Source organism: Choristoneura fumiferana, chromosome 21, assembly GCF_025370935.1.
Source record: "Choristoneura fumiferana chromosome 21, NRCan_CFum_1, whole genome shotgun sequence".
Taxonomy (NCBI): domain Eukaryota; kingdom Metazoa; phylum Arthropoda; class Insecta; order Lepidoptera; family Tortricidae; genus Choristoneura; species Choristoneura fumiferana.
Genome location: NC_133492.1, coordinates 13,503,858 through 13,648,036, shown reverse-complemented (window position 1 = coordinate 13,648,036; position 144,179 = coordinate 13,503,858). Strand labels below are relative to the sequence as shown.

General features: G+C 36.0%; 5 protein-coding genes and 1 long non-coding RNA gene across 7 annotated transcripts in view; 1 reads left to right on the top strand and 5 right to left on the bottom strand.

Moving 5' to 3' along the window:
* LOC141439630 (uncharacterized) overlaps positions 1-1,583 on the bottom strand; it is a 5,834-nt gene extending 4,251 nt beyond the window's left edge. The window contains exons 1-2 of one of the 2 annotated variants that reach the window (XM_074103944.1): positions 1,464-1,583; positions 1,180-1,366 (exon numbers count right to left, since the gene is read on the bottom strand). In XM_074103944.1, coding sequence (XP_073960045.1) covers positions 1,180-1,279 — 100 coding nt within the window. In that variant the 5' untranslated portion in view covers positions 1,280-1,366; positions 1,464-1,583. Of the gene's footprint in view, positions 1-1,179 lie in introns of both variants that reach the window. The other variant, XM_074103943.1, reaches the window with a different exon arrangement.
* Positions 1,584-3,504: 1,921 nt separating this feature from the next.
* LOC141439712 (uncharacterized) lies at positions 3,505-4,237 on the top strand. The gene is made up of 2 exons (XR_012452629.1): positions 3,505-3,975; positions 4,133-4,237. It is a non-coding gene; the product is annotated as an uncharacterized lncRNA (long non-coding RNA).
* Positions 4,238-34,119: 29,882 nt separating this feature from the next.
* Positions 34,120-111,797, bottom strand: LOC141439711 (lachesin-like). Its single transcript, XM_074104056.1, has 11 exons — positions 111,610-111,797; positions 95,324-95,675; positions 70,753-70,925; positions 50,422-50,629; positions 42,009-42,179; positions 39,030-39,158; positions 38,118-38,256; positions 36,958-37,109; positions 35,110-35,220; positions 34,818-34,880; positions 34,120-34,618 (listed from the first exon to the last, which is right to left on the bottom strand). Exons 2-11 carry the CDS (start codon positions 95,436-95,438, stop codon positions 34,398-34,400), a joined length of 1,482 nt encoding a protein of 493 aa, XP_073960157.1. The 5' UTR covers positions 95,439-95,675; positions 111,610-111,797; the 3' UTR covers positions 34,120-34,397.
* A 12,885-nt stretch (positions 111,798-124,682) lies between these two features.
* LOC141439864 (pancreatic triacylglycerol lipase-like) lies at positions 124,683-128,636 on the bottom strand. The gene is made up of 5 exons (XM_074104279.1): positions 128,439-128,636; positions 126,868-127,016; positions 125,654-125,899; positions 124,973-125,312; positions 124,683-124,785 (listed from the first exon to the last, which is right to left on the bottom strand). Exons 1-5 carry the CDS (start codon positions 128,552-128,554, stop codon positions 124,740-124,742), a joined length of 897 nt encoding a protein of 298 aa, XP_073960380.1. The 5' UTR covers positions 128,555-128,636; the 3' UTR covers positions 124,683-124,739.
* A 7,159-nt stretch (positions 128,637-135,795) lies between these two features.
* Positions 135,796-139,813, bottom strand: LOC141439862 (pancreatic triacylglycerol lipase-like). Its single transcript, XM_074104278.1, has 6 exons — positions 139,715-139,813; positions 138,442-138,625; positions 137,726-137,874; positions 137,359-137,604; positions 136,918-137,260; positions 135,796-136,742 (listed from the first exon to the last, which is right to left on the bottom strand). The coding sequence occupies exons 1-6, from the start codon at positions 139,749-139,751 to the stop codon at positions 136,697-136,699; spliced, it is 1,005 nt and encodes a 334-aa protein (XP_073960379.1). The 5' UTR covers positions 139,752-139,813; the 3' UTR covers positions 135,796-136,696.
* A 3,521-nt stretch (positions 139,814-143,334) lies between these two features.
* Positions 143,335-144,179, bottom strand: part of LOC141439861 (putative odorant receptor 92a) — a 22,644-nt gene continuing 21,799 nt past the window's right edge. Inside the window, exon 7 of the mRNA XM_074104276.1 lies at positions 143,335-143,525. Coding sequence (XP_073960377.1) covers positions 143,466-143,525 — 60 coding nt within the window. The 3' untranslated portion in view covers positions 143,335-143,465. The remainder of the gene's footprint in view (positions 143,526-144,179) is intronic.

Genomic DNA, 144,179 nt, shown 5'->3' with positions numbered 1-144,179 from the left:
TTCAGCAATAATACATGTCATACATTAAAACATTAGAAAGTTAGAACTGTGCCTCCTTTAAAAATGACCAGTTAACAAAAAAGCAGGTTAGGTTAGGTTAGGACTGCGACCCTTACAAAAAAATAGTTGCCTGAAAAGTAGATTAGGTTAGGTTCGAATTGTGACCCCTTACAAAAAGTACCAGCTGACAGAAAAGTAGGTTAGGTTAGAACTGTGACCCCTTAAAAAAAAGCTGCCAGAAAAATAGGTTAGGTTAGATTAGAACTGTGACCCTTACAAAAGTACCAGCTGACAGAAATGCGTTATGTCAAATAATAATATTCCTTGTGAATTTCAACCTTTCAATACAATTACCACATTAAATGTTATGACCAATAACGGTATGAAATTCAATAGTTATGACTAATGAAAGGGGGCGAAAGAAAATTATGACTATTAAAATTATGACCAATGATAATTCTGACGAGCAACGATTATGACAAACAACGGTAGGGATAACCAAATCGAAAATTTAAAGTTATGGGAGTCAATATACGAGTAGACCCCATAAAACAATAATGCCAATAGATGTGTCTGACAACTTGAAAGTTCGACTTTAGCGACATATTCATTCTCACATTTATTTGATAGGAACTTGTTTAAAAATTGATAGACCACTTGTCTGGCTGATCATGGGTCCATAGCGGTTCGCATACTTATCGAAAGTCCGAATGTAATGTTTATTAGAATGCTCGTTTGAAAGAAAGAAATAAAGAAAAATGATTAATTAACGGTCCCAACAGTACCACCACCAAACACAAAAAACAATAATAATTATTACTATGCAAGCATAATTTATAATATATTGTATGTCTCCACTCAGCATGTGTTGCTACACAGTGGGTGTAGCAACGCTGATTTTTTGCAGAGACTAAAAAGCCTGTCATAAAGTAACTCGTTTTTCTCTGAATCCAATAATTGTTCAGAGTTGTTATAAAACAAACCTAACCTAACCTATAATATCCTATAGAATGATTACAAAAATCAGAAAATTTTAAGGTTTCAATGGGAAAAAAATTATGACAAACGATGATTCGGACAAAAATTACGGTATGACTTTCGAAGAGTATGCGAACGGCGAACTTTGGCGCTCCCGCTTGCATAGACGTAGCTATTTTAAGGTCGCGGGTGAAAACTTACTACCGGTTTTTTCGTCCTCGGAGCTAGAGTCTTCATGGGAAGTCATAACAGCCACACATCCCAGTAAAACAGCGCATATCTTGTTGCAATTTGTCAACATCGAATCGCGTTGTTAGTTGCTCACCCGCTATATTTACTTGTTTGGTTCTAGTTCATTTAATTTCTCGCGCAATTATAGGTATAATTCCTAAAAATTAATGTTTTTTTCGTCTGCGGGATATGATCTTACTTCAATGCGTGATTCAACAACTAAATATTTAGTAAACGAACTACACTATTTTTACCTTGCTTCTCAGCTACAAACCGTGTATGTACCACAGTATAACTAATTTTCACATTTATTTATACTAGTGCATAAAAATATTATTTGAGGAGCAGTTACTCTACGCGATATGGCTGACATTGATGAGGTTTATATGAAGTTTATTATAATTTTATGGTTCTGCGCAATTTTTATTGTTAAAATCGGTCAAAACGGCGATTTTCCTGAAATTAAATTTCTACCTAGAAGAAAATAATACAAAAATATTTCAGAAAGTTGTTCCTTCAGCCAATGGCTATACCTTTCGTACGAAAAAAAATTGGCTTGTTCCCGCCGAGTCACATTCTTTTCTGGCACACAGTGCGCCAAATAAATTAAGGAGATAAATTCTCGTTACCGAGAACATTCTCTATTGCAGGTGGTAGGACCTTGCGCAAGGTCCGCCCGGATTGCTACCACCATCTTGCTCGCTAATCCTGCCGTGAAATAGCAGTGCTTGCACTGTTGTGTTTCGGCGTGGAGAGTAAGACAGCCGGTGAAATTACTGGCACTTACACTGCACTGGCAGGTATCCCATCTCAGGCCTCTAGGTTGGTAACGCATCTGCAATCCCCCTGGCGTTGCAGGTATCTATGGGCGGTGGTAATCTCTTACCATCAGGAGACCCACTTGCTCGTTTTCCATCCAGTCGAATAAAAAAAAAAAGTTAGCGAGAACTTCTCATGTTGTAAGTTACAGCTCATGTAACCAATACTACCAAATAAAATATTTATCAAAGCTGTGCTTCAAAACGAACCGCTAACGTTTGTAAACAAGTCGAAACGTAAATAAAAGCCGTACTAAATGAAGAATTTTTTTTTTTTTATTAGCCTATTTTTGTGTCCCACTGCTGGGCAAAGGCCTCTCCTCTCTTTCTCCACTCCTGCCTATCAAAGGCGAGCTCCCGCCATCCCACATTATAGGCATCTAAGTCGTCCCTCCATCTCCTCTTCGGTCTGCCTCTATTACGGTATCCGTCACTAGGGACCCATTCCGTAACAATTTTGGCCCAACGTTCTGGGTTCATTCGACAGACATGTCCAGCCCAGTCCCACTTCAACTTGGCCGTCTTTACGCCCACGTCAGCAATTCGAGTCATTGAGCGCAGCTCAGTGTTTTTCTCATCATAGAGGAGGGTTGGACCATAAGCCCACCACGCTGGTCCAAGACGGGTTGGTGGGTCGCCAGTGCCTCGTTAGTTATTCAGCAGGGTGCACCGCGAGCAGGTGAGGTTGGCTTGGGGCTCGAGAGATGTTATTTGAACCCCATTACACCCCATGAAGCAATAGTACAAAAAAATAGAATTTTGAAGATTAAAGAATTTTTTTTTTTAATTCGTCGAAAGTAAGTTCTTTTACGCTAGAGCCGGGGCGTGAAATTGTGCCAACTCCAAGTTATTATGAGTATTAGAGCAAAATATCCATAAAATACCCTTATTTTAACTTCTTGAAATTACAGAACGTAACGCATAATAATTAAATCAGTGATTATTTTGTCATGTATGAAACATTGGTTCCTTGTCGATGTCTAAATTGGGACTGTGTCGTTTCAACAACTCTATATGAATTCAAAACATAATTTGAATAGTATTATTTATGATTGTTGTGATTGTAAAAGCCGTGGCAAACTAGTAGTTTGACTTATGACCTAATCAAGCAGAGGATCGTGGCTTCAAACCCAGGCTCAAACCTGTGAGGTTTTTGGAATTCACGTGTGAAATTACATATGAAATTTACCACGAGCTTTGCGGTGAAGGAAAACATGGCTAGGAAAACTGCACAGATCTGCGAAGCAATTCAATGGTACGAGTGAAGTTCTCAAGCCACCCTAGGCCTTAATTAACTGTGGCCCAAGGCTTCTCATTCTGAAAGGAGTCCTGTGCCCAGCTATGGGATACATTTAGGTTGGAATGATGATGACGATTTGTGATTGCTATGTGCTGTCTTTGTTTTTCACAATAATTATTGATACATATACATTAACATCAAAAAAATACACGTGGTAACTTAACTAATGTAATCTTTCAATTTGTCATCGGTATCTAATTTTTTCGCGTGAAATCACAGAAAAGTATTTTATTTTCGCACAGTTTAATTGACCACAAAATACCTAACAAAGGAAACTAACTATTAACAATATAAATAAAGAAATAAAATGCATGCTCATAATAATGCACAGATGCATTCTATTTCGTGCAACAAACTACCGCACGACAGTTTTATTCGTTCAGCAATATAAACTTTGATATAAACGCTGGCAATAACTGAAAACATAATTTTATTATTATTCGCAACGCGATTTTACGTCTACCTCCAGTTAAGGGGAAATATGCATTGTTCCAAATTTGCAATCTCGCCTGCCGCTTGTTTTATTATATTTTTCGTCGCGATCCTTTCGGTCTCTATTGATTGGTAGACGCTGTTTCTACAGGGTGATTTGGGTAACGTGTATCAAAAAAGAACATCTAACATACTTTCATCAAAAGATCACTATAGGTTAGTACTAAATGTATAATATGCCTTAGTTTTGTACAGCTTCAAAAAAATGCAAACTGTAATGATTGCTGATTATGGTCACCGTATTCTTTCAATTTTTATTATCACGTTGATTGACTTTGACGTAATGTGACATTATTACTCATAATTTTTTAAGTTTTCTAGCAAAGAGGTTGACTGGAGGTTGGAGATTAGAAAGTATGATGATGATCGTAGTGGTAAGTTCAGACATTTTTTTATTAAAATAAATGAATAACCATAAGTCATCAGTAGAAAATAATAGTTGAAATCATGAACCCGAAATCACCCTGTTGTTATCTACAAAGTACATACATTTGTCCCTGTAGGTATTCGTCTATATGAATATCGCCCATTACCCGACGTTATGTTGGCACGAACGACATACTTTATATTGCAATTTGACAATCTTTTTCGCTAGCAAGTATCAAAATGATTTATTTTGTAAGTAGGCCGCAAAGTGCTCTTTTACATGTCACTTTTTAGGGTTCCGGACCCAAAATGGCAAAAACGGAACCCTTATAGTTTCGCCATGTCTGTCTGTCTGTCTGTCCGTCCGTCCGCGGCTTTGCTCAGGGACTATCAATGCTAGAAAGCTGTAATTTTGCACTATGTAAACTATGCCGACAAAATGGGAGTATCTCCCATAGACGTAAACTGGAGGTGATTTTTTTTTCTCATCCAACCTTGTAGTGTGGGGTATCGTTCGATAGTTCTTTTAAAACCATTAGGGGGTTGCTAAGACGATTTTTCGATTCAGTGATTTGTTTGCGAAATATTCAACTTTAAAGTGCAAATTTTCATTAAAATCGAGCGTCCCCCCCTCTAAAATCTAAACCGGTGGGTGGAAAAATTTGAAAAAAATCAGGATGGTAGTAAGTATATCAAACTTTCAAGGAACACTATAACGGTTAAGTTTGCTTGAGAATTATTAGTAGTTAAAGGTATAAAATAGACCTAAACTATGGAAGATTCCGTATAAAATACGAAATTCTTAGAAAAATATTACTTAATATTTTCGTAATGGCTACGGAACCCTATTTTGGGCGTGTCCGACACGCTCTTGGCCGGTTTTTATACTACCAGCGCTTTCGGAAAGAACATCGTTGCGGAGAAGAATGCGCTACAAGAAACTTTGTAAATTCATGTTTACATTGAAATATGACTTGCTTTACATTCACTTCGTGCATGGAAATAATAAAAACTAGTTAAAAGAGGCACTCGGGTATATTTGTGTGCTCACTCATTACCTATTTGATGTGATATATTGCAGTTAGTTTTATGATTGTATTAGGGTTGGTTAATATTTGTATCATTGTACCTTCGTATCACTGGTTGCATAGCACTGACGAGTATCATGATCGTTCATTTTGACGCGTATATGTAAAAATGATTTATTTTAAAGAAGAAACAAACATAATTATAATAATAATTAAATTATACAAAGGTGAATATAACACTTACGAATAAATAAAAGGATCTCTTCTAGTTAACCATATAGGATGTTGTATTATTGCGATGTGATGCAAGTTAATTAAATCTTCTTGCTAAATAGGTACGAGTACTTACCGTTTTTTATTCCATAGTCCATGGTTTTGTAGGTAGATTTTTGCTTGTTAATTTAATTTAATTATTTTTGCCGACGTTTTAAACTAGGTTACAGCCCACCCACTCTGCGGTATTACAATATCATTACCTCCAGCTAATCCTTTGTTTTGAATTCTATCAATCCTTCTTTATTTAACATGCTTAGAGTAAGCGAGGTAGGTAATTTTACCACTAACTGCATTTTCTAAAGGCATTTTGCCAACGACTGCACTCTAGCACTTTATTACAAGCGTTCTCGAATTTGCGCCTCTTCGGCCGACATCACAATTCTGAACAGCTGTCACACATATTCCCGTTGCGCTGCCTATTAGCCAGTTCTCCAAAATTAACAATTCTATGTACGAGTATAGTACCTACTATAGACACTTTTTAGCACTCGCTACGCTCTGGCCCGGATTCGTAAACGCGTGTTGTTTATATAGGTACATAGTGTTTTAAAATTACTCCATAGATCAATAGCACTGATGATTTTGCTTCGAGACTAAAGAAGATAGAGACTAAAGAGGTATAGTGCCATAACACTCCAAAAATTTACCAATATTAAAGCCAATCAACTATTTTACCGACACTTTAGGCGTCTCCTGCGTTACCAAAATTGTTTCGGGCGTTACCAAAAAATCGTACTTCCAACAAGATATTTCAAGGTTTAATATGTTGAACTTACGTAGGATGGTATGTATTCATGTACACCATCTTATTAAATTACAGGAAAAACATGTTTACTTACAAAAATTTGCAATTGTTTGAAAAATGTCGCGGACAGATTATTGTCGGTAAAAAAGTTGATTGGCCCATTAAACAATTATACTTACATAACGTTTTATGTATATATGTATTTACATACTTTTTTGTAGAAGTTCTAAAGTAAAGAAAGAAATAGAATTCACAAACCTTGAAATACATGTACAAAAGTACACTTATTCCTCTAAGGGATCTTTACCAGTAACCGTGTCAACGTTTTCTTCAAACATTATTGAACCCCGTAGTTTAGATTTTACCTCAAACTCTTGCAATATAATTCATAACCTTATTTGATTCAAAGATATTAAAATGTAACTTTATATAACCTGTTACGTAAACAGAAAACTATTTAAAAAAGCCATTTTTTTAAATATATCACAAACTGTTTAGGAATAAAAAGGGGGAAAATTATCTTTAGAATGATACGGTAAAATCCATTGATATCCTGGGTACCTTGTTATCCCGCGTTTGAGCGGCTAGTTGATCAAAATACTACCCGGTTGTAATTGCTCGCCCACTCTCAGTCAACTCTCAGCTAGCGTGAATTGCCGAATTACTACGAAAAATATTGTCTACATCCAATTTTTTACTAGTCAACATTACACCTTGTGTCGTCTTGTTTTAGAGTATAATTTTGCATACACTAGAATGCGACATAGGCCTTTTATGGTTAGGTAGCGGAATAGAAACCATTTTTTTTTCTAAAGCACACATGGGCTTTATATGCTATCTAAATCATTGCGAGCGCTTGCACTAGGCACAAAGCACTTATCACAGGAGATAGTTATGTGCGCCATCTGTCAAAAAATATGACAGGCAATCAAAGCTATGGAAAAAAAGGTTACCTATGACGCTCGCGCTTCCTCGAGAAATCCAATGATTGGCTACAATCATACAAGACGTTTACGTTGTAACAGGGAATACGCGAATATACGACGATATACAAACAATTTTCCCTATATCTATAAGTACTCCAGAACTAAAAAGGCTGATAGAATAGCTCATAAACTACCTGATTAAGTTTTTCCTGATATTGACACTGTGTTGTACAGGTAGATTGAAGCATAATTTGTACACATGTCGATTTTTTATTTTTCTATGTTGAATCACTTAAGTAATCTGACAAACTTATGAACTATCATCTACGGAGCATTAACGTTGACATTTGGAACAGCTGTATTACTGTATTCCTTTGTAATACATGATGGTAAAAAAGTGCACTTCTCATGGGTTCCGCGTCAGTCAGGTAAAGCTACGATGATGACAACTCTCGTCGTACGTACTATGTGAAACTAGGTGTTCGATTTGATAGGATAAACACTGTAGACTGTTTTTCACTTTACAAATATACTTAGGAATTTGATCAAACCTCGGTATTTCGTTTTAAGTACATCGGGAAATAAAGCACGGCTGTTTGCCCACAATTTAGGGTTGCATGAAAAACCTGCCAAGAGCATTTGGACTGCATTCGAGCATTGCATTCGCGCACCATAGGTATATTAAAATACGCTATAGGCTATAAACAGCCGTGTCTATCATAAAAAACCAGCCAAGTGCGAGGCGGACCCGCGCACGAAGGGTTCCGTACCATTAAAAAACGGCACAAATCACGTTTACTGTATGGGACCCTCCTTAAATATTTATTTTATTTTAGTTAAATTATTTATTTTTAAAATGCATATACTCTGAATATTTCAAGCGGATACATGCTCTAATGTTTTAAACTTTCGTGATTTTCACTCATAGTCAAAATACCACAAACGGGACTTACGGACACATGCTGTCGGTATTCATATCGTGCAAAAAACGACAAAAAATAAAGTTTGTTGTATGAGAGCCCCCCTCAAGTATTTATTTTATTCTGTTTAAGTATTTGTTGTCATAGCGGCAACAGAAATACATCGTGTGTGAAAATTTCAAGTGTCTATTACGGCTCAAGAGATAGAGCCCTGTGACAGACGGACGGACAGACAGACAGACATACAGACAGCGGAGTCTCAGAAATAGGGTTTCGTTGGCACCCTTTGGGTACGGATCCCTAAAAATCCTGTGTTAGAGTCCTGAGGCCGTATTGTCTAAGGCACTGACGTTCAAATAATATTCACTATCTCTTTCTACACTTGTCTTAGAAAGGAATGGTGAAAACAATTGTGATTCCAAGTGTGTTAAACCATAAGGCCTTCTTTTGGAAGTAAAATGTACAAAGTACAATTTGTACCTATTGCTTGCTTACGACACTCCATTATACCTACTTTTATTACAATACGACTATATTGTTGTAGTGGCAAAATATAATAATATTACGTAAATATCAGCCTTATTGTATATTCCGGTTCTTGAAAGACAATCATTAGTCAACTTTTTTTTAATTCTTTCCATCTTTAAAAAAGATAAAATGAAACCTCCACATTGATATAATTATGTATTGATGGATATATATATTATGTGAAATATAATTAAAGCTAAAAACAGCTCTAAACAACTTCAAAATTCTTAGACGTTTGCCTCGCGAGGGCTAACAAAGTGTCCCTCCTCACAGATGGTATTCTTAAACTAATGGCAGGTCATCAATCGCGAGTCTAATTTGAGTGCGCGTGAGTTTACGTAAAATGAGCTTAAGTGCTGCCTTTTAGGCGGATGAAATTAATGACGAACATACAAACATACGTAGATAATATGGAAAAATAAAATTGTACATTCAAGGCAACTGAATTACACTAGCTGCAGAGAGAGTAGTTTTTTAAAATAAATTTCGCTATGATTTCTTTGGCAAATGTATGGGAATGTCAACATGACATTAGTAGCACAAAGGTTCCTTGCCTGTACATTGAAATGTTACTAGCGATAATATAAGATTTTATGCGCTTCAAAGTGCGGACTGAAAAAAACCTTTTTTTACAAAAGCCATAAAATTAAATACCATAGTAAAAAAAATTGGAAACCAAAGGTTAAAGTAAGCGAAGTCAACGTTTTTACTTTTATCTTTTTAAACTTTAATAAACATCATCAAATTATTAAATAATAGAGATCAGTATTTAAAAAAAAATATAAAATTTAATTTCCAAAATTAATATAATATTTACGGTACGTTTTGTAGCTGCGAAGCAAGGTAAAAATATTGTAGTACCTATAGTCGAATACAAAAATATGTAGTTAGTTACCACGGCCTTATTACGTCGGAATCGTCTGTGGTACATATTTTTGAAGGGTTAGGTAAGTCCATATTTTTACACTTGACTGTACCTACGAAATATTATAAGTAGTTCCTATTTTGATACATTTTCGCTACTTATGGCTTTATTTACAACCATTATATTGTACGTGCTTATGGAAGCAAATTGCAGTAGGTAAGCGAGAGCAATCAGATTTATCTGCAGATTAGCGTAACCGACGGTTAAATGTGAGATTCGCAAATAGAGACGGCATCAACCTAAGACTTAACACTAATCAAATGGTCAGCTTAAATCAGCAACAGATAACGCAGCCTGCACTTAAACCACGCAATTACAAAACAACGATTTTAACTACCGATTTAACTGCCCCAAACAACCAGCATCCAACTTATTAAAATTAATTGCCTGACACGCGATTTGAAAATATCCAACCAAATTATATTATAGAAGGGACACAGCTCCGAGCGCACTCAGAGTGGAAAATCACTTGCCGTGGAATTCCGGGCTTGTGAAGAATCGAGGGTCCTCGAAAGCATGCAAGAGGGTGTTCCTAATGGGAAGAGTGCTACAAGGAATAGCCCTTCGGAAACTGTCCACTCTTCGCTGGGCATCTTAATCGGGTCAGCGGGAGCCCAAAGTGAATCCCAGGCTGTACTTTTTGAGTGTCCTCCAACATAATTACTTGTAAAGATATGGGATTTTTTAATTTTTAACGATGCTTCGTTTTGAGTGGCGATTAAGCTCCCTTTTGTTTTTTTTACGCTTTTGAAGCAAGCTAATGAGCTTCACTTGTAACTATTATTATAATACCGAAAGTACGAAAAACCGATTTTCACAAGGCCTATGAACGGAAAGCCGAATAAAACCGTATTATTTAGTACCTAAGAGTGAAAGTGTACACCTTTTTTGGAAGTTGTCAAATCGATACCTTAAGGCTCAAAGGGCGTAAAGGCACTCTCTATGGCATCTTATTTTTTTTTTAACGTCCTTCAAAACTACCTTGATTTTTTATTATGGCTTGGATCTAATTTCAGCAATGGTAGTTAATAAAACATGCCTTGACAGTAAATAAATAAAAATCAAGGTAGTTTTGAAGGACGGTTCAATTTTTTTATTAATAATTTGTGGGTAGTTTTGTTTTGTTTCATAAAACATATGTGGGTACTTGGGGAGTTACAGTGACAAATTAAAACGGTGGTTGTGGTTCGTTAGTCTAACAACTAGTAGCATGGTGTGCGTTTGTGTCACTCTGAGGATGAGCTCTGGTTGAGTTCGAAACGCGTCAGTGTAGAGTGGTGGTGGTGATAGATGGGTTTGTGTGATTTGTGCGTGTTCTTACAGTGTGGAGGTGGAGGAACTGCATGAACACGCATATTTTGCATAAGCTTATCTATCGTAAGGTCGCGGGTGAGCAAGGAAATTCTTTTAGTTCACAATTTATTCGCTTTTCTTCACCGTAAAGTTAGTGGTTAATTTCAAAATTTCGGACATACTTAAATTCTGAAAAACTGCGTGAGCTAAGCGTGAGCGCGTGGGATTGAGCCCAGCTTGGGAACCCGTAAGTCAAATCACTAGGCTTACATGACTATGACGTGCATGGCATTGCCATGGTGTACCTAATGTCTCCATGTGTAAGGCATTAACGGTCCAGGTCCGTCTCTCAACACAAACGCCTTTATCCATTTACGGAAAAGAAACGCAAAGCCAAATATGAATAGCTACATAAAAGTAACTCGCACAAATGAATGTGCCTACAAAAATCACCTTAAACAAGATAAATCTACTTGACATAAATTTTCCTTCGTTACGAGAGAAATAACTGCGAAGAATAAAATAAACGAGTCAGATTGAGCTGAATTCAGAGTGCATGAGATGTATGTATAATAGGTACTTACTTTATCTACAGCTTTGAATTGAGACAATATTTGAATTTGTTTAAGAAAAAGTTTATAGAAATGCGATAAGCGAGCGGAGTTGAGGTTCCATAGTTTTTAATGGTTCTACCTTTCTAGCGTCAAAGTGCAATTTTTCATAGAATTCTCCATCTACAAGCTTTGACTGGAAAACATCTAAAAAAAACGGAAATTAAACATAACGAAATTAAAAATAAGACAAGTGAATGAATGACTAGCAACTCCTTCGAAGAGAAAATACAAACTGAGACATGGATGCACAGAAAAACCAGAAAAAGAGACCAGCGCTGGGAATCGAACCCAGGTCCTCAGCATTCCGTAAAAGTAAAAAATTTGGAGTTGAAATAAAAAATACAAAAAGACTCCAAATAACCAATCATCCTTCGAAGAGGTTCATAAGTACCTACTGATGCGACAAAATGCGAGCGGCGTTGTGTAATTCTATAGATATGTAGATGTAATATGCGTAGCAAGCACCTAGGCATCAAGTGAGTAAGCATACCATTATTCTGTTGATGGCTTTATGATGTTTTTGTTTATTATCTCAAGTTGCTCACGTGGATTCCAGAGGGACCGATTACGATTTTGAAAGCTCTTATATTCTTTCATCTTTCTTTTAAAGGATCTGGAAAAAGTTGTAATAAAAATGTGACTTCAGTTCATTTCGGTATTTTTTTATGTTGTAGAGCTTAGTTCGAATTAACTATCGTATCGACACACAAACCATCCGTCCATCCATAAAGCACGTCACACCAAGTTTGACCATTTTTAAGTATAATCCCTTGTCACATAGTATTTAGTATTGTCCATAGTATTATGAAAATGGTAATTATTTTGTTCATGCGTCACAAACCGCCTGACCCCTCCCCCCCCCTAAAAATTTGAGCCGTAATTTATGTATGAGCCCTTACTAACCCATAACAATTGTAGCATCCTTAGAGAGATTTGATCAGAGCACTGTACCCTATTAAATATGAAAATATCATCAAATCGACAGAAACCACATTATATTTTAAAAATGTGGTTGTGATGCAATACTCGTAAGCGTTGCCAAAATGTTTGCTCGTGAAAGCAAAGGTACTTAAAAATGCTACAAAACAAATGAAGTTAGCAGTGCAACTTAAATACCTCCCTGGCTTTACAAGAACCAAAAGTACTTTTTCGTTCGCTACTACAGGCAGGAAGGTAATACAAAGAACATTAGAGAGTTAGGCTATAAATACAACTCGCGCGCCGTTACCGAAGTAAACCACTTAAGACTAACGTAAAATTAATCCAAAGATGTTGCAGCAGCATCCCAAAGTTTCAAACAATAACGAACATCTATCCTTACCCGTCATTACAGCAATAGCCCTATTAATTTATACAAAACAATGCAAATCAAGATGGTCTCGTTTGTAAACCTGAGCATAAGTTTATAAAACGCAGCGGGCGCCATATTGGATTTTTCACGAATGACGCTCGAGATGATGCGTCGTTTTTAACCGACTTGAAAAAAGGAGGAGGTTCTATGTTCCAATGTTATTTTTTTTAATAGCTTTAGTAGTTTTTTCATTAGATTAGAGAGTGTGTACTGTAAAAAACCGATTACGATTCAAAAAATAAAAAGAAGGGTAATCTAAGCCTTATTATTATTTACTTTTACTATTACCTATTCTGTGACTAAGCTGTTTTATGGCTTAAAAACGACCTCTTCCAGACATTCAGTACCAGCAACTCATATAGGTATGTGTCTTGGTGACTTTTGCCTACTGCTGTAGCCACAATTTTGCAGGCATTTGAATGTACATGTACCTATACTTTTCTGGCACCTGACTTTTAGTTTTGTGACTAAGGGACATACTATCCCTGTATTATTATTCTTTTCTTGTAATTTTTCTTTAATTTTATACTGTAGTTTTTAAGTGTTTTTTTTAATAATTATTTTATTTTGAAAAAAGGACTTTCTGCCAAGTTTCTTGCGGCGCATTTTTCTTGGCAATGGTGGTCTTTTCTAAAGCGCTGGTAGTTTAAAAAATGACGTGTAAAAGTGTCCATTGCGGCCTATTTACTGAATAAATGTTTTGAATTTGACTTCGACAAATTCTCGGGGTTGACACTCGGCAGCAGATGCGTTAACGCACAACGACAATATGAACATTTAATGCATAACATCCAAATTCAATACAATGCCTTGTTAAACAAATGTTTCTTTTCGTTACAAGCGTTTAATAGTTGTCCATTTATTCCTAGTCCTTATATAAATATAGTGGCGCTTTCAAGTTGTTTTCTTTTGCAACGTAAAATGGCGTAGCAGCTTGAACGAAATACATCACGTCGCTGCGACCGGGCGGAGGTGCTGATGTATTGAGATTTATTTACCATGCAACCTGTACATAATATAAAACCTTGCCAGATTCATATTTTTATAACACCAGAGTATCTATATTTTTATTGTTTTGTCACGTATTGTTTAACTTACACTATTTGTGTTTGGAATTAATTCCGATCGGCTTTGTCGATCTTTTCTTTCAAATAGTGATTCTACTGGGATAAAAATATAGTTGCTAAATACTTGTGATGTAAGTCATTTATTAACATTGTAAACCTGTTTAAAAATATAACTCGTTGAGTTTCATGCCGGGTACTTCTCAACAGATGTTTTTCTGAACCAGTGGCAGAGTTTTTTTTGATATTCGTAAGTGTAAGTAACAGTTACATTAACTTTGAGTGATTCGTGAAAATCAAGCGACCCGTTTTCAAAATCTACGAAAATATTGTAATAGTAAATCTTTTAATTGAATTGAAACTGAAATTAGGTACTTACTGTATTTTAATAAATAAATATTAAAAAATACTCAATCATAGCTGATTCTATCCATAAAATTAAACAATTTAACACGACAGAATTCAGCTAATAGCTAACTCTAACACATGTATTTTTATTAAAAGCTTTTCTTTAGCTGGTTCTGTTTGTTTATTACTTTATTTGGGTCATGCATGGGTCAAATCTTAGAAGCAAATTTCACCTACTTCCTGAGATCGGATTGATGTGAATTGTGGCATACTTATGTAAATCTAGTTACAATACAACAATCTAGCAGTGTTATCCTGGTAGTCTGGTCAGGATCGTCTCTGCAGGACAGAACTCCTCAAGGATTAAAGGCATCGACTTGAAATTTGGTACGGAAATTTATTTAAGGTGGCAATGCGAGTACAGTCAAAAAAAGCACAGTCAGCAAGAAAAGCTTGTATTAAAAAAGGTATTTTTAACAAAAACTTATTTGTATTTTAATTGCTGCGAAAAGTGAATAACAAATATTTTAGCTACAACATTTGCCCTATGCCTATAAGTATCGATATTTTGGGTGTCGATATATCCATATTTATCAGTTTTTACAGGCTTTTATTTAACTTACCTTGTTCGTTGTTGTCGTTTTTAGTGATCGGATTGACTTGAAAATTTGTAGACACATAATTAATATGTTAATTGGATGACAAAGCAAGTAGGTACAATCAACAAAATATACAGTCAGCAAAAAATAACTTGTAAGTAAAATTTTTTTTTTAATTGGAACTTATTCGTAATTCGTTGTATCTCTAACCATAACGACTCAAAATTTCTAATGCAAACAGCACCAATTAAATGACTCCGCTTTGAATTTCACGGCCTAGTGAAAAATGATCGCGTTCTCGTCAGAGCCAGCATCCAACTGACATATAAACCACAGGCCAAATTAAAATGTAAACTCGACCGAGTCACGCCCTCCTGTAAAGTGAATAAGATAAATGGCCACCGGAACGTTCATTTTATGTATCACAGAAATAAATTAACCGTGCTATCCGAGCCCAACTCATTCCGTAGCTACCTATGTCAATAAGACTTGTGATATTTATTAATTTATGACGCAATGAGAGGATTAAAATTGAATTGAACTCTCGCTATTCGTTATAAATTTTCGTTTTTTATCAGGTTTTAATCTTTTTGGAAATTCTCCGTGAATTTCTGCTGAAGTAAATAATTTTAATTAAAAATGGTTTCGGAGTTATGAAAAACGATTGCATGTTGTTAAGTTTTAATTATTGAATAAAATGTAAAGTGAAACATGTAAGTAACAGTCAACCAATTTACTGGGACACCATTGAACCTTAATCAACGTAAATACCTAATTGTATTTTTCTTTAAAAAATATTTATCAAGTACCTAATGTAAGATGCAATTACGACACGTTTCTGTGGTGGCCTAGGAATCAAATTAGTTAACTGAATCTAATTGTTTTACTGTTTTTTAATGAAATAATTCTAGAATTAAAAAAAGCCTAAAAGAAGGTGGCGGGATGATTTGGAGCGATTCCAGCCGGACTGGCAACATTTTGCCGAAGGCAGAGACGAGTGGAAGGAGAAAGGGGAGGCCTTTGCCCAGCAGTGGGACACTATTCTATGGCTATTAAAAAATCTAGAATAGCAAATGTCAATATTTGGCTCAAAAATATCTTGGCCGTAAAAAAAATCGACAAAAATCAAATACGGCATTATAACTTGTCAGTCTATTTTACGGAAATCACAGTTGAAATTCAACAACAATTTTCTAACTCTTTGTCCATTCTAGTACGAATACAATGGAGGGCTCCTTTATTAAAATAATTCCAAGTAAAAACACATCACGTCTCACTAGGTCCGCTAAAGCATTATGTTATTATGAAACCATTAATGGCTTCACACACGCGCGGGTGTGAGCAAACTGGGACAAAAAAGTTAATCGAACTTGCCTTCCTACTTCTGCGGGTTAGGGCTCGATCACATGCACGCGGCACCCGAACTTTCCTCGGCGACTCAATAATATTGTGATATTGCCAACTGTTGTAACACGACATAAATTCTTTTTTTATCTTCCCTCGTTTGTCCGTGAATGTTGTTATGACTAGACGATATAACTTACCCATTATCAGCGTGAAGTGCGGTTTGAAAATAACTTTAAAGAAATTACGTGGACAGCGTGGGCAATTATTACTTTAGCACCATCTAGGAAGCGCGCGGTCAAAATGGAATAGGTACAAAGTGCCGCGGCCGGCGCCCCTAGCACCGCTTGCGCCGGTGCGCCCGTGTGCAACGCACACCCTGCACTATAGGTAAAGACGACTCTGTAAGTGGATGTTAAAGTAATTTCTTGGTGAACGAAGCAACTGTTTAATGAAAATTTCCCTCCTCAAATTATATTTACATTGAACTAATGTCTTGTTGGAGTGAGAAACCAAGAGAATGTTTTTATTTGGTTTCAAACCTTCCTTTATTGTAGGTATTTTTAATATAAGGATTCATGAAATTAAACTAGCCACTTTTGTAATCGAATGTTTGTTTTGAAAAATAGTTTCACTGTAGTAGATTTGGCTTTTAAGAAGGGGTCGTCGATAATAAGCCCTAGGTGGTATATTTTTTGCTATGGCGATCTCCGATTCCTCCTAGTGGAGAACCAATCTAACGTTAGTTAAAATTTTGGTTTATTTATGAATGTTAGCGTGCTGTAGTATTTTAATACGATCCCATTATCTTTCTCTCCATAAGTTAAGATACCATTTTAATTATTACTTTTGTTACAGTATCTTGACATTCTTGGTATTTTATTTTTTATATTATTTTTATTGTTTTACATGTTACTTTTGACTAGTGCAATATAAATTTACTTAGATGTTATTTAAAATTTATTTTACATATATATATAGGCACATATATAACAGCAATATCTCGAAAACTACGTTTTCATGACGATAAAATTTAATTAATTTGAGGCTTATGGGCAGCTCTAACGTTTCTTATAGTTTTGCGGTTGATTTTAGAAATATCGTGATTATACCTAATGATAAATTGATAAATATCCATAGTTCACAGACATCGATTTAGAATACCGTATTGTAAAATCTTTACAATTACAAACATGCCATTTCATTACTTAATTTCAATAATGCAGATTACAGATTATTTCATTTTACATTTTAAATAATAATCATTCAAAGAATAAAAACACGCAAAATTTGCTAGAATTTGGGTAGAATTTGGTAGAATTTTGTAGGTATCACAATCGACATTACAATCTACAGAAGGCAAGATAAGTTGAAACCATTATTAATGGCTACCTTTCTTAAAGTTTAGTTCTCGTCCAGTTAATGTCGGGGGAAGCAAAATTCACCCCATTTACCTAGCAGAGTTTCTACTAAACGGAGGCAGCCCAACGTAATTTATGAGATTTTTTCCCTCTAAAATACCGTCTTGCCAACATAAAAAGATCAACTGTGACGAGTAGCTTTCCACTGGCTTTAACGTAACGTTGTTTTATTATAAAACCAGTTTCTTAGGTCCGACGAGGAAAATTCTTACTATGCTTAGGTGTAGCTTTTAAAAGAATTCATTATTTAATTACTTTATAGATAATTACGTGGCTGTTAGTGCAGACTAATCTATTTTACTGATATTTGATAAATAAAATAAATATTATAGAACAACTGCAGCCAATTGACCTAGTCCCAAACTAAGCAAATCTAGTGCTATCAGGGATAAGTACTAGGTAACGGATAAAAATACTTATGTAGATAAATACATAGTTAGGTACATAAATATTAAACGTGTATGACTTGAAAACAAACAATCGTATTGTCTATGTAAATATCTGGCCCGACCATAGATCGAACTAGATTAACGCATAAAATACTATTACCCCGAGAAGTTGAATCGTTCCAGCAGGCTAGGGATAAGCGAATTCTTCGCATTCGAAGTCACGGACAAAAGTTAGTCTATACTAATATTATAAACCCTTCGGGTGTCAAGCGACCTGCTCCCGAGGAAAGATTTGGTTTTTTGTATTTTTGTATGTTTGTTACGAATTAACTCAAAAACTAATAGACCGATTTTAAAATTTCTTTCACTATTAGAATGCTAAATTATTCCAAAGTGCCATAGGTTATATTTATTACCAGAAAAATATAGGGTTCCGTACTAAAACTTCAATAATGTAACTCAAAGTGTAAAAAAAGTTGCCATAAAACATCTTTCATGGCATGCACTGTGGAAACTATTGATGATAGAACAAAAAAATGTTCTAAAATATTAAAGAATATATCAATATCTACAAAAAACTTTGTGATACCACATTTCCAACTATTGTAGTTATGTCACTATAACTACTTTTTTACATTTTAAAATTTGACAGAAATGCCGACTAAAATCAGACCATGTTATCCAAACCTTATGTGTTTAGTATGTGTTTTAACAGAATAAAATAAATGTTTAAGGGGGGCTCCCACACAACAAACGTGGTTCTTTTTGCAGTTTCTTTGCTAATATCTAATGATGTAACGTGCGGCTCGCACCTCTGAGTTTTTCGAAATTCATGTGCGGAATTGCAGTTGAAATTTACCACGAGCTTTGCGGTGAAGGAAAAAATAGTGAGGAAACCTTCACAAACCTGCAAAGCAATTCAATGGTGCGTGTGAAGTTTCCAATCCGCATGAGAACTATGGCCCAAGCCCTCTTGTTCTGAGAGGAGGCCTGTGCCCAGCAGTGGGACGTATATAGGCTGTGATGAATGGGATGGAATGATGTAAAGGTACGGAACCCTTCGTGCGGGAGTCCGACTCGCACTTGGCCGTTTTTAATTTGTTTTGCCCGTGTGAAGCCGGGGCGGGTCACTAGTAAAATATAAGATGAATGTATACCTACGAATAAGCAGACCAAAAAGGTTGAATTTGTTTGTTTGTATGTATGGTGCCCTTGCGGCTGTTTTTCCTTATCTCAACAACAAACTCGAGTCTTTGCCGTGTATTCCACGTATATTTTGGCAACGCTGTAAGTGACACCGACACTCTAGGGCCCATAAATAACGCAAACTATTAAGAAACTGGCACGTTGCTAGCTCAAACAACTCCCGGCATGAAATACTGGCGCCTCTATACGGGACGATTTTATTACAGACTGTAAGAGCACCTTTAGGGTTCTGCAATGAAAGTAAGTATTAATAGTAACGGCTTTTTTGTTGACTGTGCAGGATTTTGACATAAATATAGGTGTACCCGTGTCAAAATTCTAGTCAACTCTTTTTATTTGACCGTAACAAACATACAAATTTTGCAAGATACTGCTCTTATTAGGTATTAGTATAATTCTTTACGTGTAAAATTAACGCTTTTAAACTTCCATACCGGGGGGGGGGGGGTCAGGTAAATGAAGAAACGTAGATAAGAAAAATAAATACAGGTTTGATTTTATAAAATTTTCGCTGATAAATGGAAAACAATTTAAACTTCCTCTTGAGTAATTAATTTACGTTAACTTATTTCGCATTGAGTACTCGTCCCCGACGTCGCATTCATCTGCGGCATGGTGCCCCGAAATCGCCGGAACACGTCTTTCGGCCAGAAGGCAGTAGGTACTCGCGATGAAAGCATACCATCAGTCCAACAACCCGACCATCTCAATAAAATTGCGTTGCCATCCGAACATCTACAAGGTGTTCATTAAATAACTGAAAACCAGAAAGTAGTTGGCTCAGAAACGTAAGTAGAATCGATTACACTGTGTTTTAAATTAGGCTGTGTTTGTGTTTTTAAATCCCTTTTTTATTGTGCCCGGTCTAAAAGTTACGAATGCAACAGGCGCCAATTAAATATTTTAGGGAGGTTGCATAATATTTTTCGATAATTTAATACTGGCCGTTTTGTTGTCAACTTGTGATTTTCTTCTAAAAACGTCGAAACGCAACTGACAAATACAAATTATGAGCATAGAGTTAGAAATGAAGTAGAATTACTAACTTGGTAAATCACACGAATATTTTTCCAATAATGAAGGTATTCAAAAATAAATGAAATTGACTAACTTAAAACGAAAAAATATTTTTGGGATGTCTGAGGTTTGCAGTTATTAACACCTTGTATATTAGGCACAGGATGTAAATGCGTAGCGAATCCAGTGTAATTTTCTGATCCACTTACCCACCTACAGTACTTAGCTATTCTGCCCTTCTATTTCGGGCATTTCAAACAATAACCCCTTGTCCATGTTGTACTAAAACTTCAAAACCCTCTGGAAATAGGGTCTAAACCTATCCTGTCAACAGTGGCATGCCTAATCACCGTCGTTCATACGGAAGCGGGCCGTACGTGTCACTCCTACACCTCCAAATAAATAAATTACAAGGGCGAGTGGCCATCGACCCTCCTCAACCCGTTCCCAACAAATAGAACAATTATCCATCCCTTTGCGTTGGACGTGTATTTATTATTGACGCGAAAAGGTACTATTGCGGGCGGGATCCCGCCCGAAAGCACGACATAACCCTTGTTTATCGCACTTATCCTGCTCTTACTGGATTTAAACGAGAGAGACGCGCATAGCGACAAAAGGCGCTTGCTGCGACGTTCTTGTATAAGTTGTAATACGTAAACAGACGTAGTGAATGTATCTTTTAATTTATTTTGTTTGTCTAGGTACGTATAGTTCTAAGCCGACCTTTTATGCCGGCCGCGGGAAACGTTTGAACTTTTGTAACTTTATTCGTATTATAGGGACGATTATTTTACATCCGTGGACACAGATACGGGTTTTGGAAGAACTACGAATGCGGATCTAAAAGTCTTTTAAAGAAACATGGACGCAAAAATAAAAATACTTGTTCATTAATGTAACAAATGTGTTAGTTTTATTTAAAACGTTTAATAATTTCACTCGTAGTTTTGTTGAATTTGTAAATTTGGTGTTGCTATCAACTTGCCAATTGGAGAAAAGCAATCGACGTCCTTACATAATTGTTTTTGCCAGAAGCAAAGGCTCCAACTAGTAAAAGCTCTAGTCTTCCAATTAGAAGAAATTTCTAAAGTCACAATTATTTCAGTTTCCCAACATTTTTAAGACACGGCTCAACGTTCCTCATTTTTCATTGTTTCGATGTTAGTAGGAAACGCCAAGAGCAATTAGTAGGTACATTATTATTTGCTAATGGTCCGAATTTGTATTAGCCTGTTCGAATTAAGTTAATAAAAATGGACAAATACGGAGAAAATTATTGAGTAGATTAAAAAATTGCCCCAGTCACAAACACACGCACACATAGACCCATATACAAACTTTTGCATTAATAATGTTATGACATAAAACAGATCTAAGAAACCTGCCAAACTATACTTTTAAAGGTAAGGTGAAGGCTTAGTAAAGTGAGCTCAAGGCTCGGCTTTTCCTTTTTCCTTGACTTTTCTGCAGCGTGAGCATTATGCGCATGTTTTTTGTGGGGTTTGATTTCTTTTAGTGAGGTGCTCTAGTTTAAATGTATCTATTTTGTTGTCCACAAAGTTCTAGCCCGTTTTAGCCGCCACAAAGTTTTAGGCAAAACCTTGATTAGAAAATGAGTGAAATGATAGTACCTCGCCTTCTTTTTTTGTTCGTCTTGGCGTTGGCGGGGCCATTTTCCGGATTTAAATCCCAAGATTTAATTTCTTACGAAGGCTTAAAGTAATATCTGTACTCGACAGAATAGTAGGGGCCTACGAGTATTTATAGCCGAAAATAAAATATAATAGAGATAATTTTAGAAGCCTCGACTTTTTTACCGCCCACGATTTACTTAGAAATCTCTTATACTAAGAGTTTGTTTCACCATCCATATGGATTAGTGTTAACTGACGGTTAAATGTGATACCGTCTCCGTCTATTCGAACAAAACAAATAGAGACGGCATCACATTTAACGGTCAGTTAACACTAATCAATGTTGTTAAGTCCTGAGTGACCCACATAGAGGAATTAAATAATTAGTTTATAAGAGCTACGGTGCCACAGACAGACACACAGACACACAACGGTCAAACTTATAACACCCCTCTTTTTGCGTCGGGGGTTAAAAAAAGGAAATCGCCGAGCTACTACAGCGATTGCTTCACTCTTATTGGCTGATCTAAAGTCCAGGTAGACAACTAAAGTTATAACAACAAATTATAACAGTTATAACAATAAATTATTATCGAGTAAAGCAGTAGTGATAGTATTAATTAATAAAAATTAAAAAAATGTTTGGCCACATCGTTATTTGTCAGAGTGTTTAGTTGTTCATAACTTTATGTAACGCTAATTATAAAAGCTAAAAAATACAGGCTAAATAAAAGCTAAATAATCTTAATTAACTAAATCTTTGGTACCATTTGACCAGCCCACCTTGGATGGATACCATGGTAACCCTACGTTAATAATTTGGTCAAACGTAGATTGACTTTGGTAGAACAAGGGCATAGTTCCACTTTCGTAAATTAACTGATTTTTAGATTTTTAGATAATTATGCGCTCGTACTGCCGAAGGTAAAAACGATATAGCTGGCCATTTTAGAAATAGGTATTACTACAATAGAGAATATGCAATCGTATTTTTTATTTGTTCAAATATATTTTCGTTGTTTAACAAGCCAAGTTGTGAAAGATTTTTTAATCATAGATTCATATATTTCAAAAAATAACTATATATTAAAAAAAACACGATAATATGGACGTTTTAAATTGTCAATTAGACAGAGCGATTCGTCATAGACTTTGACGTCATATGCTGCGACGGCTATAGAAAGTTCATACTAAATTTATCTTTCTAGAAAGAGATGGCATGCAACTTCAATCGCTGGTTACTTGGTTATTTTTCAATAGATATTGGTAATTTTTACGTCATTCGTTTAAATTTCCATGAATATTCTCTATTACATATACATTGAACAATTCACCATGAAATACACACCAGAGACCTGCAATTTTCCCAGTTCAGAGTAAAGTAAGTTATTTTGTCTCTTTTAAAAAAAATGCAACCTACATATAAGTTTGTTAAAATTGTACTTTATTTTGAAAGAAATAAAGATTATAATTACAGCATCTGTCCACGACGTAAACATGACCTTAGAATAACAAACGATAAGATTTTTGAACATGAACTACCGTGAGACTCAGTTTTAAATCGAGTTTAGCTCGACATTTTTCGGGCTAATCCGTAACCCTTCTTCTGGAGCAACGCGACTCGACGGCTTCTGCAACATGCGCTCTGCGCGCCACCGCCCTGCTCGCGCGACTACCCGACGAAACTAATACCGGCAACTAACGGTAATAATTCGATTTCAGACGTGAGTTATCCGTAATGTTATCATTTAAAACGATAAGATGACACAAAGCTCCTATTTTCACCATATAAAATCGAGATAAAATATAATTGACATGAAACATGCAGTCCTGGATTTGTCAATAGGCCGTATAGGCCGCGGCCTAGGGGGCAGGCTGCAGATTTCAACGAGAAAATTATTTTAGAAAGTTACATAGGGCGGCGGATATAAAGTGGCCCTAAAAACATAAATCCGCCACTGGAAACATGCAATGAAGTTACCACGCAATGCCTGAATGACTCACGAAGCTTGAGCGGGTTCGATTCGTGTCGGGGCAAATAATTGTATGAAATCGAAATGTTGGCTCGGGTTTGGGTGTTTAATATGTATTTAAGTATATATCATCTATATTATTATATTTATCCGTTACTTAGTACCACTAACACAAGCTTTGCTAGCTTACTTTGGACTAGGTCATTGATGGTATTGTCCCTGAATATTATTTCTTTATTGATTTTATTTATTTGAATGGAAAGCATCGAGTGTTAACACACATTACTTCTACTACGTACGCAAATGAGTTGTACGTTTTCCCGCAGTCGCCTCACGATCTCTGAAGGTACATTTATTCCAGTCTTGAATAAGATATTGTCGAGACACGGAAAGCTGAGATGTTATCGCCAGTCTTCGAGTGGCCACGATGCATAACACAGTTGATTTACTTTTCCCGCTTTCTTAGGTAAAGCTTATCTTTTCTTCTTTCTATTAATATGAAAATAGAAATAGAAATCTAAAGCTGCTAAAGCCTGAAAATGATATATTTTTGTTGTCTACGAACAAAGGAGTTATCTTATTAATATTAATATACATTGGTTGCTAACAACTTCTTCGGACTTTTAATGAATTGCCCTTATTCATTATTATTCCTTTATTCTTAATATCAACCGGAGATTTTGTTATAATAGAATCTTGAAGTATCTTGAAGTGACTGCCTGATTACTATACAGTTTCTTCAATAATGACTGCAATTATGTCAAATTCCTTTTAATTGCTCCTTTCGGCTAGCTATAACTTGTATTGGATGTATCAAGCAATTTCTTTGTTTGTAGATCTTTTTTTTTAGTTCTTCCTTTTTAGGGTTCCGTAGCCAAAATGGCAAAAAGGAATCCTTATAAATTTGTCATGTCTGTTTGTCTGTCTGTCTCTCTCTGTCTGTATCCGCGGCTTTGCTCAGGGACTATCAATGCTAGAAAGCTGTAAATTTGCACGAATATTAAGTATGTAAACTATGCCGACAAAATGATACAATAAAAAATAAAATATTATTAGTAGGTGGTTAATGGGGTATCGTTAGATAGGTCTTAAAAACCATAAGGGGTTGCTAAAACGATTTTTCGATTCAGTGATTTGTTTGCAAAATATTAAACTTTAAAGTGCTAGTTTTCGTTAAAATCGAGCGTCCTCCCCTCTAAAATCTAAACCGGTGGGTGGAAAAATTGAAAAAATTCAGATGGTAGTAAGTATATCAAACTTACAGAAAAATATAACGGTTATGTTTTCTTGAGATTATTAGCAGTTTAAGAGTAAATAGCAGCCTAAGGTATATTATTTAATTGTAAATTGTGTATTGGAGGTCATTTTTAAAGTAATAGTGTGATAATTTTCAGTTTTGTTGTTTATTTAGGCACTCTTTGTTGAATGAAATCCTAACCCACGAAATGCTTTCGTAACAAAACAAGTACAAAATTATAGTTTTTTGAAGTACTTACATAGGTAAATATGTCAGATTTTATGTAGTAACGAAATAAAAGGGTTTTTTTCCCCGCAGAATTGTGCGTTGCAAATAAGATATTAATAAATACATTTATCTCATTACAGAATTTAATAGAATTAGGAGAAACGTTTTTAACTCCGTGAAAAACACGGTACCGCAGTAAAAATAAATCTTATTCTCGCACGGAACGCGAAGATTGAATCATGTGCTGTCGGGGCTTACAATCAGCATTTATTTCTGAAAATTTACACTGGAAAATTTTCAAATTTTTACATTCGTTTACAGCTTCTTTTATACACACGTCTAGATTTGGGACGTTTTCTTGTCTTTTAAAAATTATTCATATTTAAGGTGATTCTAATTAAAAGTGGCATTTAATAACTATGCCATGAGTTTTTGAATAGAAAGTACTTAAAATATAAGTTTTCAGAAAAAAAAATTACATATGTAACATAGACCCTTTTTACCCAGTGCCAGGCCATTTTATTTATTCAACTTATTACTTTAAAAATATAAATGTAAGTACGTTTTCACTGTAGTCTGTCTTGGTCCAAAAGGGACATGCTCCCGGTTTTAGGAGCCTGTGAATTATTTGTTACTGTTTCACAAACTTATATTTTATATATATTGCAAAACAATAATACGATATTCATTTATAATAATTCGGTCCTATTCAATCATTTTTATACATCAATATTCAAACTCAAGTTTGTCCAGCGATTTTTTCACGTTGTAGGCTGTGTGTTCGCATTGTTGGGTCTCACTCACACCGAGAATGATAGACACACCTTAATCATCGGTAAATATTCGGCCATATCCTGGCTCGCCGCCGTACGGAAATGGTTAGAGGACCTTCTGTCATAGTTTTGTGGCGTTAGTGATCGAAGCGGCACTGGAGTATTGAACGGGTATGTTAACTTTACTTGTCTCGATTATTTTATGTATTTATGGGACGTTATTCGATAATCATTTATGTGAATAAGTTAGTATTACTTACGTTATTAAGAGTGGCACATTCATTATTTTGACGTTTTAGAGTAAATTCTTTTAATCCACTTTCACTTTTAATCTGTGTCACTTTAATCTGTCACTGAAGCACAGATAAGGACTCAGGCAGAAAAAAGTGAACTATAAATCTTTATTTAAAATTGCATATAATTCTAAGAATAACTTTATGGACTTTTTTTTTAAGTAGGCTAACGTGTGTCCTACCAAAGTAATGAGAGAATTGCTTTTATTAAACTAAACACTTCTAATTTCACTTGTGTGTTGTTTATCTATCGCACTAGATCCATAATACTTATCTGTTAATTTTGCGTAAATATAGCTTTTGCAATTTTTTTTTGGGGTTGCCCCTCCCCCTCTTAAAGTTAAACTATTGGCTTGAAATTAAAAAAAAAACAATCATGGTGATCCTGTTTTAACAAAAATTTTTACAGTTTGTAAAAAATCATTCGTATAAAATAGTGGTGTCGTTACTTGTTTAAAACGAATTTTTCGTGTTGTTTTGCCTAGGTCGTTCTTATTTTGGCCAGTTTTTACTGTCTGTGTCATTCCTTCATCGGAGGGACTGATTTTTTGATTGCATTGTATTGTAATTAAATCGTATAATATTTAGGGACGCATACTGTGGGCAAATACAACAATAACATCTAAAGCAAAGACAAAAGAAGAGCAAGGGTTATTGCACGATAGAAAAAGCAGGAAAGAACAAGAAAAGACAGAAAAAATAAAAAGAATATCAGGAGTCTATGCTTGAGTTCCAAAGGAAACTAAAGAACAATATCAGCGAAGAAAACAGGAAGGAAAAATAAAAATTACATGATTTAGCAAATGATTTTTGTTTACAGGCTCCATTTTAAAGTCGTTAAAAAAAAAAATTGTTTAAGTGTTTAGGAGTTTAGCTTAAAAGGATGCTAGTTAAATTACAAATAACCCTGTATAAATTTAAATAATTTTGAAATAATTTTATTTTCTTATATATGCCTCAAGAGACTCATTTTTTTTAAGAAATTACATTTAGGGGCTGTTTCACCATCCATTGATTAGTGTTACGACGTATTAAATGTATGCGTCTCCGTTTATGTAGTAACGAAATAAAAAGCGGACGTTATTTTCCCGCAGAAATTGTGCGTTGCAAATAAGATATTAATAAATACATTTATCTCATTACAGAATTTAATAGAATTAGGAGAAACGTTTTTAACTCCGTGAAAAACACGGTACCGCAGTAAAAATAAATCTTATTCTCGCAACGGGAACGCGAAGATTGAATCATGTGCTGTCGGGGCTTACAATCAGCATTTATTTTCTGAAAATTTACACAGGAAAATTTTCAAATTTTTACATTCGTTTACAGCTTCTTTTATACACACGTATAGATTTTTTACGTTCTTTGCCTCTTTGCCATATTATTCATCATTTAAATACAAAGGTGAGTATAATTATATTATTGATAAAAAACAAAAATAACTATGTCAAACTCGGATATTTCACTTTCCGATTTTTGATTGAAATATGTATGGTTTTACTGTAGAAAATTGAAAAAAATTTACGATAGGTAGGTACTTATTTTATGATAACTGCTTGAGTTGGCAAATATGATTGGTTTTTGGAGTCTTTTTGTATTTTTTATTTCAACTCCAAATTGTTACTTTTACGGGTATCCCGTGAAACCATATCGAAAATACAAACTGAGACATGGATGCACAGAAAAACCAGAAAAAGAGACCAGCACTGGGAATCGAACCCAGGTCCTCAGCAATCCGTGCTGCGTGCTGTAACCCCTACACCACTGCTGGACAGGAATCTAGACACGAATTTTTCCTATGCATACGTATCTCAGGTTGCTTCTACTATGCTACTTAAGCAGCAGCACTAGCGACATCTATGTTTCGTGACATTACTTACGACAGAAACATACAACTTGTGGACCGGAATAAAAAAAAGTAAAAGCGCATTTTAGAAAGGACGTGATTCTTAAATTTAACTACTTTAGAAATACATTGATATATTGGAATGTAAAACAAATTATTAGGGCTGGTGCATTTCTCGCCCAAAATGTTGCATAACAATCCTACGCGGAAATGCAGCCTCAGAGCATTGGTACTCTTCGCAAGGACAAGACACCTTATTTTGATTTACTTTATAGTAGATAAAGATATTATTGTAACTATAAACACAAAATCTGTATTTATCTGTATAAATAGTTCAGAATTCAGTCTCCATACAAGTGCGCTCGAGCAACGCACACATAGACACTGCTCACGGACACGATATCTCGGACCGGTTGGGACCAGTGCGAGCGCGAGTGCCATCCACTTGCGCGTCTTTGGACTTTTTTGTGCAATAATGGAGCAACAAAAAAAAAGTTATTATAACTGTTCAGTGGACGGTTGTTTAAATTAAATAATCGTGAATTTCGCCAATAACGAAATCGTTGCAAGATATTTTCTGTGACAAATTTATAATAGAACAATGTTATGAAAATTTATTTATTAATTTATATTTCCATTCTTCCCGTTTCATTCTCAACAATAAATCAAACAAATAGATACGAGTGCCACTACTTCGATAGTTTTTTGGTGCATAAGCCATAGTTCAGAAACCTTAGAGCGACCGCCGAGCGTTGGTATGAAAAGTGAAGTACATACAGGAGATTGCCTTCTGAACTATCTGTGTTTTGTGCTATAAATGTCTCAAGGTGGATCAACTATTTCTTGTTGTTATTCGGCCCGTCAGCGAGGGGACAAAAGTAGTACAGTTTAATAGAAGATAATTATGTTGTGTCACATTATATCTTATTAGAGACCAATTATAGAAGGGGCTTAAAACTACACAAATATGCATGTTTGGGAAATTTTAATCCTATAAACTTACGGTTTAAAGAGTGACTCAGGAGAACGTAACTATAGTAACGAGTGACAAGAAAAAGTTGATCAACCCCTCAAATAAATGTGAAGCAACGTGTCCTCTCAACAGAAGTTAAATCTGTAGCTCGTAATCCTCATTTTATTTAACTGTACATTTAAAATAAAAAGATGAGATTATTCAGGCCACGTCTCTTAATTAAAATTTTAAAACAACTCGCTACCGTTTTGTAAATTATACTTTTACATGGCCAGTAAATAGGCAACCGCGCAATTTTATACCGTTGTAAATTAATTAACATTTTAATTGTGTTCTCTAAGATTTGCATTACAAAGAGTCGACTCAGATAAAGGACGCCATGGGGGCAATCATGCCGCTAAATATCACTTGCACGAACCCATTAATTCAAAGCTTGTATTATAACCCTAGATAGATAATGCGTTCTTACGCAAAACGCAAATTGTAAAAAGTCAGGCAGTATTGAGCTATAAAATATATATATGAAATATAATATATGGGACTTTACACAAATTGATCTAGTCCCAAACTTAGCAAATCGTATACTATGGGTACTAGGGAAACTTTTTACTTGTAAAGATAAATATAAACCTAAATAAATATTAAGCACCCAAGACTTCAGAACAAACACTTATAATATTACTCATACAAATATCTGCGCCGACCTGGGATTGCACCCGGGACTTCGTGCTTCGTAGTCAGGTTCTCTAACCCTGAGCTATCCGGTCGTCTGTTCAATATTTAAAATTTTCGAGATCCTCAGTCCATAAGCCACAATTAATATCACACGAGACTTAATCGTAACTGCTGGTGCTAAACTCGGTTTAAGACGTGAGTTATCCGTTATAATAACATTTAATATGCTGGTGCTGTCTAGATCGTTTAATGAGAAGGATTAACAAACACACAAATTCACACCCATGCTAACAAACTTACTTAAACTAGCTGGATTCGTAAAATGTAAGTTTATGAATTTGTAGTTACCACCGATTTGGAAATGAGCTTACTTTTGATGATTCTTTTACCGTTTAGGTACATACTTACTTAAGAAGGTACGACTACAGAGTAAGGAACACCTGCATGGTACAAGTTCGTTCAAACATCCATTAGGTAGATTGTACGTCCGACCCGAGTCCAATATCGCGTTGAAACCTCTGCAAAGAGACCGATTCTTCAAAAACTTTTCAGTTATGTGCTGAGTACAAACGAGTTTCAGCGGGCTAGGTATATTATTGAAATAAAATATTTTGTTTGAGTTTTTTTTTTAATAAAAGTTTTCTTTTCGGTCCCGTTAAGCCTCTGGCAGGCTGAATGACACCAAAAAGGGAATTTTAATTACATGTAGGTTATTTGAAGCCTACAAATTATAAGCAGTAAAATGAAATTTTCGTTCCAAAATAATTCTAGAAACATTCGGAGAGCTATTTTTTAAATAAATTCACATATTCCTGGCTTTCCGAATTTTTCACATGCAGAAATATAAGGTCAGAAGTTTTCTGATACCTATTGTTTTTTTAAATATTTAGTCTCAATCGAATAGTTATGTTGTTTTTTTGTTGGGATACCTAATGCTTCATGCTCTTTCTAATAAAATAAGAATAAAATGGAATTAATTACTTGAATCGCAAAAAGCGTTAGGTACAGAAACTAAGTATTATTTGCATTTGTTTTAAATACTTCCATATAAGCTTAAAACATAATTAAGTGGCTGGGAGGACTTTGCAGCTGAGATATGCAGCTCGTGTCCTTCTAAATAACAGATTAAAGCACTAATTTACGCGTAAAAGCTTGTATAGTATACACCTTGTTTGTTTATATTTATTATTTTACCCTGTCTCCCCACACACACGCACGCGTTTTCTCTCGACTCATCGCTCTACCCAAGGGTATACTCGTTGGCTCTGCCACAGATAAGCCATAGACTCACTTATAGTCTCAGCGCGTCATATGTGCCCGAGACAGGTTTAGAACCTCACTGTAGTATTAGGCTATTACACACTGACCTACATCCACTAAAGATTGTTAACTATAAGTTGAACACTTCCTAGTTATTTGGGCTCCAGCAATACGGTGTGGAAGGCAAAGGAAACGGGAGGTCCTGAAGATACACTTTTGTTTCTTAACTGACAACCACAATCACTGTCAAGAGTAAAAACAATGTGCAGCGTCCTTTTGACACGTCCCTATAGTAATGATAAAGTAATTTAGTATCCCCAATAGCTACCCCGAAGCAATGTGCAGCGTCCTTTTGACACGTCCCTATAGTAATGATAAAGTAATCTAGTATCCCCAATAGCTACCCCGAAGCAATGTGCAGCGTCCTTTTGACACGTCCCTATAGTAATGATAAAGTAATCTAGTATCCCCTAGCTATCCCGAAGCAATGTGCAGCGTCCTTTTGACACGTCCTATAGTAATGATAAAGTAATCTAGTATCCCCAATAGCTACCCCGAAGCAATGTGCAGCGTCCTTTTGACACGTCCCTATAGTAATGATAAAGTAATCTAGTATCCCCAATAGCTACCCCGAAGCAATGTGCAGCGTCCTTTTGACACGTCCCTATAGTAATGATAAAGTAATCTAGTATCCCCAATAGCTACCCCGAAGCAATGTGCAGCGTCCTTTTGACACGTCCCTATAGTAATGATAAAGTAATCTAGTATCCCCAATAGCTACCCCGAAGCAATGTGCAGCGTCCTTTTGACACGTCCCTATAGTAATGATAAAGTAATCTAGTATCCCCAATGTTTCCGTAGTAATTTTGATTGGCTATCTAAATGTGTTTTCAGGATAAAAATAATACAATAGGTACGTAATAAAAATATATTTATTTAAAGAACAACTGCAATATGAGGCACATGTCCTCACGGGACAGGGAACCTGTTAAGAGGTTTATTCAATGATTTTTATAATGAGTGGTCAAAACAGATACTTATTCATTTATTTTTAAAAAAAGATCAACGAAACGAGATAAAAATTAACAGAAAATATCAGTAAGAGCGCTTTAATCGTTTTCAATCCGATATCGGTATCGTGCGCCGGTCTATATTGATCGGGAAATCGGAACAAGGAATAAGTACAAAATATACTTTAGTTTCAGATTGTCTAACTCATTCAGGTATCAGTTTGACACTGCTATGTTCATTGATGTGTTATTTGTCATCCGAGGCATATATCAAATAGAATAATCGGCGTAGACTTCAAACAAACAAACAATTTCTTCAGTATTTGTAAAATTAGGAATAAAACAACACAATTAAAAATCATTTTTAATTATTATATCCCACTATATACACTCCTTTCTTACATATAAATTTAAACCTAAGTTAAACCTGTCTATATCGTAGTACGGTAATAAAACTGCTTTATTTCTAGGCTTGTGATATTTACATAACATTTCCCTAGAACTAAATAACGATTACAAACGTGACAAGCAATCGTAACTCATTATACAGTAGGTACAGATAACAAACATATTTTTTGTACAAGTCGTCACCATACTTTGACAAAAGCATATAGTCCAAACATTGTGTATTTATTAAACAATGAAAGATACAAATCTAACAAAACACTACTTTCTTTTAGCGCCCTTTTCTTCTGACTTTATATATTTAATGTTTAGTTGGGTTGAAGTAAATAAATAGTTAAACAATTGAATTTTTAAATAATTAATTTTAGACCTTGTTATTGCCATATACGATCTGTGGTAGAATCACGTTTTCACAGCTCAGATTAGTGAGTAGTGACTTGTTTGAACTATATAGGTAAACTATAATCTTATATAGATACCTCAAACTTAATTCCAAACCCAAGCTTAAGAGATAATTTTTTTAACCTTAGACTGTGCAAGCGACTATTACCTATTATCCAAATACAATTCACCCGTTAAAAATTCTTTAATCTTCTTTCTATGAACGTTTAAATGATTCTGAGAGCTATTATTTCATGATTGAATCTTAACTAAAACATGAATTTTACCAAACTCGTACCTGTACTGTAAAGAAGCTACACAAAATTTCAAATAAAATAAATAATTAACAGAATTTGTGTCTTTAATGCTGAACTTAACTCATTACAAGTCGTTTATGAATGAATGAATGAATGAATGATTTATTTTGAAAAACATCACAACAATATTACATGTTTAATTGATTCCACAAATATATTAAAATCTCCAATTTGCAAAACGTATCAAAGGATTTGTAGCAACCAATTAAATTAGTATTCAGCCTTTTACAGAATGCTTAAAGTCTAATGGAAATAAATGTCGAAATTATTTTGTTCAATTAACTTTATTTAAATAGGTACTTTTTATTTAGTTGTATTATTTACATTAACAATATGTTATTGATTTATACATTGTTACTGATATGCTTAGGTAATGAATGGTTAGCTTTTCACATGGCAAATATTTTTAATTTTATGGTACGTACCTAAAGATAGGAGTTACCTTTAATGGGCATCAAACAAGTGTTCCAAAGAATCTTCTGGCTTTTGATGTAAATCAAAAACTTAATCAACACACAGACTTCAACTCGTCAGCCGTCATTTACACTGACGACTCCTTAATTATATTTTTTTTGAAAACTTTAATCCTTTAGCTGCAGTCAATACCAAAAATGCCATTCTTAAGTTCTCAAAGTTGATTTGTCATTACGCTGAAAGTTATAATATTTTTGACAGGTTATTAATAACGAAATTGTAAAGATAAATTAATTTCAGAAAGTAAGCTACACGTTATTTCCGTTTTTCTACGTTTATCCGAAACAGGCACTCTGTGAGGGTATCGTCATGATTTACTTTAGTATTTTAGGACACCTCGTATCTATATTATCTTGATTAATTTGGCGAGAATTTTAATTCGGATTTTACATACTAATTAATTAGACATGAAAATAACTTTTAATAATTCTTATAATGTTCCATATTCTTTTGTTCCATAAAAAAATCATTAAAAATATATTTTGATGACTGTATAGCACTCATCCCTAAGGTGTTTTCCAATATAACATAACCAAGAAAGGAAATATAGGTCCATTCATAATAGGTTTACTTTAGCTACTTGTTTATAGGCAAAAAAATAATATATTTTTAAACATTAAATAATTTCCAGATTTCAGTAAATGATGCACAGTAGCGAGTATTATCTAAACAACAACTATCTATGGTGTAAAATGTAAAATTGACACTGATTTCCATGAAACTACAAGTAACCTTATCATCTCGCGTCCTTTTGTAATTTTTTGTATTTGTTACTGGCAACTATAGAGTATAGTGCTTGAAAACTACTATAAATTAAACAGTTTATATGTGGCAACACCGTGAGGGCGGCGAGAGTAGGGAGAGGCGAGGCTCGATGAGCAGGGGAGCCTGTAGATTCGGCAGTTGGTAGCCAGTTGTTGTCAAGAACGGACTGCTCGATCACATTTTGCATTGTATCTATGAAGAAATAAAATATTTAATATGCTTGCTTGACTATAATAATATGATAAAAATAATTATGGTTATTAAGAATTAAATCTGAAGCATCCTAGAAATGATGTCAAAAAATACAGTCTCAGAAACAACTTTCAACTTAAAGTTATGGTATGACTATAAATATGAGTTTTATTTAGATAGAATGAATGTTACTTCTCACCGTATGTTGTAACGTCCGGCGTAAAAAACTTTTGCTCAGCCGGTTGTAAAGGTACCACAAATCCTGAAACAAAATAGTTTTTATGTTACATACGTGATGTGTAGCATGGATTTTAGCCAGGATTAACGCCTATGAATTTTACAAAAATTAACGTGCTTGGCGACATCACCACGGCGCGGCGTGGTAACTTGAAACGGCGCTGTGTCGTAACGTAAAACGGTGCAGCGCCAGGTTGCAGCACTTTGCCGCGTTCTGTAGTATACACCAAACGGCAAACGGTTATAAAACTTACTCGGCGGCATGTACTCGGTGGTTGTCGGCGGCGCCGTCGTTGTGGTTGTTGTTGTCGTTGTAGTGGTTGTCGTTGTTGTCGTCGTCGTTGTTGTCGTCGTGATTTTGATTTCTGTTTAAAAATGCAAAAGTATTAAGTTAATGGTAATAAGGTTTAAAACAGCAAACAAGAGGTAATTGAAATCAATCAAAGTCCCAAATTAACAAAAGCTAAATTTATTTATATAAATTTAGAGGACAATAATAATAGGATTGTGTTCTACATATAATAAAAAAACCGGCCAAGAGCGTGTCGGACACGCCCAAAATAGGGTTCCGTAGCCATTACGAAAAAATTAAGTCATATTTTTCTAAGGATTTCGTACTTTATACTGCTATTTACTCATAAAGTACTAATAATTCTCAAGCAAACTTAGCCGTTATAGTTTTCCTTAAAAGTTTGATATACTTACTACCATCCTGAATTTTTCCACCCACCGGTTTCGATTTTAGAGGGGGGGGGAGGGGACGCTCGATTTTAATGAAAATTTGCACTTGAAAGTTGAATATTTCGCAAACAAATCACTGAATCGAAAAATCGTCTCAGCAAACCCATAATGATTTTAAAAGACCAATCTAACGATACCCCATAATATAGGGTTGGATGAGAGAAAAAAAATCACCCCCACTTTACGTCTATGGGAAGTACCCAATTTTAATTTTTTATTGTACCATTTTGTCGGCATAGTTTACATATATATCCGTGCAAAATTACAGCTTTCTAGCAGTTGAGAGTTAGACAGACAGACAGACAGACAGACGGACAGACAGTTTCGCAAGGGCTTTATAAGGATTCCGTTTTTGCCATTTTGGCTCCGGAACCCTAAAAATGGTGTGAGTGTAGATTAATTAATTAGACTTAGGGGCTGTTTCACCATCCATTGATTAGCGTTAACCGACGGTGAAATGTGATGCCGTCTCCGTCTATTCGAACAAAACAAATAGAGACGGCATCACACCTTCACACCTAACCGCCATTTAACACTAATCAATGGATGGTGAAACAGCCCCTTAGATATACAATATTGTAAACAGTAGAAACCCAGTTTGTACACAAATAGGTTAAAAGGTTACTTTGAAATATGAAAAAGCTACTTGATCCGCACCACTTTTTGCTAGAGCTAAACTTCGCTTTAAATAACATCTAATTAGGGAAAATGAACAAAGCATAATTAGACTTGTTAATATTTAATAACCAGGAATCTTTGTGGTTTAATTTTTTCCACAAATATTTTAAGAAAGTTTTCGACAGAAATGTCTAAGTTGAACAATTTTTACCACGCTACACTTAAGGGTTATGTTAAAATATTAGTTAGATAGTTTAGTTTCAAAAAACAAAGTACCTCGTTGAGGTTTTTCCCGTTCTGTTCTCAATTGACGGTTTTTCCGAACCGGTGGTAGATCCTTTAATGTTCATAAGTGCTGGTTATTGTTCAAATTGTACAAAGATATTTTTGTTTTTGACTTTGATTTTGACTCATCATTTACCACCGGGCGGAAGACGTCCACTATTGAACAACGGGTTCACCCTTACAACGCCACAATAAACGCCAAATCGCCACCTGCAACTATCGATTGCCCGAAACTCTCACGATGTCGTCAGTCCACCTGTGGGAGGCGAACTCTAGTCTTCAGGTATTACGGAATATTTATTGATTTTGATTCTTATGACGTCACGACATATATTTTTTTCGGCACCTTATCAGCAGCTGACTTCCTCCGAAGCAACTCCTCCTCTCCCTGAAGTCCTTTGCTTAGGGGGTTATGCGAAGAAGAGATCTAAAACGTGTATAATAGTTTAGAGTATTACCATAAAGCCTGATGGTGCCCTCAGCTTTACCCATAGTGTTGGTAGCCACGCAGATATACGTCCCTGCGTCTTCGCTCCGGAACTGCGAGATGTTCAGCTTCATACGCGACTGATACGGAAATATTCTGTCGTCGGACAGATTGTGTCGCCCCCTGTAATGCCATCAGATTATTCTAGATACATGAAATTTTGCATGGCTGTTAGTCATAGAACGTTAGGAAAGACCATGATGTAATTTTTATGAATTCCCGTAAAAATTTAGTAATTTAGCTGTAGTAATACGGCGTGGAGAAAACACCCAATGAAATTATTGGCACATGACCCATTGTATTTAAGACCTTTATACTGACGAAACTGAGCATGGCCATGACCATGGGTGATAGTGTTTACTTACCACCGGGTAACACGCTTACACATTTGTCACCATACGTCTTTAAAAAATAAACCCTCTTTAAAGTTGGTTACAAGCAAAGCTTGCATAGGCAACAAGAGTACTCAAAGACAATGCATTGATTCAAGGTGTTACTTTGTGGAGGTCTTTTTCAACGAAACGAATACCTAAAATTTTTTTACCTTTCTTTTCCGCTACTATACGTACACAACAATCACGTCTACTAGCTATACAAAATAACCTAAGCATAAAAATACATTTTTAATACAAGCTTTTTTTGCTGTACTTGTTGTTCACTGTACTTGCATTGTCACCCAAACTACATTTGCATACCAAATTTCAAGTCGTAGCTATTAACTAATGAAGAGTTCCGTCCTGCGGAGACGATCCTGGCTGGACTACCAGGATGTCACTACTAGATTATTGCATTGTCACGCGATTTACACAAGCATTCCAAATTTCAAGTCAGTCTAACTACTGAAAGTTGATCAAATTTGACTTGCAAGATTTGACTACAGACACACAGCCAGACAGACAACGGGACAGGTGAAACTAAATAAAAGCTTGTAAAAAGGATGCAGTTCATTAACACAAAAGACCGCTCATATTCCTGCCTATAATTTAAATATTATTATACAGCTCTAAATAACAACCAAACTAAAACCAGTTCAGAACTCGTGTGCCCTAAGCAAAGGCTATCCGCAAGAAATTTCAACGGCGGCGTGGCCACAACTTGGGTTCAAACTAGTCCCAAATACTTTACACTCACCCCGAAAGTATCATTTCCTCGCCGCTCTTGAGCCAATAGTTGATAGCCTGCGGGTAAGCTTCGACGAAGCATTCCAACCTAGTTTGGGACCCCGTAGGCACTCCGATTACCTTTGTTGCTACGGCTATCGAAGGCGCAACTGTGAACAAACCACTTATTTTAAACACACTTAAGAGTTACTAGCGTAAGTCCGGAGCGTGCAACGCTGTCGAATTCCATTATAGTCCGGCTTTGTTATTCAAGCTTAATATGATTTTCAAACTTAATGGACATTTCTGCACTGGGAAATAGTGCACCGTTTTATTGGATACTGCATTATGTGCACATTGTACAGCAGCAACATAATCTCTTGTTTATTATGAGTTTCTAGTCTTCGCAATTTAAAACAATGTTTTGATTGTTAAAGGCTTTTTAAGCTCAAGTCTGCCATTAATATGTAGGTATAGGTACCATCTTTAGTTTGCTAATACTCGAAACAAAAGATCGTTTTTTTTTCTAATTTAAATCATTAGGAAAAAGATGAAAACTGACTGTCCTTTTGTAGTGGAATAAAATCAACACAAACAAATGTTTTACAACTTTTTATGAATCTTTTATAAACAAGTAAGTAAGATGTTTTATTTATTACAAAATTCATACCAAGTCAAGCTCAAGTATACAAATGATAAAAAATAGAGTATAAAACATTATATAACGTCAACATGGAAATTCCTACACTTTAAAAACAGTAAAAAGGCACTGATCACCAATAAAACTTTGAAAAATATATTGTGACCCATGCGGAATAAGCCGCAATAGGTTTTCTGTTCTAATCACAGTCTTATAGTGTATCTACCAAAGTAGTAAATGCTTCGGTAGTAAGTAGTAAAAATCGGTTATTAATTTTCATAAGGTGATGAAAAAAATGCTTACAATTAACATTGAGCATGATACGTTTCGACACGGAGGGCGGCACATCGTTGGAGGCAATACAAAGGTACGCGCCCATCTGCCGCCGCTCCACCTTCGTCAAATTCAGGTTCGGACCCATGAACATGTCCACTGTGGGAAAAAACGAGAATATTAATAGGTAGTACACATTGATCGTTCAAAATTTCATTGAATACTAGCTTCATCCCGAAGCTTCGCTCTCGTGGAAAAAAAAAATCTTCCTCTCTTTGATCCTCAAAAAAAAATCTGCTAAATTACAAATCTAGCTCTAGTGGTAGCAGTGGTATCAGTATCCGCTGTGCGTTGTCTGTCTCAATCAGTCATCCATCATGCAGTAACGTTACTTAGGGCCTGTTTCACCACTTGTCGACTAACTTTAAGTGACGGCACTTAAAGTTAGTCGACACATGTGATGCCGTCTCTGTTTGTTTTGTTCGGACAAACAAAGACAGCATTGCTTTTATCTGACACTTAAAGTTAGTCGACAAGTGGTGAAACAGGCCCTTACCATTTTATAGCTATAGATTATGCAATAACCTCTGGGATCTTGATAATCTACCGGCAGCTAAATTAAACGACTAAAAATACAGTGAGACCAAAATACATACTTAGACAGACGCAGGTTTTTTTTAAACAAAAATAAATAGTTTTTATTGCATTTATTTTTAGCACTGACATTGTTATTGTTGTAGAAAATTTGTCGTTATTTCTGTTCCTTGTCTAGAAAACTCATGCAGAAGTTCCAGTTTGAGTCTTAAAACTTGAGCTGGGCGTTTAAATTTTTTTTATTGTGAGAGGGAGGCAAACGAGCAAGCGGGTCATCTGATGGGAAATGATCACCACCGCCCATGGGTACCAACTACTGAAGAAGAGTCATTGGTCCGTTGTCGGCCCTTTAAAGTCTTAATAAAATCACAGCCTGGATTTTATTAATAAATATCTTTTCTATTATGTATATATCTTTTTTATGTTTTAATATTAATTTGGAATATTTCAGGTGGTGGCCAGATTAGTAACTAACAAATGTTTTCAAGATTTTAATTATGTTTGACAAATCCTTTCACACATTAATCAATATTTGTGTACGACGTCAAAGGTAAGTACATTTTCAATTAAAAATGTCGATGAAATCACACACAAGAGCTTTGAGCTTACTCTGGAGTCGCAGTGGAATTACTTTGGATCCATTTTAAAACACCTTACGCCTACATGTTTATTTAAAAGCACGATACACTTGTAACTGTAACAGTTGGCGCCCAAAAACGAGCAGTGTCTGTGTCATGAGGCTATAAATAAAGACGTTTAAGCTTAACGTCAGCGCCAGGCATCCGTTAGAGAGATCAATCTGACCGCGGGTGACATAAATCCTCCTAAACTTAATTTATTTGCGTAATTCCGCCACAGTAGAATCGATACGGTTGATCAAATTGCACTACAAACGTTGGATTACTCTGAATAGTCGCCAGCTTTGAGCTATCATATGTTTCACTGTACATGTGTGCTGACCCGTTGTTCATTGGAGAACCATAGCAGCGAGCACCGATGTTATACGTTTGATTGATTTAGCTCTAAGTTCTCTGTTCTTCAAGGTGAGTAGGCTTTATATGGCATTGTCAATTGATTAATATGGCAATGTCAATCCGTTCTAAAATATATAATACTATGTTGATAGTGATAGTCACAGAGTACTTTATACATAGTGCCTGCCCCGTCTTAACACGGGTGTATTAATGAAAACAATACGACCAAATCTTTCCATTAAAGTATGACACAGTAATGAAGAAAAGACTATTAAAATAACTTTTTCGTAACAATGAAACTAATCAAATGAGTGTTACTTTACTAAGTTACTAGATATGGACCTTACTGTAAATAAGGCCTAATAGAAAATAGATGACTCAGTTGGGAAACATGTCCTGCAAGTCGGTGTCGCATAATACATTCGGGAAGGCAGCTTTGAGCCAGAAGAGAAATTAAAGTAACGGCGAAGTGCGTACAAAAACGGCGCGCTACCGTAAATCGGAACTGTCACGGCCATTTATTAAAAACTTCCGCTCCCCTAATTTCGACCGCTGTAGCGATGTCTGGCAAAGAATTGTTTGATGAATATTCATGCGCCAAATATTCTAGTGAGATAGTAACAATTGGTTCGCAACGTTTGAAATTCACGTAAAACATTAATTAAAGCATCGCTTGCGAGGCTGCACACGGTTTTGTATGTTTTGAGAAACGGTCTGTTTTGTTTTATCGACTCTATGTACCTAATGCAAATCATGAAGCTGAATACTTTTAGACTAAAAAGGCTCAAGATAGAAGATGAAATAAAACGGATAACTTACGTCTCTATACTTAGAGCTTAATTAGTTCTTAGGTTGACATGTTTCGGCCTAATTCTTAGTGCTTCCTCTACAAAATGGTTTCATGTTCATAGAAGATAAGACGTATTTGTGCATTTAGGTAAAATTTTCGTACATATGAAAATGTTTGTTCGCAAATAATATCTACTATTTGTTTTTTAATACGAGTAACACAAACATCACGCCTGTATTCCCAAATGGGGTAGGCAGAGCACACGAAACGTTACCGCTAGACCGCTACGGAGCCACTTTTAGCAATTTTAGGTTTAAAGTTTGTCAAAAACGGTACAATAGTGACAGTTTGCTAGCCTGTCGCCTACGGTATACAACCTATGTCCTTTGTTGCCTCTTACGACATCCGCGGAAGAAATAGAGAGGTGTAATTCTAACCCATCACTTTTAATAATGATTACATTATTACGTATTCACTTATAGTACTCGTGTTATCACTACATCTACGAGTATACTCTAATTATTACTATGTAACTATATTAGTTGTACTTAATAGTTCTATTAGGTACTTGATTTAGTTTTTTATTTTGCTCAGGGAACGTATCTATTAAGTTTTTTTTTTTCTTGTTTTATGAGTCCATTAATTAGGTACCTTTGTGCAGTTCCCCGGTCTCGTCCCTCAGTTGTATATTCGTGCCGTCTTCCCTCCGCCACAGGATGCGCGGGAGTGGACGGCCTTCAGCCATGCAGGAGAGACTCACGTCCTGTCCTTCTCTAGCCACCATGTCACCGCTGGTGCCTTCGTCAACTATGTTGGGAGGAACTGTGAAAAGAAAAAAAGATGAGACAACTAGTAGGATACTTACTTATGTAATAATTACTTATTTAATGAAGATAACGGACACATGAATTGTGGTTCTTTGTTGTCAGACATTTTAACTTTAAACTAAACAAAATTGATTTTGAACATTACATTTTTCCCCCCATGTCCTCCATTCCTCCATCTAAAGCAGTCATTAAGAAATACAACCAGAGGCCGTATTTGCTGCCTAACATTTCTGGCGCTCGCGATCGCAATCAATGACAGATTTCGTATACAAAAATTCGGGCAAGTGCGAGTCGGACTCGCGCACCGAGGGTTCCGTGCACATTTATAGGTATGTAAACGGGAATCGTGTCTTGAAGATGTTTCTCGATGTTTCCGAGTGATTTAATACATCCAGTGTATGCATAGCCCTACTCTTAAGTAAAATGTACGCAGTGTGGGGTTAGATTAAATTAGTCAATAATATTTACAGACAGACATAAAATATCAGGATTTTCAGAATTTTCTAGTTAGTTGTGTTATAATAGCTAGCTGCAAACAAAATTTCAAGTTTCTAGGACAATTGGAAGTGCCCTATAGGTTTTCAGTGCACACTGCTATTTGTATGGAAACATGTTGTTTAATGACTGTAACTTTTGATTGCGTTGACTTAGAAGTTAGATTTTTTCAGGGCTTCAAGGAACCGCAGATTTAATTATTCGATATCAATTTCAGCTTGATACCTCCACGCGTTCCCGATAAAAAGGGTCTTGACAGACGGACGGACGGACAATAAAGTTTTTTTTGTTTTCGAGGTACGGAACCCTAAAAACTGTCATTTGATTCCGATTGCGAGCGTCAGAAACGTTAGGCAATACGGCCTCAGGTCGTCCTGCCATCTCCATCTGGGCCGACCCCGCCGTTGCCATCCGTGGCCTCAGCCGTGGCACCCACTCTGTGGCATTTTTAGCCCACCGCAGTGGATGAATTCGGCTGATGTGGCCGGCTCAGTTCCACTTCAACCTGGCAGTCTTTGCACCAACGTCGATAACAACTTTACAAAATATGTTCAGTAAGCTAGCAAAGCCAGCGTGACCAAAATAATACCAAAATACGTACTACTGCGCACCGCGGATGTTAAAGTAATAAAGTATTTAAGCAAGTGGTTAAGTTACTTTAATTCCCCTAACGGAAGACATCCATGTACCTACTTCATAAAAGTTGAATGGGGATCCCTAACCGTAGGTATATAATTTATGCACCGAAAGCTACCTTGTAATACGGTGCTAAGGGAATAAATTTTCACAGGCAATGTTACTTATATTCGTATTTTTCCCTCGTGGGTAAAAATTTAACATAAATCTTGCGATATGGATCTTTAATAAATATTGCAAGTTAAATCCCGGCCGGGCTTTGTACCTAATTGAATGACTGTGATTCGTGATAAATTTTAATAAATGCCCGTGTAAGCACAACTTTTACGTGTTTTATTTTATACTCAACCCAAAGGGTGTCATCAAATGCACCGATCGTGTAGCAACACATGCTGAGTGGAGACCATTTTTCGGGTAAGGGTAGTGTTACCACCATTACGGAGTAGAAATGTATAAATAATATTATATAGGTGTATTACTATTGTTTTTTTCTGTTTAGTCGTAGTTACTTTTCGGACTGTAAATGAAATATTTTCTTTCTTTTCCAAACGGTCACTGGCGGCCACTAAAATTTTCAGTTTCTATGGCCTTAATAATAACAAATAAATCATCATCATCATAATATGTAATTACTAAATGCTAATAATAAATGCGTAAATAACTCTGTCTGTTTGTATGTTACCTCTTCATAATTAAATTGCTGACCCGATTTGGTACGTGACAGTTTGGAACTCTTTTCATTCCCATATCATTATATTCTATATCATTATTTATCCCGGAAAATTGCATAGTTTTCGCAAAGTATCGATAAACGAATTCTTAGTGGACAGAATCGCGGGCATCAGCTCGTAAAGATAAACACCTGCATACCTATATCATGTTGACATTCATATAACTGCCAAAGAAAAGTAGGAAAAGATAACGTCTACTGAAAAAGTATTGTTTTTATCATTCAAAACAAGAAACAAAAGAAAAACGTTAAATTGAAATAAGCACATGATCAACAATCAACACCAGGAAATGAAGCAGGTAGGGTACAAATCACAAAAGAAAACGTTTGTACCCAACATACCAAAACAGCAATTGAATTTTAAAAATAGCCCCATTCAGCGCCAGCCGAAAGTGTCCACACAAAAGGTTAGAACGCAAAACATTCCGCCATCAATAACAACTGTCAGAAGCAGAGGAATTTGCCATTGCAAACAGAACAATGTAGGTAAAAGCTGCGGGAAGACTATGCCTTGGGCACCTCAAGCCTCACGGACAAAGTGTGCGCGCGGTAAATCACCCTCGCACAAAACATTCGATGCAGAACGGGACGTGAGTGCGCGCCCATAGTGCTACGTGACCCATAGTTGTAACCCAACCTGAACGCGAAAGATTTACTATGAAACTATTTAGATAGGACTTTATTGACTAAACTCACGGCAGATAAACCAAGTCTGGGCCACCCCTCTTGGTATTATCATCCGAGTCTATACTGCTGGGCAGAGAATGAGAGGTATAGGGCGTGCGGATTGGAAACTTTACACACTCTTTTGAATTGTTTCGCAGGCCAGCTTTCCTTGAAATGGTTGTAGTAAATTTTGAATGTGATTTCGCACTTGACTTTCGAAAAACTCAGAGACTCGAGCCCGGGTTTGAATTTCTTTTTGGGAGCTAAACCACTAGGCCACCACGGCTCTTTAGCTTCCAACAGTACCAAGTTATTCATAAAAAATGTAACCACAAATATCTATTAAGAACAAATGAAGGGTCCACGGAAAGATCATATCTAGTCACTTTTTTTTTAAACTGAGATTTTAATGTCAAAATGTAGAGCTCACAAAGTTGAATTAAATAAAAATAATCTGAAAACAATAAAAAATCAATTTTTTGATTTTTTAAATAAATGGCAACCATAATAATTGTTCGTGATGACTAACTTTCAAACCGCTATAACCCAAAAATTTGCTTAGGTGACTAGACACGTTCTTTCCGTGGACCCTTCAAATAGATATACACAAGAAAAATTCCTGAGATGATATCGTGGTCTTCATTTACGCTGCATGAAGAATTCAACTGACGTTAACACCGCTTCCTTCCGTACTAATACAATAACCCTATACTCAGTCAATAAAAAGGACACAAGTGATACAAAGAACCACTCTTCTCGGAAAGCTCTGTCGGTGCTTGTTTTTACAACACAATGCCCGATCCTGCTTATATCTACGTCCATGATATGCCCATTTAGGGCACGCTGCCACAATCCGCTGTAATGCAATTGAGTTTACTTTAGCTTTAAGAATATAAGATTGCCTATTGCTTACCTGGGGAAATCATTATATTACCTGAGTTTTCTGTGTGTTCAGGAAAGAATCAGTGTATTGTACTTACTGTATTGCCGTGTTTCATCTTACTTGCAAAGTGTTGATGGTGATATTAATATTTGTAACTACCTAATTGTTCATGATAACAAATTAAAACAAATCATTAAAGCGACGAATCTAATGCCTAAATCACAATTTAATTATAAGTCGGAAGGCATAGGGAAGGCCTTTGTTCAACAGTGGACGTTGAACAAGGGCATTCTCAAAGAACGCCACATGAACGAAAACTCGCTACTTGCATCCACCGGTTGCGCGCAACTCTCGCGATATTGTCGGTCCACCAAGAGGGAGGTCAACGCTTCATCTTCCGGTTCGTGGTCGCCACTCGAGTGTCTTTCTCCCTTAACAACGGTTTTCTGTTCTACGGCGTTAACTCGCCCAGTACCTCTTTAACTAGCATATTCTTCGAACTATGTCGCTGAGTTCATTTATTCGGCGAATTTCTTTATCCCTGATTCTATCGCGCAAAGAAACTCCGAGTAAGGCTCTCTCCATCGCTCGTTGTGTGACTCCGAGTCTCTTCAAGAGAAAACGACAATTTACGAAGTGTAAATTATCACAAACGAAAATAAAAACAGAATACAAATAAAAGACTAACTTATTTGTCATTTTTAGTTACATATAAATGATCAAACCGGTAATTATTTTTAGTTTAAACTAACAACAGGGTAAGAAATTAATCCCTTTCGTTCATGTAGGTAATTAAGGCAAAATTTTTGAAAAATGTTTAAATTTTTACGTTTTTCCCTCTTTTTAGGGTTCCGGAGCCAAAATGGCAAAAACGGAACCCTTATAGTTTCGCCATGTCTGTCTGTCTGTCTGTCTGTCCGTCCGCGGTTTTGCTCAGGGACTATGAATGCTAGAAAACTGTGATTTTGCACTGATATATAAGTAAAGTATGCCGACAAAAAGGTACAATTAAAATTTTAAAAAATTTTTTTGGGGTACCTCCCATAGACGTAAAGAGGGGGTGATTTTTTTTCTCATCAAACCCTATAGTGTGGGGTATCGTTGGATAAGTCTTTTAAAACCATTAGGGGGTTGCTAAAACGATTTTTCGATTCAGTGATCTGTTTGCGAAATATTCAACTTAATTTTCATTAAAATCGAGCGTCTCCCCCCCTCTAAAATCTAAACCGGTGGGTAGACAAATTTGAAAAAAATCAGGATGGTAGTAAGTATATCAAACTTTCAAGGAAAACTATAACGGCTAAGTTTGCTTGCGAATTATTAGAAGTTTATGACTAAATAGCAGCCTATGGTAAAGTACCTAAGCCTAAACTTGGAAGATTCCGTATAAAATACGAAATTCTTAGAAAAATATTACTTAATTTTTTTGTAATGGCTACGGAACCCTATTTTGGGCGTGTCCGACATGCTCTTGGCCGGTTTTTCTTAAGTTTTAATACTTTCTATATTTTACGCGCACGGCTTCATATTAAATGTCTTACTAAAGAAAATATATTTGCAATTCAGCGTTATCCTATTACATACCAAACGAACTGGCATATAAATCGTTTAATATAGACACCAGCATTTTCTCCGAGCGTCCACAAAGACCTCATTAACGCGATGTGCGGGAATCTACCGCCCCTACTAGGTTTAGAGAAAATACTGATTCGGCTAAAGGTTTAAAAATTGAAGCCGGAATGTAGGCAACGGAACTCTGTTATAAAAAACCGGCCAAGAGCGTGTCGGACACGCCCAAAATAGGGTTCCGTAGCCATTACGGAAAAATCAAGTAATATTTTTCTAAGGATTTCGTATTTTATACGGAATCTTCCAAGTTTAGGTATATTTTATACCTTAGGCTGCTATTTACTCATAAACTACTAATAATTCTCAAGCAAACTTAGCCGTTATAGTTTTCCTTGAAAGTTTGATATACTTACTACCATCCTGATTTTTTTCAAATTTTTCCACCAGGGGGGGGACGCTCGATTTTAATGAAAATTGCACTTTACAGTTGAATATTTCGCAAACAAATCACTGAATCGAAAAATCGTTTTAGCAACACCCTAATTAAAAGACCTATCCAACGATACCCCACACTATAGGGTTGGATGAGAAAAAAAAATCACCCCCATTTTACGTCTATGGGAGGTACCCTAAAAAATTTTTTTTTTTTAAATTTTGGTTGTACTATTTTGTCGGCATAGTTTACATATATATAATAATGATCCTACTATATAATTGGACCGTTTCTCTGAATTACAGCACTAGACTTTAGAGTCTAGACTGACTTAATTTATTTCGATTATGAATATTCCTTTTTATATAGTGAGTCTGGACGAAAATTACTACCTACAGGATTAAGTTTTACATTAGACTCGACTGGTACAGTCAAGTCTATGTATTACAGGTATAACATTTTCGGCTGTTTTATTTTGGTGACAAATCGTCAGTCGTCACTACCTACTTTAAAAAAACTCGTACCTTAACATCGATAATACCTATTGACATATTGATTTCAGATGCGAGATTTTTTCAAAGTAGTGATGAAATATCTGTATTCCATGTGCAATCCTTGTGTGAAATCACATTTGAAATTAACCACGAGATTTACGGTGAAGGAAAGCATCGTAAGGAAACCTGCATGCACCTGCGAAGTAATTCAATGGTGTGTGTGAAGTTCCCCATTCGCGGTGGGCCCGTGTGGTAACTACAGCCACTTATTGTAAGAGGAGGCTTGTGCCCAGTAGTGAGACGTAGGTATGTGAGCCGAGATGATGATGATCCTTAAAGTGATAACAAATAAAAATTAATAGTGACCTACATCCAAATTTGGACTCAATTTGAAAAGTGAGCAACACTTTTCGTGTCACATCTTTTTCGATTTCTTACTCAGTACGTATTTTTCTTTAACTGTCAAAAAAGTCATCTACATAGCGAGAAATTAAACCTATCTGTTGGTATTTCTACGCGTTACAAACGAGGTATCCCATTCCAAAAATGTTAATTAACCGTCAGGTATTTACATCAAGTGAGAATCTGTCACCTCTCGCGTAAAGATGCCACGTTCAGCGTGTTACTAACTTAACATGAGCCCAAATTCCGTGTCCGACACTACCCTTTTTACTCTTGATAAAACCCGCATAATTTCTTTGTGCCAAGAAGGCTAAGCTTAAGTGGGAGTGGACCGACAAGGATGTCGTATGAATCTGGAATAGTGGGTTGAAATACCTAACTAAAGGGCCCCGCGAAGTGGACAACGGAGTGAGCGAGGGATAAAAAATTCAGACTATTTTGGAAAATGAATGCTAGCTTTAAAGTCTGCAAGCAATATTTTTAAAAGGACTTCTTTGTTTATTTGTTTCTTGAAATATTTCCCCTAATTCCAAAAGTTAAAATTATATCTACGTATTTGGGAATCATAGACATGGATGATAGACACTATAAATTTGAGAAAAATATTGAATTATGTCAAGTACTCATACTAAGTAATAACATGAATTTGAAAGTTTATGAGTGTGTCTTTAATTGTGTTTGATAGTTTGTATCTCGACATAATCAACGGAATTCATGAAAAATCCTACAAATTTTAACTCCTTAGTTTAGAGACATCAAAGTATGTACGGGTACGGGGATAAATAAGCTGATTTTTGTCCCAATAATTTCTGAAGATCGTAATATACAGAATACGCATATAAAATCCCAAAATCTTTAATCGCTATAGTTGATATTTTGCAGTGATATTTTTATGTAATGTAAATAAATTTTAAGATTATCTCGTGGGAATTTAACAATCTCGGAATTTTAAATCAACTACCGCATCTAATAGTTCACGCAAGCAAAACCGCAGGTAAAAGCTAGCAAAGAATAATTTAAAGTCACCTCTGGTAAGAGTTATGAATGTTATTGCACAAAGGATGTCTACAACTGTGTCCACGAGAAACCGAAAAGAATACAAAAATGGACTCTGCCTTCGGCTGTCCTGCCACGTTTTAGTATTTTCAGTATTAAAAAACTTTATTCAACTTCGTTCTTCTTTGTTCGACTTGTTGGCTCACTGGTTACATTGTTTAAGTAAGAAACTACTGATCTAATTTTTATCACTACAGTCTATTCATTTAATTTCTGAGGATGCGTCTTAACAACTAAACTTTCGGATTTTTACTCGTATTTTACTAGGCGTTATTTCTTACCAAATTTGATAACTTTTTGTCCACGAGGATTCATATTTTTACTAGTTGGAAGTCGATAGGTACTTCAACACGACCCAGCAGGTGATAGAAGCCCATTAGAGAGTAGGTAGGTAAGATGGGTAAATATATGTTCACTCCTGCTGGCTTGTGTTGAGGCACCGACTTGAAATTGGTAAAAAATATTGGTAAAATCTCACGTCTTAAATCGAGTTTAGCTCGACATGTTTCGGGTTAATTTGCTGCAACACGCGCAGTGTACGAGTATAAATATCCAATATAAAGCTAAACTCGATTTAAGACGTCAGTTATCCGGTACAATATCATTTAATACGAGTGAGTCCCACGGTAGTGACGATTTCAAATTAAATAAAAATTTGTTCAAAATTATATAACACCAAAATCTCTAGCTAGAAAAAGTTCCGAGTTAATACAAATAAAAATAAATACAATCGAATTAAAAATCTCTATGGCCCAAGCCCTCTTGTTCTGAGAGGAGGCCTGTGCCCAGCAGTGGGACGTATATAGGCTGGGATGATGAAGATGATGATGAAAAATCTCCTCCTTTTCGGAAGTCGATTAAAAATGCTCTCACCTAATACATCTACACAGCCGATTTGCTTCTTCATCGTACTGGTGTTGATCTGGCACATGTAGCAACCCCGATCCTCAACCTTCAGAGGCCTGATGTGGAGCTGCCAGGAGCCAGGGGAGTCATTGGTGACTGCGTACCGAGAGCTATGGGTCACCAGACGTGTATGTAGAGTTAGGATTGTCTGGTCATCTGCGCGAATCCACGCCACCTGTGAAGGAATAAAGGTTTGTTATTTTCTAGTGGCTTCCAGTAGACTGATTGAGATTAGTTAATTATTTTATCAGACGTTACTTTGAATAAGTCTTTTTACTTTGCCTCTTGCACGTCCGCTTTATGATAGGGGAGGAGCAAAGTGAATGGTTGGAGTTAATAGATCGAGATTAAATTATTTCATCCGAAATTAAAAAGAACATCAACTCTGGGTCATACATATCAAGAAGTCAAAAGGCTGGCAGAAGTAGCAATTACGACACCGACACGAGTGCAGCTCTTAAATGATGATGACGATGATGAGGGGCACTGATTTGAACCTCCAGATTTAAAGGCTACTTTCCGAGTTAATTATCTTGAAGTAAGATTTTTTTATGATTACACTCCTGAAACAGTTGATATAAGAGTAAATATTTCTAGCTAGGTTATATCTTGGCTGTGGTGTTCAGATCAGAAAAACACGGGTGTTACGACCAAAATAGATATTTTTTCCAACATTAATATCGAAACGTATCAAATCATAAAATAATACCTACTGGAGGTTAATTTGTTAAAAATCTTTTTGTATCCAAAAATATTATACGTATTATTTGTGAAAAGATTAGTATTGATAAGTCATTTAGAGTATATTTACTTATGTCATTCTTCAGTATCACATTTCAGCCACAACAACGGAAGCAACACAGTCACTATGCCAGGTATAGTAATGTATGTTGACGATGACATCACGGTATTGGACTTCTTAATTTCTATACATTTTATAATTTCTGTATTAAAGTTAAATTTAACGTTATGAGACGTCTTCAATGAAGTAGATATTGTTGAACGTGGGTGCTGTTTGCTTAATGAAAATTGGAACCAAACAGTGGAAATAGGTGGGTTGGGTAGAACTCCGAAGAAAATACGAAAGATTAATGTAGTGTTTCAGAAAGTTTCAACAAGTATAGACGAAAAGGGCGCTTCCTTCTCAATTGGGTAAATCTTTGCTTTAATGTAAGTGTTTCATCGTGTAGGCATATATTTCAAATTAGCTTTCAGTTTCTTAGTTCAAATTCGTTAGGTGTATCTTTAACTTTTTTGTTAATTAACTAGTTGTTTCAAGCTACTTCGTCTAAGTTTCATGAGAATCGCAATTTCACAGGATAATAATAATTATGTACCCGGGTCATTAATTTCAGAAGTTACCTTCTACATAAATACAAAAAACATAGAAATAACCAGCAAAAAGTTAGAAAACCCCGACTTTGTCACTTCAAAGTTCAATATCTTAAAAACGGCTGAACCGATTTTGATAAAACATGTCTAAGAACCATCGCTAAAAAACCTGCTTTCAAATAAAAAAACGGTCCACCCGTTTAAGAGCTACGGTGACACAGACAGACAGACAGACAAACAGACAGACATACACACATAGACACACATAGCGGTCAAACTTATAACACCCCTCTTTTTGGGTCAGGGGTTAAAAATCAAAGTTTATTTACTTATTTATTTTATTAGAGTAAATTAAAGACTTCAAAAGATTATTACTTAAAGATTTCAAATGTAAAGTTTTGAATATTGTATTTCTATCGTTTCGCTCATTGTATTGTATTTTCCATACGAGGTATGTTTTGACATGTTCTAGACAAAAGCACTGCTGCTTCACGGTAGGATTAGCGAGCAAGATGGTGGTAGTAACCCGGGTGGACCTTGCACAAGGTCCTACCACCTAAAAACACACACATCACACACACACACACACACACACACACACACACACACACACACTACACTATATCTTTCATTTTTGCGTGTTCTAAAGTATGAATTATAAAAGAAGCTTTTATATTTTTTGTAAACGAAACCAAACATGAGGCGTCAGTACCTCCCCACGACAGTCTACGCCAAACCTGAATGTCTGCATTAGAGAAACTATTTTAGAAGAAAAGATATTGATGAAAGGGTTTGATCACTTTTGCTACAAATATATTTTGTCATTATTGCAAAGTATTTCCGGATTCTGTAATGGCTTCACCATAATAAAGACATATACATCCACAAACACATACAAACGATTAGTTTAGGATAAGGTAAGGTTTATTTAAGAAGTATTAGGTCCCAATAACCTTCATTTCATTACACAATTGGACCAGGAGGGTTACCGCTCCCAGAGCGAAACCATTTTCGCTCCTTCTCTCTACGCTTTGTTATAAAATTACATTACATTTAAAATTTGAATATCTAATTGAAGATAAGTACAATGCAACTAAAAATTAAAAAATAAAACTCGAATTGATTGAACCATTGATAAAAGGTCAAAAATAATAATAGGACCTTTAGAACAAAGTTTGGTATTGCCCAGTCATATTCGGGTACATAATAAACCACATAACGGCTCCATTATTCACACTATTAATTACATTGAAATAATCATTGATGAATGCGTCTGTAAGCGCTTTAATGAGCCAATCTCAAACAAGAATGTAACATCAAACAGACCTCACGATGTTAATGCCATCTAGCAACATTCCACCAGTCAGGATACCCTCATTGCCATATACATTATTATGCAGACATGGCACTGTACGTAATTGCCATAATAGATGGTAAGGAATTGGCAGTGGAGTTCCCATACCGAGTTGATTATCCACACTGTCTAAACTAACAAAAGTTGATTTAGCAATTATTGTGTTTGCATTGTGTTACACATAAGTAGGTAGTAGGTAAAATAATGTTTTATTAGTAACGTGTTACTAAAACATTTTTTTTTTCTATCTTAGTATCTAAGCAAGAAACAAAACTACAATTCACAAATTACACGTCAAACTTATTTGTGCGGTTGCTAGTCCAATACGTTAGTTAGATGCAAGGATTAGGATTTATGAAGGTATATTGTCTGAAAATCAGCGCTGTAGTAGGTACATATACAGCAGCATAATGCTGAGTCAAGTTCCCTTTTGATATCAATATTATATCAGTATTATTATTATTATTATTTAGTGCCTGGGCGACCGAGCTTCGGTCGGGCTAAAACTCGATAATAAGCGTTTTCCCAGAGATAAGACCAAGCTAGATCGAGTTGTCATCCCCGAAAACCCCTACATACCAAAATTTTATCGAAATCGTTGGAGCAGTTTCCGAGATCCCCGAAATATATTTATTTATATAGGTATATATAAGAATTGCTCGTTCAAAGGTATTAGATTTCGAAATGTCTGTAAAGGGCCAAACAGGCCCTTGAGCAATAAAGTGGACGAGAAGCGGTTCACATTGGTGCAGAAGTAAAACAAGGCTCGCTAGAAACCTTGCAAGAGTCAGTGTGGCTCTGCAGAACCGGAACCAGACTCTGGGCTGAGGGCAGCCGGCCACGCCGAATACAGCACTGTCGCAGTCGCAGATACTTATATAGTTAGTGGAATAGCGGATACACGCTGAGGGTGTTCCAGCTGCAGTCGCGTCACTACGTGCACTTCAGCTCCTTTGTGGTGCGCGTGCCGCGGCTGCTGACGGGGACTATCGCGAGTGCTGCCTTCTGGCAGAAAGACGTCGTGTTCGCGGTTCCGGGGCACCATGCCGCAAATGAATGTGGTCACGCCGTTTTGTCACCAAATTAGTTTCGAATAATATTGATTATAAATATGTATGTTAGTCTGTATGGTATTTATTGTATCGGTCAAGTTGCCCGAAATAATTAAATTGATTATTATTTTTATTTTAAGAGTAACTGTAGTTTTTAATTTCGAATAAAGTTATGTCTATTTCTTTGGCTAGAGTTCGGCTTACTAGTAAACACTAGGTACAGTCAAGTTCATAAACTTGTGAGCAAAAATTTGATCAAAAATATCTGAACACGACTCTGTTGTTAACGGAGTAGAAGCGTGTTCAGATATTTTTGATCAAATTGTTACTCACAAGTTTATGAACTCTACTGTACATAAAACGCAGTAAGCTGCTTCTGTATTTTTTGCTAGCTTCTCAAACTACAAAGGCCGTAATTATAATTTTACTTAGAAATATTAGATTTAATATATTTACTTTATTACAATCATAAACGTGATAAAACGGACAATTTCAAGCGTTAAGTTCCATATTCCCCGATAAAGTCATAGAATATGAAACCGTAAAGCGTAAACTAAAAAACGAAACGAAGCGTCTTTTTCCCAAAATTTCAGCGAACAATGAAAATGAACTCCCCATTTTAAATACGAGCGCGAAACTTATCAGGAATGCGTCATTAAAAAATAATTAATTTACGTCAGCGGCTGTCAATGGGAAGTTTTATTAAAATAAATTTGCTGGAATTTTCGCAGCATTACTGTAACACGTGGCAGGAGGTAACGAGCTCAGGGGCTCTTGATGAAGGGAAAAAGCTGAGTTATCTAAAAGGAAGGCTGGAGTAGTGATCCGTGTAAGCTTTATGAATTCCGCCCACTGGGCGCTGATCGATGAACTGAAGCCTTTCTTTGGCCAATCGAGGCTCAAACTGAAGTAAATAGACTTTTAAGTACCGTTTAAGTTCCATTCAAGGTTCTTGCCATTGGAAAAAGTTTGACTCGATTTTTTTGCCGCTTAGCGACTGGAATGAATAACGGTTTTAAATCTTGACCACTTCTTGGATTCATAGCCAAACTCAGCCACCCAGTGATTTTTGTCACCATTAAAATCTTGATTTGTCTGTTACTATACCACAATGTTTAAGTACTTATTACAAGTATTCAACTAGTGCTAGAAAGGTGGTCTCATCATCTTTTTTTTTCTTTAATTAGAACCTGATGTGTTGCGGTGCGGCGTAGCAAGGCAATTAGTTTTAGTTCATACCTCATTCATTTTAGTAACGCCAAGATATGCCAGCTTTACCCAATATCATGGGATATTGCGTAATTTATCTACATATATACTCGTAGATACAGCCATCATCCATCATCATCGTCTCGATCTATATAATACCCACTGCAGGGTACAGGCCTACTCTAAGAATGAGAGGTTTTGAGCCGTAGTTTCCTAAATTTCTTAGCAAACGTGAGTAGGTTCCACTGTAAAGCTCATGTTAAATTTCAAATCTAATTTACATAGAATTAAAAAAAAACGAGGTTAATTGGTGTTAATTTAATATTGAGCCAAGCACTGCTATGTATACAGCTTCAATATGAGTCGGATGTAGATATTTATTGTGTACATTTCTTAAGAAAATTAAAACGTGGATTTAATTAGAAAGAAAAAAATAAAGAAGAAGAAAACCTCTCATTTCCGCTTAGAAAAAAAAACATTTTATCTCATTGCGGGGGAAGGATAATTTCTTAGTAAAAATCTAATTAATCCGTCAGTTAAATTATCAAAAATTATTGGACACATGTCTTTTGGCAATTAAAAAAAATATATGAAGACATAGCCAGTTAAAGTTTATTTGTACCTACCTATTACTTATTCTGTAGTATCATGAGACATCACACCGCGCTAAAAAGTGCCGTAGGGCCCCCTACTCTCGAACTGCAGGGCTACTACGAAACTCGAAGCTCGGGCCCGGGGCAAATTTTACTTGCTACAGAGGCAATAATAAGACTTTCTAGTTACAGTATACTAAAAACTAAAATTGTTAACAATTACTTAAGTACCTACATTACTTTCAATTATTTTATAGAAAACAGGCACAAAACTCGTCGCTCCCATTCTAAATTATGAGACGTTGACAAACATGTTTATTAAGAAAACAAAAGACAGAAATATAACACTGTTATTTCTTTTAAGCACAACATGTCGCGTTTAAACATGACAATCATTTGGCGCGTTCCTTAATGTGTTTCAATTAAACTGAAACGTGACTGTACAAACATAAACAATGCATAAATTGTTTGATATACGAATACGAATGTAAGTAATTACTTCGTTCCTCGAGACGAATTACTTTTGACATTTTACCCGTGATAGAACCGAACGCAGGCGACATGAGATTTGAACACATCTTTCATATTATAGAAAAATTAAAAATGCCATTCGTTGTTTTGTATAATTTTTAAATTCCAGACATCTAACGCGGGAAGAGATTGGAGAAGAAGAACTGAAGATCGTGCTTACGGCTTGCCATGTCAGAGGCTTATGTCCGGTAGTGGACTGACATAGGTATGCCGATGGCGATGGTGGTAATGACGATGATGATGATGATGATGTTGATGACAATGAAGTAAATTACAGCAACCAAGTGTATTTATTTGGGTACTTTTGTTTACCTATAGAAAAATAAATAAAAAAAATGGTCTACAAGTGCTCACAATACGTTAGTTACTATTTATATAACAGATGATGTCAAGATATCTGCATAAAGTGAGACGAAAAACTGGTGAAGCGAAAAGTTTATTTTATTATAATTCGATGAAATAAAGAAAACATTGTTTCAGCTAAGAGGCTTTCTAGATTTTGGGACCCTGGGATGATACGCGTAGGCGAGACGTGAATTTTAAATTAGGAACGATATGTTAATTTTAAACTCAGAGATAAAGAGTTATGAACATGAAACTATCGTGAGACTCACTCATATTGAATGATAATATACCGAATAACTCACTTACTATCATTTAATTTAGCGTTACCGACTAATTGGCAAACAATGCATTGCACCTACCTAGAGGATTAACAGACATAAACATTGATTATCGTAAAAGCGCATAAGGGATTTTTTAAATTTCCTACGGAATAGAGAAATTGCTATGTAGCCTACTTTGTACAAGAGCAAGGTCGTGGGATAAAGGTAGTTGAGTCTTAAAGTAAACAATACAATGACAAAGTAAAATTTCCATTAAGATAGAAACCATTCGATACCTAAAAGAAGCACTAGTTGTTTTTGTGTAAAACAATAATCAATCATCGAAGACAGCAATATTGTTTATAGAACTTTAATTGAATCCCATCAGCGAACGTAAAAAGAAATACCGATAATGATTTACATAAATAAATATGTAATGACGCCGCGTCAAACTGTGAACGCGGTGTTTTCCGAAAGTCTTATGAATTATTTCTGAGATACTGATGAGCTGTAGGAGAAATCAGCATATCGTAATGAGATAACGGCTGGATGAAATGCAAATGAATTTGACGGTCGGGTGGTTTCGAACAGGCCGGCACTGCGATTGAGAAATGAGAAACAAAACGTACGAATAAATCGTCCTATCTCGCTTACCCAGGTTTTAAGCTCCGTGTGTTTGTAGAGGATGAAAGTTGGTGGAGGGATTATTTGTTCGACGTAGGATTGGGGACCGAGACGCCCGGGACCGGCTCCGGATTGGGAACAAATTGGGGCAGACGTCTGAATTTGCACGCTCATTTAGTAAATACATCCTGCTACGATTTACAATTACCGCTTAGCTTACATATTATAAATGCCTGGTAAAGTTATTACACGGAGTGAGTTGAGTGGAAACTTTGAACAAAGCGTGTGTTTGTGGGACGTTTATTGTCCTCGTTAATTATTGTGTACCTACGCGCCTGTTTGAATATAAATTAAATATATCTAGTTTCTCCATGAAAATAATAATTGATACACATAAAATAGATAAATACATACCATTGAATAATATACACTAATCTACTTGCGAAAAATAATGCGCCTGACTATAAAAGAGCTAGAGACCTAAAATAAAAACATATTCGTTGAGCATAGTTAAGACCGTAAGTTTTTTTTTTTAATTCCTACGATATAGAAAATTAGGAGTAGGCACTTTATTAATCTACGGACGCTAGAATCAAATTTTTGATATAATATCTATTTTCGTTTTTTTGTTATCATTTATTTATTTTAGTACCTAGTTAATAATCAATTACAATTATCGCCCGCCTTCCACTAAAAAAGGTTAATGAGCGGAAATGGAGAACGAACTGAGCGGACCGGGCCAAGCGGTACCAAGCTTATGACTTCATTTTCAGTGAAAGCACATTCTATTCATTCTATCGCATCAATATACATTTCGACATCTCAAATTAAACGGACCCCGTACGGAGTCCCCTACGCTTGTAATGGACGCCACCATAATAATACTTAGCCTTTGTTCTTATTCCCTTAAATCAGGCAGTCGAATTGAACTCCCGGGATTTTACTGAATTCCTATGAAGTTTTCAAAAGGTACATCTTGATCTTCATTTACATGACTTACTTCTGGACTTAGCAGTTTAGATTTTAGTAAGTAAGTATTTTAAATGGATTGTAGGTGTTGGCGACAGACCTCTTTTTTACATGTTTTGTAAAGCTTTTGTTTTTTACGATATATGTTAGTTGCTTGTGTATTTTGTCTAATGTTAATCAAATGTGTAACGTATTGTATGTATTATTTAATATAAAAAAACTTAACCTGGTAAGTATTTATTATTTATACCATTTTCAGTAGGTATATTATATATTATATAATATACGCACGTAGGTATATTATATACTCTGGATTCGAAGACAGCCAGCGCTTATTAAGATAGTCGTTTTTGCATACGCTTTTCGTTTTAAGTGCATATTATTCTGTAAAACTCGTGTATCAAATTGTTTTAAGTGCATGCACTTTATAAGCATAATAGCGCTTGTAGAACCGAGTTCAGGAGTTTCATCACTTTTACTAGCAAACTACGGCCATGAGGGAGTAAATACAATAAAAGCAGCGGACAAGTCTATGTTTACTCGTACCTTCCACGTTGACCACTTTTATTATAACGACGCGAAGCGAGTGAACAACTGTTTTGGTCAGGATCGTGTTTTGATATAGTTTGTTAACCAAGTTTAGATACACATGACTGAAGGTGGTATTTTGTAAACATAACCTATACTATCAGAATATAACTCGTTGTAAATGCATCTTACTACTAGAAAACCAAGCGTGTAACGAAAGCACCAATAGGTACTCATGTTTGGATAGAAACAAACTGTAACTTGCTGCTTCATCTGCGTGGTATTTGTTTATTGTCATCCCGCGGGACATTTACTATTTTCCCCGGGTAGAAAATCATACCAGCCTATATACGTCCCACTGCTGGGCACAGGCTTCATCTCAGAATGAGAGGGCTTGGGCATTAGTTCCCACGCGGGCCCAGTGCGGATTGGGCGGGCAGAAAATATTTAGCCTATTTTAATCCACAATGTATAAAGTAGGTCTAAATATAATAAATTTATTCATTTTCAGAAATAAAATTTACTTACCTGTATCATCAAACTGACTGACAGACACACAGACGAAAACTGTTATTTCAAATTATATTATTAGTGTGAATTCGATGTTTTGAATAAAGGAGCCATTTTTAGGGTTACGGAGCCAAAATGTTAAAAACGGAACCCTTATAGTTTCGCCATGTCTGTCTGTCTGTCCGTCTGCGGCTTTGCTCAGGGACTATCAGTGCTAGAAATCTGTAATTTTGCACGGATATGTATGTAAACTATGCCGACAAAATAGTACAATAAAAAATTAAAAGAAAAATACGGTACCTGCCATATACGTAAAGTGGGGGTGATTTTTATTCTCATCCAACCCTATAGTGTGGGGTATCGTTGGATAGGTCTTTTAAAACTATTAGGGTTTGATAAGAAAATTGTTCGATTCAGTGATTTGTTTGCGAAATATTCAACTTAAAAGTGCTAAATTTCATTTCAATCGAGCGTCCCCCCCCCCCCTCTAAAATCTAAACCGGTGAGTGGAAAAATATTATAAAATTCAGGATGATAGTAAGTATATCAAATTTGCAAGGAAACTATATCGGCTAAGTTTGCTTGAGAATAAAACATACCTAAACTTGGAAGATTCCGTATAAAATACCAAATCCTTAGAAAAATTACTTAATTTTGTCGTAATGGCTATGGAACCCTATTTTGGGCGTTTTTGACATGCTCTTGGCCGGTTTTGTTCTTGACTTGAGCCAAAAAACAACTTGTTATTGTTACTTAATTACTTCGATTTGTCTATCAACGAAGTGTCAAAATGATTTTTATTTTCGACTTCCCGTCGTTATCTTTAACTAGGCTTTGGCAAAACTTCGCCGAATCCAAAGGCTTTAATCTTAATAAAAATAAAAGGTTAAAAGGAAAATGTTGTACGCCATGCTTGATCCCTGGGCGGGAAAATCCATCTGTTTGATTGCTTCTTTGTAGAAGATTTTCACGGGACTGACGTATTATGCCTTCGGCATATCTTAGTACAAAGGGCGGGCGTAGCTGTAAAATATACTAACAAACACGATTACAAAGCCGCGAAAAGGGCTCCCAAAAACTCACGTACCCAAACGGATTTAGATTTGTGATAAATGGGCGGGCAACTTCGGTCTACGGGTGCTTGTTTGTCTTAGTAAATGTTTTAATCAGTGCTCTGTAATTTGGTTTCTGATCTCTATTATTTTATGCAGATCAGTTAAAAGGATAAGTACAACTGGGGAATACGTATCGCGTATTCTTGTGGAAAACATTTCTGTTAGTTTTATTTACATACGTTTTACATTTACTTCCTTCGTCGTGTAGCATGGCACTGGCGTGATGTAATTTTTTCAAATCTCTGTTCTACATCTGGGTAGTTCTACAAAACGGAAGTATTTAAAAAAAACGATATGGTGTTTATACGGTACAATTAAAATTCATTAAAATTTCTTCCTTACGGTCTCTCATTTGCAATTGAAACGCTCGTAAAACCACCCATATACACTGCACTAATAAGCGGCGCAGGTTCTTCGATCGTGCATGGATGATTGAACAAAAATGGTATCTTTTACTCCTTGCCTTAACATTCAATGTTCTTAAAGGTAAATAGTAGGAAATGAACGCTATTTCGCAGCAGAAGACGAAGAGAGAAAGAATAAGACTGACTAGATGGAACTGCACCGTCAACAGGTTTTAGTAGCTGATCATGAATGAAACTGGACACCATTCATCATGACGTCACTGCTGACATCAGAACAAGAAACGGATTGGACACCATTGTCTTCAAACAAAAGCTCCTTTCCGCAGCTACAGATCTCTAAAATTGGATAAATAATAACAACCAGCCTCACCTCAAGATTGAAACTTCATTCAATATTTCATCGGAAGCCAAAGTTTCGGTTTTCCGTTGCTTTATAAAAAATGTAATATCATAAAAAGGAATCGTGAACGCGTGTCTTTCGCCCTAATCCTACTTTGACTGATCACATCGTCTCTGTTTCCTCCTAACTGTGTTTTCCTATTTCAGTAACACGACAGTTCGCTTTCAATTTTTTATCCCGATAAGTTGTAGTCGGTTTACTAATATTTCGGCGAAAATTATTTAGCAAATTATTAGCTCTCAAACTATTTATCCCATATTTTAATTTAGGTGAAATCTTATTTCTCAACTCAACGTTTCGCCCTTATGTCATTTCCCACTAATGATTTGATAAATTATTATTATGCAAATTAATACTTACCTAGTTTTTTTTTAAATGTCATTTATGTTTTCGTCAAATGTATTGATTGGCATACCTTAATTAACAACAGATTGTATGGCATCCAACCTACTTTCCTAATGGCAGTTATCCAGGCTGCTATAAAAAAACCTAACATCATCTTCTGAACCTAAACTATCCAAGTCGCTTCTGCTCCGAACCGTCTTGCTCACTCGCTTCGCTCGCTCGCACAAATCAAATTGAAGTAAAACTTTGCAATATAAAAATTGGCCTAATTTTATTTGACAATTTGTTATTTGCTTAAGCCAATCATTTGCTACATAATTATTTGACACATAAAAGTGTGATGAAGTAAAATTTGGCAATATTAAATGTTGCAAAATAAGAAAAATGCAAAGTAAAGTTATGCCAACGATTAGTTTGCCAAATCAAACTGCGGCGAAGGATTGGTTGCTAAGTGAAATTTGGCGAAACATATTTCGCCGAAAAGGCAGTAGGTACACCGTTGTAGTCTGCATGTGCATGTGCATGTTCTCAGTTTATTCTTTGAATTACGAGTATTCTATTCTTCTTTGATTTGCTAATTGACCTGTTTATTGAAAAGAAAACAGTATTTCACGACGACTAACTAAATAACTAAGTGCATTGTAATCGTAAACCAAGCCCGGATTCGCAAGGGTGTCACTTTAAAAAAAGAAGATGATAACCTCCTACTTTTTTTTGAAGTTGGTTAAAAAAATAAGGAATAAGAAATCTTTCATGATCATGAAACATTATCAAACTGGTGATGAAAAGCGCGTCAAAATCCGTTGCGTATAGTTTGAAAGATTTAAGCGTAATACAAAATATACATACCTACCTACACATGGACAGACGTAAGGAAGGGATTTATTTTATATAAAGAAATGACAAAGACTTCGATCCCCTCTCCAAGCATAACACCTGCCTGAAGAGAGATCTCTCTATTGGAGCCTCCCCCCACATTGGTGACCCCGACAATGGACGAAAAAAGTAGCCTTCGAAGACTTGCAAGACAAAATGACTATGACGTTTTAAACTTTCGTGATTCTTACTTCAGTCTACTCGTGACCACGGCAACTGTAACGTTGCCGAAACGTCGAGGTCAATATTACTTGTGTAATAATAGCGTGATAAGTCCCGTTTGTGGTATATTGTCCAAAAATGACTATGACTTAATTATGATAAATCAGAGTTTGATGTGATATTTTGCTAATAACAGCACATTTGACATGCTTGCACTTTACTAGCCGGACAAACCCATTATAAATACTAGGTATATTAACGAACAATGCTATTTCTTCCTTCAATTACGAGATTGCTACTCTTCCGAGGTGTTCAATGGTTAGATGAGCCAATGTTTAAATGCCCGTGGCGAGTGATCGATAGCTACAAGAGAAAAGGACTCATTTGTCACGTGGAGGACACTCAATAGACCCCCTCAATAAAATATTAGCTATTTACAGACCACTTCGCTGGAAAAAACACATGAAAGGAGTAAATCCACCAAATAAATGTTTGCTGTTCGGATATTAAGAGATCATTTATTTTGCGGGTATTTCAAAGGGTTTGACATAGGATTTAATTTATAGAGCTTTAAATTACAATTTATCTTTTCAGAAAATACATCCGTGATTACGCCTGTGTTTATCGTATTTTGCTGTTTGTTTACCATCAAATGCAAATTCTCAAGGCATTAAAAGTGATCTAAAACATTAACTTAGTATTTAAAAGGCAATGTACTTTAACTTTTTACTTACTTTTTGAATTTCACGTCACCTATGAGTTTTTACTTTTTATTCAAATCGTGACCAGCTTATAAAATCTTGGTAATGGGTCCCGACTGTTGAGCTTTAAGTTAGCTAGTATTTGACAGAGTTCAAGACCACCAGAGATATTTTCTTCCTTTTAGTTTTAAGATGAAAAGATTTTTTTAATTTAATGTTTTTTGCTTATTGGTTTATTTAATTTCTTGGCCAGATAAAAATAAATGTGGACCGATACGTTCATCATAATTACAGCTATGAATAGTGTTAATTACAGTTATAATATTAGTTAAATAGGTCCCTTTCAATCTTCACTACAGGCGTATGAATAGTGCAATTTTTTTGATTTGCATTGAAATCGGTTCAATAAGATTTCCGATACATTAAGTCCCAGCCTATATATGTCCCACTGCTGGGCACAGACCACTTTTCAGGGCATGGTGGCCTAGTGGTTTGACCGATGGCCTTTCAAGCAGAGGATCGTGGGTTTAAACTCCAAAGCAATTCAATGGTATGTGTGAAGTTACCAATCCGCACTGGGACCGCGTGGGACGATTCCCGGCCTTGAAATGTCATCCACCATCTGAATCCAAAAAGTAATGACATATTCGTGATTAAGATTTTTCGTGATAAAGTATTCGTGACAAAGTTTTCGTGATAAAGATTGTTCGCGATAAAGTCTATTCGTATAGTTTTCGTGATAAAGACGTTTCGTGATAAAGTCTATTCGTGATTAAGTTTTCGTGAAAAAGTTATCGTGAAAAAGTTTTTCGTGATTAAGTACTGACACGAATGTTCTCAATTCCATCAGCGTGGGTAAATACAAAATTCGAGCATTACTAACTTCTCCCCCAACATTCAGATTTTACTTAGTTATAGCTTTACACATTTATCCCAACTTATAAAGTTATAAAACAGCTCCCAGCAACATTCAAGTGAGCATATTTCATTTAAGTTGGGAGTGACTTGTCAAGTAAGGTACGGGTTTTAAACCGCTTAAAACTATATAACGAAAGCGCCCCGGGCTCCGGTTACCGAGGGGCGATAACTACTCGAAATCACACTCTTAAGAAAGACAAACTTGCCTAAGTAAAGTCAAACGCCACTAAGCTTCTTGGAGGTATCTTAGAATGAATATAAAACAGTTAAGGCGGAGTTACCGGGAGATTAGGAATATCAACTCGACTATGTGCTTCCGGCTTACTTCATAATCCGAGTCGCTACAGCTTAGCGAGTTTGATTTTGCTTTAGCGTATCCCCACATGCTGGGTGCCTGGCAGAGGTTTTATGATACAGGAAATTAAACGCGCTGATATGGAGTCAGCAGGCGGCGCAGCGGTCAAAGGAGATAGGGATCTACGTGCGAGTATGAAGATTTAATCTGAGGACGGCTTCATCTTTAAAAAACATTTTTGTATTTGATAAGGAACAAAGAACTTGATATGACACTTGATATGAACAGCTAAGCTGGAATGGGGCTGGGTTGGACAAGACTGTCGCATGCATCCATAGACTTACCTAACCTTACCTCACATTACCTTACCTGACATTGCGTCAGATCGGGAGTTGTGGCGGTCAAGACGAGAGGTCTTTGCCCAGCAGTGAGTGAGACACTTTACCCCAGGCTATTTAAAAAAATGGAACAGACAATTGAATACAAATACCGCCGTTGGTATCACGGTAACAGCCGCAGAGCATGAAGTTTTTATAAAAACATCATAAATATTCTTCATGTTAGTTGTCAATACCTACATTTTCTTTTACACTTGATATCAAATAAATTATGAACACAAATAGCGACCATCACAGTAATAACCTAACATAAGAAAGTTTCAAGAAATTGCTCGTCTGCTAATAAAGTACTAGTAAAATTCTTCTTCTTATTCATAATAGCACCCATATCGCTATTATAATAATTGTTAATGTTATCGTAGTAATTTCAAAATATTTAGTATCAACTTTGAGTGGTTAATTTTTTAGAATCACAATGCCCCTGAACCTCTCCTTTTCTAAGTCTAATGATGAGAATACTACTAACATTGAGGCACCTGATAACACACGTCTAAAACTGAAACAGAATTCAGAACTTGCTTGCAAAATATTTTTCGGGTAAAATTTTACGTCACTGACGTTTCCGTTAAATCGAAAAGCAAAATAGCACGAGAGAACTGGGAATGACAGTTAAAATTAACGCATGAAGCGCCTCAAGCGTTCAATATCTAGCTTGTTAGACGGCAAAGATCACCGGGGTGCAAGACTGATCACTTTTACTTCCAAAATTGCTTTCCATGTAAATCTTGGCTTCATAATTATGAAGACGATAAAAATCTGGGTAAGAGCCTCTAGAGGTTCCATACCTAATAATAATAACTTCATTCAAGTTCATGAACTACGTACCGAACATAGCTCTGATGGACAAATAAGTCTGCCTGAAAGATAAACTTAACTGTGAAATGGAAAAAATAAAAGGGCCAACCGTTATTTTCAAAATCTCAAATTGAAAATGTATGTTGAAGACATTATTTCTCATGTGATTTGCTTACATTTTCAATTGGCTGATATTTTCATTCTTAAAGGGTTATTAATTGAATCGTCTATGATTTTCTCAAAGAAAGTAGATGATATTTTGATTCGAAACATTAAAGATGATCGTGTAGGCATTAATGTTTCATCAGATGTGGGCATCTCAGAAATTTTTATCTTTATCTTTAACGAGAAAACGGTTTTCGTACGGTTTCCCACGCTTCCGGGATCTTTTCAATTACAAGGGTTATGAACATCAATTTGTCTGTTTCCTCGCTCTCTGACTGATGGGAAATATTAATGGACCGTATTTAGTTAAGCTCCTACCATCCGTTAACCCTTCGGGAAGTTAATGTATTACTCTGGCCTTTAAATTATAATAAAGACTCGCTAATTTAAAAAATATGCTAACATTTTAAAGGACTTCAAAAAAGGAGCGGGTTATCAATTTCGCTAACTTTTTTTAATGTTTGTTATCTCAGAACTCCGTTATTTATGAACAGATTTAAAATTTACCTTTTCATTGGAATGGAAATACTTTCAATTAACTTCCATTATCACCAAGTCAGGATCGAATAAAAACTGCAAGCTAGCTTCAGGTGAACTGCTAACCTTACTTGATATTGTAATTGCAAAAATTTGTGAATGGTGAAAGATTTGTGAGAGATAAACTCAATATTTGTAACCCTAATTTAACAGATAACTTTATATGATAAAAAACTTTATAGTTATCGCCAGATGCAGAAAAAAAGAAAACAAAAATACATTTACTCACAACACAAGGCACAACAATGAAATACAAATTGACAACACGAAGGATTTGTTATTGCGGTTGCAAATCGGACACTGGCACAGATGCCACTTAAAATAAACGCATAAGTAGAGATACCTTCTTTAGAAAATAAATAAATAAACGTAACCATGAAGGACGATAAGAAAATATGTGTTTACTCTTTTTACATTGTAATTTTATAATGTAAAATGCAAAGCCATGTTTCAACCTTACATAATATTGTTTTTGAAACTTCCGGTCCATTGGAGCTGATTGAAAGCCTTCTAAAGAAGTTGTCCGTAGGAAAGTTTATGAAAGGCGAACTCTGATAGCATTTATCCGTGAACCCGAAGATTTAACGTTCGTATACAGCTCTGTAGCGAAATGAAACACCTAAGTTTAAACATGGTTAAAGTAAACTTTTGTACTTACTTCATGGCAAAGTTTAAAACGGGCAAATAAAAGTTTAAAAAACCCAGACTTCGTTTTAAAATTTTCACATATTACCAAACAAAACTTTGAATGAAAACAGTAAAAACTTTAATTAAATTTTAAGGTTTATATATCTCAATTTTTAAACTGGTTTATCCTGCGACAAGCTGTTGCCCATAACTTCGTCTGCGTCCTTTAAAAGGTTTTTAAGTAGTACCGTTTTAAGGATAAAATGTTACCTATGTGACCCCTTAATTTAGCTTCCTAAAGACGAATTTCTGTCATAGTAAGCAGATCGCAGATGTCTGAAAATTCAACCGCTATATCCCAAGATACAGATCCATACCTAATTTAGAGGTCGGAATACAAAAATATTCTTTGACTGTACAATATTTTTCTCTTCAAAATTTTCATTAGGTATACTTTGGATGACATAACTGAGTTTAGATGTATCACAACACAATTTGCTAACTGTAGGTAAGCCATGACTTTGCTGGTTGCTGGCTGCTGAAATGTCAACTTCTGATTTGGCTAAATTAAAACCATATTTGAACACACATTCAAGCACGGCACATTCAGATGTAGATATTATTCTGACTTTGATATTACGGTTCTTAGGTATGGATACCTCAGTGACTTTTTACATCAGTTAACGTCAAGTCGCACGTCTTCCAGTAAAAGCATTCAATGTTGATTGAACAAGCTTTAAACTATTTTGGGTTATAAGCATAACATCGCCTCGGCTGTTAATTTGTGTACACGGTAAACAAGGCGTGTGTAATAAAACAACAACTGTACCAGGGTAGGATGATTAACAAGTTGATGGGGACTTAACCGAACCGGGAGCAAATACAATCCTTCTAAGACCGTTCCTAGTTATGCCAAGTATAAAAATAAGATCATTAAGTAAGTATGGAGAATTATGTATTGATGGGCTTAGTTAATTGAGCTTTGTTTTTTAAATGAATCGAGAATCCTACTAATATTATAAATGCGAAACTTTGTGTGCGTGTGTGTTTGTTACTCCGTCACGCTAAAACGGCTGGACGGAATTGGATGAAATTTAGTGTGTAGATAGCTGGACATCTGGAATAATCTTTAGGCTACTTTTTACCCCGATGTTTGGTATGTATATAAGTAGCTGCACGTCTGGAATAACACATAGGTTACTTTTTATCCTAATATTCCCACGGGATAGGGATAAAATCTTGAAATTTCAACTGCTGGGTTTAGAATGTCGAAATTTTGGACAGTTTTTTTAACACAACCTCAATGAAGACCACGATATAAATTTTGGGAATTCCCAGGGGAATTTTATCAAATCCCGGAATTTCAATTGTCCCAGATCGAAAAGTTTACGCGTGCTAAGCCGCGAGTAAATTCTAGTGAAATATAATTAGAATATATGCTTCCAGCCCAAGATAGGGTTTCGTAGCCATTACGAAAAAACTATCTATTTCAAGAAGACATTAATATCAAAGGCGTATTATAAAGTTAATGATTATATCATGGACAGGGATATTTGGAAATAATTCCGATCCGCATTAGCGATCCCTTCATAGCGAACCTACTATGTTAAAAATAAAGTTGTGTTAAATACTTGTGATGTATACATTTCATTTAATAATATTGTAAATCTTAATACTCATACTCAGCCAGCAATTGCCTACTTCCAGGCCACGACAATAATCTACTATTAAGGCTTTTGTATTTTGTACGGAATTTTCTAACTATATATACCTTACGCTGCTATTTATCTTAAACTACTTAGGTAATTAATTCTCAAGCAAAAAATGATCCGTCATAGCATTATAGTTTTCTAGTTTTTGAATAATTTCCACCCAACAGTTTAGATTTTAGAGGGGGAGGGGACGCTCGATTTTAATGAAAATTTGCACTTTTAAGTTGAATATTTTGCAAATAGATCATTGAATCGAAAAATATTCGTGGCAACCCCCCAATGAATTTAAAAACCTATCTACGATAGGTACTCCACACTATAGGTTAGCCGAGAAAAAAAATATTTTTTTTCCTATCTTTTTGTCTGCATACTTACTCGTACCCGTGCAAAATTACAGCTTTGGTAGTATCGGAGCAAAGCCGCGGACGGACAGACGGACGGACAGACAAACAGACATGGCGAAACTATAAGGGTTCCGTTTTTGCCATTTTGGCTACGGGACCCTAAAAACCGTTACTACAAAGTTAATCCTTATCAAAAATGCAACATGTTTTTTAATACCAATAATTAAGGAGCTCATAATTTTGAAAAATAACAACAATAAAAAGTTGGAAAACCCCCGACTTTGTCACTTCAAAGTTCAATATCTCAAAAACGGCTGAACCGATTTTGAAAAAACATATCCAAGAACCATCGCTAGAAAACCTGCTATCATTTAAAAAAACAGCATTCAAATCGGTTTACCCGTTTAAGAGCTACGGTGCGACAGACAGACACACACACACAGACACACATAGCGGTCAAACTTATAACACCCAGATAAACTTAAGTACCTAGACTGCATTTTTACCCGACTGCCCGAAGGAGGGTTATTGTTGTACTTTGCAATGTCATCTTATCGATTCCAACCTACACAAATGTACAGTCACCAGCATTAATATCTGCCAAAACGGAGCGTGCAAGAATATCTGACACGTCCTTCCGGCCCTAGAAATAGAGTCGTATCAGATATTTGTGCAGGCTTGTTGTGTCACATATTGGTGCTGGTGACTGTACGAGTATACCTACGGGTCGAAGTGTATCCGCAAGGACCCCCTATGATAAGATACCTAATTTGAAGTCAATCCAACCACTACACTGGAAAAAAGATCAAATTCACCTTGTAATATTTTGTTACGTACAACAGACAACTGGATAGCTGAAGCATGTAAGCGAAATTGTGTATTTTTATTATAAACGTAGTGTTGTAATTTTAAAACAACACACTCGATTAAAACGAAACTTTGTGGACATGAGCGGGTCGGATATTTCGTGTTTGTAATTAAATAGTTCTGGTTGTATGAAAATATAATAACATTTTAAATCGAATACTCGTAGTTTGAATTTAGAATTGATTTTGTTTCAATCAAAAATTGTATTTTATTTTGTTACTCCTTTTACGTGTATTTTTTCTGGACTCCTTTTAAAACAAATAAAGAATATATGTAGCTGTAGAAATACAAGTAACAGACCCAAATATATCGTGTCGCAACTTTCCAAACAGAGTTTGGGAAACCCTGACCGTATCTGTTATAGTTTACCTTAAAATCACCAAGGTCTAGCACAGAACAGGTGAGCACAGCCTCTCGCCCGATGGCCACGGTGACGTTCTCAATGGGTCCCAAGAAGTCGGGCTCCGAGTCCCTGAGGGACACTGTGGGACCCACTCTGCTCAGCGGTGATGTTGTCTGGTGTCGAATACTGCTTTTTACAACTAGAACAAAGAAAAATATGTTAACTCTCCAGTTCGGGACTTCTTCTTTCGGGACTAAGGGCCTACAGACGCTAGCTGTCGCGGCTTGCACGGAGCCGGTGGACGCGTATTGAAAAATAATATGAACAGCGCTACTGCACTCGTCGCGTGCAATGGTGATTTTTTTACCTGTATAGGTAGAGTTATTCACGATGACGCGTGCCGTGGTTCTTATTAAAATGTCATTAATGTCTAATTATGACAAAATCACGCGTCTTCGTGGATGGCACTATACCCGCACCCGCAGGCGTGCGCCCGCTCCGTACAAACCGCGTCAGCTAGCGTAGGCCCTTAGTCCCGAAATATTCTACTTTAATTTTAACAAGTTAGTTACATCCAAACCACACTTTTACGAAGAAAATAATTAAACTGAAACATAAACTAAAACACCACGAAAGGTGTCTAGAGCTTGTCTTGTTTAAGCTAAAATGACGCTTTCGGGGAACTAAATTCTTGTAAGACTAGCTGTCTAACTAGTCATAAGGAACTGATTTAGTTAAGTCATTTTAGCTTAGGCAAGCTCAATCAATACTAAAAAACAAAAGCCAATCGATCAAATTTGAATTGAGATTTAACTTTTTTTTTCTACGGCCAGTTCTCCTTGAGGGCTTGGCATCATTTGGCAAAGCTAAAAGGGGCCTTCGAAGCAGCCAGTGGGTAAGTCTTTTTTACTTTTTGCAGCGCTGACAAACCGGGCTTATTCAGTGGCTTTGTTCTCTTACATTTATCACTTTTAACGATGCACGAAAATCATTTTTCAGCAATAGCAGTGTACCGATAACGATTCGCAGAGATTTATGTCAATCCCGTCGTATAGAATAGACGGTTCTATTCTGCCAATCTGTCTGTCTATCTTAGATCAAGCAATCACACTAATGCTAGCCGGCGTTGGATGATAGAAGTTGGTATTATTTTTTACCCGACTGCCCGAAGGAGGGTTATGTTTTTACAAATCTTCACCCGCGGCTATGCTCGTGTAATCCATTAAATCGTATTTACTCGTAAAATGAGATTTCGAGACTTTGAAAAATGATTGCGCAAACATTACACGGCGGTCTCGCTTATCATTGCATAAGGATAAGAAAAAGGAACACAGGTTTTATGATTTCATCTCGTAGGGAAATTATGAGAGTAAAACTAGCCTTTATTTTATTCCAGAGATCTATCTATGTGCATACCATTTTTTCATCCACATTTATTCAGCCGCTTGAATGTGAGAGAGTGACAAGCATATACTTACAATCTTTCGCATTTTATAATATCATCATCATCATCCCAGCCTATATACGTCCCACTGCTGGGCACAGGCCTCCTCTCAGAACAAGAGGGCTTCGGCCATAGTTCCCACGCGGGCCCAGTGCGGATTGGGAACTTCACACACACCATTGAATTGCTTCGCAGGTTTGTGCAGGTTTCCTCACGATGTTTTCCTTCACCGCCATCCGCCTTCGCCTCCATTTTATAATATATGTAAGATTATTTCTTATAAATAATAATAAATGCGGTCGAAATGAGAGCGTTAAGAAGTATGTTAGGTGTGAAATTGAATGACAGAATTAGAAATAGTGCGATAATCACGTTGACTCCCTATGTGGCAGGTTAAGCAGTGCGGCCTATGCTTTGCGCAAATTAAAGCCCATTCTGGCAGATGGTGCACTAAAGCAAGCATACTTTGCGTATTTCCACTCGCGCGTAATGGTTCTGCAGAAGCGGGCAGTGCGGGTTATTGCCGGAATCAACCAAAGGCAGTCGTGCAAAAAAATATTCACAGAACTTGGTATCATGACCTTATCTTCGTTGTATTTGTTTCAAGTTATTATGTACATAACAAACATATCTAACTTCAGTCGAATGGGCGTAGCTGGTAAGATTTATGAATCTGACATTTTAATTTTATTGTTTTAATTGTTATTATTATTTCTTGTTTTTATTTTATTGTTTTTACATTGACATTTCAATTGTTACTCAATTATTGCCTAATGTATTATTCTTTACATATCCTTGACATTTTCGCCATTATTCTTTATATACATTTCAATGTGTTTTCAGTCTGACGATCCCTTGAGGAGAACCAGTCTAATTTTAATTGTTTCCATTCACATGACATGCTTAGATTTTTTTTTTATAATTATTACTAATCTTATTACCTTTGACGATTTCAATACAAATTCTTATAACTGACATTTATGTAAATTATAATGTAATGATGTATTGAATGAATAAATAAACTAAACTAAACTAAACTAAGGGAACGCTGTGGTGTAAATGAGGTCAGTGATAGTCACACGGATTGCGAAAGGGATGGTTTTGGCATGTTGAGAGAATGAATATAAGACGAGCGTGAAGGGGAACGTTGGGAGAGGAAGGCCTAGAGTCTAGGCCCTAGACGAACGGTACCACGATCAAATCGAGGACGTTCTGAAGGTAGATCGGATCAGAGGTACTCTAAATCGACGTGCATGCATGAAAAGATTGACGAATGTAGAGGAAGCGAGAGTGGTATGCCAGGATCGTAGCAAGTGGAAGGATTTACCTAGTCTCTGCCTACCCTGTCGGGAAAGAGGCGTGATTTTATGTATGTTTTTATGTACCTCTTATGCGGTTAAGTTAGTTTGACGTAGATATTTTGTATCTACTCCAGTACCTATTAATGTTTAAAACAAAAACTATTAAATGATTTACTAAGTGCATGGTCAGTTAAAAGTGCGGGGTTTTACTTAAACAATGATTGTGAACGATCCGTTATCAATTACTGTGGGTGTAAGTTTGGTCCTTCTCACACGTCTCCCGAATCACTCAGTATTGTCCAGTAATAAATTAATGGTGTGTGTGAAGCACCCAATCCGCACTGGACCCATGTGGGAACTATGGCCCAACCTCATTCTGTGAGGAGACCTGTGTGTGTCCTGCAGTGAAACGAATACAGGTCGAGATTATAATAATGATGAAAAACTTTTTAACAAAAAAATTTAACACCGAGGCACCGACTTCAAACTAGTACCTAAATTAAGGTCAAACAAAAAGGTATTATTTTTTGCTTTTCAGTTTTTTCGGCGGTAATTTTTTTTTGTTCAAAGTTTTTATTGTATACTTTTTTCCCACCTTTGGGGTATTTTTTTTTCAAAATTTATAAAATACCAACTTTAAGGTATACCTACCATATTAAATAAAAAAAGAATTATGAAAATCAGACTACTCTGTAAAAAGTTATGCCTGGTCATACAGTACAATCAGTGACTGAACAATCAATCATCCCCTGATTACCCTTAGGGTAAGAATATTTTTTCCAAATTTAAATGAGAACACTCTCGTGGTATACGCTTTCCAGTAAAAAAAGAATCATCAAAATTGGACTACTTTGTAAAAAGTTATGCGTTGAAAAGAATACCCTTTCCCCAGAGAAACCGCTGTAAATTGTTCAAAACATAATAAAATCACATAGAATGAGATCCTACCCCCAGACACCCAGCTGAGGCGAATCGGGATTGCAGCGGAGAAATGTGAATAATAGATTTGTTACTCCAGATGTGACTGAGGTCAGAGAGGTTTATTATTGAAAACAGTGAAAAGCAAATGAAATTGCATAAATGTATGTATAGACACGTAAATGTTACTACGGGGAAATGGAAAAATGAATGGAAAGGAATGTAAAAGCAGTCTTATAAGTTCGTTTCTGGGCGTTGTTTTTTCCATTGTATCGTTTTCGTGTCCCTGTTTTTGTTTATTAATCTGAAATAAACGAGTCATTGTGTAACGGTTACAAATTTACCTATTGGTTACTAACCAATAGTTAAATTTAATACAAAAACACATTAAAACTAGGTACGCTATGCTACGCTTGTGGTTTCAGGCTTTTTTTCAACCCTGTTCTATAATTTTCGGTGGTAAAATAGACATAATATCTAAGGAATTAATTATAATAACTAAACACTAATTATAGCTAACTTTAACTATAAACAACTTAAAATTAAACGCAATTAATTTACAGAGCTTAGGCGACCGAGCTTTTTTTCATTTTGTTAAATCGTTTTTTTAGGATTCGTACTTAAATGAGCTTTAAAAGTAAAACATAAAATAAATACTTAAAAAGAAAGAAAAAAACACTTAAATCACGCCCGACCTAAATAGATATAAACTCTATAGACCTCAACGCTATACCACTGAATCAACATGCTATAATGGCAGATCCATCAAAATTACCGATCTTATTGCACGTAAAATTTATATTAAACTAAATAAAAGCTTGTAAAAATTCGATTCGCAATTCGAAAAAAACGCGTTTTCCTGGAGATAGGACAAGCTAGATCGATTGTTTGCTCCCGAAAGCCACTTAGCAAATTTCGTCGAAATCGTTCGATCGAGCCACTTCAGAGATCCTCGATATAAGTAAACTTACTTATGTTTATATAATAGCTATAGCCCGCGACTCCGTCCGCATAGAATTCTTTTATCGCTATCCCGCGGAAACTATGCAATTTTCCGGGATAAAAACTATGCTATGTCCTTCCCCGGGATTAGAACTCTATGTACCGAATTTCATCTAAATCGGTTCAGTAGACCCAGAGATTACTCCCTACAGTACAACCTCACAGACTCATAAACTTTACCTCTTTTTAGTAGTTGAGATAACTGAATAAACTAAACAAAAACCACCATTCTTGACTTGCGGCTACGATTCCAAGACTTACTCGTATACTACAAGTACCTATTGCCACGTTGGATTGCAAGGCTAGGGCTCTTCTGCCATACAATACAGATACCTAATACTCGTAAGTAATAATAATAATAATAAGATACAGAAGGCGGTACTTCTGGACACGGCACGCATCGTCCGGAGGTTCCTCACTCTGCGGCCCTGACCACCGGTAGCTTGGGCCCTGCCCCGTTACCGGCGGCAAACTAGGTTAGGTTTTTATAATGTTTTTATTTTGTATGTACTTTTCTGTATTTGACTTTTTATAACTATTATAAAAACCTAAACCTAAGAATGAAAGAAAAATAAAGACAATAATAATAAATGTTTATTGAGAAAAATAAATGATAAATGATTGATAAATGTTTATTGATTCGAGGTCGCTCAGCGAGCTATGGAGAGAGCAATGCTAGTAGGGGTTTTTTTGAAGGATAAAATTCGAAATCACATTATCAGACAGAGAAAGAAAGTCACCGACGTTGCTCAGAGAATTAGTTCGCTGAAGTAGCATTAGGCTGGCCACGTCTGTGGCACGACCGATGAACGGGAAAAGGGCGTCCTGAGGCAGGGTGGGCGGACGACCTTATAATAATAATAATATCTTTATTGAATGATTATGGTATACACGTTGGTGAAGTTGTTATAAGTTTCATAGTAAATCGCACATAATCTGCCCCATTGGAGCATACAATAGCAGACACAGAATTAATACATGCATTAATTTCAATGTCAAATAAATTAACAATTGCTTAGTTATGTCATGTCTTAAGAGGGTCGCTGCCAGCCGATAGATGCGAGGGGCTGAAGAGAGGTGTTGTGGCGCGCCATGGAAGAGGCCTATGTTCAGCAGTGGACTGCTGTGGGCTGATGATGATGGTGATTGAGAAAATAGATAGAATTGATGATTGAAACGATGTCATCAAACTTCAGTTCAATTGGTAATATTAATTGTGTACCTAAGTAACTAATCAACAGTTCATGACCCGGTATCGTAACACGTAGCAGTAACGTTTAATTTTTTTTTAATTTTTATATTTTTTTACTGTCTGTCCCTTGAGTATAGTATAGGTTACAAGCACCAAAACCAGATATTTTCTAGTATTTTCACTAAAAACAATTCCAACCGCACCCCAAAAGGGACTGCATTTACTAAAAAAATACGACCGTTTCGTTTTCGTCTCCCGCATATAGCAGGCTTTCGTGTTATCATAAATACCGATCACTTATGAATCCCTCACTTGGTGCTTCATGTGGGTCATCCGCCTGCAAAGATATAGGAAGCGGACGCATAAAGTAGTAATTTATGTGATATTGTCGACCCTCAGTCAAGCAGGAGGTCGGACCCTCTAGCCCTATTCAAATTAGAGAGACGATATATGTTTCCGCGCCGATTGCTGCCTCACTGAAATAGGTATTCGTACTAAACGTGACTTTCGACGGTCGATTAAGTAGCGGAATAGGGAATTGGATTCCGGCTTGAATAGAAAAGGTCAAGACAATCAGTGTCGTGCTTTATGTTTACACGAGGTAGCATCGCTTAAGTAAAAGTAAAAAAGTTTTTAACAAAAAATGGAACCGACTTCTTCTAGTTTGAAGTCGGTGCCTCAGCACGAGCCAGCAGGAGTGGAACTATAGTCGTCTACCTCACCTAGATACTATATATTGCCCAGTTGCTGAGGTACCGAATTCAAACTAGTAGAAAAATATTTTCAAGGTTTTTGAAGTCGGTTCCATTTTTTATTACTTAAAACGGTTTTTTTTTTCATAGTTGTTAGTGATTTGTAGACAATGTGCATCTCACAACGATTCCATTAATCTCAAACACGGCATAGTTATATTATTTAACAACTGAGTACCTACCGGTACCTACCGTCTTCTTTATCAGGCCCAGTTCACCAAATTATATATTCTGAAAGTAAGTAAGTACTTACTTGGTCTTAAAAATGCTAAAATTGCTATAGGTGTGCTTTTAAAATTTGAGGGTTGCCCTTGATTTGTCTAAGATCACATCATCAGATCCTAATTTGGTGACAAAATGGGACCACCTCTAAACTCTCGCTTTACTCTCTCTCTCTTTAGAACAAAAAAATACTTTTGAAATTCGGCCCACAAAATTGACGGAGTTATCGCGTGACAAACGTACAAAAAAAAAAACATACAGACGAATTGAGAACTTTTCTGATGTCGGTTGAAGAAAGTAAAGTGAAAAGAATTTTAAAGATAAGTAATGAACCGGATAACTCACATCTTAAATCTAGTTTAGCTCGACATGTTTAGCATAAAATGATAGCATTAAAACCATTACTGCGATCCTCGTCAAAAATAGACAAAGCACTACAGAAACGTGGCAGCCGCAACAGTACTCCAAAATTAAGATTATTTTTTTGGAATCTTTTTGTATTTTTTATTTCAATTCCAATTTTTTTGTTATCCCGTAAATCCGTCATCCCGTAAAACCCATATCGAAAATACAAACTGAAATATAGATGCATAGAAAACCACGGCACGTGGCACGGAATGCCGAGGACCTGGGTTCGATTCCCAGTGCTGGTCTTATTTTTCTGGTTTTGCTATGCATCTATATTTCAGTTTGTATTTTCGATACTCCAAAGTTGCCGTAATACCGGATATAAAGAGGATTAACAAAATTATAACAAAGTACACGTGTTACAGGTTCATCAATCCCGAAATTGTATCTATAGTAGGTACTACTCCAAATGACATCGATAAATCTTCCAATTTCATCAGATATGGCGTGTATTGATAATAAGGGGTGAATAAACATTAATTAACTAATTGGTCCTAATGAATGTTTATACTCATGGGATTATCGTGTTTCACTGTTATATTATTTACATAGACATATACCGATACTAGTACCAGCTTTTACAAGTAACTTTGTCTACGTGAGTATTTGTAGCATCTATACAGGATGTCCTGTAATTAGTACGACAAACTTAAAGAGGATGATAAGTGGGCAAGTTATTTACCAAGTTTAGTAAAGATCTCACCGTTTTCGAGAAATTTAGATTTTTCTGTTTTTTTTTTTTTAATTTATAACCGCGCTAAGATTTTAAGTTGTGTATAAGATTTTGGGTGGTAGCAAGCACCCTATCTAAGTTGAGGTGCGAACTGGATCAGAATGCACTCTGTTTAAATTCCGATTCTATGCAAAACTAAATAAACAAATAGTTAAAAAAATAATTTCGGACGTTTATTTCAAAAATGCAACCAATTTTAACCAACCAAAAAAATACTGACCGCAAAGACTTCCAACGCCACTGAATTCAAAATTTAGAAATAATTTTATTTTTCATTTGTTTATCTTCACATTTGAACCCAATAAGAAAACAAACCAATAAGTACCTATAATAAACATGGGTTGATTTGTATCGTAATTGATTTATGGAAATTATTAAATCAATTAAAATTACAATTTCCCATGCCTACTAAGTTGCGGTACTCTGATAATCAAAGTTGTTGTTTGAGATACAAATTTGTCTTCATAATTAACTTAACTAAGTTATCAAAATAGAGCCCGATCATATTGGCAATGTGAAGATGAATATCACGGTAGTTTGTTAGTAGGTGCTATGAAAACTTTCGCTTCCGCGGTACCGTAAACTCAGGTTTATATGGTCCAAAATTAAACGTTGATAACTTTGAAACTGTATTCCACTGCAACAAGTTACATTTTATCTGGATTTTGAGCTTGTAAGATTGATAATTAGAGGTTAAGAAGCAGTAGGTAGGTACTAAATATTTATCAAAATATCGAAAAACTTTTGTTTTTGGGCCATAGTTGTATTTATGTTTTCAAGTTTAGACCAATTGATTAGGGCAACGATAATTTAAAAAAATATTTAGTTTGGGTTATTGATTTAAGTAATTTATGTCAATTTAGGCAATTTTAAATATAATTGAGTAAATAAAAAGAAAAAATAAAGAACAAATGTATGTTTATAATATTTTTATTTTTTACAAAATAAAAAAGCTCAATTGTTCCAAGAACAAAATCTCCAAAAATAAAAATAAAAAATGCCTTAAATTCGAAATTACAAAAAAATTACAAAATATCAAGAACACCATGTTAATAAATCCAACGACTCAAGAGCAAAACTTAAAAAAATAAACAAAAAGAGCCTCTTATTCGAATTAACAAAAAAAAACAATAAAAATAGTCAACAAATCAGTCACAACAATCAACCATAACAAAATCAGTCTCAAAAATTAACAATTCAGTCAATACAATGTGAAACAACTTATTTTTTTGACTTTCCCCACTGAGCTTCCAGCTCAGGTACGTCGAACAAGGCCCTCTTTGTACTCTTTTTTTTTAGGTGGCTCTGTTTTAAATTAATTAATTTATTATTATTATTATTTTCCATTTATTAATAATCGCAAAAATAAACAAAACAACTTCTCAATAAACTTCTACCTGGAAAACGTTATTACAAATAAATCAATCGCCAATTTCTTTCCAGCACAAGAATTATAATCCAATACTGGCGACAGAAAGATCGCTAGCGATTGAATGCCTTAGACGACGCTAGCAGTTCCGTAATTGTTCGAAATGTTAAAAGGTCCGCTTGGACTATTGATGAACCCTGGGACTATAGAAACCTGAGTTTACGGTAAGTAATTAATAATATTCGTCAGCGATGTGAATTATTATGTGCGTTATTAGGCATGTATAATAATTATTGTTAATAATTTATTGAATCAGGCGTTACTTTGCGGAGGTCCATATCAATGAAAAATAAGGTCGCGGGTGAGCAAGGAAATTCTTTTAGTTCATTGTTAATAATATTATTTAAAGCAAGATTTTTAACGTTCTGTATCTCAAAAGCTCTTAGGCATATGCCCATTTATCTGTTTGTCAAGTATGACGGGAATTTAAAACAACTTGTTTTGAGTTATGTAAGTTCGTTTTTCACTCCGGCTTATCTTTTTGATAGAAAGAGAAAGAAAATTAGAAAATAATTACGCGTTTTCATAGTTTTATGTCCTTAAATAATGCAACTCGTACTTGGCAGGTTTTTTTATGAAACAAGGGTGGCAAACGAACCAGAGATAATCCGTATAACATTGAAAACAAAAGAGGAAAACTCATTTTATACTTGAGAAATTGCGAGTAAAGAGCAGTAACGAAATATAGCAGATTTTTAAGGAAAAAAGTAATCCTTAGCACAATACAAAGATGAGGACTGTCTTCGAGACAGTCCTGAACTTATTCACTAAAAAAAGAAGGATCGTGATTCATAGAAACAACTTAAAATACATAAAACCGGCCTGAGTATGGTATCTACTGTTATGATGGCAATAAAAATACAAATAAAATGTCTTCTTAATGACGTCTTTAAAACTTCGGCGTTGTTCGAGAAAACTGAAGACAATTTGTTCCAGTACTTTGCGCCACCAACATATTTCTACCTACTCGAGTTACCTTGTCTCCCACGGTAATCTTAGGAGCAAAATTTCTGTCGCACGTAAGCTGTTTCAAAGTAGCAAAGTTATTTTTATCAGCCGTTTGTCGGGCTCTAAATCCTTCAGTTACGATGTCATTACAAATTTAATGGTAGGGAAAAAGATTCTTTCTTCTTATAAATCGTTGACCTTTTTTTGCTGCAGCAAACTATTTTGGTAGATCGCCGGTTGTCGGGTCGCGTCGCTCGCCGCTAATCTTACCTCTGATTGTGCGACGTTTCTCACAATTTTTACGACACCATTACGATTTTCTACGACCTAGTGTGTTAAATTGGGAATCCGACGCAAAGTCGAAACGGTGTTGGTTTAGTTGTGTTACCATCTCGCTTATTGAATCTTAGAGAATACTTTATCTTCATTAGGTTATTTTGTGTTCACTTTAAAATTTTAACAAGTGCCTACAGTTCGCGCTCATGCTTTAAAGAATCGGGGTCTTTGTTTATTCAGTAAGACTCAACATCGTCATCATTTCCGGTTTAGATACATTCTACTGCTGGTCCCAGGCCTCCCCCAAGGCTCTTCACTCAGACCGGTCTTGTGCTTTCCGCCCGCATCCACCACGATCCCGCGATCCGTTTTGGTAGCTGGGCCTCTGCCGGTGATTAGCTATAGCACCCCTGCCCCACCGTTACCATGGCCGCTACCGGAGTCAGGAATAGCAGGGCCGCCGGGGACTAGGGGTTTGGGCTGTTTGTGTGGGATTTTTAATCCTTTGGGGGGAAAATGCCTTAGTCGCCACGGTTGGCAGGTGGGTTGGCGACCGCAGTTATGCCTGATAGTTCGCCTATCCTCCAGTTTATTCCTTAGTCTTAGTGACGTTTCCTGCGTTACCTATTAAATGTATGATTTTATGGGGAACGAATCGAATTATAAATTGCAGACATTTTTCTAACAAAGTGTATTATCAGTGATGTCTCCTGAGCTACGGTACAGAATAACAACACTAAAAAGTTGATTGACCCACTTGCGGATTCTAAATGAGGCCCACGCGGGTCCAGTGCGGATTGGGAACTTCGCACGCACCATTGAATCGCTTCGCAGGTTTCCTCACGATGTTTTCCTTCACCGCAAAGCTCGTGGTAAATTTCAAATGTAATTCCGCACATGAATTTCGAAAAACTCAGAGGTGCGAGCCGGGGTTCGAACCCACGATCCTCTGCTTGAGAGGCGATAGGTCAAACCACTAGGCCACCACGGCTCACAAAATAAGGCCTATTGGACAGAAATTAAATCAGTACTCCGTCTTTTATTTGCTCAAACATGGTTGGTGCTGGTAATAGCTGCTACAACAAAGAATGCATAAATATCTGCTACAACTCTATTTTTAGGGCGGGAAAGACGTGTCAGATATTGTTGCACGCTTCGCTGTGGCGGACATTAATGAAGGTGACTGTACAAAGAAGATGGTTTACAGACAATTTATTAATCATCCTTGTTTCATTATTTTTGACACTGTTACGCGCATGCAGTGCTGAGTCACTTTTATTTGTTTAATTTCTCTTCAAACTCTATTAGCGCATCGTATCTCATGGAGCAGAGGCCTGTTGAAATATTCAACGTTTTTAATGGCCGTCTCTTATGTCACGATCATCAATCTGTTCGGAATGCTTTCAACTCCACCCAACGTAATGAGCGGTAACATTAATCATGTGTGTAAACATTATACTGGATACTTCCAAGTTGTTTGAACGAAAGCAGTAAAGTTTTTCAGTGATTGCTAACCTTTCCGTCGTTTCTTACTTACAAGTAAACTTTGTGGCATTTTGAATGGTAGGTATTTATAAATTAATATTTACTGCGATTTTTAGTTTATAAATAAAAAATAGAAAATAATGCAGCTTTTGCAATTTGTAAGTTGGAAGCTAAGTTGTTTTTTCACCGTTCCTTGAAAAAACACCTTACAGTAAATTGAAGAAAAAAACAGGAGAATTTATCGGCTAATCCGCTTTTATATTCACACCAAGGGTCGAATTTCCCGAGAAAATGATGCCCTATCTGAGCATCAAAGCCATACGGTGTGGTGAACAAGGTAAATAATTCCGGAGTTTAGTGGGATGGGCCATTATTCTCGATGAACAGGCCATCTATCAACTGCTGGGGCTTTCAACGCCCATAATGAACGCACCTAAATATCTACAAGGACCGCGTGTAACATCGGCGATTTTGACAAGTTTCTTCAGAAGGATTATATGAGAGACAGCTTAAAGAAGGGTAATAAAAGTAAGAAATTTCCAATGATTTTGTGAAGTCCTCCTATCAGAGTAATACAAATTGTTGGAGGGCTTGCAACATCGACCGTTTGGGGTTAAGCTTGGTCTCATTTTCAACAGATGGTAATTGACAATGATAACAAACTTGGAGCACGTTCAATCACAAGAAACTTTGTTTACCGTAGTGCCTATCAAACATTGAATTAAGAAAATGCTCATACGAGCAAATTTAAATTAGATCACTCGAAAGTAAATAATCCTTACTTAATAATTATTAAAAACGCCGTTGAATCGATTTAAATTAAATTGGTTTAAAAATAGTTGGCGATGGAGTCGCAGGCAAAAATTTTGCCTAGTTAACAGAATTAAATCAACTATAATACAGGTGAGAACATAAAGAAACATTTTAGGTTTGAACAATTAAACTTTCATTTAAAGAGCATTTCATGAGGATCGCAACAAAGCATGCACTAATGCAGCACGTTAATGATGGGTTAATCAACTGTGCAGTTCGGTTGTGGTGTTCGCAAAATTATGCAAATTTGTTTAGTTGAGTGTGGCGCCATATATCACCGCTGTAGGGCAAAATAGGCTCGTTAGGTTACTTTTAGCATAACAATGTACATGTTCCTAAATTTGAGCATTCAGCAAGCAGGGCTAGTTTAAGTACCGGGGTCCTTTCCACGAGTTGTAAATACAGCTGAAGTGCGCACGTTTGATTTTGAACTACATAATCAAACACCCCATTTAAATTCAATTTAAAAAAAAAAAATATAGCTCCATCAATACTATTGATGATTCCGCCAATGCTGAGGTTGAAAAGACACGTTCGGTTGGCTGTTGTACAGTAGCTTCGGTGTTCGGTAATCAAGCACCCCGAGGGATGACCTTTTTCATTGATATCTTGTGCACACCTAATGTTATGTTTTGTTTAAGTACTTATTGCGTTTGTATATATCTTAATATCATTCTGTTCAATTCACCTGTATAGTCGTTTCTGCCACGTACTTAATTCAACGCATTATTTGTATAAGGTATAGATCTAAATAGTCTAGAAGAGATTGCTTTGAAGCGATAAGATACCCTATTATCCACGCTGCATTTTCCCTTTTTGTAAATTTATTGTAATGTAATAAAGACAGTCCAGTCAGTTTATGTCCTTTAGCCTATATAATGTCACTTTTGTTCCACTCCCGCTTTATGTTTCTGCCATCCCGCTCGATAAGCATCTAGGTCGTTCCGCCATCTCACAATATTATTTTAAAATGTTATGGAAAATATAAACGTCAGAACTGATCAAATTACAGTAAACGTCAACCGTAAGCATTAAAGATGGTTTATTTACTATTAACCCGTAAACATTTCTATAAGCATTTTTTTTCCTTGATACATTTTGCCAAATAAGTATATTAGGTAATGGCTTTTAGATTTCAACAGTTGTTCTTCACTATCCAACCATCTAAGTATTCTAAATTTCCTGCATGCGTTGGTTGTTTCTTAAACTCTACAATTTCAATTTATTTAAATTTATCGCCTCTATCTTAAGTATCATCTTTGTTTGCTTTACCTTCACCACAATTTCACCCTCTCTTTAATATAGTTATGTATCTGTCAATTATAATAGTAATATTATTATCTATTAATGATGTTTATTTGTGTAAGGGGGTGTACAAAAATGGCCTTAAGCTATGAATACATACATACATACATAAATTATTGTAAGTACTTAAATATCATGCTGCACATATTACTCCATTAGGAACTCGCTTATACCTACTATAAAAACATTTGTCAGATAAGTCATGAGATAACCATGCTCGCAACATTTTTCGAATTACTTTTAAATTCGTGCTTTTGAATCTGCCTGGAAGTTTATTATAAATTGTAATACACTTTGTATTATACACATCACACAGCTGTTTTTGGATGTGGTGGTTTATACAATTTATGCAGTCTAACCTTGCGAGCGCACAGTCATACCTTGTGTTTCAGTAAAATTATTTTTATATTTATGTACAAATATGCAACTCTCTAATATGTATAATAGGCAAGCAATAGTCAATATTCTGTATTATAATACAAGCAAGCAAATTGTATGCAATTGTATAAGCAAGCAATAGTCAATATTCTAATACAGAATATTGATTATTGCTTGCCTATACATACGAGTATTAGAGAGTTGCATATTTACTTCATATAAGTATGAAGTAACTGCGACAAGAATCTCTTCGCCTAATTCCGAAAATTGCTCTGATGCAATATTTCTGCGCAATAACTATCCGGTCAATTCCTGTACGAGTACCATTGCCTCACACCACTATACAGTATCTTAATGTTGCACCATGCTACCATAGCAGCTAGTTTAGAAACGGTTTGTCTTATTCACCTTAGGGCAAATACGAAGCTGTTAACTCTAGAACAGACCTTGTCTATGTGTGCTCTTTCCATTTGCAGTGACAATCAATCTTAACTCCCAAAAACCCTTTATATTGCACCTCTTCGATGGTATGGTTGTTAAAGTGCACCTTTAAATTTTGTGATTTGCCGCGATCCGGATAGAATTTAACATAATTGGTTTTTGTACGATTTTTAAATTATTTATGTTTGGGTCTAACTATTTAAATGAATTTCATCGTCAAAATTCAAAATGTCAATAGATCTTTACTTTTTTAACAATTGATGTGTCATTCTTCATTTGATTTCAAGTTTGTCGTCTATTATAAATAAACGTCCCAGAATGAAAGTGCTTGAGCTGTAGTTACAAACACCGTTAAACTGTTTTGCAATTTTATGAAGGTTTCCTCGACAGGTTTTCCTTCTCCATAAAGCTCATGGTGAATCGCAAATGAATGCTGCACATAAATACAGAAAACCTCAGCGGTGTCAGCTAGGGATTGAGTATACGCACATTGAGATTTTATTTATAATTGAACTTAATGTTCAGACACTGGAACTCAAGACTCATCAGGATCGCTACTACCCCTAGCAGCAGTGCTTGCGCTGCTGTGTTCTAGTGTAAGACCAGTGGTGAAATTACTAGCCCACTGCGCTGAAGGTAAATTTGAAGTTACCTACGAGAGTCCACGGGCGGTGGTGCACATTTGTCATTATTATCATCATCATCATATCAGCCGTAGGGCGTCTACTGTTTTATTTAGTGCTCCCCATAAACCTCTAGTTGCTTCGGTTGGAAGCGACGTGCATCCACCGTGAACCCGCGGCTTTGACCAAGTCATTCATTCATTTCGTTGGTGAACGTCCTATGCTGCGATTGCCGATCCGCACGGAAAAAAGGATGTCTTTGATTAATACAACATACCCTTGGTCAAGACAATAATATTTCGTATATAGCCGGACGCCACGCCATATTGTATTGAATGGAGACAAATATTGTCTTGGGTTAAAACTATTATTCTTCTTAAAGAAAATAATTTCTTGGATTTAAAAAATATTCCTGAGACTATGAAATTCTTGGTCAAAGAATTACTTTTTTTCGTGCTCGGTCTCCATTCGAAAATTTTCGGCCCCAACGGCCATCTGTTCTCCGTTTTATACGAGTATGACCTGCTCATAACCACTTCAACGAGCTAATACACTGCACACTTGTCAGGTTCAATTCTCGAGTACCTAATTCCATCAAAATTACACTTCGACTTTAACGTTCTAGTTACTCCTGTAGAGTCCCAGTGCGAATTTATTACCGTGTCCCTTATCAAACCAAGTCGAACCCGGTTTTATTGTTCCAAAGTGTATGGAGCGGACGTTTGAGGCTGTAACGTGGCCGTTAGCCAGAATGGACTGTTGTTAGTTAGCGACAATGAGGGCTATATATCAGCCAGAGGCGCGATAGCCGTAATGAACGTGATCAGGCTAACCCGCGACAGACGACTCCCGCTCTAATCGACTCATCAACGTAATTGTGAGTGGAAAAGTACCTATTTTAGGCGCAAACGTGATTGGGTTCGATGAGCGACGCGTTAGTTTTATGATGTTACTAGTGTTTATTTGCGGCTTCGGATGCGTTAATCATTAAATCGATCAGTTGGAGAAATCCTGGGATATTACTCGCATGGGTATCCCCAAAAATTGCATAGTGATTTTCAACCACCTTGCTTTAAAAACAAACATGCCAAATTTCATGACTTTATACCCAGCGGATGATATTTCTACATTTTACCCCCATCTCATGGGAACATCGGTACCTATAAAAATAATCTTTCTATGTGTTATTCCAGATATTCAGCTAGCAACGTACCAACACATACTCGTACAGTGACACGTACAGACACACACTCACAATTTCACTGTACGTACACCACGTACAGGGATAACTGTTTCGGATTACTATGACATTGGGGCTTTCAAGAAAAGGGATTATACTTTATTTAAAGGTCAGCAACGGACCAATGACTCTTTTTAAGTATGGTTGGCACTCATGGGTGGTAGTGACCTTTCCCATCAGATGACCCATTTACTTGTTTAGCACCCTCACAAACATACCCACAAACTTTCGGATTTATAATATTAGTAGAATTGAGTGTTTTGTTCAAGTCTGCTTTTCAGGATGTTTTATTTTTCTGAATATCTTTTTTGCGGTCGATTTTTCTAATGAATAATCGTGGGCCCTCAGGTTCCCCTAAAATGTGGGATGAATCGCCTCCACCAATTCCTGTCGCCCCTTTGTAATGTTGATTATTTTCTTCTCATATAGAGAACTCTAAAAGGTATCCTCTGTAGTGTCATAAATAATAAAACAGCATTGTAATGGATGTTTTAATCCTTGTTCTCGGTGTAAATTTATAAATTAAATACTACTCGTGTTCGCATTTTAAAGTGGTAAAAATTAAATGTTCAGTGCTTTAGCGGTAGAACTTACTAACGCAGGTGAGCATTCAATTGAGAAATTCTATTGATATCGTTTAAAATTACTCCACAAACATCGATATATCCATAAATCGTACACTTTGCCTAGAATTAGGGCTCTGCTGACACTGTATATTCTTAGTAGGTACAATACTTTGATATACATAAACGTTTTATACTCAACGGTTTGTGCGCAAGTCCGACTCGCACTTGACCGATTTCCTATGAAATATATTTTTCAAGGTGTTAACCAATAATAAGTTAATACCATTACACGTGAACACCTTAAATAACTACCTTTGTAACTGAATTGTATAGCACTTTCTATCAGTGCCAGCCTAGATGGTTGAAATGGAATGCCTTATATGCCTGTAACTTAACTACTCTCCACTCCCTCAATTTGATTACGCAAAACCTTAATCTAAATTATAGCAGCGCATCATTGACGAATATCGATGAAATATAACAATACCTTTGCGCTTATAATCGAATGCCCCTCGCATCTGTTTAAACCAAATGAACCAAAAAGCAACTAACTCTATATGGGGTTATAAGCCTCTTTGGCTTGGCATAGCAGTTCCCTAAGTCCAGACAATACGAACGGCTACCCTAGCATTGGCTCGATACAGGGTGCAAGTGATTTATTACACCTTAAACGGATTCCCTGTTGGACTCCGGACACCCCGAGCTCGCTATATCGATGTTCTAATAGCGAGGGAGTCGCGATACCCTGTGATCTTTGTTCGCGTTGTCGCCTTTGATAATTCGCAAGATTTGGGGTGGCGAGCGGAGCGTGGAGAATATGTTTCGATTAACGCAACGCAGAATTATTATTACCGCTTGTTTGTTTGTTATTAGTAAGTTGGTCATATATATTTCTTTGTCTGGTTTTAAATCGTCAATATATTAGATAAATCAATATTATTCATAGTTTTTCCCGTAAATTATGTTGGCAACACCAACAAAAGTACAATATTTCGTAATCTGTAAGTTATACAATCTGTGGGCTCCACCACTTCTCTTCTGTCTCTGCTCCTGTCACCCACAAATCCCAACAAGTTGTAACTATCTACACGGATTCGATTTGTAGCATTCGAACATGGCGGATGTAAACGATATCTAATTTTGGTATTTCTGCTTCTTTGGCTAGTTGAAGTATAATTTTGATAGTGTTTTATGCGGCGACTAACCTTAACAGTGAACAGTGATCACAAAATTCTATATTGCTCTCGTGTCTGACATTTTTTAATACGCAAGCTGTCTCCGTTTCGGTTTCTGGAATTTTGCTATCAAGTTGCAAAAACAACAATCACCGTACAACGTGAAGAAGAAGAATATATTTATTTTTAATTTAACTGACATTGGCCCAAGCCTTAAAGGCCGCCATTGAGGGGAATAATAAATGTAGGTATTACTCTTTATAATGAAGTCAATGGAGTCATGTATAATTTTCTCTTTTAGTATTATAAAATCACATTTTCTAAAGGCATTTTGTTAATGTAATAAATAACTTAATTGAGATTTACAAGATTAAAAAAAATACTTAATATTGATTTATCTAACTACTTTTTTTAACAAAAGCACAACTTCAATTAAAATCCACAGAATAAATTTATTATGCCACATGCTTCATGATTTATTTTATCATTATTTTCCCAAAATTGTCTCAACTCTTCTTACTGGTATTGGTGTATTTATAGTAGAAAGACCGCTCCCGTGCGAAGGGGCGAAATGAATAACATTCCAAGATCAATCAAAAGAACGAAGGGTCACTCCAAACATTCATTACCAGAACATTCCCATCCCCAACTTTTTCCGTCTACGTATTACCTCGCATACAATATATAGACTTCTAAATATTGCTGGCGATAATTGACTTATCCTGACGGGGTCGTATCACAATCGACGCCATTTCTCCATAGCCCCAATTCATTGTGGAGAGCTCGTGAAAAAATGAGTCCGAAACAGCCACTTCGCACTACAATGGCCCACAATGACTATGATAGCTTCACAAACACATGCGTGCAGTTTTCGATTAGGCTCCAGGAAGGGTGGTATTGGTATGGATAATTGTTTTTTTGTCAAGAGCTTGGCGGTAATTAAGGAACCGATTGGACCATGTGGAGCGCGATATTTTTCTTTGATCGATTGATGCATGCTCTGATGTCGGGGGCAATCGAATGCTCGGTTGCAATGGAAAACTCATGGTTTTATTTTTGAAAATGTCGTTTTGGACTGCTTGTGTTTGTTAGAAATTCATCATGTTTTGGTATGTTGGTTTGATTAAGTTTAAAAAAAATACAACAGCCAAAAAGTTAAAATAATATCGATTAAGAATTGAAGTATCAATATCCACCACAACTCTTACTTCAATGACAAAATTAAATGGTTTTTATTTAACAAGCCCTAGGGCACTTACAGTGGCTTTAGGTTTTCAACGAAAACATAAAATTTTATATAAATTACCAAATTAAGGTGGGTAAATTGCTGTGTTAAAGAGGTCGTCACTTCAACGATGAAATTAGTAATTGTAATTTAGGGAAAAATAACGAAATGCTAGAGTGGAGACCCCGTGCTAACACCCGCGGTAGAGGACGACCACCAAAAAGATGGACAGACGATATCCGGCAACACACACGGCAACTGGCTGCGAGTGGCAATGGATAGGCAAGACTGGAAAAGTAAAGAGGAGGCGTATGTCCGAAGACTGGCGCTATAAGGGCTGTTATGTTACAGATAGAACGAAATGCTAATTAGTTTTGTGGCTTCAGTTATCAATACAATCAAAATAATAGCACTAATAAAAAGACTCAGAAGAAATCTCTCTCCGATACAGATGCTTGGCACAAGAAACCGATACTGCAAATGGTTAGTACCGGCACTCGTATCTCGAACTACCCGCACCTGCTCATTTTTATTTGTCACCCCATCACACTGACACACAACACTAGCAAGGTCCGACCGTCCCTCCGAACATTCATCTCGACGCCGACACTTATTTATTACAGGATTCCACGAAGATGAAGGCTTATATCCATCGTCCCGGTTGAAATTTTTGTGCTTTTTTATTTCAACCGCTTCACGCACCATTATTGAGTAGAAATGACGTTCCATGGAGAGAATTTTGAGATTGTGAAGCTCAATCCAGTGGTTTGATCCTGACTCCAACAAATGTTTGGCTATGGCTGACTTGTTCACTTGGCGATTTTTAACAGCTGCAATATTTTCCTTGACCCTCTAAGCTATTGTTCTTTTTTTTCTACTCAAGGATGGTGCGAGACCGTGCGTTGACAACCGCTACGGTCGAAGTAAAAAAGCACAAAAATTTCAAAATTTCAACCGGGACGATGGATATAAGCTATCATCTTCGTGGATTCCTGTTATAAATAAGTGTCAGCGTCAGGATGAATGTTCGGAGGGACGGTCGGACGTTGTTACCTAGTGTTGTGTTCTGGTGTGATGGGGTGACAAATAAAAATGACCAAGTGCGGGTAGTACGAAGGACTCGCGCTGCTAGGCAGACTTGACTTGAGTCTACTCGTGACCACGGCCACTGTTATATGGTCGAAACGTCGAGGTAAATATTTCTCGTGTGTTTTGCGTGACAAGTCCTGTTTGCGGTATTTTAGCTATTAGTGAATAAATCACGAAAATTTTAAACATTATTTTAAACAAATATCTGTCCCAACCGGGGATCGAACACGGACCTGAGACTTCACAGTGGTCTATCTGATCGTCAAAACAGGTATTCTTGTGTGAAATATAAACCGTTTACTCATATTAGACTTATGATGCACAAGCCACCTTCAGAACATATTCATTCAAAACTCATATATTACTAGGGTCACCAACACCCCTGCCCATAATTCCCAGTCCCCAGGTCACGTGTTAAGCCTCCAGGGGATATGAAATGTGCAAACAATTACAAGAGCTTTTTTGTTCGCCCCCGTGGGTCGTTTGTGCAACGCACAATGCCACTCTATGTCAACGGCAGCTCCCTATTTAAATACGACCGACAAATGCACTACACATCTGCGCTTTTCGCACCACCAGATACGACTATAAAGAACTCAATGTCATGCGGTAATGTTCTTTTGAGCTGTTCATTAAATGCAGTGATATGAAGTACGGTTAAATTATGTCATGATGACATTTTGATTGCACACGGCGCCATTTTAGTATCATTAAAATATTGAGTGAAAAGTGTCTAACTTTTAAAATGTTTAAGCATACGAGGTATTATAAAACTAGTTCCAAAACGCTCTTGTAAACATTAAATTGGATATTTAATTCTAGACTAGCCTTTACCCGAGCCTTTGGTCTAGTAGTAGTTAAAATCTCGTAGAAATTCCCAAATTTAAATCGTTGGCTTTATTAGTGATGTATAATAAACAAGATGTTATTATAGTTACTTATATAAGAAGGAGAGGGGTTGGTTAAGTTGGAATCCGGAATATTTTGGTAGATGGTTTCATTAATATGACTAAACGGCTCTGTAGAGCTTTTCATCAGAATTTTGATTCACACTTAAATCACCACTTTATACTTCGGTCAATGTATGGAAATGTTTGTCAACCACAATAAAAAAAATCTGAAATTCATTAACAAAAATGTTCATTTCGGTTAAAGTAATCTAACAATCTACGGAAATTATTCAGATTTTTTTAACACCACTGTATAATTATAACCATATTACATTTATATCTGGTCTTTTATCTTAAAAATGTACAAAAGAATGACTACTTAATGAAAAGATTCAAAGAACTTGCAAATATAGAAATTCTTGCACGAAAATCAATTCGGAACGTTTTTATGCTGCTCTGCTCCCTTGTATCCTTTGAAAAACGTCCCATTTTTCTCCTAAATACATAAGCACTGGCAATCGGAAACTCGACGCGGGATCCACTCTGCGTGAACCTATTCGATCTCATGCATTTAAATTTAGAATTAGTGAAAGCTTCACCCGCAGACGGTGTTTTTCAACGGAGGTAACCGACCGGTTCCTCGAATCTCCCTGATGCCAGTTTCATTGAATACGAGACTGATTTAATATTGTTCGAAACAGAAACAAGCCTGGGGTAAGTACTAAATACCGTAAACCCTGAACAGGTAAAACTAACACGCAGTATCAAAGTTATTTACATGGAATCAAATAAAGTGTTTAGTCAAAGAATTTGATATACAAATTTTCTTGATCTAAGCACGTTTGTTTGGGAAAAGGTAGCAAAACCTTTTCAAGAACACGAAACAATAACAAAGTTGAACTCTTCGGAGAAATATTGGGATCGCGCTACGCTTTGTTGTCTGGATAATAATAAAAACATTAGAAATTTATTTTAACAAACTCACCTGCTGCTTGCACAGAGAAAATTACAAAATTGTACTGTACCCTATGCATTAATAACTCCAAGAAAAGTTATCCAGTTTGAAAAGCTATTACTTAGTTAAATAGCTCTACAGACTACAGAAATGTAAATAAGAGTATTAAATAAAGCCACGTTAGATATAAAATCACGAAGCACCATGGCTGACAAGCCATATTTTTAGTTTCTCAGCTCATATCTAAAATACAAACTGAGACATGGATGCACAGAAAAACCAGAAAAAGAGACCAGCACTGGGAATCGAACCCAGGTCCTCAGTAATCCGTGCTGCGTGCTATGCGTGCCTCTACACCGCTGCTGGACAGGAATCTAGACACGAATTTTTCCTATGCATACATATTTCAGGTTGCTTATTTCTACTTTGCTACTTAAGCAGCAGCACTAGCGACATCTATGTTTCGTCGACAGACGCCACACTCTTTTGGAACTAACCGCTCACCCAGACAAGAGATGTCGCTACAAAGCAATCAAATTATATTTTTTTTCGATATGGTTTCACGGGATACCCGTAAAAGTAACAAATTTGAAGTCGAAATAAAAAATACAAAAATACTCCAAAAAACCAATAATAATTTCTCAGCTCAGTCTACAGCGGGATTAATTTCTCAAGATGCAAGTTAGTGCAGAGATCGCTTAAAAAGAGTTAGGTAGGTAGGTACATTTCACTGGTGACTACAGATAATTACTAAAACATAGTTATGAAAACAGAAAACTTATCAATATTTAGTACGAGTGGCGAAAAAAGTGACGAATGTCCGTGCTAGAAAATAAGGCTGTAGGTACTTTAATGATCCTTTAAACACCTACCGAAAAAAAGTTTTTTTTCTAACAGATATTAAAGTACATACTTGTTTAAACTCATTATTAGCCTTAAATTATGTAACTAGCTAGCCTATCAAAAATAAATAACCACCATTACGTATATTAATATGGTCCTAAGCTTAATGTCCAGTCAAAAAACTCCCTCGCCATAGTGTTTGCGGTTATCAAACAAATTCCAGCAAAACAAATTATCCCAACTTCAAAGGTGTCACATCTATTAATTTTATTCGCGTTACGATTCCCGCCTAACATTCATCGTACCTTCGTAAAGGAAACGGTGAGACAACATAAATAATCTAGTTGAAGACAAGTCGCCCCATGCGAGTGGCGGCGAAAAATGTATTTGGGTAAAAGGATGGTGCGAGCTCGCTTCGTTACATTTTGTCACTCCCTGGGGCGCCCGACTAGTAGCGCTGTTCCGTACAACTTGTACAGCCAAAATGTTTTATGCTGGCGTCACGAAATCTGATTTGTATCCACAACTCTGCCCACTTTACGGCCGCCTGCGCCGGGCCGTAAACGCGTGTTTATTGTTTCTCGTACACGTAAGTTCAAGGTTAAAAACAAGCCATAAAGGTTATCTTGTCTTGTAAGGAGATTGCGTGTGGTACAATTATTACTTTAAAGCCACTAACTTTTTAGAAACCTCGTTAAAATGTTCAGCTAAAACTCCTTTGCAAAGAAAGTAAATTAATCGCTAAATACTAAAGGGCTTCATTGTTATTGCTCACCATTTCAAACTAAGGATAAAACACAACAACAACCAGCCTTTTTCTCTTCGCGCAAATAAATCTTAGAAGATAAAGCCATAAACCAACGAAAAAGGCTAACACATAACATGCCCCAGAAAATAAAAATCTCAAAAGCATAAAACACGTCCGTAAGCGAAATGGAAGTTACCTTTGGTGCTCTCGACTACGCAGTCGATCCTCCAGAGAAGCAGCGCGGTATACAGCGTCAGAAGCATCTTGTCTCCGCGAAAGCAAAATAACTCAGTTTTATGGTCCCTCCCCATCTTTGCCGGAATTATCGGCAACGCCGCCTTTTATGGCATCAACTCGCAACATCACAAACACAGCACAGTTGCCAGAAACAAACGCTTCTCAAGATAAACGAAATCAGACAGTTACGGCCCCACACTTTTTTATGGCATCGACTGTAGGTAATTTATGACGCGTAATAAAAGTAATTTATGTGACCACTACATAAATTGATTCTACACTTTTGATGAAATCATCGGGATCTCCGGTACCTGGAACAATGAACGGACACTATTAATTTTAATAAAACGGCATAGGATTGCTAAGTTGAAACTGTTACTCAGTTACTCTACTCAATAGAGCATTTTAGATTGGATTAGTCTCTGACCAAAATTTGTAGTAAATATCTGCAACAATTAGTAGTTTTGGGCAAAACTGAATCGAAATGAGTTTTACATTTCGCTCGGTCTTAGTTTCGACAGATTTTTGCCGAAAACAAAATTGTATCAACCGAAACTCGACGAAACCGAACAACGTCATAAGTAAAATAAAGCACATTCAACTCTTAAGTACTTAAATATTTGTAGTGTGCATTTAAGAATTTTGGAAATCACATTTGCATATTTTATTAAAGTTTGCGGACGAGTAGATAAAGGATTTAACCACCTGAATAAACACTAACCAAAACTCCCTCTATTCCGTTTATTGTCACCCATAAATAAAGCACACCGCTGCATGCCAACGCATTCCTGCAAAGCAAACTTTGCATTGCACACGAAAAGCGCATATCGTCACTACTTTGAAAAAATCTCGTATCTCAAATCAATACATCAACAAAATTGACCTTTGAGATAATGTTCGTAAAGTTCAATTAGAATAGTATCCATTTTGAGATACGAGCGTTTTTCAAAGTAGTGACGATATCCTGCCAATGTTACTAAGACATGATAAGATGGCTCGTGAAACGTTTTCTTTTACTTGTCCGTGGGTAGGCGTTTGCTCCGAGGTTAGGACGTTTATGGAAGGGGCACCATTACGAGAATGATGCTACTTGCGTGAGCAATCCGATTTTATACCCGTCCCAGTGTTTCGACGAGCCACAATCAAGGTATTGCTTTACTTAGCGGTCCTTGGGGAGAAGAATTGCTTGTTCACTATTGTGTTCTCCACGTTTGTTGATTAATACGTTCTGTGCAGAAAATGAATGGGACTTAATCACGTTAAGTAAACGATTTATTGAGCATTGAGGTTGTGCGGTTGCATTTAACGCAACGCAAAAGCACGGAAGCAATATACAATTGTCTTAATGATTTTACTAAAGAAGACAACATAGACTAGAAGACTGGTTGTAGGAGATAGAGGTTAAGGAAGGTTAATTTGCGATACCGGTTTTATACATTGCAGTGGCTGTCGAGAAAGTTATGACAATGCAGTCTTTGTTTATGAAGTTTATTGCTGAAACTGGTTGAAAATAACTACCAAAACTCTATTAAATCGATTAAAATGATAGGAAAAAGTTTACTAACTCAAAGTTCATGAAATACCTTTAAAAGTTTTTTTTTTTATTACGAATAGCTTTAATTGTATATAAGACTATAAGAGTGACTGTATCTACTAACAAAGCTATGGATTTTTAATCTGAAATAAAAATTATTATTATTATTATTATATAACTAGGTCAACTTTCGAGAAGAAATAACGAGATTCTGTATAAAAAAACTTCCATACAACCCGTTATTTTTTGTTCGTCTGTGTATGCAGGCAAACAAACCAGTCAAATTGACTTGAAATTCGATACTTGCGTAGATCCGATTACAATGTTACTAGGGACCGTCACCTCAGCAAAAAAGAGTGCACAATTTTTTTTTTAACAAATTTTATTTTCGAAGCAACAGAAAAAAAGACGACAATGGAATGAACTAATTGCTAGATCTTTCATTCATGGTCTAAATCCTGTAGCAAATAAGTCTAACAGCGCGATATCGTTTCACGACATGTACACAATTCAAGTTTAATTGCATTAGTAAGCATTAAGTATACCTACTTCTTTTATTTTATCATTGAAAAAGAAGGTAAGCGATCTTGGCTTGTCTTTTTAATGAAAAACACTTTTGAAATTTTTTTTATAGAAAATATTATGTAGCAATTATAAAGCAAGGACGTAATATGCTCATTTACATTATTTTTGGTTTCATAAGTAATACTATGCTTTTAAAAGCGTTTTACAACAAAAATCGAAAAATTGTTTACCTTCCTCCCAATGCTAAAATAAACAAAATAGGCTTCATGTTAGTATGTAGCTTGCGAATGACTTTAATGCTAAAAGTAAGGCTATTAAAAATAATTCCAGTTCCAGTTCCACTAGTTGAAAATATATCAAACGTAAATCCTATGTAAAAATCTTACTTCTGTGTTTTTAATATTTTCGGAAATACACTATTTGTATTTATTGTTTCATTATGCACAGTCACCATCAGATATGTCGGAGCGGCCAAGGTGGTCAAAAATATCGGAACATACACTCTATTAAGGGGCTACCCGAGGTTTTCATCGATTTTTGACAAGTTTTGAATCGTATCTCCTATTTTTACACTACAGATAGAATTATAAGTCAAACGGCTATCGGTTCTCCAATCTTTTGTCTCCATTTTTCTCTACCGGATTTTGAAAAAAAAAAAATATTTCATTTTTGTATGACTTTTTTAATCATTGTCTGAAAAAACACTTATTTCGTATCTCTATTGACGTGAAAGACTTAACATGTTCGTAGATTTCGTAATCTACTTATTTGGGTTCGTCTTTGACGTCTCTACAAACTGGTCGAGGGTTTTCATTTGAAACTAATTAACACAAAAGTTATGGCCAGAAAACCAGTTTTTTGGCATAAAATTGTTCAACTTTGATGCCAAATATCTCGAAGACAGTGAACTTTGAAGTAAATATGGGATACTACATTACTTAAAACCGTTGTTGTTAATATAATAAGCTACAAAAAACATTAGAAAACTAAGGAATTCAGATCGAAGGTTATTGGGGCATGGGATCCCCTTAATTAAGGTATTATTAGAGTTCATGTATCGATGTTTTTGATCACCTTGGCCGCTCCAAAATATCTGATGGCGAATGTACAACTAATACTGTAAACAGCACACTACAATTTAATTCCAACTTCCTTTCCTTCCTTTGATGTAATCGTCTAATTTTAGCAGTTAAAAGCTAAACTAAACAGTCGAAAAATAACTTTAGGTTCCCGGAGGTATTCCTGTTTTATTTGGGTACTAAACTAATTAAGGTGTATTCTAGTGTGTTTATTCATTAAATACAAGTTTGCCGATTTGCCCACTAGTACCGAGGGTCGGCGTCTACTAGTGCGAAAGGATGAGGACTGAAGGACAGTTCGTTAATAGGGTTTCCGTTTTTCACGGATCTATGGCAGCGAAAATAGTCTATTAAATACGTCTTGGAAGAAATGTGAGCAAGCGTGTAACTTGAACCAATGAGATGGTCCGTTTTTATATACTTTTGCGTGTATAATCTCCGAGAAACGGTAATATTATTATGAGTTTTGCGCCCATTGTTTCTAAATTTGGTAACTCTACCTAATGAAGACTATCATAATAGAGCCGATTTTTTTTTAAATTAATGATTTTAAAATTTGAATTTTTAAATCGAAGATAAACGTCGAAACAGTTAAATTTATTGTTTAAATTGACGGCAAAAATAGTTGAAATATGTATATGATGATTGTAACGAAAAATCTGATTTACTTTAATATCAAACATCGCTGTTGTACAGTCACCAGCACCAATATCTGACACGACAAAACGTGCATAAATATCTGATATGACTTTATTTCTAGGGCCAGTAGGATGTGTCAGATATTTTTGCTCGCTCCGTTAAGGTAGATATTAGTGCAGGTGACTGTACTTATGTACTAATTTTCTCAACTATAGTAGGTAACCCTTACGTTAAGAAAATTTAAAGAATTTCCTTATTTTATAACTAGCAGTGCTTGCACTGTTGTGTTTCAGCGTGGAGAGTAAGACAGCCGGTGAAATTACTGCCACTTGAGGTATCCCATCTTAGGCCTCGTGATTTTGCCAAAATTAGCCATTAATGACATTGTAATAAGAACCACGGCACGCGTCATCGTGAATGACTCTATCTATAGATTGGCAACGCATCTGCAATCCCCCTGGTGTTTGTTGCAGGTGTGTATGGGCGGTGGTGATCTCTTACCATCAGGAAACCCATTTGCTCATTTGCCATCCAGTAAAATGAAATAAAAATTTAGAACTTTAAAAATTCTACATTAAAAATCAAATGTTTTAAGTCCTGTGCATTGAAATATATTTACACTAGTAAGTCAATGGTAATTTGATGCACAGACTAAAAAAAAATCTACTTACTTTGTTTCAAAAACAACTTAACGATAATGCCCGTCCATATTTACCAGTTTCCGTGTAATACTCTACTAAAATAAAAAGGACAAGATCGCTCCCATTCCCGAGGGAGCCACAGGAGATTTGGTATTCTTAGAAGATAATTAACTCTTTATAACGGGACATCTGCTTGCAGCTATATGAGTACAATTTATAACGAACAACTGTTCACAGTATTCGTAATTATTGTATACATATTTAAGTCATATTTATTGCACTTTAGGGGAACATTTACATTTATGAAGAGCAATGAAGTGCACTTGTTTAATTTTATTATCTGTGTGAACGAAGTAACCCTAGTGGGAAATGGGAGCCGGGGAAATAGCGCTGAATTTTTAAACCGAATCATTGGAAGTCAAAGCAATACATGGTAACATTTTCTAGTAAATTTTATTGCAATAATAGTTTTTCTAATTTCTGAGCAAACTTGTCACAAGTAGCAAGTGAAACTCTTGTTATTCTTTGATATAGTGTAACAAACAACACTAGATATGTTGATGATTAAATAACAGCTATTCTCAAAATTCAATTATTTGGATATTTCTGTTTTTTGTACACGTAATCACTTCCACGAATGTCACTACCGTAGTACCGTGAATGTAATTACGCTTTCTGATATTTCGAGAAAATGCTAATAATTATGATGGATTCATAATAATAGTTACAAGTTAAACTATATAATTAAAATAAGTTAAAAATAATCAAAACCATTTAGATATCCCATCGTGAAGAAATTCTCACGGTAAAAAATGCGTGCCGTCAAAAACAAAACGACAGCAGCTTACTTCCTAAATGGCTTAAGAATGTTACACAGTTAAAATATTAATTGGACAATCCTTCAGCATACCCTAATGAGTAATTTCCGGAACCAAATGTTTGTAAGCTGTTTCTAGGTTTAATATATTATTATGGTTTCTTTACGATTAATATTATAATCGTCACGTTCTAAACCAGCCTGCGTTTGAAACGTAATATGTCAATCAAATTTTTATAAATATATACCTAGTGCCATCCACGACGACGCGTGATTTTGACAAAATTAGACATTAATGACATTGTAATAAGAACCACGGCACGCGTCATAGTGAATGACACTACCTATATGTACCTAGCGTGAATTTAGAAACTTATGTTTTTAAGATTGTAAGAGACCATGCATTAATGCTATAATCGTTTTAACTGACTGATAGGTAGTCTGACGTACCTACCTACACAAAAATGATTCTAGAAGGGTTCCATCCTGTCTACCTTTTAGGGTTAGAATATAGAGAGATATATTTATTACCTTCTGAAAAATACATTACACAAACACAATATCTGGAAAAGATCGCTCTTAAGCGATAAGGCCGCTGTTTATCTTGTAATCTTTCTTTCCGTGTACTTGTTTCTTTATCGCGTACTATTTATGGTGTACAATAAAGAGTCATTGATAATTGATTGAAATGATTGAAGATAATAAACTGTATAATAAATAAAATAGTGTATACAGTAAGATTTCAGTCCAAAATAAAATTTAAATTACAAATTTGAACTGAATTTTAAAAATAAAAATAATAATAAATAATTAACAGTAAAATTAAAATGTGTCAACGTAACATATCATGACGTAATAAAACTCTTTTGTAATTGACTTAGTAAAAATAATAACAGAGACTTATTTCCGTCTAAATGCTCATTATTTTACTATACATTTTGTATTTCCAACACACAGTAGGTACACTTGCATCCAATCTGTTGGTATTTAATGAACGGCAATTGAAACGTTAATTATTTACCTGTTTAAGTAGGAAAAAGACTGAAACTGAATAAATTATTACTGGTCGCTATCGTGGACCCTGTTTACAAATTCAATTTAACCAGCGCACTTCGGGAGTCATTAGGAAACCAATTAGTATCGGACTCGACCTCCGTTTATAAATATTGCAAATCATGCCTACCGCATACGGATATTTTTCACCCCCTACCGCACCGGGTTACTCCCTGGGTGTAAAAGCCGGCCAATAGTGAATAAGAAGGAATCAATTGAGGATTTCAAAGCACGGCAAAGGTAAGTTATAGTAAAATGAAAATGTCGATGCTAAACTCGATTTCAGACGTGAGTTATCCGTTATGTTATCATTTAAAATGAGTGAGTCTCATGTTTAAAAGTTATAGTATTTCTATAAAAAACAAAGTTAATTTACCATACTGCGCGGGTGCCGTAGCGAATAAAAGCCGTTACAAAATAATACATCTTCTATGGTCTTACCAAGTTCTCACCAACCTGTATCGACTTTATAACTTACTTTAATATGCGAAAACAAGCCAACTCCGGTAAAGTATATATAACCCCACAGTCGCTCATGAACATTAATATACACTTATAATCCCTGATTATACCGGACTAAGGACCTAAAGTACCAACTTTCCGAGCCTCTGTACTTATTTAAAGAATGTTTGTTTACATTTCGCTTCAAAATATTTTCATCAAGCACGAATAATAATTACAATGGTAATGAGTTTCCTCGGCTGTTTATTAATGAAGTGGGTTTGAACATTAATTTGATCTTCTGAATTTGTGTTCAAGGAAATGTCAGATTGAGTTATGTGATGTGATGACAATGGAGGTATCAGTGAGCACGTCGTGTTTTTAACATGGTTTTGAATTATTCTTAGCCGAACGCATATTATAGTAATTTTTGTCATAAAAAGGGTGCTCATAAGGTGAAATTTTAAACTTGATAATTAAAGATAGTGCAACGAGAGTTGAAGTGGATTACACACACAGCCACAAAAGGAACTGATTGCACAAAACAAGAATGAATGAAATTAATGAGCATAATATATTATGTCAAAATCCTGCTGTCATTACACGACATGTTTTTAGCTGTGTGTATAATCATTCACTTCAACTCTCGTGGCACTACCTATATATTTAGTGTTTCTAGCTTAGTTAATGCTGGACATTGTAATGCATTAGCTTAATACGCTACGTATATTTGACAACTTCTTGGTTTGCCTTATCGTACATACATATTATAAAAATATAAATGTTCAGCCAATGTTTAGCGAAGAAAAGAAGTAATTCAGTTTGAATTTGAATTTATAGTGATTTCTAAAACGTTTCTGTCTGTACCAGGTATGGTGCTACTTGCGTGGACGTCACATGCAAGTATGTTTTTTCACTGTCTCATCTTGAATTGAAATCTTTATACGAGTAACTCTGTTATAATATGTAGAGATAGAAAGTTCATAACACATGTTCAATAACACACATTTTCAAGCTTTGATTTATAACATGAATGCAAAATAGTCAAATTCGTATAGTATTGATTAGTCTTATGTAGATTTCTAATTTGACTATGTTGACTATACATTGAGTTTGTGATTTAATTTAAACAAAGTATAAGGATCATAACTATTGATTGAAACAATTGATTATATGTAATTCATTTCAAATTTCACCTTATATTTCAAATTGTTAGGGTTCTTTTCCCAAAATATTCCAACGGGACGGATGTTACTAAGGTTCTGCCTTCTTTCCATCTGTCTACTTGAATCATGACAGTCTAGAAATTTTTACTTAGTGCGAAATACAATGGCCGTTATAGCATTACCTCTAAGTAAATAAAATAAACTAATATAAAAAATAAAGCTAGACAACACAACGCACCCACAAAATAGTTTTTTTTTGTCGATTTAAGCTTTATGTTACTTCATGGTAATTCTGCTCATAAATTAAAAGCACCTGGGCGACCGATAGCGATAAAACTCGATAATAAGCGTTTTGCCAGAGATAAGACCTTGACAGATTTTTCATCCCCGAAAACCCCCACATACCAAATTTCATCGATATATATATCACGATAGGTGTATATGTGTGTGTGTGTGTGTGTGTGTGTGTGTGTGTGTGTGTGTGTGTGTGTGCATACTCGTATATACAAGTATTGCTCGTTTAAAGGTAATAAAGTAAATAAATATAATTATTGTGAGATCCTTGTTTTACTCGTATATCAAGTATTTTATTTGTAATTGTTTTATTTTGAAAAAATGACTTTCTGCCAAGTTTCTTACGGCGCATTCTTCTTGGCAATGATGGTATTTCCGAAAGCGCTGGTAGTTTAAAAAATGACGTGTAAAAGTGCCCATTGCGGCCTATTTACTGAAAAAATCATTTGAATTTTAATTTGAATATCAAACGTTTTACAAACCCCTAAAAAGGAGAAATATCGACTTTCCCGTTCACCGTATTTTGCTTACCTGTCCTAAATTTTCATTCAACGTCAGTCAATAATACTCCGAAGAGCCACCTTCATCACGGCTCAACGTTTCAAGAAAGTTCAGCATCCAGATAACCCTCAGTCTGTCATAAATACGCTCTAGATCGTGCCAACATACATACGTAATTGAAAAAGTTTGGACGGGGGTTAACTGATGTCGAAACTCTTGTATCTTCGCTCGATTAACGTTTATTGCTGTTATAACAGTAGCCATTTTAGATTGTGGATAAATCTTAAGCTCGGGTTATTAGAAAAAGTTGGACCATTTTAGTTTATAGCGAGTACAGTCAACGCCTAGCTAGAGTTGCCCGAGCTACGTAGTTATCTACACAATTTTTTTTTATGGAATAGGGGACAAACGAGCAAACGGATCGCCTGATGGTGACTATCTGAGTCTGTTTGTTACACTTTCATACTTAAAATACTGACATGAGACTTTGTATGTAGTTTAAGTGTCTGAGAAGGACATAGGATGAGGAGTTCTTATCTCGAAAATGGATAGTTCCTCGATCGTTTCAACCGCTATCAGTCTCCTGTCGCTTATACTGCAGAAATGAGTCAGGTAGAATAAGGATTTTAGTAAACGATATGGTGTGCATGCGGTAAAAGTACCATTAAATTTTTTTTTCTGCTTACGGTATTTCATTTTTAGGGTTCTGTGGCCAAAATGGCAAAAGCGGAACTCTTATTGTTTCGCCAAGTCTGTTTGTCTGCATGTCCGTCCGCGGCTTTGCTCAAGGACTATCAATGCTAGAAAGCTGTAATTTTGCACAAATATATATGTAAACTATGACGACAAAATGGTACAACAATCAAATTAAAAAAAAATTTTTTTTAGGTTACCTCCCATAGACATAAAGTGGGGTTGTTTTTTTTTCATCTAACCTTATAGAGTGAGGTATCGTTATCTAACGACCTATCTAGGTCTTTTAAAACCATTAGGGGTTTGCAAGGACGATTTTTCGATTTATTGATTTTTTTGCGAAATATTCAACTTTAAAGTGAAAATTTTCGTTAAAATCGAGATAGTAAGTATATCAAACTTTCAAGGAAAACTATAACGGCTAAGTTTGCTTAAGAATTATTAGTAATTTAAGAGTAAATAGCAGCCTAAGGTATAAAATATACCTAAACTTGGAAGATTCCGTTTAAAATACGAAATCCGTAGAAAAATATTACTTTATTTTTTCGTAATGGCTACGGACCCCTATTTTGGGCGTGTCCGACACGCTCTTGGCCGGTTTTTTTTTGTCAATAGGTATATACGACAGGAGACAGATAGCGGTTGAGACGGTCGTAGAACTCCCAATTTCCCAAATAGTATAGGTAGTTATCGCGGGCGTGCGATAAACGAATTCTCCACAGACGAAGTCATGGGCAATATAAAGCTAAAACTCTGGTTCATCACGCGCTTGACCGATTTTTTCAATCATAGCCAATCAAATGCCAAATTATTGTTGATTATTACAAAGCTGTCCCCAGCGCGGTGGGCTCTAAATCATGTCCGCTTCGGTAACGGGAAAATGCAAAGCTTTTATTGAAATTTATTAATTTCCGATCTGTTTTTTACAACGCCGTAATAAAATATGCGTAAAGTTTACCCGTTAGGAATCACCTAGCTTGTTTACGATAATTTTATAGCATCCGTGGCTACTGAAGCAGAAGATCAATAAAAATTTTTTAAAAAAAGTAAAACCGTCCAATAACAAAAAGGACGACTACAAAACCCTTGAAAATATTTTTCTAGGTAAGTGTACGACTAGCTCGAATTATTGGGACAATTCACAATATCTACTTCACCTACATACTATGGGATTCAATCCCTCCTGCTGGTCGTGCTGAGTCACCGACTTCGAGCTAGTACGTACCTACTTACGTAGAAAATATTTTCAATAGTCGGTTCCATTTTTTGTTATTTTTTTAAGTCGGTTTTACTTTTTTGGACTTTTTAGTGATTCGAGCCAAAGAACATCTCACAACTATTCAATTAAGCCCAAAACTTAGTTACGTTGTTTATAACAGAACCTTCTGCTTCAGCATCAATTTCGAAGAGCTTCTTCTTAGTTGCTTATCAATCGCCGTGAAATATATAGTATATGGTCAAATCTGGTCAGTTCCACTTCACCAAATTATGATTTGCAGAGCAAATGCAGAGTTACTGCTAATATATCAAATTACCATAGTCCCTACAATATTGAAGAGTTCCTGATTTCTTAAGATCCGATCATCAATCCTAATGCTGCTTATGGGACCTAATGAAAGCCCTGAACTCAAAACTAACATGAAGCAACCGAATTGATAACCTCCTCTTTTGAAGCGTAAAAAAGTACTATGTTGAGCCAAATATCATTTTTATTTTCTGAACAGCAGACAGTGGCTAAATGCCAATAGTAGTGTGATACTGTCTATCTCTCCGGAAGCTAGTTTTAAGGAAGTAAATAGACTTTAAGCGTATTTTGAGATTTTGATAAAATAACCGCTTGACATTCTTTAAAACGTCAATGTTTTTTGATATAACTTTTGCGAAAGAAAGTACAATAAATTTAAAGAAACCCAATAAAACGATGTTTATAAATTTACCGGTTTTCTGATAAAATATACTTGTTAAAAGTGTAAGTACTATTTTGAACCAATGAATAATCAAAAAAGTTTCTTTAACTGCAAAATATAACCCGTTCAAAGAAAAAAGCCTTAAATGTTTACATTTTAAACAAAAATTGGTTCAGTTCAAACAACTTGGCCTTAAACTCTTAAATCCAAATTTCCTGTCTCTCTTTCTGGCAGTCTTTTTTGCTGCTGTCCGTTCTGTTTCAGCTTACTTTCGCACTAATTACCAACACAAGCAAGCAAGCACTCGACTATATTTTCAGGTATTTTTTGCAAACTTGATTACTTGACTCTGTTTTGAATAAAAGAAATTTACAACCAAATTACATTTATTTAAATTGGTTACCTACTTAATCAAAAATGCGCTAAATTGTAAAAGTAAGTGCACAGCGTAAAACTTTGATCAAAGTCAGTCAAAATATTTTTGTCCAATGTACTTATTTATCCCAGCCTATATACGTCCCACTGCTGGGCGCAGGCCTCCTCTCAGAACAAGAGGGCTTGGGCCATAGTTCCCACGCGGGCCCAGTGCGGACTGGGAACTTCGCACGCACCATTGAATCGCTTCGCAGGTTTGTGCAGGGGTACGTATTGCAAGGACTAAAATTAAAATAACTAACTTTAAATAACCTACGTTCAAAATCCTTAAAATCTAAATACCTAATGATTTTTTCACTTACATTCAAAATACCGAAAGCTTAAAATGTCAAATGGTATGTTAGCGGTCAAAACACCGAAACCATCGTTACACCAAAGTCTGCTATTTTCAAATGACAACATTCTAACTTTTTCAAGCGGGGGTAGATTGACATTTATCATTTTCTGTGCTGTTACAAAAAAAATACCTAACATCGAAGGCTAAGACGGGAGCTCGAGAGTCGTTTCTGCTCTGAAACGTCTTCCTCGCTCGCTCGCTGCCAGCGAGGTACCAAAAGTAGGTGTTATAACGACATCCCATCGATAACATTTATTTCAAGTCCTGGGGCTCCCTTTTGTTACAGTCCAGCTGGTGCCTCGCTGATAGCGAGCGAGCGAAGCGAGCGAGCAAGACGTTTCAGGGCAGAAGCGACTCGGATATAGGTTCAGAAGATGTTAGGTTCTAGGTCCTTCGATGTTAGGTTTTTTTTGTAACAGCTCTCTACTTGTACTGTAATTGTAGTACTCAAATTGTAGAAGCTCGCAAGTGCATCGTTTTAGATATTTTGACCATTTGGTATTTCAAATGTTGGTATATCAAACTTAGGTGTCATTGCTGTTGATATTTTAAACATTAGACATTTACTCCAATAGGTATTTAAAATCATGGTATTTAGATTTTAGGAATTTTGAACGTAGGTTATTTAAAGTTAGTTATTTTAATTTTAGACCTTGCAATACGTACCCTTGTGCAGGTTTCCTCACGATGTATACCTTCACCGTAAAGCTTACTTATTAAATATGTCAGAAAATCTACCATTGATTCGGAAAACTCTCTGTTGAGAAGTACCCATTAAGAAACTCAACGAGGTATATTAGTATTAGTTTTAAATATTTTTGATTATAAATATGTATGTTAGTCTGTAAGGTATTTATTGTATAGGCCAAGTTGCCCGAAATATTTTTTTTTATTCGACTGGATGGCAAACGAGCAAGTGGGTCTCCTGATGGTAAGAGATCACCACCGCCCATAAACATCTGCAAAACCAGGGGTATTTCAGATGCGTTGCCAACCTAGAGGCCTAAGATGGGATACCTCAAGTGCCAGTAATTTGACCGGCTGTCTTACTCTCCACGCCGTAACACAATAGTGCAAGCACTGCTGCTTCACGGCAGGATTAGCGAGCAAGATGGTGGTAGCAATCCGGGCGGACCTTGCACAAGGTCCTACCACCTGCTTTATTATTATTATATATTCTTTAAAACAGATCGACTTTTTTATGACTTACATTACATGTCAAATACCTACCTTCATATAATAAGTCTACTACATCAAAAAAGTTGTAAAAAAAGGATAGTTAACATTTTTAAAAACTACATTTAATAATTCAGAAATAGTTGATTAATATATCAATAAAACTCATAAAATAATAATAGAGAATTAGAGTTAAAGTTAAGTTCAAGCCCATATGACGAATTGCAAAAGGTTCGTGCAGCCGACTCGCCAGTTTTGTCCACGGTTTGCACGCCTACGAGATTAATAGCGGGAAAACGCTGCTACGCGCTACGAGCTACTGCTGTAGTATTTCGTCGCAACTTTACTGTAAAATTAGGGCTTATAGATTTAGAGCTGGGCACGTAGTGTTAGAAACTTGGCTCTACAAGAGATCTGATTACTTTTTGACAGTGCGAGCTACATGGTCTCGTCTTGGCAACATTTAACATGAAATGTTTTTGTGGGATCACATTTAACGCCAAATACAGAATCTCAAACGTTTCAGATATTAAATGAAGCAATTGAAAACGACTGCTCATGTCAAAAATGCCAGAGGTATTCTCGTTTGTAAATCATTTATGCGAGAAATCCCTTGAAATCCCAAAGCGAGATATCAAAGATCCCAAAATATACACGAGTTTTTTTCAGGATAATGAAAGGTACCCTCGGGATAAGTTAAACACTGTTATACGGGACAATTTGCTTGGATTCAAAGCTAAAAATACAGATGTCCGAGTAAAAATAACTTTCGATTGGAGAATGTTTTGTCTGTGTAGCTGTGTGTCTGTGTAGTTTTAGTTTAAGAGAGAACTTGTACCGTGTGATTTTTAGATAAAATATAACTAGTATTTAAGTAAACAGACCTCGAGCGTAGTACCTACCTACTACCTGCATTACCTATATATGATTATTTCCCATTAAATGATTATTTGATTTAAGTTTTAGATAATAAGTAGGGTAAACAGTAGTTAGAAGTCATACATTACTTCAACTTAAAATTATCGAATTAATATCGACACAGACAACAAAGAAGAAGAAAGTTATGTAGGCAAGACTTATTATCAAAAAAGATGATGCTCAAGGTTATTTTTTTATGAAAACTAAAGACTGATGATAAATCTATCGTGATCAAAATTTTTGCAACTTGTCTTTTCGTCGATAGGTCAAACCACTAGGCCACCACGGCTCAAGCAGAGGTTCATGGGTTCAAACCCCGGCCCGCACCTCTGACTTTTTCGAAATTCATGTGCGAAATTGCATATGAAACTTACCACGAGCTTTACGCTGACAGAAAACATCGTGAGGAAACCTGACCTGTTCTCAATCCGTACTGGGCCCGCGTTGGAACTACGGCCCAAGCCCTCTCATTCTGAGAGGCGCCCTGTGCCCAGCATTGGGACATAAATAGGCTGATAAAGGTGGGATAGTAAGGACATTTTTAACCGAGTCAAAACGGTCGAGTACTCACCTAGTTGTACTCTGGCTACACTGTGACAATTGAATGCCAGTAAATAAGAACTGTGAGAACGCAATTTGATACGGGCTGTCGTGCTGAAGAATAGTACAAAAACCATGGAATAATCAATGTGAACATGAGAGTATCTTTCATGAAAGTCGATCTTCCTGTCGAACGTGAAAGAATCATTAGTTTTTTTATTACTTTAAACATTATTTATTATTACCTACTTGTTGATAAAATTCTGGTGTAGATCCTTTCTTTGTGCATTATCAGTTGATTCGATAGAGTGCAGCATTTATCTTGTTTTTTTTTATCGATTTGATTAATTGTTAACAAGATAAAATTACATGATATCAGTGTTTCCTAACAACCGAATACATTCTTTTTCAAGATAAGTAAGGTAAACGTCCGAGTGCTCGTCATGCTAACGCCCAATAAACGACACCCTGCTGTCATCTCTATTGCTAATGACATAAGTTTAAAGGTGCCATCTATTGGGACAGTGACGAGCACTCGTACGTTTACCTTAGTCCTCGGATTTAAAAACATTCCTAATTTTGTGCTGTACTGACTGAAGATAAATTGCACGTTAACTCAATATTATAGCGACCCACTCCTGCTTTAGAAAAAAAATAGAGGTGAAAAATAAGGAAAACCTGTAATCGAATGAGGAAACTTCATATTTTAACACCTTTTCCCCAAAACTAAACCAGCACAAAATAACGGCGCGTGGCTAGTTACATAAGTATATTATTACTAGCAATCCACCCTGGCTTCGAACAGGAAAAAAATTGAAAAAAAATAATATATAATGTGAAATTACTGGCTTTGATGGTCTTTATATCTTTATTATTAAGGTTTCGTGTCTCAAAAGAAAAAAAAACATCGCTGACTTTTTGTAGTTCTTATAAAGAGGATTAACTCGTCATACATTAGGTATATTTTTGATGAAAAGCTCTCACTCAGTCGGCCTGATTTCTCCAGACATCTTCAACAATTTTTGACATAATTTCAATAAATTAAAATACAACAATATAAAACTACATATATTTATAACCTGCTCCTTCTCGAATCACTTTGTAACGGTTTTATCGATTTAAAATCGATAAATAGGTACATACATTCAGGAAAATGCGAATTGTAATTATGCACTGAGGATTCCGTACAAATTTAAAAACCAACATAAAATCAATTTGTACTTTGAACATTGTTTATATTTTTTTGTTCTATGGAAAACAATAGAGTCGCGGATTAAAGGTTTTTGGATTTTTCCTTTAGATCCCTACTAATGTTGAGATAGTTTACTTCTTGTCAAATATCCTAATTCTGTTTTCACCTTTGCTCGTAAGTAATCTTCTATCATACCAAATTTTCATTCAAAGTAATATTAACAATATATAGCATTATATTATTTCTCGTAACTTTGACATGTACAAACTATGATGTAATTTTATACTGAATGAATAAATAATCTAATCTAATCTAATCTATTTTCTTAAAAACGTAAAGTAAAACTTTGAAACTTACGCGAACTCCTCAACCCCCGAAAGTTTCTCCCAACTTTGGGACACAAACACGCGGATACGTCACGATCCCACAAAACCAACACTTCCAGATAAAAAAAAATGATCACTACTGAAAAATCGCGTTTAAGCCAAACGCCGCGTAAGAATATCTGTGTAACCACCGACGACCGCGTCACGTCCCAGCCTCAGAGCGATCCAGAGCCATCTAAAAAACAACTCCTTTGAGCTTATTGCACTGGCGTTTCACTTCAAAACTTCACTTGATTTCCAACTCACAAACCAAACTGAACCCTAACACCTAAGCTTATAGCTGACACCAAATCCGGCGTTTGTGCCCTTCTGCCTTTGTTTAGAGAGAGATAGGGAAGCACAGATGCTGCGCGCATGCGATTTTGGATACACACACATGTATACCTGTAGTTTATTGGTGTGTGTAGACAGCTACATTGTTTGAGCCGCTTGCTTTTGTTGTGGATAACTGGGCCCGGGACGTGTGATAAACACTGGTCTAATAGCTACGTATGTATGAAAAACTTTGTAAATGTGTTTGTTTGGGCAGCCCTCAATCATGCAGTTTATGACAGCTATTTTCTGAGAAGTTTTCGTGGAATATTTTTCTAGGTGACCTTTACCTGGCCAGTTGTCTGGTTAGATAAGTTCGCAGACGTAAATAACGTGGCCGTGCCGTCCGAAAAAAATAGAATAGAGTTTTGCGGATCACAAAAATGTTATACAAAATTTAGCACCAAAAATATATTTTCTACTCGTTTACGCAAATAATACATTTCACGAACAAAATTTCAAAGGCGTTATTTTTAGTGCTGAACTGTAGTCTTTTCTATGTGTTATTGGTTACTGTAACGAAGAAAAAATTAACTCGTTCTTTACTGAATTTGTCAGTTATGAAGCCCGTGATACAGATAATTTGCTGTATTATGATTGGTTAAAATTATTAACACTTGGCCAGTCTGTTGCCCCATAATTCGTAAAAATTAATCAATATGTACTTAATTAATGACAGTGAATTAATTTGGACTACTATTGCTTAATTTTTGTGCTTTCCTAGCGTTTACTGGCAAATAATCAATATTCAAATTGAAGGTATTTTTAAATCAGTATACATATTTTAAGTTATGCTGTGAACGGTGCGGTACATTCGCGTCTCATATAAACCTTTAACAGGTTTCTGTAGCGCGTCTTAGCAATAAGTATTTTTTGTAAACATGTTATATTGTAAAATAAAATAAAAAAAATTATCATCATATCATCAACATATAAGCCGTAGGACATCTATTGTTGGACATGGCTTCCCCCATTTATGCCACTTGGCAAGCGCACTATAGGACGAAAGGGCATCAAGAAAGACGCTGCGCAAAGAAGACGCTCAGCTTACTTCTACGCCGCCCACGGGAAGACAGGGGGGGGACATTCTAACACCGACAAAATAATTCTATAATAACAAAACTTACGAACAGTTACATTACCAACCGGAACTCATAAAAATACTGCTTTTGTTTTTGGCCCGCAATGACACCGTAATTTTCTTACACACGAAAGTTGTAAGTCAAAAGCTTGTAAAACTGAAAAATCACATCTTATTCAGCTCCTCATTTGCCGCCTATTGTTCTAGAAATATTAGGTAGGTACAAACCATCCAGACTGCGCCAGTGCCAGCCGGCTATATCAATACCCGCACCTAATGAATAGTCTACCAATTAAGAACCAATCGGGGCTCTAATCAAAATATTTCCCTATGGAATCAAATGCAACACGAGCTGCCATGGTTATTTAATTGTAGTCATGTATTCATCGTTCGCTCATGTTTGCTGTATTGAGATACTGTGATTGCGTAGAATTTAACCAACAACGGGACACGCATACAATTTGCAAGTATGAATAACAATTGGTTAAAAGGCTGTAGGATTAATGTTGGCCTTTGCAGATGCAAGGGAATTTCTGATTATGCTTAACCATACCTATATGACTCATACTTAATGAGTTTATTATTATACACTATTTTTTTTTTTCGTGTCGTTCGATCCCTCTGACGCTTTATTACTAAATAATATATAGATTGAATAAAACAAAATAATAATAATCATAAGACAAAGAAAACTTACCTAAGAAACCTTAACTAAATATATTTATATGTTACTATAAAATTAAAATTATAAAAAGAACATCCCGTCCAAAAGATCTGCCTGTGGCAGAGTTCTCATGATGCTGGCCGCATTACCTCTTTGGACCGCAAGTGCGATCCGCTGGGATCATACGTACCAGCTCTTGGGTCACCAGAGGTGTCGATCAACCGGGAAGAAAGGGCCTTTATGAAACACTTCATATCGGCTGACCAAGGCCCTAAAGTCTCAACAGCAAGCGCCGCAAACTCGTAATCTTTTAATAAAGAGGAGTACTTGCGGCGCTTGAGGAGTTGGGCCTGATCAGCCGCAGCGCCGGCTTGTGAGCTAGTTGCCTGGATGTGGGACAAATCGAAAGTATCAACGCATGTAGCGTCCCCCACCAGGGCCCTACCGAGCTTCCACAGCACCAAGGTGACTCCGTCTGGACGCTTGCCATCGTCCCTTGCCATGCCAGCCGGCTCTAAAGCCGGAGGCACTGACGCGGTGGCAAGCGACCGACGTACTATGTCATTTATGGTGCCATGACGGTACAAACGGCCGGCGCTTCTATTACACGAAATACCATGTCGTCCCAGTTGATCGACGTTCTTGCCACACGCGCAGATATGATGAATGCATATTCTGGCCCCAAGTCTCAGAGAAATTGCTATCCGCAAAGTACTTGGGTCCAGAATAGTGCCAATATTCCTTGATGGCAAGGCGTTCAGCCTATGGCCTGCCTTGGGTACAGAAATAGCTAATAGACGGGCGCGTTCATAATTGTCCGGACAGTTTTCAAGGAGGGAAGCGTGAGTCACATTAAGGCGAGGGGTGTCCCAGGCCCGCTGGATCTGTTTAACCATGGGGGTGTCCGCTCCAGGGCACGAGTCACACCAAGCTTTCTCAGCCTCCGCCAGGCAGGCTAACTCGTCGTCAGGTATCTGTGGTTTATTTTAAAATAATACCGACGAGAGATAGCGAGCTGTAGGCGGAAGACAAGAAAGGAGGTAATGCCACACTGAATGACGAGCGAACACCTAAACCACCAAATCGAATGGGGAGAACAGCTTGAGTCCAAGAAAAAGTATTGAAACTGATATTAAGAATTTTGGAAAGAGTTGCCTGGAGAGAATCGTCAATGGATGAGAGAATGGACGGAAATTTCCAAATCGGGCAACTGCGGAGTAGATACATGAATTTTGGTGTGAATAAACAGAACCGAATAACAAAAAGGGCCATGTGGGGATTTATCTGAAAGAGGAGATTTGATGTACTATTGAATTAATTTAGTTTACAATTTATGACAGGGTTTATTGATTCATCGAAAATGGGTGAGGCTAAAAGTGTGAGAGATGAATTTGAATGAACGGAAATATTAGGCAGAAGCGTGTTAAAGTTCGTCAAAATTTCAATTTATTATCAGAAGAAAGGTGATTCGGCAGATAAATTTCGCATTTAGTGAAGTTTAAAGTGAGGCCAATATCTGAATTTTTTTCGATGATTTGCTGTAGATCTTGAAAACAGTTAAGGCGTTTCCACCAAGAGAACCGTCGTCTAGATACCAAAGATTAAATTTAGAATTTAGATGGGATATGATTGGGTGAATTGCCAAACTAAAAATGGCGGGCCCGAGTGGATCTCCTTGCTGACAACCCACGCTGGAAAAAATAATTTTATCGCCGAAAACTAATTTTGAAGGTGCACCGTAGCATTGCCATAAGTAAGGATAAAGCTCTGGTACCTCTTTTTTGACTTCTGCTAACAGTGCACCACGGTCAACTGAATTAAACCATTTTTGACATCAATTTTTACGAAAACTTCATAATCCGGACAATTCAGGAAGGTGCGCGCAGCGTGCACAGCCGCCTCACAGCCGCCTTTGAGGCCAAATCCTAGTTGTCGGGGCTTGAAAGCATTTGCTAGCTATTGGTGGACTTTCCGGCAGCAGAGTTTGGAAGCTAGGCGCCTAAAAGTACATCCCATTGCGATCGGGCGGATACCACCATCCTTTTATGAAAGTGCGGCGCCATATAATAGTGGTACCATCTCGGCGTTCACGCGGCCCGACAGCATCAAATTCATGAGGGCCGTCAATTCCTTCAGAAGGGCAGATCTTGCGTCCCCTAGAGAAATGTTGGTCAAATCTTTAATGTGCTGAGGAGACAGTCCATCTAATCCACCAGCGGACCCATTGGGGAAAGAACAAATGGCTAGCTGGACTGCATCCTGCATCTGGCAGATTCAGAGAGGCAGGAGGGGAAGGGTGCTTTTCTAGTAAGGTGGCATAGGTTTTGGAAGAGTGCGTAGCCAAGTCGTCATTGGAAAATAAAAGACGGGCAGCGCCGCTCACATTTCCTTCAGAAAGTTTATTTTCTATTAATTTAATTTTGGAATTTGGGTAAAATATGTGGTTGCTATTATAATTTTGAGGGATTGCATCTACATCAAGAGCTGAATATGAATTATTTTTTAGCTAAGATGTAAGCCAGGTTTTTTTTCGACCTATCAGCATGCAGAACTGTGTAAGGAAATGTGAGCAGACACTCCTAGGCCTGAGTAGAATTATCTGAAACTACATTGGCGACGCAATAGGTGAGGCAACCGGCAACTGATAAACACGCACCAAGGGGAATTCTTTTTATGATTGGTATTGAAACCTTCAACAGCCCTAGTCTCACGGCAAGAGTTTCTTTTTTAATGGGTGCAGCTGTAGGAGCCCAAGTGAAACAAGAAGGCGTTGGCTGAGAGGCACTTGTCAGCGCGGGGTCGACAACCATGCGAGTACCATGCCGGTGAACTATATGAATAGCGAGCCTCTGTCCCTTGTATTGCTTGTTGTCCCCACAAGTGGGGCAGTACAGTAGTTCGACCGAAGTTGAACAGGGCTGTGAAGGCATAAACACTAAAAATAAGCAGGCTACAAAACTTAAAAACTAAAGAACAGTACAAAATTAAATAACTAATTAAATTACAGTGATAAAAACAAACAGTCAACCAGAAGAAATAAAGACACTGACACTGGCGTTGTCACTTCACGGCGCAGCCTCTGGACGCATGCGGGGCTTCGATGCAGTCTACGGTATGAGTTTAGGCGAGGTTTAGGCCACAATTTAGGCGGGCGGGCGAGCTGCCGAGGTAGCCGATCACCGCCGCCGCCATTCCGTTCAGCGTGGTGTGCACACTGCGATAAAAACGAGCGGACGGGAACGATGACGGATGAAAAGAAATAATATCTTGAGCTCTCTTTAAAAATAAGATGATTTAGTCAGAAACTATCATTTCGCAAAGACACTAGTATGCAAATGTCCATAAAAAAAGATATTTGTTTCAGACGAAAAGATTAAAAACAATTTTTTAAAGAAATTTCTTTGCGGAAATAGTATTTAATTTTGCCCAACTGACAACCACCGCCATTTTCTGACGCTTATTTATTCTACTTTATTTATTTCACGTAAAAATATAAAAATGTACCTACAAGGTATACAAAAGCGTGTACAGAGACGAATTTATTTCTAACTAGTCGCCCGCCCCGTCTTCGCACGGGTATTCTTATTACGAAAATGAGACTGTCTCACTCACTCGCTTTCTTATTTTGTGGAAATTTTACAAATCTGATTTTTTCCTCTTGTATGCCATTTTCCAAACATTTTTTTTTTCATACAAATCTTTTGCTGACAACAAGCAGAATGCAAAAATAATTTACCAAAAATGAGAAACTATTCTAAAGTGATGCGCAGACATGTTTTTTTTTAATCAACCACCGCCGCTCATGGACACCAATAACAAAATTGAGTTAAGTAAGACGCGTTGCTAGTCCTCTGAGAAAAGAGTAGACTCGTTCTTTGAAGAGTCGGAAAATCCCAAATGTATAACCAACATATTTGTCAAACTACGAAAAAATATACAAAGGTATTTAAGTTAGATTTCCTTTTCTGAATTTTCATATGCAAATTTACTTGTTGTTATTTTTATAAGAGTTAGTTATTAATCAATAATTGGATATGCTTATATTTTAGGTACCTCTGACAATCTACCCGTAAACTAATGTTTGTTACATTCATTCTAATTTGCGGACTGGCTAATCAACGTGTGATTTAATCATACTTGTTTGTTTCACATTGCCTATTCACGAACCTTTTGAGCGGAATAAATGAAAACCGTTCGAACTGATTGAATGTTGCTAAATGACAAAGTGAAATAAATTTGTGAATGATCGAATCGATGTGAGTTTCGAGATCGTTAAACAGGCAAAGAGTAATTGTCTATTTTTCATGCATAATTAAATAACTCATAATGTAGTGCGGGTTAGAAAATTTGTTTGTTTCTGTGATATAAATTAATTTTCTAAAATTAAAAAAAATATCAAATTCTGTCCCAGGACGACTAATATCAGCCCATGGACGTCCCACCACTGGGCATAGGCCTCGTCTCAAAATGACAGGGCTTGGGCTAAGTTCCCACGTGGGTGCAGGATAAAAACTTCACAGTTGGGTACTATTATTTCGCAGGTATGTGCATACCCTCAAACTTTTTTCTTATACAGAAAATCTTGAAGTTTTTTATTAAAATCCTTATTACCATACTAATACTTACTACAAATGCAAAAGTAATTCTGTTCGTTGCGCTTAAACCGCAAAACCGGTTTAGATGAAATTTAGTATTGGGATAGTTTGTGACCTCGGGAAGAACATATGCTAGTTTTATTACGAAACATTGCATAGTTCTCCCGGGATACCGATTAACAATAGTGTAATAGTTGTAATAATTAGTGCACTGAATTAAAAAAATATTGAGCCTTGTATGTTGATATCGACAATACAAACTGAGACATGGATGCACAGAAAAACCAGAAAAAGAGACCAGCGCTGGGAATCGAAGCCAGGTCCTCAGCAATCCGTGCTGCTTGCTGTAACCCCTACACCACCGCTGGACAGGAATCTAAACACGAATTTTTCCAATGCAGACATATCTCAGGTTGCAATATTGGTACACCAACACATATGTAGTAAATACACAAATCAAGATAAAAAAATACGTTATAGAAATAAACAGGTATCTAACTATTTATATACGTAATATTTATCTAAATTGCTGATTGATTGATTGCTGTTGATTGTTGATTTACCTACCAAATTGCATACAGGCTAAATTTGTAATAATGTATACATGAATTTAACGGACAGTTTGCTGGTGTAAAAAAATACAGCTGAATAAAATTAAACGATTCAAAAGATATCATTGCTTATATTTCTAGACATTTCATAGAATATACTATTATAAATGTTTTTTTTTTTATGTAGACCGCGATCAGCTTTAATGAGTTCCATATATTTCGACACATCTTATTGCATCCTGGGCCCTTTACTACGAAGTACAAAATTCGAACTTCGTCTCTTGCTGTACCGTTCACGCTTATTATTATTTAAAACAAGACATCGATTTTCAAATTTCGTAGTAGGTAGCCCCTCTGATCACGGTCATGATTAAAACGCTAGTCGATGCTTTGAGTATAACAAATGTTCTACATTTAATGGCAGCTGTCAAAGTGTATTAACTAAGCATCAAAAGAGAAGAACCATTCGCAGATTTAATAACATTTTGATCCCAAAAACTGAAGTTATAATCATTTCAGGTACTCTGAAAGTCAATAATCGGTAGGAAATCAGTCAACGAAACTTCATAAAAATTCTATCAAGCGCTTCACCGACGACTGTGTAAGTTGGAAAAGCGATTCCCAACCGTCAGTATCACCGAACACATTATACGCCTTATTATTCCAACTTGACTTCACTTCGATTCTGACTTTAGATTGTCAGTCCCTAGAGGGCCCAATCTCAGGTGGTGCTTCGATTATCCGTTTACAAAAGTCTCTAGCGCGATTCTTACCTAAACTTGTTTAATTAAAGTTTTTGCACTCTTTTTCCCTTTAGGCGGTGAAATAATCTTTTGCGGAGCACAACGGTATCATAGAGTAGTTCCATGTTATTAATTATTTGTTTACTTAGGTGTCGTTAAATATATGTATTGTTAAAACTTCCTCTCAGATTCTGATTAATATCTATAGATAGTAATTGTTTGGATAAATTTAAAATATAGTAAATAATTTTATTTCGAACGACATTGCAATCCCTAATAAGTTAGTAGTATTCCTTATTTACCTACTATGTTCAAATATATTTATTCGCCGAGATTTGAGAAGTATTATGATATCGCCAGGGATTGTCGTTAATCGTATGACGGGCTCTTATCACCGCGCACGCTCAGATTCAGACAGACCCAGATATTCAGATCTTGTTAAAGGAGGGCTGGATGAGCGAGCGGACGTGGTGTCCATATTATGTGTATATAGGCCGCCGTCCTCAGACTTTTGTCAGTTCGAACCCGTGATGGAAGATGCTTTGAAACAAGTTTTTGCTAGTGGTAAATCTGTCATCGTATGTGGAGATTTTAATGTGAATTTACTAGACTCGGCAAATAGTATTCTGGAAGACTTTTGAATTTATTTAAATCATTTAACTTGAGGCACCAACGAGAGTGACGGCTAACACAGCTACATGTTTAGATAATATTTTCTGCAAGTGTCTATGGACAAGGAAATAATAAACTGTTTTAATTCCGATCACAGCGGCCAAAAAGCCTGTTTTACAATACTTAAAAAGTAAATTCAAATCACCTAGTAACAAAAACTTACACCATTATTCCCCTCTAATCGATTTTAAAATTTTCAAATCCATTATGCTCGCATTTTGTAATTGCAAAACAAATATACTATATATTGTCCTTAGGCGTCTTGCTTTGTAGTTGAACAAAAACAAAAGCCTACTTGTCTTGTGAGAAATAATACATTTACAAAAGCAAATGATTTTACCACAAAGTGTGCTAGAATTCTCTCAATTTAAGTAAACAGATCATAAATAGGCTTTCCGTGTTGTGTAAGTGAACATAATCAAATTCAAAGTGTTTTGGAACAATTTCCAAGTTTAATTTCACGGCAATTTCAATTGCCAATTTACGAACAATAAACTACTATTAATTGCTCCTTTTACTAGCAATATAAATGCTTTAGTACAAAAAGGTCGTCTTTTGTCTGGAGTCAACAAATTTAATATTACATAAAAAAACGAATCTCAAAAAGTTGTCCATTTTCAGTTGCCTATAAAAAAATATATATTTCCTGACGCTATTTCAACAAACAAAATATATCGTGTTTAAATATATACAAAAACTTGTGGTAAAGGTGATAAAAAGTCAGATTATCTTTGTTCTTGGATCCAATAGAAAGTTTAGATTTTACAAAATTACGATTTTTTCCTCAAAAGATTTCGCGACGTTTTCCTGACGTCAAGAAATTTTGAATGTTTTATGCAATTTATGTTTTATGATCTCGTCCTTAGGGTTAATCATTTCTTGACAAAAGGAACTGATTTCTTGTCAATTTCGTGACGGGACAACTTTTTGAGAAATACTCAAAAATAAAAATAATAAAATACTCCATTACATCCCTTGTGCACTAAGTTGTTCCAAGTTTTTGTACTCGAGTATTTGCTTTCGGGATTCGAGTTGGAGTTCCAATATGGTGGAAAGTATTTCTGCATTCGCGTGTTCGTCGTGTTAGAACACCCGGGAATAAGTTTTTCCGATCAGATTGTGAACTTTACTGCTGCATTGGGTCTGGTGGAGTCGAGGGTACTTTCTAAAGATTATTCTGTTATTATTTGCTTTCTCAATGTCATTTGTCTCCTTTGACTCTATTAATGTTTATAAAATTTAGTATTGTATTGTATTGTAACTCTTTATTTTACATTTAGGGGAAAAATAAGTGGGGAGAGTGAATTGACCTTATGCGGGTTAACTTGTACTCGTTTACTGATCACCAACTGCCACTGAACAGAACTCCCTACATTACGTACATGCTAGCTAATATACTAGAATATCTCTAAGATACTAAGATGGCGGCTTGGCTTATCTGGATCGATCGCGTGTGAGATAGATATCACTGCATTCTAAATCAATCGACACGATCCAGATAAATCATGTGCCAGCCATGCCACAATACATAAAACATTATGATTAGTTTGTTATAGTATCTTTTGTTACGATATCACTTGTTTAGTATGTCTCTTGACGTAGCCTTTTTGTTTCAGTAACGAGCTAGGTGATTCTAAATAACTGTGATTTGACGAGGTATTACTTAATATTAGCAGACGGTACTTAGTAAGTATTTAGTTGGTAACCCATCACCCTTGCCGGTTTTCTAGAAGAGCTATCTCTCACTATTACAAAACATGCTTTTAGTTTAGTGATTTATTAGAAAACATTCGATTAGATAAGTAGCGGTAGTAGCAGATATGATAAAAAATATTTTTTGTGCGTTCAGCGAATTAAGGATTAATGATAAGTTATCAACTTTTAGATTCATCGTCATTGCGTTAAATTCTGTATTGTTACAAAGAAATGTATTTTGTTGTGGTGGCCTAGTGGTTTGACCTATTGCCTCTCAAGCAGAGGATCGTGGGTTCAAACTCTGGCCCGCACTTCTGAGTTTTTCTGAGTAAGTACAGTTACTGTTGTGAAATTAATCATTTGAAAAAAAAAAGATTTTGTCGAGAAATTGAAGAACCGGAGAACCTACTTTTAGATTGGCACTTTCTTTTTATTCTTCAAAAATATTTGGATAAGAAGTTTCTTTATCAGATTTTCAGCCATAAATAACCGAATGCATGAATGAAAAACTCCGATATTATTATTATGAGAAAATGGTTATAGAATTGTTCTTTATTATTTTGAACTTTATAATCTTAAAAAAAAAGCAGATTGGAAAATGATTCAAGATAAAATAACTATATAAAACTTAACTATAAACTAACTACCTAACTTAAAAACTTAATATCTACAAAATTAAATCTAAAAAAGGCCCCCGTCGTATGGTGCCCAAAAGGCTGGCAGCATTCCCTCGTTGAATGGCGATTACATTCAAGATTACAATAATTATTATATAATTGTTATTTTAAATGTAACCTAAAGTCATTATCCCCCTGAATTGAAAAAGTATGATAAGATAAAAAAGTGATGAACGTGATAATTGTGTTTTCCGTATACGTATGTATAGCAAAAATACTCAGTGTTTACAAAAACAGCCGTGTGTCAGGTGGCATTACATTATATTTGCTGCATATTTTGTCCCTAATTTCCTTAGCACTTGTTAAATCGTCACGCTGTATTTTTCACTAGGTTAGTAATATAGGAATCTCATTAAAAACATAAGTTCAAACAACGCAGCTTTACTTTATTATCAAATTTAATACGGATAACGTCTCTTGGTATCGAGGCGGTATATTCCAGATCTGAAACAAAAAACAGTAAAAGAGTAAACGTTCTGTTTTTAAACGATTAAGTACAAAAGTTATTAAATACATAAGCGTTACTCGCTTTTTACTGCGACTTAGTTCACCTAAAACAACGTCTTTTCTTCCAATGGAATCCCACCACACCCTAGCTCCTACAATCTAATTTTATATATCCTAATTTTTATGTTTCACTCAATAACCATACATAGGAGGATCAAAAAGCTACCCAAAGCAACCTTCATGTTTAGGTTAATTTACGGTTTTTGGGAAAATTAAGCCTGATTCTTAAAAATTAGCACTTTAAAGCTTCTGAATAGAAAATGGTCACGAACGAACGACTCGTATTTTTGAAAAAAAATACCAGCAATACAGTACTTTTTAGGGTTCCGGAGCCAAAATGGCAAAAACGGAACCCTTATAGTTTCGTCGTTAGTTGTCTGTCTGTCTGTCTGTCCGTCCGTCCGTCCGTCCGTCCGTCCGCGGCTTTGCTCAGGGACTATCAATGCTAGAAAGCTGTAATTTTGCACGAATATAATATTTAAACTATGCCAACAAAATGGTACAATAAAAAAAATCTAAATTTTTTTTTGTTGTACCTCCCATAGACGTAAGGTGGGGGTGATTTTTTTACTCATCCAATCCTATAGTGAGAGGTATCGTTGGATAGGTCTCAAAACCATTAGGGGTTTGCTAAGACGATTTTTCGATTCAGTGATTTGTTTGCGAAATATTCAACTTTAAAGTGCAAATTTTCATGAAAATCGAGCGTTGCCCCCCCCCCCCTCTAAAATCAAAACCGGTGGGTGGAAAAATTTGAAAAAAATTAGGAGTAGTAAGTATAAGTATCAAACTTTCAAGGAAAACTATAACGGCTAAGTTTGCTTGAGACTTATTAATAGTTTAAGAGTAAAATACGAAATCCTTAGAAAAATATTAAGTAGTTAATTTTTCGTAATGGCTACGGAACCCTATTTTGGGCGTGTCCGACACGCTCTTGGCCGGTTTTTTTTTAAATTTTACGTAAGTATTTTAAGTCTAAGATATTTTTATGTACATAGTTTCAATTTAAAAGTAGTAGGTACTTAGTAATATCATGTTATTTTGTTACGAATAAATAAATAGTATCATAATATTTTTGCATACATAGATAAAAATTGGGGAATAATATGTAAGCTTTTTTTATTTGTTCAAATATATCTATAGTTTGGCAACCCAAAAAAAAACTTATATTGTTAAAATGACTAGGCAATGCGTCCGCCACGTTTAATTATCATCATCAATCAATCCATTAATTAATCAATCATCTTAATTAATTAGGTTACTTATCATATTCTAATAACATTGTCATATTTTGTGGATAGCTATCACTTACGTGTTTTTCATGTCATAATTATGTCGTAATACATATTGTTGTGCAGTTGCAACGGACATACTCGTATTATTATAATGAAAGACATTATAAGCAGCGTGGACGTTGCAATACCACATTAATAGTAAATGAAACAGTGCTAAAGTATCTTACTATTACAACGGGCACTTCCAACCTAGGTACTTGTGACACATTCTGGGACTTGGTTTATCAGTGGGATTTTATTAACAAGTCGACATAAAGTATTTATAAAAGTTTATTGTTTATTTACATTTCCGTCATCATTGATCCAAAGCTAATAAGGATAGTTTCTATTGGTGTTGAGGCGATACATACCGGTTCTGAAACAAATGCAATAAGTGAAAACATGTTCACCGCGTAAGATGTCGTAAGGTCGATGTAATTATGAGCTTCCATGGTAACAGGTTTTCAAAGATAAAAAAGTCTAAGAGAGACATTATTATGTAAAATTAAACAATTGACATAATATTTGCAAACTTTGGTCACCTAATTATCTAACCAACTTACCCAGATTTTCTCAAGTCATCATTTCCCATGTGAAAACTAGCACCAGTGCAAGTGTTCCAAGTGATTTGCAAAGCAGTTGCGCACCGCCGGCCAACCAGGTGGTTGTATGTCACTGTGGCGGCGAAGAGTTCCCAGGCACGGTTGTGGTTGCAGAGGTTAGTAACACAGCCAGGCTGGGAGATGCCACCGTTAGGGAAGAAGTCAGCGTCACAGATTGCCGTGCCGATACCAAGACCTCCAACCGCACCTCCGTCAGTATGGATGCACTCAACATAGCCGCCATCGGAAGGTCCAATGCGGTCTCTGCTGTAGTTCCATAGGGGACCAGCAGGGTCCAAACCTGAGTACAGAAAATTTTACTTTAAAAAATTATAATTGAAAACTTGGTAAAAATCTGATAGATGCGATAAATTATATTCTGAAGCTGTATTCAGACGTTTTTTATATATTCGTCTTGGTGCTTATTGCCGTGAAAGTTGGCAACTGTGATAATTATTTTTTTCTAATTCATCATTGTCATCATCATCATCATCATCATTATATCAGCCATAGGACGTCCAATCTACTCCAATCTCGTCATCTAATCTAATTAAGTGAGTTAATTATTATTTGTGAATTGTGTGGGCCTTGCGATAGTTGTTATGGTTGTGATCAACAAAATAGACAGTTAATTTTACACACCAGTAACACGAATGACCTGGCCACCGAGCTCCCTGCCAGCATTGCCCACGAGATGAGCACCCAAGCTGAAACCGATCAAGTGCATGTTGTTGAATCGTGCGCCGGTGACCTGGTTGAGGAAACGAAGAAACTGGCCCACACCACGGCCCACGGCTGGGACACCGAGAGCGGCTGTAGTGTAGTCAGATTGAGCGAGCCTCCTCCAGTCAACCGTGATGATATTGCAATCCATTTTGTTAAGGTATGCTGCAAAAGACAAAAAACGAATATTTAGAACAAGATTGGCCAATAGACTTTTTAGTTAGATGGGCAAAATTTATAAACTACAAAAATTAATTGTTCGTGCTGTTAGCCAGCTGGATAATCAATGCGACGGCGGGAAAATTCAAATGCCTTGGCGGGCTTACATGTAGCCCACGATCCGGGTTTGGCCAGCCTTGGCTTAGACCTTCGTTGATTTCGTAGTTTTGATGAAGATTATTATTATAACCAACAAGCTTATTATAGGTAGCAAAGGAACTGAAATTTAGTAGTACTAGATACTAACGTACGTAAATAAAGATAATGATTACAGTATTTTGAATCAAAATACATCGTTACTATTTTAATGATGTAAAAAGAGTGATGCTTATTTAAGATCTGAATTGTTTTAAATTTGACTTTTTATGTTCTGCCAAAAATGCACAAAAATGTCTATTATTTTCAAATCATTAGAGAAATATACTCTTGCCGTGACTCGTGAAATGACGGCCGACCGCCTTAAAGATGGAACAAGAGCATGTCGGACACGCCCAAAATAGGGTTCCGTAGCCATTACGAAAAAAATACGTATTTTATACCGGTTTACATTTTAGAGGGGGGGGGACGCTCGATATTAATGAAAATTTGCACTCTAAACTAGTGGTTTTAAAAGACCTATCCAATGATACCCCACACTATAGGGTTGGATGAGAAAAAAAAAATCACCCCCACTTTACGTCTATGGAAGGTTTTTTTTTTTAATTTTTAATTGTACCATTTTCTCGGCATAGTTTACCTATATATTCGTGCAAAACTACAGCTTTCTAGCATTGATAGTCCCTGAGCAAAGCCGCGAACGGACAGACAGACAGACAGACAGACATGGCGAAACTATAAGGGTTCCGTTTTTGCCACTTTGGCTCCGGAACCTTAAAAAGGGATTTGGGGTTAATACTTATAAGTGTTGTACTTACCCCTTCTAACAGTAGGATTGGGTTCAGTGTATTGGTTGCTCAGCCAGCCATGGGCAATAACGATGGTGGGCACGTTAGCATTGAAGTTGGAGTTGGTGATGGAGTTCGCATTGTTCATTGTAAGTGTCTGAGGCAGGATAGAGTTGCGCCTGGAAACAATATACTTACTAAGCACAAGCCACGTGACATCATAAAACATTATAAATTAGAAGAAATTTTCGTAAATTAATATTCTAACAAGTCGTGCTACAGGTACGTCTGCAGTTTCATTTAAATTCCATTTCTTTCTCATTCTCTTACTTTTTGTAGCAGTACCTGTTTTAGATTAAATATTTGTCACTTTAACATTGTAAAAAAAAAATGTCTAAGAATTTGCAGTACGTTAGTTAATTAATTACTTTTCAGCTCAGCACCTCAAACAGGCAGGTTTTGCTATGAGAAATTAGTGAGCAAAATCGCATTACCACGAAAAAAACCGGCCAAGAGCGTGTCGGTCACGCCCAAAATAGGGTTCCGTAGCCATTACGAAAATAAGTAATATTTTTCTAAGGATTTCGTATTTTATACGGAATCTTCCAAGTTTAGGTCTATTTTATACCTTAGGCTGCTATTTACTCATAAACTACTAATAATTATCAAGCAAACTTGGCCGTCATAGTTTTCCTTGAAAGTTTGATATACTTACTACCATCCTGAATTTTTTCAAATTTTTCACCCACCGGTTGCCCGCTCGATTTTAATGAAAATTTGCACTTTAAAGTTGAATATTTCGCAAACACATCACTGAATCGAAAAATTGTCTTAGCAAACCCCTAATGGTTTTAAAAGACCTATCCAACGATACCCCACACTATAGGGTTGGATGAGAAAAAAAAATCACCCCCACTTTACGTCTATGGGACGTACTCTCAAAAAAATTTTTTTTTTATTTTTAATTGTACCATTTTGTCGGCATAGTTTACCTATATATTCGTGCAAAATTACAGCTTTCTAGCATTAATAGTCCCTGAGCAAAGTCGCGGATGGACAGACAGACATACATGGCGAAACTATAAGGGTTCCGTTTTTGCCATTTTGGCTCCGGAACCCTAAAAGCGAGAGATAAGATCAAATGTGTTGATTACAATCTTAAATTAAATTTTTGGTATTAAAAATATATCGATACCTAACTAACATGACAGACAACGAAATATTTCCAAAATGTACATTTTTCCGATCTTTTAATAAAGTATGCAACCTCGTTGCATGAAAGCCGCTTCTCTTGTTTTTTTTTTATAAAAGAATTCCGTATACTGCCTCTACAGTTGGAATAAATATTTGTTAAATTGAATGAATTTTTAACAAATATACTTATTTATGTTTATGTAATATATAATTTAATTTTTAAATATTAATATTATTACATAAATAACAATTGAGTCAAATAATCTGCCTAGTGCCATAATATTCCCGGCACAAAGGTTCCAATAACACTTGCGTCATTTTCACGTTGGATATATGTATATAGCTATCAATGAAGCTATAGACAGCTTTGCACCAGAACATTTTTTGTTTCTTTTTTCTTGACTTACCGGGTGAAGAGCAAGTACAAATTATTCGCTGGGTTCCTTGTAACCTCATCAAGCAGTTCCATGTCAGGTTCAGCCTCGAGGTCTACATCGTACATCTTTCCGTCTCCTCCCGCCATCTTCACGAAGCGCTGGTACTCCACAGGTGCGTCTTCTGGCACCGGGGATGCGGCGACATACGCTGGGAAAATATGAGTACAGTGAAATGAAATTTAAATAATTGACTGATGATTATTTTGTCTGTACCATTAAGTACCTATTTGTTTATATTTTAATTGTTATTTTTCTTTTTCAGTGTATTTAATTGTAATTTGACATTTCCACATTCTGTGACTGTAATTTTTTATTGTTTTAATTAAGTATTGACATATTTTGTCCTGTTGTTGTGGACTAATTTTTATTTTTATTTTTATTTTATATTTAATTTTATCGTCTTGACATTGTACCCAGGATTATTATTATTATTTTTAATTTCATTCTATTTTTATTTTGGCTGACAATGTTTTTTAATTTACCGCTATCATATACCTATTACTATTATTATTATTTTGTATACAATTTGACGATCCTTTTGTGAATTTCTTATAATTACCTGACATGTATTTATAATGTATTTTTTCATTAGGTAATAAATAAATCTAATCTAATCTAATCTATCCAGTTTTGATGTCTCTCTTAAGTTATGTATCACGTCAATGTCATTTTTCAAGTTTGTTAATTTAACTAATCTAGGGGCACGGTAGTGCCCCCGCCAAGACGAAAAAAACAGAAGGCGGGGCTCACAATGACTGTGAAGCTATTATACCTATGCATGAAAAAAAGATATTTATTATCAAAAAATTTTTTTTTTATTTGACGAAAAAGTTAATTATCAGGTAGTTCATATTAATGAACTGAGCCGTTTGCCGAAGTTCACGAGTCAAAAAAAAAACACGGTATTGACGGAAACACCGTGAAAAGATCTAATGAAAAACATGTAGGTACGCAAAGTAATATGCCTTTGTTTTGCAAATTTAAAGTTTTTTGACGATTATTTCTTAACTTAAAATGATATGGAAGATATATCTTAGACATTGCAATTTACAAAAAGTAAGCTACCTGGTTAAAGAAAAACATACCTGTCGCAAACAGTAAAAACAGCAAAGAAGCTCTCATTTTGGCTGGCGTGGGCGATCTACAACTCCAAATATATCAGCATGTATTTATACTCATAGATAATATTATATAAGTCATTATCAATACTACTTATTGCATGCAGATCAATCAAAAACTAACGTATTATTTCCGATCAAAACAAATTTGGACTTTGATATTATAATACTTTTCAAAACGCGAGTAAAAGTTAATAAAAATGACAATTTTACATAGAAATAACCTGAATTCTTATGGAAAATATGAAATGAAATGAAATAAATGAAATGAAATTAAATGGAATGAAATATTTTCTTTGTTAATAGTGTGTATATCAAATATTACTAGGGTTAGTGATATAGAGGTTACTTACTGAACGATACATGCTATAAATTTCACGATAATTTTTATTTTAACATACTTAATTAATTTCAATATTAATGCAAAATGAAAATTAAAAACATAACACCCCTCTTTTTGCGTGGGGGGTTAAAAACTCCTGATATTAATACGTGTGAACCAGCCTTAAGGGACCTAATGTAAAAGTGGACAGCAGCACTTCTACTGCCAACTACGAAATCCGGACTCCAGCACTGCGGCGTGGAAGGCACGGGGGAAATCACCACATTTGCCCAAGAAAGTCGTCATGTAGGCTTATTACTGACTAGTGATTACCCTTGACTTCGCACACATAAATCATTAGATCCAGCAGCTGTTTTAAAATTTCGTGATTTTTAAAAATTCCCATGGGAATTCCCGATGATAACATAGTGGTTTTTATAGGCATTACATTACAAACAATCATGTCAAATTTCATGAATCTAAGACCAGCGATTGTTGTTACGAGATTTTATCCCTATCCCGTGGAAATATAGGAATTAAAAGTAGCTTATGTTTTATTCCAGATGTCCAGCTGTCTACATACCAAATTTCATCCAAATCCGTCTAGCCGTTTCAGCGTGAAGGAATAACAAACATACTCACTCACTCACAAACTTTCGCATTTATAATATTATTATTAATAGGATGTCCAGCTATCTACATACCAGACTTCATCCAAATCCGTCCAGCCGTTTCAGCGTGAATGAGTAACAAACATATTCACTCACTCACTCACAAACTTTCGCATTTATAATATTATAGTAGAAAAATCCTACTATATCTGTATCAGACGACCACCTCCACTATTGCAAAAGTTTCGAGAATTAGAAGCAGGAATAAAACGCATTGTTTATCAATTGCTCGATGATACATTTTATTAATGCCAATTAATAGTTACCCTTCTCTTTTACATTAATAATTAAAAAATAACTTGAATAAATTAAAAATTCTAATTATAAATTGACAGTTGTTATTTCTAATTTCTAAATACAAGCTTTGGGAAGAACTTGTTATCATTATCTTTTAGAATTTAGAATACTTAGCAATAGAAAAATAATCTCTATCGCCGCTTTAGTCATTGACTGTCGATCCCTAAATCGCTAAAAAAGTAATCCCCCATGGAACATTGAACAATTAATTATTTATGACAATGATAAGAATAATACTAGTCGTAAAAAAATTATCAATCATTTTATAAATCGTTGATATCATTAAAACTGTCAATCATTTTACCGTGGTTTTGTCCGGTTTTGGTTTAGACGCGATATGAAATAGGTACATTCTAAACTTTACATATTTCAAAATATAGCAATGTAAACAAAGATTATGTTTAAAGAAAACAATGGACTTATGTCCTTTTAAAAAACCTCGTATCTCAAAATCTATATTTTTTCTGAGTAAACTTTATGAACATTTCAAGGTTAAATTTTGTTGACGAATTGATTTATGATAGTATGCTGGCTCGTGCTAAAGGCACCCACTTCAAATAAGCAGAAAATTATTTTCAAGTTTTGGTAGTCGGTTCCATTTTTAGTTAAAAAAATTTTTTTGGAGTCTATTTTACTTTTTTATTAAAAAGTCTTTATTTCTTACTTTTTAGTGTTTTTTTGCCAAAGTACATCTCACAACGAGTCCATTCAGCCTAAACATGGCTTTTTTTTGAAGTCGGTTAAAATACCAAAACCAAATACTTTTCTGAAAACCGCATTAAAATCAGTTCAGCCAAACGCGAGATAATCGCGGACAAACATACTTATATACAGGTCAAACTGAAAGCCTCCTTCTTTTGAAGTTGATTAAACATATTGGACACGTATTTTATCTTTTGTCAATGAGGGTCTTTCGACAGGCGAAATATCGCTAGATGGCGTTAGTATCGTGAGGTCTGTTTGTCATTTGCGTCATGTTTGTGATTGCTTAAATCAGCCAATCGCAAGCGAGAATGAAACGTCACACGACACTAACGCCATCTAGCGATATAGCCAGTCAAAGTACCGCGAGGCACTGCGTCACTATTAAGCTGGCGATGTTAAGAAGGCCCCCTACAGTCCCGAACTTTAACGCGCTTAATCTTTGTAATTTTTTGTTGCTTAATTGACAAAAGAAAAAATATTTGTCAAATATTTTCTGACAATCCAGCTACCGTATTAAAGAGAATAATCATTTTACCTATTATAACTCAACCTATGTACCCACTTTGGAGATCTGCTAGCACAGGCATAATAGATAGATAGATAGATATAATCTTTATTCTTCAAAATAAAGACATGGCTTAGTAACTAAAGATTAATAAAACTAATAATTCAGCACTTAAAATTATACAAGGTAATTACGATAGCAAATAAAAACATAAATTAAATAACAATTAAACAGATCAGACACATAAATGAGAAGCCATGATAAGCTCATTGTCATGCCTAATTGCAGATTAGAGAATATAAAAAGTATACTTAGTGCTTTGTTATCCTCCTAACTCACAAGTCAAAGTTTTGATTTATGAACATCAAACTTTATGTCATTTATGATACTTTGATTTAAAATTACAATAAGTTCTTTATAAAGGACTCTGGGCGTTAGGAGGATAATATACTGATAATGAGTGAATAATTTATTTTTTCTTTAAGTATTATCAACCCGTCGAAATGTCCCGCTGTCGGGAAAAGGCCCCTGCTGGGCTACTACGAAACTCGAAACTCGAAGTTTGTATCGTACCGTCCCTCTCGCTCTCGTATTAAACAGTATAAGTGTCAGAGGGACCGCACGACACGAACTTCGAGTTTCGAGTTTCGTAGTAGCCCTGCTGGATTTCCAACTCGCTCCATCTGCGCTGTCTAACCAATCACTGGAGAACGCGTCCAGCTGTCATCCTGCCATCTCCACCTGCCGTGGCGCTATCCGGCCATCCGCGATCAAAGTCAAAGTCTAAATATAAATACATTTTTTCAATAGGGTATATCAGGCAAAGCTCTGCGGAGGGGGCGACACTTGCGCAAACCCATGATAACGTCAGTTCTCTTTATATTTTGTCGCCATGACAGATCATGGCATGAACAAAGAGTGTGAGTATTAATTACCTTTAAAAATCATGATAATAATATATTTATTTGTATCAAAATAACATGATATTTACATCGATAGTCTTAAGAGCGTGCAAACAAAAAATTGCCCATCCAGGTGGTTTTGAGGTTTTTTAAATGCCTTATTAATGTGTTAATGCTTACAAAACGAATATAACGTATAGATAAGCGTTTATTCTGGTGTATAGCAGTGATTCCCGTTTATTTCCGTCAGGGATTTTTTTTACCAAATCATTTTGTTAGTGAGGTTTTACAAATAAATATTTCCATTATAACCCACCACAAACGATGTAACTTTAGTATTTTATAATAGAAAATATAGTCTTTTAAATTTTAATACATAGGGCCATCACACGTGTCAAAATATTAGTTAATATTGCTCAAATACCATTCTACAACATGTCTAAATCGGTCTACTTAATAATTTTTTTTTCTCATTTATTAGAATGTATTTTCCAATAAACCAATTTTATTATAAATCTACAGGAAATGTTTAGTCTGTAATATTTTTTTCAGCGCTTAATAAAAGCTCATTTAATTTTGTCAATTTTCTAAACTTCGGTCCTAAATCGATTATACTTATAACCTCGCGCGTTAATAGTTAAGATTTAGAAAGCGCTGGACTCTCCCAAGGAACGGACGTATCGCTCTGCGCTCTACGCAAGGTTTAACCTTTACTGCAAACACCCGATACTTATAGCGCATCCGCAATTGCTTGATACTTGTTTAGTAATTTTCCATGTTAAAATTATTTTTATTGATTTTCGCAATTTTCACACAAACTAATACGGGTATGCGTTATACATTTCACAAGCATTTATTTAACTTGCCATATTAGTATGTATGTCAGTGAGTAGTGTGTAAGTATTAACTAAATTTGACCCACTTCCCGATTTTTGATTGAGATGAAACTGCGTGAATTAAATGTGCATGTGTGCGTGCGTGTGTGAATTAAATGACAATGTAATATTATTATTTATGACATGAAGCTGATCTGATGATGGAGCTGGAAGGTGGCCAGGAGAACTCTGTAATAAAACGACATAGCTCAACCAGGGACAAAGGTATAAAAAAAAAAATGTAACAAAGTTATTGAAGCTTTTATTTAACTTGCTTTGCTTGTTAATATGACAGTGAGTTATTATATAAAAGTAAACAAAATCTTGTTGTACATTAGAAATATTATAGTCTCAGATATGGACAATAAACGAAAATCATTTGGCATGAAAAAACACAGTACTGTTAAAGCTAAATGAGCTGTATCGAAAATACAAACTGAGACATGGATGCACAGAAAAACCAGAAAAAGAGACCAGCGCTGAGAATCGAACCCAGGTCCTCAGCAATCCGTGCTGCGTGCTATAACCCCTACACCACCGCTGGACAGGAATCTAGACACGAATTTTTCCTATGCATACATATCTCAGGTTAATTATTTCTACTACGCTACTTATGCAGCAGCACTAGCGACATCTATGTTCCGCTCTCATCGAGAGACGTCACACTCTTTGGGAACCAACCGCTTACCCAGACACTTGAAACAAAACAATCATGACACACATGTCATTTACCATCAGCCAAATATGTGGTCTACCACCCTAAAGTTGATAATCGTTTGCATGTCATAAAACAATAATGCCAATAGACGTGTCTGTTCTGTCGACTTGAAAGTTCGACTTTAGTGACATATTCATTTGATAGGAACTTGTTTAAAAATTGATAGACCACTTATTTGGCTGATGGTACATGCAATGTTCGTTGCACAGTAACTCCACATCTATTGCACCCTATTTTGGTCTTCTATTTTTCTTGGACGGACATATTGCGCATGCTTATACCTTCCCTACCTGATGGTATATTTTGACGATACAATGCCACAAATCAGGCGATTCGGTTTCAGTCATAAGTGCAATGCGTTTAGGTTGGGTCTTTTAATGATGTGTGGTCTAGTCATCGCCAGAGAAATTTCTTTCAGAAATGTTCGTCATTACAATGACTGGTCAGTATTTTCTTTGTGTAATATCTGACTATTTAATCAAAACAAATCAAAAATCAATGTTAATACGATATTACATAAAAATAATACTAAGTGTACGTAATGAAAACTACCCACAAACTTTATTGACTCACGTCGTCGCGCTGTGAGTAATTTGCTGCCAATTGCGACACACCTGCGACAAACTTTATCTCCTGCGGTCACCCGCGCACTGAATTTACTCTAACTTCTAAAACAAGAAGGTGAGGTACGGGGAGGCAGCTACTAGGTAGGACGCTTGACCTTGACAAATGCATCGTGTACAAAATAATACGACTATTGTACCGCGGGCGGCAAAATGCTCATAGCGCGAGCACTCTAATCTAATGTCAAAAAAATCTACCACCATTTCGGAACAATCTCTGTTGAGAAGAATCCGACAAGAAATAGTGGTAGATTTTTTTTATACTCGTATAATATTACCACCGTGTGGTACTATTATCTGAAATAGATGCCGTCCGACCCACCTTCCCACTGAGCCTTCACACCAGTGTTAAGGTAGGTAAATTACTTTCTTAGTCTTAACACTAGTATGAAAGAAGGTAAATTATATTACCAACCTTCACATTAGTAGTAAGGATGGGAAACCTGACACATTAGTGTGAAGGTTGGGAACCTCTTGAGATAAAAACAAGTGTTACAACCTCTTCAGATATATATCGTGATGTTCCCGTGGTCCAACTATAGTTTCTCCAACTGCTTTTCGACGGAGCTTCGCCCGAGCTTCGCCCAAGGGCGGAGCTCTTCTTTCTGGGTATTTTGCCCTTCGGACAACTGAAGTTACCAACCTAACCTACCTATTTTTGTATTTATATATAATATTTATATAAATAAGTGGAACCTAGCAGTGGGACCAACAGTCCGAAAGGTAAACCGTTGCCTGGTTACCCAAATTTAACACTGTTCCTACTCATATGTATGATCCACCGTCACACTGATTATTTTAAAATAGGTCAGTATGAAGGCTGGGAAAGTAATTTCCCTACCTTAACACCGGTGTGAAGGCTCAGTGTAAAGATGGGTCGGACCCGAAATAGATGTGCAGCGTGGTTCCTGGCTCTAAAGGGTATGACACACAATCCTTATTTTGTTACATTCATAATAAGCCTGTTTGCCGCAAACTACTCATGCAGCTGATTGCACACGTCATCCATCCTGTCCTTCAACCTTGAAATAACTAAAAGCGCTCACCACTACAGTTGTTTCATCGGCGAACAATACCACTTGACCATTGGGAGCAGAGGCAGCGAGATCATTTACAGTAAGAAATAAGTATGTACCCGTGCTCACCCTAGTGGGATTCCTGTGTTTATAATACCAACCTTCTTTAGACCTGGTTCACGAGAGTAAAGCCACGAGTACTTGTATTATTTTTCGTCTTGTGATTACCATAACTTTGTATGACTAAGGTAGGTTTAATTAATTGCGAGTATTGATTTGTATAAACTTTTATTTTCCAAAACTTCTGTGTCGTATAATTTTTCAACAAGCTTTTTTTTAACTTGCGAACTTTGTATTTATGTTCGAGTCAAATCTTTCAAATGATCTGGATTAATATTATAAAGAGGTTTTTAAAACAAAAAGTAGTGTTAGCCATTCATTAAATAGTTATTATCTTACACTTTATCAGTCTCAATCTAGAACGGATAACTTCTGTTGGTGTTGACGCGGTACATACCGGTTCTGAAATAAAAGAATAAAAGTTACAACCACTTGGCGTAACTAAGAGAGACTTCCGTATTGATTCAGTAGTTGAGATAAAATAATGCCGCTAAGACAATGTTTAGCTCAATAAGTAATACAGACTTTGAAAGAGTAGGTACTAAAGTTTATGAAGTCTTAAGTGAAAAAAACTTACCCAGTTTTCCTTAAGTCGTCATTTCCCATGTGAAGGTTAGCACCAGTGCAAGTGTTCCAGGTGATTTGCAAATTATTTGTGCACCGCCGGCCAACTAGATGGTTGTAAGTGACTGTGGCAGCAAACAGTTCCCAGGCACGGTTGTGGTTGCAAATGTTGGTCAGACAGCCAGGCTGGGAGATACCACCGTTGGGGAAGAAGTCGGCATTGCAGATTGCTGTTCCGATGCCAATACCTCCCACTGTGTAACCTCCGTCAGTGTGAATGCACTCCACATAACCACCGTCAGAAGGTGCGATGCGATCTCTGCTGTAGATAAATAGGGGGCCAGCAGGGTCCAGACCTTGTGAAAATAACTATCTTAAATCATTTGTCTTAGGGAGTTTTTCTAAAATGATAAGCTTCTGTATTACATAGAAATAAGAATAAGTGAATGCTTACCAGTAACACGGATGACCTGGCCGCCAAGTTCCCTGCCAGCATTGCCCACGAGATGAGCACCCATGCTGAATCCAACCAGGTGCATGGAGTCGAAACGGGCGCCGGTAACCTGGTTGAGGAAGCGGAGGAACTGGCCCAGCCCACGACCCACAGCTGGGACACCAAGAGCGGCAGTGACATAGTCAGACAGAGCAAGTCTTCTCCAGTCAAGTACAATGACATTGCAGTCCATTTTGTTAAGATATGCTGGAAAATAGTAATCATGATTAATAGAAAGTATTTGGCTTAAGTTACATAGAACAATATGTTAACGCCTGACAGAAAATTGTTTTGATAGAAAATATAATTCTGTCGTAAGCTAAATTACCTCTTCTGATCGTAGGATTGATATCAGTGTACTGATTACTGAGCCATCCATGGACGACAACGACAGTAGGCACGTTGGCATTGAAGTTAGAGTTGTGGATAGAGTTGGCATTGTTGATAATCAATGTCTGCGACACGATGGAGTTACGTCTAAAAACAACATAGAGATATTATGTATATAACGCTTTAATAAATTAAAATAGGAATAGTGTTACTTTAAAGTTTTGTCAATCAGCAATAATGTAACAATGACCACAAAATATTAAAAACAAGCAAAAGCAATGACTTAACAGAGAGAAAATTTTAGATGACATCGAAAATATTGATTAATAACCAAGCCCTGGTACTTGTAGTCACACATAAGGCATATTCTTATATAAACACTCCACTAATTATTTCCATAAACACTCCATTTGTCTCGTATACCTACTGATGTAACAGTACAGACAGTTTTTACGGTTCCGTACCTCAGTTGGCAACGGAACCCTTATAGGATTATTTTGTTGTTAGTCTGTTCGTCTATTTGTCTGACAAGACTGTTTGTCTCAGAAAGGTGTAGAGGCTGATGTATTTTCTAGTTAACATTATCTGAACACCAATGAATGAATGAAAATAATTTATAAGACTTTATTTTACAAAAAAAGATACAGTTTTTCACTGAGCCCTGCAAATCTGTTTTCATAGTTCATCTGCAGGATATAGTCTCAATAGACTCACCTCGTGTATAACAAGTACAAGTTGTTAGCAGGGTTCCTGTTGACTTCATCGAGCACTTCCATATTGGGTTCTGCCTCGAGATCTACATCGTGCATCTGACCGTCACCACCCGCTATCTTCACATATCGTGGGTATTCGTAGTCAGCAGGTGCATTGTCAGGTACTGGCGTGGCAACGACGTAAGCTGCAAGCACATGATTATGTTGATATTTGTCACATGAATTCGTTTCTTTTAGAATATCGTCAGAAAACACAAATGAATCAGCGATTACCTTAAATCAATCGCCGCATACAACTTGCGGTGACCGCAACAGTATAGGAATATGGTAGTTAGCCACACTAGGCGAGCGACAACTGCCCCTCATGAGGATTCGTGTGGTAGGCTATATCCTGAGGTCCGTTTGGCAACTTTAATTTTGTGATTGGTTAAATCAGGGGTTTTCAAACTTTTTGACTCAAGGGCCACACTGCACTTAATGTAAATTCGTGAGGGCCAAGACTTTGGCTGGTCATGGGGGTAATACATTAGTTGAGTAGACTTAGTCTTCAGGGGGTACCTAGATAAGAGTAACGTATAACGCTTTCTTTCCGCGGGCCGGATTAGAGGGGCTCGCGGGCCGGACTTGGCTCTTGGGCCGTACTTTGGAGACCCCTGGGTAAAATAATTGAATGATCCTATTAAAAGCAATACTATAACGTCAGAAGACCTTTCGATACTAACGTCATAAGTGATATTTCGCCCGTCAAGAAACCCTTAGATGGACTGAGGTGGACAGACTAACGTGAAGACGATGTTTGTTGGATGAAACAGTATGTAACAAGTTCAGCGATCAAAGTAGTGTAATTGCGGATTTAGCTGCTGAAATGTTTAATTTTTGCTTTAGGCGAATATAATTTTGAGGTAGAGTTCAATACAAAGCTGAACATCAAGAGTGCTGTATTAATTTTAATCCTTCAAGCTAAGGAAAATAAGTAGTTTTAAACCACATGTCCTAATCTGGTTTTAACCAGTTTTACCTTCTGCGTATATATAGAACAACAATGACAAAAAATAATTAAAAATATGAACTTTATTAAAAAAAAAAAAAATTATAACTGTTTATTTCATAACAATTTTACAATTAGTTAAGTGATATTCCTAGCTATATTAATGATGGTCATCGAGCGGTACTTTGAGAAAGATTCTAAACCGTAATTTATGCGAGTGTTTAAGTAGTTCATGTAATATTAAAGATCAAATTAAATTAAAGAAAAAATATCTCTAAGTACGTACCCGTCGCAATTACTAAAAAAAACAATGACGCTTTCATTATGGCTGCCGCTAGCGATCTACGTACTCTATTTCTTAGACACGTATTTATATTAAAAAAGATAATTTACTTATGTAATCAAACTGTATGTGTTGAGATTAATAAATAATTATTTAAGTACCTACCAAAAAAAGGTGAAATTGGACTTTGACTAAGTATGCTTATTATCAAATTTTAATCCTTTCATAATAATCGTGTTCCGTTGATAAAAAATACTTTGGAAGATACATTTATTTTGATAGACATTATATTTAACTAGAGTTTACCCGCGGCTTCGCACGCGTAAACTATTCGATCTTATAGTTACAATTGAAATTCCGGTATTAAAAAAAAAACCGTGGGAAATTCCAAAATTTATATCGTAAATTTCATTGAGGTGTTGTGTTAAGAACAACTATCCCGTGGGAATATTTAAATAAAAGTAGCCTATGTGTTATTCCAGATGTCCAGCTATCAACGTACCAAATTTCATCTAAATCCGTCCAGCCATTTTAGCGTGAAGGAGTAACAAACATACACACACACACACACACACACACACACACACACACACACACACACACACACACAAACTTTCGCATTTATAATATAAAGTAAACTTTCGCATTTATAATTATAATATAATAAGTAGGATAAGTAGGATTAGTAGGATAGTCAGTTATTTTATAGATCTAGTGAATAGTATTTTTTCATCGTATCGCGTAATAAATGACTCCGATATACTAGAAATTATTGTTCTAATTATATGGCAATAGTTCAGTATAGTCGGAACAATGCTTTCTTTTTCTTTGGTGACCTAAAACCTGAGGAGGAACGACCTTCTTTCGTAATTGTACGAAATAGATTGCGTTTTTTTTTAGTAGTTTATTAATAACATTATTTACAATGATCCTTGTTATTACTTGTTACAAAGGTTTTGTAGCGATAATAGTTTTTCCCAAGCGTTAGTTTTTTCAATTGTTTATTAATAACATACAATGATCCGTTGTTGACTACGAATCATTTTGGGCATTTTTGTTATTATTCAAAGAAACCGCCACAGTGACACCTGACAATCAATCATTAAAATTATTGCCAGTGTAAGAAATTAGTTCCAATGAAATTCCGCAATAGTCATATATTTCTGGTCAGGCTTTAAATACGAACTTTTCCGACAAAATACATTATTCATTTCTTCTGTACAAAAACAGAGATAAGTAATAGAAAATCACAATAGGTTTACAAATTTGCAACTGAAGTGTCGAAAACGCCGATGGGCGTCTATTCTGCAGAAGCGTCGGCATCGCAGCAAAGTACTTACATAATCTGCACGGCTACTATGAAACTCGAAACTCGAAGTTCGTATCGTACCGACCCTCTCGCTCTCGTATTAAATAGTATAAGTGTTAGAGGGACCGCACGACACGAACTTCGAGTTTCGTAGTAGCCCTGCTGGCGCGCGGCAATGAATGGGTTAAAGAGCTTTACAAACTGCAATGCAGGATAATGAATAGATTTATTTTTCCCTGAATGGCAACACTGGCATAGATAATAGATTGCTCGTTTTTGGCTCGAAAATCGAACTTGTGATTTTATTTTGCTTAATATACAAAATGTACACACCCAATATCATATTTTCTCAAGTTTTTCGCGATTCCCAAGATCAAAGAATCGAATTGCTTTAGAATTCCAGAAAAATAATTCGTTGTTTGGGAGAAAAGTGTCAAAATGGTGTTGTAGAGCGCCATCCTGCTCTGTCTCGTTTTTTTCCCGTTCTGGCGGTTCACTTTTATATTATAGATATGCCAAAAGTTTCAAACAAAGTACTATTTATTTCAATTTTTGAATATATTTTTAGGTAATACTTAGTAGTGATGAAAAGTTACACAAAAATACAAACTACAAACAACTACAAAAATAAAAAACACTACACACTACAAACAAAAATTAATCACGAATGATGTTTTTTAGCAAAGCGTAATACAGAAAATAGTAACTAACACATAAATTACAGTTATTCACTTGTTACTATTATAAACTTAAATTAAAGGAGGAGAGGATGGTCCTCTGTAACCTCTTTGTTATTTCCGTACAAAGCTGCAAAGCGACTAAGACCCCGTGGACTAGGACCCCGAACGGGACAAAGTCGTAGTATACCTTCGCTTTTTCAGATGCTGCACCAGCTCTGTTGCAGGTTCCATGTAGATGGGAAGGGGACAGCGTGTCACTAGAGGTTGCATCTCACACAAACACTCGACCCATTCTATATGGAATCGAATTCAAACCATCCAGTGTCTTAATTATTCTCCGAGAACGTTCTAGATATAACAAATGAAATTGCATTGATTACTAAATTCTTAAATCCCCATGAAACATTTGGATAATTAATCAAAGTGCGATAAGATAAAGCGTACCTGCATTGTGTTCTCTGTATTTTTTAGAGTACCTACTAAAATGACAAAAAATTGCGTGACAGATAAAATATTTCGCGTATCACATCTTAGTTATATAAACTAATAAATAATAATAATAATCTACGTCTTACAGATAATCTTGCTATTGAAATTTTTACATTCAAAATCTAGATAAAGACTGAAGTTATTTTTTATTTTTATTTAGGTACCTAATAAACGGACTTCCCGTTTATTCGGGTTCGCATGTAGCCCAGTAGTAGCTTATTGGTGAAAGCCTCTCAGTTTTTGCTCTTTTAAAGGAGCAAGTGATCTTCATTCAAGTGGAAACTACAGCCCAGGCCTCTTATTTTGAAATAAAACTAGTGCCCAGCAGTGGGGCGCAACTGGCTGTAAGTGAACGTCTTCCGGCTGATGATAATAATGATGACGTCACCTACACTAACTAATTTGTTTATTTTTTCAATAGCTAGGAGACCTTAATATTTTGTACTGTTTATAGCCACTGCTCTTTGGACTTGATGTCAAAAGCTACAAACTTTAGTCTAGCCTCTAATCTAATTAGGTTTCTTACATTGGATGATGACTTTATACTACAAAACATGTAACGTAGCGACTGAGACAGCTCGTAGTTGGACGCTGTACTCATATTCATAAAAAAAAAACTAAAATAATGGATTGCAAGGATGAACTGATGGAAATATCTCATATTCACTTGCATTTTTATTATGCTTTAAACTACTACCACAATTAGGACTTATCACACTAACAACATCTTGTGCTGATGGCTCGTGATGAACTTATATTTTTACTAGCTTTTGCCCGCGGCTCCGCCCGCGTGGTATTCGATTATCGCGCGCTGTTCCCTCGGGAACTGTGCATTTTTCCAGGATAAAAAGTAGCCTATGTCACTCTCGGGCTCATAAACTATCTTTATGCCAAAAATCACGTCAATCCGTCGCTCCGTTACGGCGTGAAAGACGGACAAACACACAAACATACAAACACACTTTCGCATTTATAATATTAGTATGGATGATCTCTTTTTGTGATCTACATGTCAATAATCACCTAGTTATAAAAGGAAATAAAAATTAAGAACAAAGAGTAAGCTAAGCTTCCTATGGATTATTCTAAGTATTAATCAAACTGCGATTAGATTACTGATATCTGTAATTCGTGAATAGGTTGATAATCAAGAAACTTATACACGTAATACATACGTAAGGGTTGGTACGCTATGCAATCAAAATACTATAACTCTACAAATAAGCGATTATACAATACTATTACGTGCTCAAGTAAAGAAAGTACTAAGTATTTATTATTCCTTGTAGTAAACGGTGCGAAGAATAGTAAAATAAGACCACGAGTTACTTATTATCTGAAACAAAATACAAGATATATTTATCATAGACCAAATATAATATTTTATTTATATTATATTTGGTCTATGATATTACGTACAGAAGCGTACAGACAAAATAACTGCACGACGTTAGCAAAATTTTGTTTAAATCATAATTATACGAATAGAAGATGTGTTAGAGAGGTATCACTCAAAGCGTAAAGAATTAACACAATAAAAGGTGTTACGATCGAATCAATTTAAATGAATAAAAAAAGTCCCGAGCTTTTCATCACAGAATGAGTTAAAATCTCAAAAATGTATGCTTGTGATATTTTGTGGTCAAAAAATACATTGACAAAACTAAAAAGTAAAAATTTTGAAAATAGAACGCGTTATGAATTCATTTGTTTTACGGTAACTTCTTAAAATTATTTTATTATTATTTATGTTTGTCATGTCTTCTCAACGAAAAGCAATAATTTCCTTATACAACGCCGGAAAACGACAGTGTGAGATAGTTGGTCGCTAAGTGTCAGTCGTCAATTAGTTTCCAAGACTATTATGCGGTACAATGAGCTCGGGCATGCCGCAGACCGTCCAGAAAGAGGACTGTTAGGACTCCCAGGCTCCGGAACATTGTCAAGAAACGGCTTGACCGTAATCCACGAAACAAAGTGCGAAAAATGG

Coding starts and splice junctions, on each gene's coding strand:
- LOC141439711 (XM_074104056.1), bottom strand. CDS start 95,438: ATGGGGAGGGACCATAAAACTGAGTTATTTTGCTTTCGCGGAGACAAG. Junction 37,110..38,117: donor GAGGAAATGATACTTTCGGG/GTGAGTGTAAAG, acceptor ATGGCATTACAG/GGGGCGACACAATCTGTCCG. Junction 34,619..34,817: donor GCCGGACGTTACAACATACG/GTGAGAAGTAAC, acceptor ATTTCTTCATAG/ATACAATGCAAAATGTGATC.
- LOC141439864 (XM_074104279.1), bottom strand. CDS start 128,554: ATGGCGGGAGGAGACGGAAAGATGTACGATGTAGACCTCGAGGCTGAA. Junction 127,017..128,438: donor TTGTACTTGCTCTTCACCCG/GTAAGTCAAGAA, acceptor TATTGTTTCCAG/GCGCAACTCTATCCTGCCTC. Junction 125,900..126,867: donor CAATCCTACTGTTAGAAGGG/GTAAGTACAACA, acceptor TGTCTTTTGCAG/CATACCTTAACAAAATGGAT.
- LOC141439862 (XM_074104278.1), bottom strand. CDS start 139,751: ATGAAAGCGTCATTGTTTTTTTTAGTAATTGCGACGG. Junction 137,875..138,441: donor TTGTACTTGTTATACACGAG/GTGAGTCTATTG, acceptor TGTTGTTTTTAG/ACGTAACTCCATCGTGTCGC. Junction 137,605..137,725: donor CAATCCTACGATCAGAAGAG/GTAATTTAGCTT, acceptor ACTATTTTCCAG/CATATCTTAACAAAATGGAC.